At 37.6% G+C, this 144,179-nt stretch overlaps 1 protein-coding gene across 3 annotated transcripts; it reads left to right on the top strand.

Moving 5' to 3' along the window:
* Positions 1 to 64,281: 64,281 nt before the first annotated feature.
* Positions 64,282 to 135,112, top strand: LOC120527435 (probetacellulin-like). 3 transcript variants are annotated; one of them, XR_005633331.1, is made up of 7 exons: positions 64,283 to 64,682; positions 71,931 to 72,029; positions 95,462 to 95,579; positions 101,376 to 101,522; positions 108,296 to 108,455; positions 116,697 to 116,759; positions 122,224 to 124,747. XR_005633331.1 is itself a non-coding variant. In XM_039750846.1 (6 exons), the coding sequence occupies exons 1-5, from the start codon at positions 64,637 to 64,639 to the stop codon at positions 108,447 to 108,449; spliced, it is 564 nt and encodes a 187-aa protein (XP_039606780.1). In that variant the 5' UTR covers positions 64,282 to 64,636; the 3' UTR covers positions 108,450 to 108,455; positions 134,693 to 135,112. The 3 variants fall into 3 exon arrangements, 2 of the variants coding, with proteins under 2 accessions (XP_039606780.1, XP_039606779.1); XM_039750846.1 differs by lacking the exons at positions 116,697 to 116,759; positions 122,224 to 124,747 and adding an exon at positions 134,693 to 135,112 and having other exon boundaries at positions 64,282 to 64,682; XM_039750845.1 differs by lacking the exon at positions 116,697 to 116,759 and having other exon boundaries at positions 64,282 to 64,682.
* The last annotated feature ends 9,067 nt before the right edge of the window (positions 135,113 to 144,179 follow it).

Below are 144,179 nucleotides of genomic sequence, written 5' to 3'. Positions count from 1 at the left end.
GTCTAAGTCCATGTTCCATTGGTTCTTCATACATTGTCAGGTCGGCCATGTCTGTGAGTGTGCCATCTTCTAGCATTGTTCTCTCTCCCCATGGCTTGCCCCATATATCCGGTGCCTTATTCTATTTTCTCCACATGTATGGTGCAGGCTGCGTAATAATTACACCAAGTGCATGAAAAACAATTTAATGTAATTTCTGGTAATTTTGTATATGACTTTACCTAACAGAAATCAAAAACAGGCTGTTCTTTGTTTTTTATATTTTACATAGCTTTATGGAGCGAAATTTATGTCTGAGTAGCAGGCATGGATCACGTTGACAAAGTGTGCAAATAAGAGTTCAATTGTACTTTGTACACATGACAATACATCTGAATTGAACTTATTGCACTACATTGTATTTTGTCTGAAACCTTTGATTTTTGAAGGAGCCAAGGCCACATGCAAGTCAATACTGTTAATAATGCCAATCAAAACTTACACAACATATCGTATGAGCACATGAAAAAAATGGGGAAATGAAAAAGGTTGATTATGTAATAGAGGTAACCCATTGTGAAAAATATGTACGCATCATAAACAAGTTATTGAACTTTATACTATATGCTTAGTTACTCCTGCTGAGCATATGTCAACTTAAGAACAATTTAAATGAGAAAAGGTAATTAGTAATGTTCTTATATTGTGAGGCTGTTCTGTGTTGAATTTTGTATCAATAGTAAATCAACTTTTAATTATTTTTAATAATTATTGTAGTATTAACAAACATTGCTTTGGGCGCTGTCCCATGTTAACATGGAATGCTGCAACAGTATTTATGTATTCACAATGGTCCCCCTGCTATAGATAGCATATACTGTATACTCAAATATTAGTCAGGTCTTGAAACCCGAAAAATCAATCATAAAATCAGACCCCGACTTATACACCCATTCAAAAATGCGATACTTACATTTTTTTCTTGCCTTCTCCAATCTCGCATCCGTTTCTCAGACATATTGAATATTGTTGCAGTAGCACAATTACCAATTTTTTTTACCACTTCAACGATGTTTAATTTTAAACCAGCTTCATATTTTCTTCTGATCGAACGCTCCATCATAGATAAGGAATGCTCTTACAATAAAGGTGTATGATACAAAAAACACAAATTAGTGCAAACGTTGCTTCGGAATAGTTTGGGTATTACAGTGTGGTCAAGTATGCACAATACATAGAAAAAAAAAGGCATTGTGCTCCGTGGTTACTCTCTCAGGTGGGCATTAGGATATCATGATGTATCGCGTTAATAGTATGAGTTTTCTGCATTCGACTTATACGGCCGACATTATAAAATACCAGAAATTATACAGTAAAATCAATTCCAGACTTATCTGCAGGAGAATTTATCTGCGAGTATATACAGTAATTGCATGGTCCATGACTGAAATAAGTGGAGAGCTAACGGCTTTTCAGATTTGTCTATCTCTTCTACCCACACATATTTAAAGCTTGGTGATTATTGTCTTGTTGTTTAAAGAACAGAGATGGCAAGTCACATCTCAGCAACAACATATTTAAGTGTTTGAAGAGGATTTTTCAAAATGAAAAATATATGCAAGAGGAAACCACACCCTCAGGTAAAAGTTGCAGTGAGTTGAATCTCACAAATATGTTTTCCCTATTTTTTCCTTCCTTAAACAACATTGATACATTGTTTTAAAGTATATGTGTAGTCGGGCGGCACGGTGGCGCAGTGGTAGCGCTGCTGCCTCGCAGTTAGGAGACCCGGGTTCGCTTCCCGGGTCCTCCCTGCGTGGAGTTTGCATGTTCTCCCGTGTCTGCGTGGGTTTCCTCCGGGCGCTCCGGTTTCCTCCCACATTCCAAAGACATGCAGGTTAGGTGGATTGGCGATTCTAAATTGGCCCTAGTGTGTGCTTGGTGTGTGGGTGTGTTTGTGTGTGTCCTGCGGTGGGTTGGCACCCTGCCCAGGATTGGTTCCTGCCTTGTGCCCTGTGTTGGCTGGGATTGGCTCCAGCAGACCCCCGTGACCCTGTATTCGGATTCAGCGGGTTAGAAAATGGATGGATGGATGTGTAGTCTCAAGATGCGGATTAATATTTGATAACACTAATTGATAATACTTGGATTGAAAGATTTGGTAAGATTTTAAGTCTTGTTTTTACGTTTAGAATTATGCTGCCTGAATTGGACATTTGGATGGTGAAAAGTCACAGAGGGCAACAACTCAGACGTCTCAGGATTGAGCTGGTCCAGCATGTCCACAGTTCTGTGGTAATGGTGTTCTCTAACGCAATAGTTTATTAACATTTTCTGGTAACTTTTAGGTCGTGTGAGGTCACGTTGGGGAGCATGCACTAGTATAACATACCCACCCCACAATAAAATACCTTAGGATCCTGGTTGGCAACCCCCTAGACAGACACGTGGCCCAGTCCCACCCTCCGTAAATAACCATCTATCTACCGCAGCCAGGTATTACATGGGCATTCCCTTTGGCCTGGTCCAGCTGCTCAGGTTCTCAGCAACGAGGATCCTGTGAGCTGTATTACCCACGTGGAATCTCACAAATCGGTGTAGTGCCGTAAGAAAACATGTCTCATTCAGGACTGTGTGAGCGACATAAAGTTGAACCATTGGTACCCAAGGATTCTCCGAAGAGACAGATTACCAAAGGAGTCCAGTCTTTGTCTCAGGTCACTGGATAGTGTCCTTATGTCACGACCATATAGCAAAACAGGAAGCACAAGGACTCTAAAGACTTGGACCTTCATCCTCTTACAAAGAACACCACACACCCCTTTCCAGCGACTTTCTGACCCCCATGCTCTCCCATTCTGTGTACTGACTTCAAAGGAAGAGTCACCAGAGACATAAATGTCGCTGCCAAGGAAAGCAAACCTTTCAACATGGTCAACATTCTCTTTGCAGACAGACACACTACTGATGGCTGTGCCAAAGACATTATTAGAGGCCCGAGTTTGATTTTTTATCCTGTACACTTGCATGCCCAGACATTCAAACTCCTCACTCTGTCTCTCAAGAGCCCTGATCAGAAAGGTTAAGATCAATTCATCTTTCTTGACCAACAGAAGCCCCACAGCCACTGGACCCAATGACCCGACCCAACTCCCAGTCAACACAAGTGTTGAACAGAGTAGAAGCAAGAACACACCCCTGATTAAACCCAGAATACACTGGGAGGAATGCAGAGGTTCTGCCTCCACTCTGCACAACACTCATAGCACCAGTGTACAGACTGGCCACGACATTCAGCAAATTCAGGATGCCCCACAAGGTAACTCAATCAACTGAGTTGCACACTTTATGAAAATAAACAAAAGCTGCAAAGAAACTCAACTGATATTCGCATTGTGCTTGATGGAAACTCTCAGTGCCAGGATGTGGTCGATGGTAGACTTCATAGGCATAAAACCAGACTGCGCTGGTTGCTGGCAGGTGATCACAGATCCAATTAAGGATGACCTCAGTGGCAACCTTACCAGCATTGAGAGCAGTGTTATCCTCCCTGTAGTTGCCGCAATCCAGGCGATCACCCTTCCTTTTCCAGATAGGGACAACAAGTCCCATTTTCCAGTCAGTTGCAATGATGCCAAATGGGAGCAAAGATTGCTTGCAATGCCAGGAGGACAGCCTTACCACCAGCATGAAGACGTGAACCCCAGATACCACAGATTGCTCCAGCCTTCTCTAACCTCAGCTTATTCACCACCTGTGCAATCTCAGTGAGATTGGGTGGTTCACAGCCAATTGGAGGATTAACCTGAAGAATTGTGGACCTAGAGATGTCCAACATCCTAGCCGGAGGATCAGCTTTAAACAGCTGCTCAAAGTAATAAGCCCAGTGGGTCACAACTGCAGTGTTGTCTGTAAGGACCGTTCCATCACCTGCCTTGACTGTGACTTTCTGAGGAACAGATTAGGATGAGCGTAATGCTTCGATTACTCAGTAAGCAGAATGTGGGTCACTAGACCGTAGATGGTGTGTCACTTGTTCACAGATTCCTTTAACAAACACATGTTTATCTGACCTAAGATAAGCCATCCTTTTCAGTTCCTAGTTCAGCAACCTTCAGGGTTTTCTCATGAAAAGTCTCCCACATCACATTAGAATCGGTAGTCGCACCCCAGTGTGCAAGCTCCTCACACTAACAGTGCACAGACTCATTAGAAACAGCCTGATCTTGGATTCTAGCCAGGTCCAGCCTTATTCTCCTAGTAGGTAGCCTACTGGACCTAAGCTGGATCTTCAGAGCAGCAAGAAGTCTGTGGTCAGAATTCACAAACTGGGCACTGTTGTACACCCTGCAGTTCTGTAGGAGCTCCAGTGTCTGTCTACAAGATTGTGATCGATCGCCTTCACCGCACCACCACTACTGGAGCACCAACTCCAATCATGTGGTTCAGGGAGCTGGAACCAGGATCCAGTGATCCGCAGCCCCTGACCTTTTGCAAAGTCAAGGAAAATGGTCGCCTGACCCATGGGGACCAACACAATCCTCATAGTCATCACTGTCTGTGCCAGTGGTCACATCGAAGTCACCCATGACAAAAGGAGTGTCACCTCGTGGGCACTCATCATCAACCAAGTGAAGTTGCAAATAAAATAACTCAGTCATCAGGACATCACTTACCACAGTCGGAGCATAAACAGAGACAACAGACAAGCCATCCAGAGAGTGCTTTAGTCTGAGTCTCATAATACTCTCATAGAAAGGAGTGGCATTGGACACAATGGAGAGGAGCTTATCCACCACAGTAACAGGTATTCCCTGAATATGAGGCCATCAGAGCCACCAGACCTGCCTAGGGAGTGTTGCCACTGAAATGTGGAGTTTATGAATCTCCTTCGAGAGCAGAGGAAGATGACCATCATGCCGGAGAGAAAAGATGTTCTACGCGCCTAACTGGATGGGTCACCTCATATTAAGACCTGAGTGCTGCCGTGCAATGGGCAAAACCAGGTCTGATCCTCAACAGGCCTGACCCCATTGACTCTCTGGCAGTTTTGATTTTCCATGAATGCTTTCTCCCTTCCCTTTCCTAGTGCAAGCAGCCTTCCTGTGGGTGGCTGCAGCAGAGCTAATCCCACGGATAGCAGAAAGGAGTCCTGTATTCAGTTTTGAGCTGCATAAAGTTTTTACAGTGACTGGAATGCCAATCCTGCCACCAATCCCCAAGCTTTATTTTCCTACAAGTTGGAAGACTGCTTGCTAGCATTATACCCAGGACAATAAATAAACCAATCAGCACCATCCCATCAAATCATTGCAAAATATTTCTGGAAACTTTCTCAGCATTTCTCCTGGCAGAGTCCAAGAAATACTTACTCATAAATTGATACAATGAATGAAAACAAGAAGGATTAAAATGAATAACAAACAATGTAATGTGTATATATTTGAACTTGACTTTTTGCCCAAAATGATCTATTGAATACATGCTGTACATCACAAGATGTTGTAGGTATTGAAGTGGATAAACTAGCATTCCGATGGGGATCAAGGTTAATTCCCTACTCGAACAGCAGGCTATAATACAAGGATGTGGATGGACAGGCATCCTAGCTGGATTGGTGGCTGGTATCTTTCCTAATTGGGAGGCTATAATGTAAGGACAGAGGAAGTCTGCTTCCCAGGGGCATGTATTCCCCCTATACTCAAGGTGGCAGCATCCCTCTGGTGAAAATCCCATTTGTACACCTGCAGGGCATACTAGTAGCTGTAGTCATGAGAGGCAGCCTTTTTGGGGTTTGAGTGTCAACAAGGGGAGCAGCATGCCTACTTTGTAGAACCTCTGCCAGGCCCAGAAGTGGTTCTGATGTGCAATGTTTTGTCCCCAGAAGAACTGTATATTAAGCATCATTTTATTTTACCTGAAACTGTGTTTAGCTGAGTTGTGACTGGTATTTGGGAATCCCTTATGGCCACAATGTATAGCATCATTATGCCTTACTGGCATATAAACCTCAACTGTCCACTCCCAACTTTTCTTCCATATGTCATAAGCTTTTTATATTGACCAAGTGTGTCATGTGAGGAATTCATATGGCAATTATCTCAAAAAATAGGTGCTTCATGTTCAAAATGAAAGGAATGGTGATGATATGGTGGGCGTTTTATAATACCACACTAGAGTCTACAGACATTCCAAGGAAGGACAAAGGAATGATCACCTTTACAGCAGAAGATATGACTGATGCAAGGCTATGTAAAAAACACACAGTAGTAGTACTGATGCAAAGTCATTTAGCTAGTGTCCTCTTTCAGAAAACAGCTTTAACACCAAAGACAGATTGAAGAGCTGATTTTCTGAGAAGCACTTTTGCTGAAATTGCTGTTGAACAGTATTATGTAAATATATGTTTACTCTGAATCTCTTTGCAAAGATAGTAAAAGAGTAGTTTTCAGTTAAAACACACGAAGCGGTATATAAAACACTCCCAAAGATTAGATTTTTGATGGCTTCATTTACATTACATAAATAACTGAAATATAGTAGAAACATACTTGAGAAAGGAGCAGCTTCAATGCTTGTTTCAGTATATGGGACTTTGCTGTATGTAACTTGTGTGGAGTTGGCATGTTCTCCCTGGGTGTTCCAGTTTCCTCTCATAGTCCAAACACATGTCAGCTAGGTGGACTGGCATTGCTAAATTGGCCCATGTGTCTGTTTGCCTGCGATGGACCGGAATCCTGTTTAGGGATTGTTCCTACTTTGCACCTGGTGCTTGCTGGAATAAATTCAAGTCCTTTGAGTATCTTGCCATTGTTATTCATTGAGTTTCTCAGTTTCTAGTATTATCAATGTATAGACCTCCTAAATACAATGTGTCTTTCTTTGAGGAATTCTCAGACTTGGTGTCAATTATAATTACAAACTATGACACGCTCCTAATAGTTGGTGACTTTAACTTTCATATCAATAATCACTGTGACCCAAAAGTAAAAGAATTTATGAACCTCCTGGAATCTTTTGATTTGAAACAACACGTTAGTCAGCCTACACATAAAGTAGGTCATACGTTAGACTTAGTAATTACTAAAGGACTAAAATTGATGTGAAGCAGATAATTGATATTGGTCTATCAGACCATTTTCTTTTACTATTTAATATAGAAATAATGATAGAAAACATTCACGAAAAGTATATTGTTAAAAAACATTTCTTTGATTCATCAGCAGTTTCAAAATTTACAAACATTCTAAGCAACCAGTCCATTTGTAGTGCTAACTACAATAGCGAGGATAATGTAAATAGTAAGGTGGAAAATTTTACTACTAAAGTGAGAGCTGCTGCTGACATAGTCACGCCTGAAACGACAGTTAAAAAGTCTTCTAGCATTCTTATACCATGGAAGACCCAAAGAGTGTTCGATTTAAACAGAACATGCCAGAGAGCTGAGCGTAAATGGAGAAAAACGAAACCAACTATCCACTATGAGATACTGAAGGTTAAAATAACAGAATACAATAACACAGTCCATCTTGAGAGGCACTGCTATTTCTCTAGAACTACAGGGTAAATAACAATGCTAGTAATCCCAGAGTCTTATTCTCTACAATTGATCGTCTGCTAAACCCAGGTAACTCAATGGAATGCCTCCAGAATGCTTCCAGTGAAACTTGTGAGGCTATTGCTGTATTTTTCAATCAAAAATTAATGATATTAGAAATAATATAGTATATCTCCCCAACACTGATCCTCTTAAGCCCCAGTACTCCATTATAAACAAATTAAATTCTTTCACCAGGATAGATTTACCTGATTTATATAAAATAATTTCTGAACTGAGACCCTCCACCTGTGTCCTTGACCCAATACCAACAAGTTTTTTCAAAGAAGTGTCAGGCGTGCTAATTGATAGTATTCTTGACATAGTAAACTTTGCATTAGATATGGGGGTCTTCCCAGACTGTCTTAAGACTGCTGTAGTTAAACCCCTACTGAAGAAAAGTTATTTTGACTCCTCTGCTTTTGAAAATTTTAGACACATTTCTAACCTGGCTTTCTTAAGTAAAATTCTAGAGAAGGCAGTCATTATTCAGCTAAATGACCACCTCAATAAACATGCTATTCTTGATAAGTTTCAGTAGGGTTTCAGAACAAATCACAGTAAAGAAAATGCACTCGTTAAAGTAGTAAATAACTTGTGGGTAAATGCAGACAGAGGCCGTTTATCATTCTCATCCTCTTAAATCTGAGTGCCGCATTTGTTACCATTGATCACAATATTCTTAGAAATCGCCTTAGTTAGTGGGTGGACCTCTCTGGCAGTGTCTTAAATTGGTTTGAATCCTACCTGGCAGGTAGAAAATTCTTTGTTAGTTGTGGTAATTATACTTCAAAGACACATGATATTCTATATGGCGTTCCACCAGGCTCTATCCTGGGTCCACTGCTCTTTTCGATCTACATGCTTCCATTAGGTCAGATTATCTCGGGGCATAACGTGAGCTACCATAGCTATGCTGATGACACGCAACTATATTTATCAATAGCATCTGATGACCCTGACTCTGTTGATTCACTAACACAATGTCTTACTTGTGTTTTTGAATGGATGAGTAGTAATTTTCTCAAGCTAAATAAAGAGAAAACTGAAATTTTACTGATTGGCAATAATGGATATAATGAGGTTATTAGAAATAAACTTGATGCATTAAGATTAAATGTCAAGACAGAGGTAAAGAATTTAGGAGTAACTATTGACTCTGACCTGAATTTTAAATCGCATATTAATCAGATCACTAGGGCAGCATTTTTTCACTTAAGAAATATAGCAAAAGTTAGACCTCTTATATCATTGAAAGATGCTGAGAAATCAGTTCATGCTTTTGTTTTTTAGTCGACTAGATTACTGTAACGCACTCCTCTCAGGACTACCCAAAAAAGACATCAATCGTTTGCAACTAGTGCAGAATGCAGCTGCTAGAATCCTAACTAGGAAAAGAAAATCGGATTACATTTCTCCAGTTTTGATGTCACTACGCTGGTTACCTGTGTCATTCAGAACTGACTTTAAAATACTGCTTATGGTTTACAAAGTCTTAAATAGTCTCGCTCCATCTTATATTTCAGAATGTCTGACACCTTACATTCCAAATCGTAACTTTAGATCTTCAAATGAGTGTCTGCTTAGAATTCCAAGAGCTAAACCTAAAAGAAGTGGTGAGGCAGCATTCTGCTGTTATGTACCTAAAATCTTGAATAGCTTACTAATAGGAATTCGCCAGGCTAATACAGTGGAGCACTTTAAAAAAACTGCTAAAAACACATTACTTTAACATGGCTTTCTCATAACTTCATTTTAGATTAATCCTGATTCTCTCTATATTTAATTAATTATCATTACTATTCATGTTGGCTCCAAAATCCATACTAACACTTACTCTCTCTTCTGTTCTTTTTCCGGTTTTCTGTGGTGGTGATCTGCGCTACAACCACCTAATCAAAGCACCATGATGCCCCTACATTGATGGATTAAAGGCCAGAAATCCATGTAACTGTCATCATCAAGTCTTTCTATTAGAACCCTGAATACAATGAGGACCGATCATTTATGTTAGGTAGAGCACCTAGAGGGGACTGGGCGGTCTCATGGCCTGGAACCCCTGCAGATTTTATTTTTTCTCCAGCCGTCTGGAGTTTTTTTTTTTTGTTTTTCTGTCCTCCCTGGCTATCAGACCTTACTTTTATTCTATGTTAACTAGTGTTCTCTTATTTTAATTCTTACTTTGTCTTTTTTCTCTTTCTTCATCATGTAAAGTACTTTGAGCTACATTATTTGTATGAAAATGTGCTATATAAATAAATGTTGTTGTTGTAGCCTCCAGCTGCCCTGTGACCCTGCCCTGGATAAATGGGTTAGGAAGATTGATGGATAGATGTATGGTATTAATATCTGTTAAGTTCTGGTCACTTAATTGCATATTACATGTATACTGAATATTCCCTCACACCAAAGCTATGATAAGGTACACATTTATCAATCCGGTGGCAGCAGACAATATAGTAACAACCTGAGCAACAGCAGAAGAAGAACTGACATAGACACAAGCAGCTGTTTTATTGTCCTTGAAAAAACTGTTTATCATCCCTTTAAGAAAGGACCATGTTCAGCTCCCACTGTTGGTCTTGGGGGATTTCTCTCTGAAATTTGATGCCTGTTCAAGAGACCACTGTCCCCTTGAGCCTTCACCCCACATCAGTCATCTTCCATTCTTTATTGGGTCCGACCTCCCACACAGTTCGGCAAAGCACCTTTTGTGCCACTTCAGCAGGCATCACTCCGTCCTCACCTCCTGCACATCCTTACCTGCCCATTCTCTCATGGTTTAAGTTGCTACATTGTCCGTGTGAAATACAGTAATCCCTCGCTATATCGCGCTTCGACTTTCGCGGCTTCACTCTATCGCGGATTTTAAATGTAAGCACATCTAAATATATATCACGAATTTTTCGCTGGTTCGCGGATTTCTGCGGACAATGGGTCTTTTAATTTATGCTACACGCTTCCTCAGTTTGTTTGCCCAGTTGATTTCATACAAGGGACGCTATTGGCGGATGGCTTAGAAGCTACCCAATCAGAGCATGTATTACATATTAACTAAAACTCCTCAATGCTATAAGATATGCATCCTGCGCGGAGCTTGATTGTTTGCCTGTCTCTGCCTCTATCTCACCCTCTCTGACATTCTCTGCGCCTGGCGGAGGTGCTGTGAGCAGAGGTGCTGTTTGCACAGAAGCTGTTTGCCTAGTGGATACGGACACACCTCTAAGAAATGCCACTTTATCACGGTGCTTCCAAAAGCACACTTATTGATTTTTTGATGGTTTGCTTTAATCTCGGTCTCTCTCTCTCTGACGTTCTCTGCGCCTGACGGAGGAGATGTGAGCAGAGGGGCTGTTTGCACAGAGGCTGTTTACTTAGAAGATACTGACGCTCCTCTAAAAAATGCTGCGGCAAACTTAAAAGCACACGTATTGATTTTTTGATTGTTTGCTTTTCTTTGCGAGCTCTCTCTCTCTCTCTCTACTCTTTGTCTGAAATTCTCTGCTCCTGAAGAGAAGAAGATCTATTTGCATTCTTTTAATTGTGAGAAAGAACTGTCATCTCTGTCTTGTCATGGAGCACAGTTTAAACTTTTGACTAAAGGGTGTTATTTCATGTCTAGAGGGCTCTAATAATGTGGGAGAGTTTATAAGGGCTTAAAATATATACAAATAGCCATACAAACATATAGTTTCTACTTCGCGGATTTTCATCTATCGCGGGGGGTTCTGGAACGCAACCCCCGTGATTGAGGAGGGATTACTGTAATAAAATAAGTTGTGATAAAGTGAAAGAATATAAGAGATTGTATGGCTTTTTTCTGTTATTATAGTGTAACTATGCACAGAACATATATAGCATTTAACATCTAGGCATCAGCATCAAACATCAGCATTAAATGTCAGTAACAGCACTTGGCTATCCAAACATAGCCTGGTCCTGAAAGGTGCCACGGTGGAAGATGAGCATCAAAGTAAAGTGCACAGTCAGTCAGTCACCTTTTAAAATGGCTGAATCTCACTGCCATGGAATGCTTTTTGCTTTTTTTCTCCTTAAAATGACATGCTTACACTGTTTTACAATATATGTGTAATCTCAAGAAACGGATCAATTCTCAATTACATTTTTGATGAATTATTCTATTTGGTACATTTGAAGGCTTTTCTTCAACAATGGGACCATGACACCAGTTACCTACATTATAAAACACAAGAGTGGGCTATTTTTTTTTTAAATTATGAAATATGCTTCACTTTAGAATGCAATTTAATGTGGAAAACTAATACTGTATATATCATGATTATGAAGAAATAACTGTCTTGAAAAATATCTAACTTATCCTTTAACAACTTTGAAAATGTGTATTCTTAATGGAAAAAAAATCACTAGACACTAGCTCTCAAGCAAACAATCAAAATTACATTATGGAACGATTCTAGTTTTGAATGTATCTGTTTCTGAGTACAACATGGGTTTTGCCCTTGGAATTTTGGTCATTGTCTGTCATTAATGAACATAACAATCTTTTGTTTTTGGCTTTAAAGAAAGACTTCTTTAATCTTGGTCATTCATGATAACAAGCAATAAATTTAGCAACATTCTTCATCCTACACAAACAAAACAGTTATGCTGTGTAGATTAGGGTTAGGGTATGTTACAGTAATAATGATGATGATGATTATCCTCCAAATAGAGTAGCATGGACACCACAAAATAAATCTAAATGATCAACGTCACAACATGACTATAACTCTAAGGTCTGAATGCATTACTAAAGTTAGATTGATCTAATTCAAATTTAAAATATAACAGTTTTCTAAAGGAGCATACATTGCACACTGTGTTAAAACTTACCAAGCATTACCTTCCATGTTTCCTTACCATATTTGACTTCATTGAAATTAGCTCCTGACTGGTTAAAAAGTTCCCTTTAGTCAATGTGTAGCTTGAGAAACCCTCTGATCTTGTGAATTAAACAAATTTTGATATTGCTTACTCTTGATATGTTTGCATAGACACAGAAAACAAGAGTCTTTAAACATGGCTCAATGTTTAAAGATGATTATTTCTGATGGAAGCAAATATTATGATTTATTGAATTAGTCGGTTTTATTTCAGGAGCCTAAATTAAATTAATATGGATCCTTATTTAAATAAATATGCTTAAGGTTTTCATGGCTGCTTTAGTAAGATTATGATTTGCTGCCCCAGCCATCATAAACTGCAGGTTGGACAGTCTGTAGAAGTGAATTGTTATGAACTGGGACAATTTGCTAATTTTTTTTTTTATTTAAAATACATTTTTTCCATGGTTTAATTGTAGCTTTTTGACAGATTTGAACATAATTTTGTAAATAATTTGGTGTCTTGTGTTAATCAGCACCCCCTAGTGGCACCCATGGAACCCAACAGGGCTGCACCAAACTCCAGCTCCCATGGAGTCCGAAGCACCACTGCAAACCAGGGGGTCTGCCACGTAACACTCCGCAGGAGGTAATGATCTGAATACGCTCTCTCCCCCGGTATTTCCAGAGTAGATGCATCCGGGCCGGGCAAGGGCCCCAGCCAAACGCCACAACACGCAAAATTGTCACATTCTTGACACTGTAAAATATTGCAGTAAAAAAGGTGAAATCTAAAGGCTTACATTGTTAGGTAGAATGCTCAAGTTCCTTCACAAATTAGACTTCCATAGTGCAGATTTTCATGATTTGTTTTATTTTTGCACATTTTGTATGGGTTTAAACATTTTGTTATTATTGTTATTTTTTATCATTACTTATGGAGATGTCACTGCGACAACATTTTGCTTGCTAAACCATTTTTCTGCTTTGTTTTTGAGACTGCAGTCGTGCCGTTTACTGTTGCCATTGCACAACAAAAAAAGCATGTGACATATTATGTCAAGAAATTATAAAAGATGGTGGCATACATAAATTGTATCCTGGCTCTTTGATAATCTAAACAAAATATCTCAGGGTGTGTTTCCTTGTATTTGGATAAGGATATTTTTGAAAGGTCTGGTTTTGATCTTTGTTTCTTACAAATTTTGGCCATTAATTTTTAACTTTGTTTTTATTTTAGTTATTAGAGTTCTCTTTGACTTTTTTGGCATAATGACTCCTGCAGCCTTCTGACTACAATTCTGCTAGCTAATTTAGGGTATTTTTATTCCTGTGATTATTTATTCTTTTCAATAATTATAGTGAACCCTTCCAGCTTTATAATGTTCACAATAAGACAAGACTAATCAGGGAAGACAAACCACCATTCAGAGACATACAGTTTGGACATACTGTAGGTATATGTTGAGCGGTAACCTGTGAGCAGTGATGGGGAATGTTATTTTTAAAAGTAACTTTACATTACTTAGAAAAAAGTAACTAAATATGTTATATAGTTGCTTGTTATAAAATATAATATGTTATAAACAGTGTATTAAATTTGCATTACTTTTCCTTTTTTGTTTGAAAACCCACACCATTCACTGGCCACCATTTGTTATTGAACCCTCAACCTTTATATGAAACTTCATGAAATTGATCAGAATCACAGTCAAATTTAATAATTTTGTTGTCCTTATATTATGTTATGTCTTGTGCTTAAATGTGTTTAGTCCTTCATATGTTGCAAAATAAATAGCATTCATCCCTTTTTCCAAATGCAAGCCCCAGATTTGTGGTATGAAAACTAGTCTCTGTGCCACCAGATCACACCTTTTCATAATATTTATAGCAAATAGTTAGATTCAAACAAAACTGGTAATTTATTTATAGGTTTCTCTTACTGGTGGGTGCGGCAATTACTGGATTATACACAGCAAAATCTTTACTGATTGGATGTCCAATTGTGTTCTGCAAAGGACCATTGGACCACATTTGCTTCTTGCCTTACACTCAGTACTGCTGCAATAAACACCGACTCCCATTGATCTTAAACTTGGTGGATTAAATTCACCCCTGAGCACATGCAAAGATTAAATTATACCTATAACTTGTATTCAGTTCTTCTCATTTGACTGCATGCTATGCACATGCTTAAATTCTTCCTCACTAGCTGTCACTAGATGGATAGAGTACATGCGTCTGTATGATGTAACACTGTCAGCAACAGGTAACAAAAGGCATTACTTTTCCAATAAAAGCAGGTTTTTTTTTTGAGTAACGGAAATAAACTTCCATAGTAGCACAGCAACAAAAACTGTATCTGTTTTTTTTAAATGTAGGTTGTGAACGATAGGGGGCACTCTCTCTCCCTTGAACCCCTGTCCATGACTCCAGACACCAGGTAAAAGTCCAAGATTCGACTTTATTAAATCTCCAAAGAGTAAAAAGCACACTCTCCACCACTATACTCATAAATTACACTAACCAATAATAGAAACACTCCTCCAGCTCCCAGACGCGTTGCCACCCTTCCACCCAGCTCAGCTCCGCTGTCTGGGAGCTCCCACAGTCCTTTTATATCTCCTGACCCGGAAGTGTTCCCATTCCCCAGTCCATGTGATTCTCAATCACTTCCGGGTCAGGTAAAAGCTCTTCTCTTCAACCCGGAAGCCCGTCGCTCTTCCTATGATGAACTTCTGGGTCATAGGGCACGAAGAAGTCCTCAGTCTTCCCTGCAGCTCCCTCTTTTGGCCCCCATGGCATCCAGCAGGGCTGTGCATAAAAACCACATTGTCCATGATGCCCTGCTGGTCTTCTGGGGACCTCCATCCTGCAAGGAGGGCTCCAACCTGACGGCTTGGGGGTATTGGCCAAGATAAACGGCCGGCCATCCTCCACAAGGTGTTATTACTTTAATAATAAAACTTTTTCATTAGGTTACTCATTACTTTAAAAAGTAATCAGACTACGTAGCACATGTTACTTTTAATGAGTTTAAAGCTGTGTTTTCCTAATGTAAGGTTTTGTTTAGTAACCAAGTTCATTAATTTAACTATTGATGTATTTCTCCATTATTGACAAAAATATAGATGCGACTCTGTGAATGTTTCCTTTGATGGACTGGTGCTCTATTCCTTGCTCCCAGTGCTGCTGTGATATGTTTGTTCCTTGAAGACCTGGATGAATAAATGTATGAATCATTATTAAATAATCGAATATCATATTTAAAGTCTGGAATGCCCAATATTATTATTTCTTTATTGTTGGTGACTACAACATCAGGTTACTTACAAAAGCAGTATATAAAACTTTCCCTATTTTTGCTACCCCATTGCTTTGATTATAAAAATGTACACATTTCCAGATTTGCACCATTAAAATATGTTTAAAATATATTACTTGAGGGATTTTTATTGTTAGGAGATTAGTATAATGATTGCATTACCTTCACAGCTGTCCCAATATGAAAGAATCCTGCCAGCTATTGCTTTTCTAAATATTTTTTTTCTTCAGTTGCAGGGTTAAAGGGAAATGCCCACTTCATCAGAGTTAAGACACAAAAGCAACAAAAAAAAAAAAAATCTGTAACAAATGTCAGAAAATTCAGTTCCTTTTTTATTTCATTTAAAACAATTTAGATTTTAGCATTTCTGCTTATTGGGTTGTGTATATTTGTTTTAAAAGCCAACACTTTGTTTAATTTATTCACAGTGCCTTTGATGTACTTATTGGAGTATTTTCATTATTCCTTAAAATAAATTACTCAGATCCTAAACAAGAATGGAAAATAATAAATTATTGTTCACCACATTTTCTCTCAGAAATTAATTCAAAGCAGCTTTAAACTTTGAATCTACATTGGTAACATAGAGGAGGCAAAGAAACTCACAATGATGAGAATGCCATACTTATCTGATTACATGCTGCTATTTTGATGCATTTGCTGAAGGAACATGTGACTTGACCTCTCTAGTAATTCTGCAGTTCATTTTTAGTCATAGCAAGCAAGACAGCTGCCAAGTGGATCTGATTTGTGGAGCAGCTGCCTCAGCTCTGTAGTCCTAGTGCTTCACCCTAGCAACAGCATTAATGGCCTATGAAATCTCATTAATATGGCCATTTTTCAAAAATAAATGAGATAAAAGGTTTAGCTGAGGTGTACATATAAGGCCTAATTCATATATTTACCGGTGCATTTTGCTGACTTGCCAGTCTGCTCTTTAAAATATTGACAAATCTAAACAAATGTTTTGGAGATCAGCACTTATATACACAATAGCATTGCAGTATATTCTGGGTTGTACTCAAACTCAGTACAAATATGAAAATTTAACTTGAAATATGAAATTACTTGTTCAGTCATTAAAATGGTTTTCGATGTATTTTCATGGTTTTATTTAATAACTATTCTTCACTTAGTTTATATTCTTTATAAATATTTTTGACTTTAACATTTAATTAGAATGCACATAAAAGAGATAAAAAAACAAGCTATATTATATCCTGATTGATGGCGATATAAATGCACTTTATCTGTAAAGTCCAACTGTTGGAGAAAAAAAATGCATTAGTGAGGATGGATGCAAGAAAATATCTTTTGGAGTTCAGTTAAACAAGTCATTAAGAAATGGAAAGTGTATGGCACAGCAGTAAATCTGGCTAGAGCAGGCCATCCACAAAAAATGAATAATCATGCAAAAAAGAAAGCTAGCAAGTGAAGTAAGCCACCAAGAGATCCATAATAACTCTGAAAAAGTTACAAACTATGGTCACTGAGTTTGAAGAGACTATGCAGACAGCTGTAGCCCAGGTACTTCCACAGTCACAGCTTTATTGGAGGGTGGGGATGTGTTATAATATTATGGAAAATCATGCATTATATTAGTATGAAGAAGCATCAGTGAGTCCAACAAGCTCATTACAGGTATACACATCTGAGGAAATTCCTAAACTCTGGAAGCTTGAAATAGTATCCCATGTGAAGTAAAAGAAACATTGGGCTACTTTTAAGTGACTATAGTTCCGTAAGCTTAATGTGCATCCATGGAAAACTATTGAAAAGATCGAGCAACATATGTCAAAAACAGATGTATTATCAAATAGCTTACTGTCAGTGGTTCAGACGGGGGAGGTTGTGTTTTATTGTTAAGATTCAATGAAGAAGCAACAAAAGCAAGCAATCAATGTTATTTATCTTGTTTTTAAGAAGATGTACGGTTTCTAAAATCTTTTGGGACTACCCCTAATGGGACGACACAGCGAAGAGTGTCCCAAAGTGCGATCACTACGTCTGTGCAAGACAGCCTATCACTTGCCGGGGTAAATTCAGGCTCCCAGCACTGTAGCAGCCCACCGGGTAAGCAAATGTGAAAAGATTGCGGTTGCGCTATAAGCACCTGTCATCGATAGGTGATGCAAGGAATATTATAAATGCGGGGAACTGTATTACTTGACCCTGACCGATTGCTGTGTCTGTGTATAGGAGAGTGGTAGAGCTGAAGCTGAATAAAGTTGGCTTTGCTAAAGTACTGAGAATCAGCCTCATGTTTTGGGGTGCAAGACAGGGAGTCACACATTACAAAGTCTTTTGATAAGGTATCACATGAAAGGTTACCGATCACATTAAAAGAATTGGAAGTTCAAGGTGAAATGTGCAGTGGTTACAAAATTGCATCAAACACAGGAAGCAAAGGGTTATAATGAGTTAAACTTTTTCAGAATAAGATGGAATTAAAAGTGGTTTCCCTCAGGGATCAGTGCTGGGGCCACTGCTCTTTTTAATATACATAAAAGATCTAGAGAAGAATATAAACAACAAAATGGTTACTTTTGTAGATGATACCAAACTAGGTGAAAGAGAAGAGACCATGTAGAATCAGCTAAATTGTTATACAGTAGAAGCCTGCACAGTGTTCTGGCTTGGGTAATTTTTTGTAGCAGATATAATTAATGTAATTATATGAAACGTGTTACTCATAGGAAAGTACTAATGCTAAATTTGAATACATAATGGGAGGTTTAAAACTTGAAAGTGCACCTTATGAGAAGGATCCAGGAGTCCTAGACAGATTCATCACTATCTATATCAAAATATTGTACAGAAATAAATGATCAAGAAAGCTAATAGGATATTAGGTTATACAGTATATATCTCAATGTTTGGAATACAAGTCAAAGGATGTTATGTTTAATATAATGCATTAGTGGATGCGGCAATGCACTGCATCAGTGTGTGCTCCTAACCTCATCCTCATCCTTATTAGTGAAGCCTCACCTGGAGTACTGTGTACAATTTTGATCTCCATGTTAAAAAAATGACAAAGCACTTCTAGACAGGCTAGGCTGATTCTGGGACTGAGAGGTATGAGCTATGAAGAGAGATTAAAGGAACTGAACCCTTTCAGTTTAAGCAAATGGAGATTAATGTTATGGTAATATTATTCTGCTACTTTCTGATCCTGTTCGGAGGTGAATATCTATATTCAGACACTCTTTACGTTTATATGTTTAATGTCAGGGAATCCATTTTTCATTTAATGTTGGAGTTCTGGTGCCTTGTTTAGATTTTTTTGTTTTATTTTGAACCATTATTTATTACAGGTGTCATTATTTTGTCTTACTATTTTTAGGGATGCCTGTGATGATGTGTGTTAGGGGCCCATGGGAGTGTATGAGTTGTTTTTTTTTTAATAAAAAGAGTGGACACAGGCTCTGTGGGTGTAGGTGTGTATGGTTGCTAAACTGAGTGGTCCCAGACTCATTAATGAGAACATTGGCTGCTCACATTTGCACGTAAAGGTGCGATCAACCTGGTCAGTTTCCTCATTGACATTCTGTAATTCATTAGGAAGAGTTTATCTGCACTCACAGAGAGTTTAAGAGAGTTACACATGTGCACATACACTCAAGGGTAGAGAGAACACTGCAGGGCCAATTAGTACAGCCCCTCAACTGGAAATAGGCTTGCAGTACCTGGCATGAAGACAATTTCAGATACTACATGAAGCAATATTTTCCTAAATATGTAAGTACATTGTACATATGATAAAAGAATTGACAAATGCTTAAGAAGACAAAGCTGAAAGCTTTCTGAGGGAAGCGTATTACTTATTTTGCACAATACCTACAGGGGCTGCGCCCTACTGGCCCTTAATGGGGAAACATCACTGGTCCAAACTTCCTGCCTATTACCAACAAGCAATCCAATTTCTAATACTATCAAAGATTCTTCTTTTCTAGCAATAAAATGACCTTTCTGTAATAGTGCCAAACTATTCCAAAGTCTAGGTAAACTGTGGCATTGTCTTTGTGTTTGTCTGCTGCCACTGATGTCTGTTGAAAGAAGGACCTTAAAATATCACTACTCTTTAAGTTTACATGTTATCACAACCATCAAGAGATAAAATTGACACTTGGAGTTATAATTACGGGATCAATTTTACTTTCTTACTCCTGGAGTTGTCTTTTACCTCTTCCATCTTTTCTAACTGCTGGAAAAGAAGGTTTAAAGTAAGAACCTTCGTTTCCTTGAATGATTCTGATAAAATATAATGAGGTCCAATCGTTTCATTTAGTTGGAAGACATATTTCTCTTTTAAGTGAACTTTTAAAGGGAATTATGAGATGATGGTGGTATTCTCATAAAAATTTATAGCCATATTTTAGATGCAGGTTTCAATTCTAGATAGATGGATTGTGTGGTTTTTAAAATTAAACAATTGTAGAGATACTCAGGAAGTTGCCCATGAATCAAATAAATAAGGATTGGTTTAAATTTTGAAAACGTTTAATATTCTTACATAGACATTACCACTGTTATGCAGAATATCCTCTCACATTGAGTGTTAAATGTGATATGAAAATAATTCTTCCATGATTCTTTAACTTGAAACCTAATATACTATAGTAACTTCAATACAAATAACAAATGTGCCACCATTATCTGCCTGTAACATTTGAGCAGGATAAGATCGTTTGAAAATGGACTAATGTATGACTTAAAATTCAGTTTCACAAAACCACAAGTCAAATGTACAATAATTTTACCTCATAGGTGGGTTATATTACTGATATATTTTACTTTGTAGAGATTTGCTGCCATCTATTGATCAAAATATATATCTATAAATGCAACGCAAAACCACTGTACAAGCTAGATAACATATTAATCATTCCTGCAAAATTAATAGCTCACACTTTTAGGGGAACAAATTTTGTGAAAATGTTACTGCTTGTCACGAATGTTTTAGTGAATCTTGTTTTAATTAGATTAATTGATTAGAGGTTTGCACTAAGAGTAATCCTGCTATGTCACAGCTCAAGGGATGACATTCAGACGTAAGCTTTCTTTTGTTTTTGGAATCTCCCTGTGTTTGCATTTGCATCCATATTTTACACAGGTTAGGTTTATTGCTTACTCTAAATTAGCTTATTTGAGCGACTGATGGCTTGTGCAAGAGTCTGGCTTCTAATGAATTTTTGACATAATTGTGGGAGGTTCCCACAATGCACCTAGTGCTTCCACAACAAGACTCAGCACCAATCAACAAGACTTGTACAGTGATAAGCAGCCTTGATAATATACAGATAAACAGATTAAAACAGAAATAGGAAAAATTTGATTTAGAAAATACTTCAGGCATATCAAAAGAAAATGAATATGTCTTAAAATTAAGTAGTTATTAGTGTTCCCTCACTGGGACAGACAGTAAAGAATATATTTAAAGTGATAATTTATTTCATATGTTTCTTTGTTAAAAAAAAATGCATGTTGGTTGTATCTAACTACACATTTCCATGATAAATCATATCTGCATAGTGTGACAGATAGGGGGAGCTGTTGTCCCCTTGAACCCTCAGATCAGACGCCAGACACCAGGTAAAAGTCCAATAATCTACTTTATTAAAGTAATAATGTGCACAAAGAACCCTCCACCTCACTATACTCATAAATTATACAATAAATCCACAATAATCAATCCTCCTCTCCCAGACACGTTGTCCCTCTTCCACCCGACTCAGCTCAACCCTGGGATCTCCCACAGTCCTTTTTAAAGTCCTTGACCCGGAAGTGTTTCTCTCTCTCTGTCTCTGTGTGAATGGTAACACTTCAGGGTCTCATAAAAACTCCTTTTCTTCAACCCGGAAGCACCTTCTAGCGGTCCCTGTGGTATCCAGCAGGGCTGTGGATAAAAACTCCATTTGACCATGATTCCCTACTGGCATTCGGGGCATCGCCATGCTGCAGGGAGGGCTCCATCTGGCAGCCTGGGGGTATTGGCCGGGATGACTGGCTGGCCATATGTCACAATAGTTTGTATGAGTAATTTGTTTTGGGCTGAGTGACTTCTTCTTTTCAAAACTGTTCCTATGTCTCTTCAGGCTCTTACAAGTCATTTATAAATGTGAATCATTCAGAATACCCCCTATACAGGGTGGTCCAGATCTAATTATGCAGATGCAGATCATCTGGATGACTTTGATTTATGCGGGGACGATTCTAGTTCGGTGTGCAGACGATTCTTCATGTCATCAGTTCGCACACTTCTCGATGGTCTGGGATTTTTTGAGTAATTTTCTATGTAATAAACTTAATAAGTTATAACGTAACGAAAATTGCATAATTAGATCTGGACCACCCTATAGTTAGCCATGAAAAGCTAGATCCAGGGCGCTAGTGCAATTGTTTATGCATATCTGCTGTTTCTCAGTAGAGTTTGTAGGTTCTCTAAATGTTGTGTGGGTTTTTCTCTGGGTGCACTTAGTTTGCTATCACATCCTAGGATATGTGGATACTAGGATAACTGTTGACTTCCAATTGTCTTTGTGTGAGTAAATGAGTGCATATGTGTATAAATAAGATTTGTAATAGACTAGTGGCCTATCCAAAGATAATTTCTGTTTTGTGCTCAATGCTGCTGTAATCCTGAACTGAAAAACAGGATAGGAAAACTAATCTGTATTGACTGTGGGTGAATTAAAACTTGGACTCCACCTTGAGCTTTTCATTTCCTGTGTCGCTTGCTCCTGACCTGGCTCTTCTGAATCTGTTGCATCACTTGTACCGAAGTCACTAACATATTATCCTTTCCTATCCATATTGTAACACTATCTAAAACCTGAACAGTTACTTCTGGCATGAAATACAGGAAATTGTTTTTAAGCATTGAGATACAGAAAAGCTCAATTAAAGGCTCCATCTTTACCATATGAGTGTAAATCAGAAAGTAAAAGCAATTTGTAAATTACACTGTAACCTATGTGTTGGCTTATGGGTAATTCGAACATGCACAGCACAGAGCTCTACCTTTTGTCAAGCTGATGCCAAGTTCAGATGACATTGGACCTCTGCAGGTTTGCACGATTGTTGAACAATGCACTGAAATTCATTGAAGGATGTTGGCTCAGTACGGACGTGAAAACAGCATGACTCAACGACAAGTTTATGAATGGGTAGAAAGGATTAAAATGGAAAGAACAAGTGTAACCAATGAAGCTTGATCTGGTTGACCATCAACATCGTGCACACAAACCCACATCAACTTGCCGAATGCATCCATCAATCTGTTGTAGCTACACATTTGGATATCAGCTATGAATCTGCACATACCATGGTGTATGATGACTTGGGGTACAGTAAAGCAAAAATGTTATTAATTAGTGGTAATGGTACAGACAGCAACAAGGTCCTAACACTTGTAATATAAGGTCAAAAATTACTTTTACTGAATTAGCACATTATTTAAATTGTAACTTTTCCCTACATTTTATGCTATCGCTACTGAAAGCCTAAGAGAGATATTTGCAGCTTAAAATACAAAAAAATATGTTTTTTTTAACTATGGAGATACTGATACATTCATTCATTTATTTATAGCAGAATTCTCTGCTGCATTCAAATTGTTCTATTAGTCTGTTTCATTTACCACAGTTCAAAATTCTGATGAATTGTTACTAGAACTAAGTAGTATTACCTCATAACTCTTGCTCTTGTCTTTTCACTGGCGTCTAGTTAAGTTTAGGACTCATTTCACAACTCCTCTTCTTCTAAAGGTGGAGTGGTGGCCCTGAGGCTAGGGATCTGCACTGGCAATCGGAAGGTCGGTGGTTTGAATCCTGTAAATGCCAATAGGGACTCTGCTCTGTTGGGCCCTTGAGCAAGGCCCTTAACCTGCAATTGCTGAGTTCTTTGAGTAGTGAGAAAAGCGCTATATAATTGCAAAAAAATATTATTATTGAAGCTTTAAATGGCTTAGGCCCTGTATACTTATCTGAACGTTAGAAGAAATACTCATGATATACTGTAGTCTCAAGATGCTAGTCTCCTAAAAATTCTAAGCATTAGTAAAACAAAAGTGAGAGATAAAACCTTTATCTCCAGGACCCCAAAGCCGAAGCATGACCTGCGTGTTTCTGCTCTATAAGGGATGGTACAGTATGAACATTTTAATCAATGAAAACTCATTACATTAATCTAGGATACCATCATGAGACCTGCTGATTAGCTGTTCATATTCCAACTCTGCTTTCTAGCCATTTCCATGAAAGTACAACTGTCAAAAGTATTATTGACTTTTATTGATCCTTTTCTGCTATGTTTCTCTTTTTTTTTAACCATGCCCTGGTTCATTAGAACATTAGAGCAATTATATCAATAACCAGGCATTCATCGCAACAAGCTTATTCATCCTGTTAACCTATAGATGATAGGCAGAAATTGCTGTGCACTGTAAAAAGATATTTTATAAATCCCTAAAACTTTAGTAAAAGTAAGGAGCGGCTGGCAACTATTACAAGCCTGTCATAAATGCTGGTGGCTATAAGTCAAGTCAATAAGTGCAGCTTGTGTGAAGATATTATAGCTACCTTCCACGTCATAACATATTACAAACCAATATGACTAGTACACTAATATTTATTACTGCATATTTTTTTCATGGAATTGCAGCCACTATTTATCGTAGACAACATTTTTGTCCATATGGGTAGTAAAAGCAGCCTACCCAACTTTAATAAGGCACATTGCTTTTCAATTAAGTTCTACAGCGAGAAAAGGACACTTGGGCCAATGAGGAGATAGGGACAGGGGCTTGAATCACTGTAGCCAACACTTTCTGCACACTTCTGCTAGATATTGAAAAAAAGAGAAATGTAGTAATATGGACCTGGTTATGAGTGTATTAAAAAAAATCTGCAATAATAAATGCATTGTAAAACCTTCTAGGCAACCCTTGTACAGTATGAGGAGCCATGATATATTAAACATTAACAACCGTCTAATAAGAAAATTGGTTATAGGCTGTAAGTGTCCTAAAGGACAGATGGGCATGTCAGCTGGATGGAAAAATGACTTCTTGCCTGGCTGGGGGGTTTTAAAGGATAGACCAACCCAGGACGTTATTATACAGTATTTATTATAATTATTATTATAATTATATTTATTATAATTATTATCTAGGAGCAGTTCCAGCTGCCATGTGACAAGTTGTCCTCCCGAGGTGTCCCAGTTTGCACACCCAGAGGGGTATGTGGGAGTTAGAGTCTGGAAGTGCAGCCCTGTCAGGATCCATGGGTGCCTTTAGAGGGTGCTGTCAGAGGAGGACCTCCCTGGTTTCCACATGACTTGGAAGTGTTTCCAAGAGGACACACTATATCATTGCCCAGTGAGAGCTGGGCGGTCTTGCAGCCTCAGAACCCCTGCAGATTTTTTTTTTCTCTAGCCCTCTGGAATTTTTTTTTTCTGTCCTCCTGGCCATTGGATCTTACTTTATTCGTTGTTACTTAGCACTGCCTAATCTTATTTTTAAATTTTTCTTTTTTTCTTTCTTCATCTTGTAAATTACTTTAAGCCACATCATTTGTATGAAACGTGCTATATAAATAAATGTTGTTGTTGTTGTCACTGGAAGCATTACCAGGTCCAGATTAAAAGGAGCCCGCTGTTTCACCTGGATGAAAGTGGAAGAATCCAGCTGAATGTTGTATTGTTGATTGATTTTTTTAAAAGGTGATTATTATAGGGTTGTTTTGAATGAATAAACTTTTTATTTAATTTCATAATTGTGTTGGGCATTGCTGTGTCTGAGGTTTGGGGCTAAGTGGCACACCCTTGTGGTTACATGCTATTAGGTAAGCTTTTTTAGCTTTTGGTGCATGCAATGTTTTATACAAATGAATGCCTGATAATAAAAATATATTTAAACAATATTTGTTTTTGCAGAAAAGGTGTAAGGGTTAAAACAACTACATACAATAGATTAATCTAAAATTGTAACAATGAGGACTAAGGAACCTGAAGCATTACGAGTAAGCAGCAAGATCATCAAATTTGTACAAGTAGAAGCTAATTAGCAGTGCTGTCAACTTCAAGTGAAAGATATGTGAAAACAGCAGTAGCTTAGTAAGCAGCTTCAGGTCAGTTTAAATCATGATAACAAATAGTCTGTGATAAAAAGGATTATTTGCCCTGTATGACATATATTTTACCTGCATCAAATAATAGTTTCAGAATATATTTTAATATCGAAAGCAATATTTGAATAAGTTAAGCATTACCAAAGCAATTGAAATATACACATGACATTTATTTGTAGAAATTTTGTCTTTGATGTTGATTTTTGTCTTCTGTATTAGTGTGTCAGTAGAAAAGAGAAAATTTCAGATTTCCAAAATTCATTTTCCAAAAATGTTTGTATTTTGTTATGGATTGTAATATTAAGCAATAGAATCATTGATTAAATAAACTCTTGTCAGTCCGTAGCTTAGTGCATGATTACACAAAGATAACAAGCAGTGCTAATGATATAATAAGTTGATTGAACCAAATTGATTAAGGACAACCATGATAAGGGCATGACAGATGTGATAGTTTCAAGTTATCATTACACCATGCCAATAATGAGCATAGAATCAAGATTCAAGATGGTTATCTTGCATTAGCAAAGTCTCTTGAAAACAGACATTTTGCAACAGACAGGAGTTTCAAGATTTGCTGTCCAAGCTCTTCTAAAGAAGCACAATGAGTAGGTTGTATAAAGTAGATAAGAGTAACATCAAAGTAACATCCAGTTAAAAACCAGAAGAAGCCTAGCATTGTTATCAGCTCTAAACTCAAAGGTCTTGTCAGTTACACAAAAAACACAAGAACAGAGTGCTGAACAATGGTAGTAAGTACTTTGCACTGATTAATTAATTGTAATTAATTTAAATTATCATATATTACCTATTATTTTAATGCTATAGATATAACATTTTCATGGATGTATTTCTGAAATCTTTGGGAGACATAGAGGTATTAGAGAAAATAAATATAAAATGAGGTAGGAAAACATAGTCACCAAACAAATTAAAGAAAGTATAAAAAAATTATAGGTACAAATATCTTGTGTAAATTTGTGAAGAGATAATTAAATGGGAGCAGGTATTCAAAGATCAAAATGCAATCAAAGGAAATATTTCTTCAGAATGGATTAAAAGGAAAAAATGTAAAATTGCAAGTAAAAGTATAGCAAATTATATGAAAAGAACTGGAAATTGTAAATTAATATATAACATTTTCAAATCCATCCCCACCAGCATTGGATGCAAGGTAGTAACCAACCCTATAGAGAGTGCTAGTCCTCTACAGGGCTCATAAATACATACATAAAGAATTTAGCATTGGAAATTATTATAATATTCCACTATGGGGAGCTGAGGGATATTGATATGGCGGACTATATATCAGCTGGGGACTACGTCAGGACTGAGTTAGCAGCAGTATCAGCTGCAATTCCATTATTCAAATAAGCAGCTACCGGCTGTATGGGAGTCTGTAAACAAAGAGGTGAGCCTGCAACAGCCATGTGATCACTATTCTAGTGTGGTATAAGTGTGCGGTTCTTCTAAACATAGCAAGCTACCTAAAAGAGCAATAAAATAAGTAATAATCCATTGGCAAGACTCATGCAATACCACAATAGATTTTAGATAGCATCTTCAATGTTCTTACGAAGTATGTGATTTGCCTCCAGAGCTTGGAGTGAACTTGTCATTAATGTCTTCTTCCTTTTATTTATCGGTGTAGAAGATGTGCGGCCAGAAAAACACTGACATCACTTTTTACTAAGTCATGGAACTTCCATGTCTTCCACCTCAGGCCATATTTAAGAATGCAAGGAACTGTTCAGTCAAGAACCCACATCTGGGAGTGGAGCATCCTCACACCAGGAGCATTTGGCCTCTTTGGTCCCACAACTCTTTATATATTAAAGGGTTTCATCACATTGGTGCTCCAACTTTTCATTTTATGCCATCTGGTTGTTTTGAAGTGTACATCATACAGCATTTGTGGCAGGAAATCTGACTGGAGATAATGTCAGAAAATACTGGTATTGCTGACATAATTTTCTCTAAGAGAAGTGTGTCAGATTCCTTCTCAGGGGTGTGAGAGTCTAATGGACAAATACTACAAATGTTATCTATGGGCTGAAAAATAATTAGAAAGCTATAAAATACATAATTTGGATTGTTGAGCATTCAGCATGTGTGTTAGATTTGAGTGACTTATCCTGGGGCGTCTTCTCTGCTCCTTTCAAGAAAGGAAGGAGAGCTCAGTATTACAGAATCTAAATAAGGTGAGGGACACCTAAAGAGAATCCAGAACAGACCATTTCATTTTAATTATTGTTGCAATGTAACTAAACTATTTAAAACAGAATCATGAGTGGAAATGAAAAACCCAAATGAAAGGATAATTTTGGGGAGTGTGAATCAACATCTGGACCACACAAGGCTGTGCATTTGCAGGACACTTGTGTTAACATTCCAGTTAGAAAGATATCAACATAAATATTAGTCATGTTAGACCAACTGCTTTTGTTAACCTAAAAAAATCATTTGTTATTTCTGTGGTGAACTTAAGAAAAAGGAAAGGCATCAGAGGAACTAGCTGCTGTAATTTCAACTTTATGGGGTGCAGTATTCGTGAGTAAATTTATAAATATGAGTCATAGTATGGTAGAACAATTTTGGAACACATGCAGAAAAGTATGTGATGTTGCCAAGTTATTAAATGCTTGAAATTGTCGGCGGCATTAAAGTAATTAACAAAGAGGTGTAGAGGGGACAGAAGCATTTCAGACTACTAAAAGAGCTATTCCAACACAGGGAAGGAAATATTGCTTAGCAGAGTGATTAATCTCAATGAAATTGTGTGAGAATTAAAGATCGGTCCACTTGGTGAGTAGATTCAAGTAAAAATTTAGAGTAGAATCAGAAACGGAAAATGGATGTGATTGCTGTTCTGTCTAAAATTTAGTTTTAATTAAAAAAATAAATATGAGTTTATTTTTTCTTTGTTAACATTTGGATAAATTACTTTTTGATAACCTAAACAGAAAAAATCTGATGACTTGTTCTACAGTTCCAACATTCTTATTCATAATCAAAAATCACTAACAAAGATAGCGATGATAAAAACATCTCTCTCAAGAAAACTCTGATTGCCAACTTTATAAGAGGTTTATTTTTCTATTCCTTATGTCAGTGATTCCAATACATAGACAACTATTTTTCTCTTACTTTGAGTTTGTAGATGAAAAATGAGCATGGCATGATCTTAAATGAACATGACAGGATCAAGAATAGATGGAAGACGTACTTTGAAAAACTGTAGAAAGAAGAAAATCCAAGGGCAGTATTTAGGTATGGAGTACCAGATGATGGGCTAGTACCAAGAATAACCAGAGAGGAAGAAAAAGAATGAAAAATGGAAAGGCAACCGAACTGGATGTAATATCAACAGAAGTGTGTAAGAGTTTAGGAGAAGAGGGGGTAGATGTATTGCTTGATCTAATGCAGAAGATCTATGAACAGGAGAGAATAGCAGAGGAATGTAGGAACAGTGTGATTGTAACAATTTAACAGGAGAAGAGTTATATTCAGGATTGTGGAAACTATAGAGAGATTAAGCTGATGTCACACACATGAGATTTTGGGAAAGGGTTATAGAGAGAAGGTTTAGGGAATAGACCACCTTAGGGGGGAAGCAGGCTGGCTTTATACCTGGGAGAGGATCAACTGATACAGGTCTTTGCATTGAGACAGCTCATAGAGAAGTATTGGGAAAAACAGAAATGATTGCATATGATGTTTCTTGATTTGAAGAAGGCTTATGATAGGGTGCCATGTCTAGAGGTCTGTTGGTGCATGAGAGAGAAAGGAGTAATGGAGAAGTATGTGAGGATTGTCCAGGATATGTATGAGGGAGTGAGGACTCAAGTTTAAAGCAGTGTTGGGGTTAGAGATAAGATCAAAGTTAGAGTAGGTCTGCACCAAGGATCTTCTTTAAGTTCTTACCTCTTTGATCAGGTTTTGGATGTGTGGAGTCATGGAATAAAAGACCAAACCTCTTGGCCCGTGATTTTTGCTAATGACATTGTGTTGTATAGCACCACAAAAGAGTAAGTGGATAGGAAGTAGTAAGAATGAAGATAGGTGGTTGAAGATTAATAGAAAGAAGACAGAATATGTGAAGTTTAATGATGATCAAAATTCAGAATTTAACCTGCAGGGACAGCTGTTGAAAAGAGTGGATACATTTAAATATCTAGGATTACTGGTAGCCTGCAATGGAAAACTAGATGCAGAGATACCCCATAGAGTACAGTGTGGATGGAATGATTGAAAGAAGGCTTCAGAAGTATTGTGTGATCAAATAATTAGGGGGAAAGTTAATGGTGAGGTTTTTAATACAGTGGTAAGACCAGCAATGATTTATGCAGCTGAGACATGGTCAGTAAAGGGAGCACAGAAGAAAAAGTTAGAGGTGGCAGAAATATGAATGTTGAGATGAGTGTGTGACATTACAAAAAGGGTAGAATAAGAAATGAGACAATCAGAGGCACAACAAAAGGTTATGCTCATGAATGTTGCAATAGCAACATGCTGAGCTGGACTGACCAGCTCAGCATGTTGCTACCCCATAATAACCAACTTCTTCCAATAAGGAATAGTATAGGGGTGGCGAACTCCAGGCCTAGAGTGGCACAGTGGCTGCAGGTTTCCATTCTTACCATCTTCTTAATTAATGACCAGTTTTTAATGCTGATTACTTCTTTTAATTAACTTGACTCAGGCCCCATAGTTGTTTCTTTTTCTTTAATTAGCAGCCAAACAATAATGAGACACAAAACAAGCCACCGCATGACAAGCTCCCCTGTGCCCATTACACAATATCTGAAATTAAAGAGAGGTTATGGTCTTGGTAAGGTTGATCTCTTAGGTCACCAAAACATTTTGACGGTGCTCTTAGAAAGAACAGAAAAACATCGGTTTTTGAAATATGTGCTATGGCAGAAAGAGACCAGCAAATAGCCATTGAATTAAATAATGGTTTAATTAACAGCAAGAATTTGCTCCTCATTAAGAAAGTGATTGGAGTGAAATTGGTTGGAGTTTGAAGCCCCAGTTTAGCTGGTCATCTGTTAGCTCGTTTCACATCTCATTTCTGTTTGGCTGTCATTTAATGAAGAAAGGAATCAATTCATAGGGCTGAGCTCTTCTAACAGGGCTATTAAAGTGATGGGGAAAAAGTTAATTAGCAGTGAAAACTGGTCATTGATTAGGAAAAGGGTTAGAATGAAAACCTGCAGCCACTGCGGCACTCCAGGCCTGGAGTTCGCCACCCCTGGCCTAGGTCCTTGCCTTGTACACTTCACAGGAAAGGCATAAATTGGAATTCTGACAAATGCCTTAACCACCTTGACTGGCTCCTCTTATTTGGGAGAAACAGCAGTTTTAATTTAAGGTCATCCCATATTACTGAGTTCCTCGGCCCGTAACCCTAGCAGCCCTGTGAAGTAACAATGTTTAATACTATCCATCCATTTTCTAACCCACTGAATCCAAATACAGGGTCACAGGGGTCTGTTGGAGCCAATCCCAGCCAACACAGGGCACAAGGCAGGAACCAATCCTGGGCAAGGTGCCAACCCACCGCAGGACACACACAAACAGGCCAATTTAGAATTGCCAATCCACCTAACCAGCATGTCTTTGGATTGTGGGAGGAAACCCACACAGACACGGGGAGAACATGCAAACTCCATGCAGGGAGGACCCGGGAAGCGAACCCGGGTCTCCTAACTGTGAGGCAGCAGCACTACCACTGCACCACCCATGTTTAATACTACTGTATGCAATTTATTTCCATATGGTGCAGTTTATAGTGGCAGGTTTCGAGTACTGTACACACTGTTCCCTGCCTTTGTAAGATGGCTGTGTGCATTGTTGAATAGGTTTAGGCAAAACCACAAATCATTTCTCTTGTGGTTTATTGTAACATGAGCTAAAAATTCCCAGTTGCTTTGACATTATTATTTTGATTATTATGATTGGTTCTTATTTCATTCTGTTACTACTAATCCTCCTTACAGTCAGTATCTGTAACACAAACTAAAACAAAAGATTATATAAAGTAGATCTGGAAAGCGGGCTATGCTGTAATTTGTATATACATCTCTCTCTAATAATAGAAAATAAGTAATCTCCTTAGTTAGTTCTGTGGGGCTCTTCTAAGCCAGCAATTGCCTTGCAACTCGGTTAAATAAACAATAGGAACTTTCAGTTATAGCAGCAAATTTTTCAAGCAGGTTAACATCCCTTGCGACACCCATAAGCAAAATGCTCTTTTGTCCATCTCATCTACTTTTTTTCCCTAGTTTGGAATTACATGACTGTAAGCGTAAGTCCTCTTTTTTCCTTATAGTAAGATATCTTTATTGCAAAGACAACCTATTCAAATGGTGGCCATCAGGCCACATGAGGCCCAGAAGTAATCTCCGAGTGGCCCAGCCCACGATCCTGCCAGAAACGCAGAGAGAAACCGAGAAAAACAAATTTCAACATTCAAAGATAAAAAAAGGTAGCCTTCTGTTTTTCTTCCTCTTTGTACTCTTTTACCATTCACTTCCCTCTCACCCTGATTCTGTCACTCAGCTCTCTCTAGAGAGGTGCCCTGAGCCCACCAAAGTGCTTTCCCCCAAGACTCCACCACCACAGCCCATGTAGTATCGAGACAAATCACAATATCAACATAATGCAAAATGTGTAATGAAGCCATACCTAGTCACATATGTGGTGATTTAAAATGAACATATGTTCCCTTTGTGTGCCGTAGACATTACATTCATGTGTATTAGTTACTGTTATCACTTGTTATGAATGTATGCACTGATAGCATCAATAGGCCTTTTTTGTTCTGTTAAATGCACTTTGTGATGTCACTGGGTCAGGTGTTGCAATGGTAGCACTGCCGCTTCGCAGTAAGGAGATCATGGGCTTGTGTTGCAGGTCCTCCTTGCGCGGATAGTGAAAAAAAGCTACATAAATGTAAAAGAATTATTATTTTTATTATATGAACAAAATATTAATTTTATTTCAAAAGGGAAATGTTGCTAATACTGCACTATTTGCACTGTTTTGTTTTTTATGCACTTTGAGATGTACCTATATCAGATATGATCTTGGTCTAGGGCACCACCCACAAAACACAAGAAGTATAACCAAAGATGCTTTGAGATAATTAAACTAACTGAAGAACAATTTTAATGTAAAAAATGAACACAACAAACATAAAAGAGAAGACATTTAAACCCCTGCTGGGGGGAAACCTGGCAGAAACACAACAATCTAGATGTGGAAGATATTATCACTAACCTCTCTCCTTCTCTCCACTAATAAAAAAAAAAAATAAAAAATTATTGCTGAAACTGATTGTGGCACCACAGTGGCACAGCGTTAGCGCTGCTGCCTCTCAATAAGGAGACCTGGGTTCACTTCCCGGGTCCTCCCTGCGTGGAGTTTGCATGTTGTCCCTGTGTCTGCATTGGTTTCCTCCCACAGTCCAAAGACATACAGGTTAGGTGCATTGGCAATCCTAAATCGTGCTGTGTGTGTGCCCTGTGGTGGGCTGGTACCCTGCCCTGGGTTTGTTCCTGTGTTGGCTGGGATTGGCTTCAGCAGACCACTGTGACCCTATAGTTAGGATATAGCGGGTTAGATGATGAATAAAACTGATTCTTATTACAATGTGATAATCTTGGTGTAGCTTTTGCTTTAAATGTAACTATACTGTTTATAATATCCTCCTAAGTAAGAAAAAGTACGTTGTTCTCATAAGAGGTGTGCCAGGTTCATTACAATGTTGGCAAGTGTTCTCTTTTAATATGAACTTCACATAAATTGAAAAGTGAAACAAGGATAATTAAAGTGTCAACTATTCTGTCTACTTTCCCACGATTTTTGAACTATAAATGAGGTCTGTCTTCTTTTATCCACAAAAATCTCACCTTTCATGTTATCCAGCCAATTTCCAGCTGAGCATTAAAAAAGTAATATATGTAAACAGTTAAGTATCTTATTAATCCTGGATTGATTTAAGCTGAAAGGTTCTAAAACAGGTTGAGAGTCTGCATTGCATTCTGTGACTTCGTACAAAAAAACTTGAAATGGAGCAAGCTTCTATTCTCTTGTAATCTGTGGGGCAGTATTGCAAACAATGGCAATGGCAATGGCTGGGCCCATTTTCTCGTTATCACAGACAGCATATTAAAGACTAGGCTGTCGGGGTGGCTAAGGGTGTAGGGATAACAAGCATTAACACCATTTCTCACTTTATAACAAAGTGGGGTTTGCTGGGAAAATCAAATGGTGGAATCTTGGAAAAGCTACATGTACGGGACTGTTTTAGCAATTTAGTAATGCTATAAGTGGGAAGTGTACATAAGCATTTATTAAAAGAAAATTATCTGTGTTAATACTGTATCATTTGTTAATCAACATTTTCATTCATTACTATACACTTTTTGTATATTTTATATAGACTCTATATTCCAGATTAGAGATTAAATGATGAATATGATGCAAAAATACAAGATGAGAACTTTTATTTCTGGATATTAACATGAAAAGATTAATATGACACAAAAACACAGAATAGCAAATTTCATTTAGGAATAGTAACATGAAAAAATAAATATAACACAAACATACAGACTGACATTTGTTATTACTAGATAATGGTATTCTCTGCTAAATCCTCCCATTTTTGTGGTTGTGTACCCCCAAAGCTGCAAAAACTCCCAAATCCTAAAGTAGGCATCAAAACTCAAAGTAGGCTTGGCCCTGAAATTCAGTTCTGTTGCCAGTATGTGTTACATGGTAGCATTCCAGATATGGTAAAAGTGTTTGGCATTTCAAAATAAGCTAATAAAGCAGGTCAGGGCCTACATTGTCCAGCCCAGAAAAGGCTTACCCCAAGGCAGCAATTCCTCAAACTGCTACCAGCAGGCTGTGGCCTATACAGGTCTAAAACAGGGAGCTTTTAAAATTCAAATTATTACAAAGGTCTCAAAATGCCAAACAAGGGAGAAAAGTGTTAAAACTCTGTTGTAAACAAAATGGCAGCAGTGAATCTTTATAAAATGTGGAGTTTATTAACAAAAATAGAGAATATCATGTATTTGCTCCTGGGGGGTCAATTAACAAGGTCGACTGAGGTAAACACTACCACCCTATGGTGAGAGGGGGCACTGTCGCCAACGGTATCCTCTCCTTTTTCTACAGCCCAAAGAAGACATGCAGTGAGGGCATGTGTACCCAACCATGATGTCACAAGCAAGCCCTGCCCTTTTCAGTTGTTTTGTCATAAAAAATGGCAATTCAGAAATGTGGCATCTCAGAACTGATCAGCAGCAGAGTACTGTGCGAAGAACAGACCTTTGGCGGATGTAGTTTCAGTGTCTTTACTAATTTTCCTCACACACATCCTTTTACTTTATTTTTATTTGTGAAGATTTATGCTTCAATTAAATGGGAGTACCAGGGTAGTACCCCAACATTTCACTCTGCTCCTGACCGACTCACAAGAAACACAGCACAAAATGCACAAAAGTGCAAAAAAGATGTGCCTAAAAAGACAATCCAAGTCCAATCCAACATCCAAAAGCAGTAATCCAAGAACTAAATCAGAAAATACAATGAAAGAAAGCAACACTTACAAACTCCACTCCAAACTCTATGCTCTACTGCTGAGTCTTTTGTATCTGACTGAATACAAAGCCAGAAGGAAGACCAAGCAGCAATGTTCTCAGGGTGGCCCCATCTCCTGAGGCTTCACCCACAAAGCACAGAAAAGAAAGCAAATTAGTGAAATGTTGGCAACCAGTTGTCTCTAACTGATTAACAGCTTCCTATTGAATTGATTGTGAACAGAATCAGTGTGAATGTGTACTGTATTTTAATTTAGATGATGTAATTTCACTTACTATCTGACTTTGGAGTGGATAGATCTTAACCAATTAGGAAGAGTCAAGGGAAGAGGCCCCAGTATATATACAGGTCCTTCTGGTTAGCACATCAGTGTACCCTTCATCTCTTTCAAGGGAAGATCAGTTTTAGTGGGTCCACATTGAAGCTGATTAAGATTAATAAAGCAGACTGGACTCAAGATGATGGACCACACTAAGCATCTGTACAAACATCTTTGTCTGCTTAATGAAATTTGCCAACAGTTCATTAGGAGGTCCTTGAAACATACTGATTGCTCTACTGCATTTGCCTGCTTGGAACTGGAAGTTTAAGCTATTAAATTTGATGTACTACTTTGCATCTTGTAGTGGAGCAGTAAGATTGCCTCCTGAAGCTAAAACCAACACAACAAATTTCCTAAACCTTGTTCTTTGAGTTATCCCACTACTTGGCAAGTTGATTAGCATCACCGTGGTTAACTCAATATACATCACAGCAACTCCTCATAGAGGAGTCAGACCTCTCATTCTTCTCTTTTCCCATTCACAACAAGAAGAACAAAAATCAAAAGTGCCCTCCTTTCAGTTCCCCAAGTTCTCTTTATCTTTTCATGGAAACTATGTAATTCAAACTTTAATTTTGAATTTGGCAGCATTCCTGTAGTTTAATATTATATGATTACCCCTTTTACAATAATAACCAATTTTCATAAATATCCTATTTACTATGAGTGTACTGTGAATTGTAAAAAAAAAAAATATTTATCACTTTGCCTATGTAACAGACTAATTTGTTTATTTGGAAGGGCTACCTCCACAGCATGTTAATTAACATTTGCTTACAGAATACCATTTTACTAATGAATTTACGGAGCAACTGTAAGAGTCATATCATTTTCATCTCTCATTACTTTGCAGAACAGTGTCAGATTCCTTCTTTATTGTGACACCTCATTGTGACTATCTTGCCTAAAGAAAGGGCCCCACTGACCACTTTGGGTTTATAATGTGAGCAGTATCTCCTGGTTAATATGAGGCAAGACACATTTTATAATATTTTTGGAAAAAAGGCATGAAAAAATAAGATTAGATTTAAAGTAATAAAACACAGAAACCAGACATTAAAAAGGACAGTAATATATAATGTGAAATTGAATGCAGAAGAAAATGTGGTTGTTTTGCTCATCCAGCATTCTATTTGAAAAACCTTACCAGTTTCTAACTCTGTCCTGCATTTTAAAGGTGCCTGCACTTTTTAACTAAATACTGTATGTACTGTTTAACCTTAAGATTCATCTGACAAACATTTTTCTTTTTACTGACATCTTTAATAGAATTACAGAAATGAACAAAATGACATAATCAATATATACTCACAATACAATATGTAAAAATCAGGAAAATGAACTCAATACCATGCACTCAATGATGTGTGGCTTTGAAATGCACATGCACAGTTTTGATCCTCAGACCCTCATGGTGCATTGCATGAGCTTTGAAACTTCTGAAATGTTATTTCTCAATTTTTATTTTAAGGTTGTAAATAAATAAGGCATTGATGTGTATTTAATTTTCACACTTAATTCTCATTTGTTTATGTTATTATTTTAGAATATTGAAAAAAATACTGCTAACATGAAAATGCCGCCTTGATCAAAGTGCCACCTGAGGCACCTTGTTGCCTCACCCTACATGCCATCCCAACTTGCAAGCAACAATACCTAAGGCAAAAAAGTGCAGATTCTTAGGAAAAAAATAGTTAAAAAAAATTCAAAGCCTTGGTTATTTAAGTGTACCAACCCTTTAAAATTGAGGATGTAACTTTGTTCAGAAAACTAGGTACAAAACTAAATTACCCTTACCTATAATCAAAAGTGATTCTGGTTATCCCTAAATAAAATTATCTTATCCTAGTTTAATTGGTTGTAAAATACAGAAACAACCTGAGGACCTATGAAAACATTGATATTGTTGTACCAAGGCACAGGTAAGGACAGGGATAAAATGATTCTGAAATCTAGGTGTATCTCACACAACACTGTTAAGGGACATTGATATTTTTGGTTTGTAATGTGAGCGTTTTGAACAACAAAGCAAAAGTGGTTCTCTTGCTTCAACTACAGTTGTGCTTGAAAGTTTGTGAACACTTTAGAATTTTCTGTATTTCTGCATACATATGACCTAAAACATCATCAGATTTTCACTCAAGTCATAAAAGTAGATAAAAAGAAACCAGTTAAACAAATGAGACAAAAAACATTATACTTGGTCATTTATTTATTAAGGAAAATGAACGAATATTAGATATTTGTAAGTGGCAAAAGTATGTGAACCTTTGCTTTCAGTATCTGGTGTGACCCCCCTTCGCAGCAACAACTGCAACTAAACACTTCCGGTAACTTTTGATCATTCCTGCACACCGGCTTGGAGGAATTTTAGCCTATTCCTCCGTACAGAACAACTGCATCTCTGAGATGTTGGTGGGTTTTCTCACATTAACTGCTCGCTTCAGGTCCTTCCACAATATTGGATTAAGGTCAGGACTTTGACTTAGCCATTCCAAAATATTAACTTTATTCTTCTTTAACCATTCTTTGGTAGAATGACTTGTATGCTTAGGGTCGTTGTCTTGCTGCATGACCCACCTTTTCTTGAGATTCAGTTCATGGACAGATGTTCTGACATTTTCCTTTAGAATTCTCTGATATAATTCAGAATTCATTGTTCCATCAATAAAGGCAAGCCGTCTTGACCCAGATGCAGCAAAACAGGCCCAAACCATGATACTACCACCACCATGTTTCACAGATGGAATAAGGTTCTTATGCTAGAATGCAGTGTTTTCCTTTCTCCAAACATAACGCTTTTCATTTAAACCAAAAAGTTCTATTTTGGTCTCATCCGTCCTCAAAACATTCTTCCAATAACCTTCTGGTTTGTCCATGCTATATTTAGCAAACTGCAGATGAGCAGCAATGTTTTTATTGGAGAGCAGTGGCTTTCTCCTTGCAACCCTGCCATGCACACCATTGTTGTTCAGTGTTCTCCTGATGGTTTACTCATGAACATGAGCTAATGTGAGAGAGGCCTTCAGTTGCTTAAAAGTTACCCTGGGGTCCACCTGTGTCCTTGACCCAATACCAACCAGGTTTTTCAAAGAAATATCAGGCGTGCTAATTGACAATATTCTGGACATAGTTAATTCGTTATTAGATACGGGGGTCTTTCCAGACTGTCTTAAGACTGCTGTAGTTAAACCCCTGCTCAAGAAAAATAATCTTGACCCCTCTGCCTTTGAAAATTTTAGACCCATCTCCAACCTGCCCTTCTTAAGTAAAATTCTAGAGAAGGCAGTCATTTTGCAATTAAATGACCACCTCAATAAACATGCTATTCTTGATAAATTTCAGTCAGGTTTCAGAACAAATCACAGCACAGAAACTGCACTCGTTAAAGTAGTAAATGACTTGCGGGTAAATGCAGACAGAGGCCATTTATCTGTTCTCATCCTCTTAGATCTGAGTGCTGCATTTGACACCATTGATCACAATATTCTTAGAAATCGCCTTAGTCAATGGGTGGGCCTCTCTGGCAGTGTCTTAAATTGGTTTGAATCCTTCCTGGCAGGTAGAAAATTATTTGTGAGTTGTAGTAATCACATCTCAAAGACACATGATATCCGATATGGTGTTCCACAAGGCTCTATCCTGGGTCCGCTGCTTTTCTCAATCTACATGCTTCCGTTAGGTCAGATTATCTCAGGTTACAACATGAGCTATCACAGCTATGCTGATGACACACAGCTGTACTTATCTATAGCACTTGATGACTCCGACTCTTTCGATACACTTACACAATGTCTTACTGGTATTTCTGAATGGATGAATAGTAATTTTCTCAAACTAAATAAAGAGAAAACTGAAATCTTAGTAATTGGCAATTATGGATTCAATGAGGTTATCAGAAATAAACTTGATGCACTAGGATTGAAAGTTAAGACGGAAGTAAAAAACTTAGGGGTAACCGTTGACTGTAATCTGAATTTTAAATCACATATTCATCAGACCACTAGGACAGCATTTTTTCACTTAAGAAACATAGCTAAAGTTAGACCTCTTATATCATTGAAAGATGCTGAGAAATTAATTCACGCTTTTGTTTTCAGTAGACTAGATTACTGTAACGTACTCCTCTCAGGACTACCCAAAAAAGACATAAATCACTTGCAACGAGTGCAGAATGCAGCTGGTAGAATCCTAACTGGGAAAAGAAAATCCGAACACATTTCTCCAGTTTTGATGTCACTACACTGGTTGCCTGTGTCATTCAGGATTGACTTTAAAATACTGCTTATGGTTTATAAAGCCTTAAATAATCGCGCTCCATCTTATATATTGGAATATATATATATATACACACACATACATACATACACCCACATACATATATATATACATACATACATACATATATATATATATATATATATATATATATATATAAACATACACACACATATAATTCTAAAATTTCCCAAATTTATAGGGTGTGCATACCAGTGAGGCAAGGGCTTTGGTTAGAAGACTTATTCAAGATGAAAAATGTCTGACATTATTTGTTTTGACTTCACTCTTTACAGCTATAGATCTGTGATCCCTGGCTAACTTTGTCTATCCCTGCAACCTGTGGCTTTCCACTTCACTCTCCTTTAAAACAACTTAGAAAGACTCATTCAATAGGCAAAATGCAGTGGTGTCTAAGTGGTCTTTCACAAGAGGACTTATATAGTCCAGGACCAGTGTTTTGAAGGTCTTTATAAAGTAAGGATGTAAGGGGAACTGGTCGGTGGTCATTAGGTAAAGAGGTGCCTGTTTTCTTTGGTACTGGAAAAACATAGGACATTTTCCACAGCTGCGATACTTTCTGGAACATTAATGACAGACTGAATAAGTAACAGAGGATATCACAAAATTGGTCAACACTGACTACATCTGGTCTCACAGTGTTTTCTATGTTTTTCCTCCTCAGTTGTCTACTCACTTGGTCATCAGTTATGGGTGATGCATATTGATTGTCAGAGGTGGCCATGAAATTTGAAATGGTAGGTGTTGTAGATGCAGCCAGGGATAGTGGGAGGTGATTGGTTATTGGAATAAAGTGGTGGTGGAAGGAGTTAAATGTATTTAAAAATTGGTTCAGGTTGTTAGCCTTATCCACATTCTAGTCTAGCACCTGAGCTATTAATTGTTTGAGTCCAGTAATTATATCCAGTCCATTCCAAAGATCTTTCATATTATTCTGAATGAGTTTGTTTTCTATTTTACCCCAGTAATCTTCCTTGCCTTTGCTCATCTTTTTCTTCAACACTGTATGTCATTGTACTGTATATTTGTCACCCTTTTTTGAATGCTCTTTTCTTTTCATTCAGAAGACTTTTTAGCTCTATAGTAATCCAGGGCTTGTTGTTTGGAAAGTTGTGCACTGCTTTTGGAAATACAATAGTGTCAAAACAGAAGTTACTGTGATGCAGTAACTGATTCTCTTGATATCATCCCCATGATGATTTATTAATTCCTACTGAACATTACAGTACTACAGTCACTGACATACAAAAACTAAATTAAATACACTAAAATGAATAAGTAAAATAAACAAAATAACAAATAGATAAAGCAGAAAAGGTCTGCAATATATTTAAAATTAACATTTTAAAAATCTCCTCCTTGAACCGTCACTTTATCGTGGTGGAGGGGTTTGCGTGTCCCAATGATCCTAGGAGCTATGTTGTCCGGGGCTTTATGCCCCTGGTAGGGCCACCCAAGGCAAACTGGTCCTAGGTGAGGGATGAGACAAAGAGCGGTTCAACAAACCTCCAATGATGAGCAAACCTTTGGACGACGCTTTCCCTTGCCCGACGCTGGTCACCGGGCCCCCTCTGGAGCCAGGCCTGGAGGTGGGGCTCGATGGCGAGCGCCTGGTGGCCGGGCCTGCACCCATGGGGCTCGGCCGGGCACAGCCTGAAGAGGTAACGTGGGTCCTCCATCCCATGGGCTCACCACCTATGGGAGGGGCCAAGGAGGTTGGGTGCAGTGTGAGTTGGGTGGTGGCGGCGGGACCTTGGCGGTCTGATCCTCGGCTACAGAAACTGGCTCTTGGGACGTGGAATGTCACCTCTCTGAAGGGGAAGGAGCCTGAGCTAGTGCGCGAGGTCGAGAGGTTCCGCTAGATATAGTCGGACTCACCTCGACGCACAGCTTGGACTCTGGAACCAATCTTCTTGAGAGGGGCTGGACTCTCTACCACTCTGGAGTTGCCCCGTGAGAGGCCGAGCAGGTGTGGGCATACTTATTGCCCCCCGACTCGGAGCCTGTGCATTGGGGTTTACCCCGGTGGACGAGAGGGTGGCCTCCCTCCGCCGGGTGGGGAAGGGTCCTGACTGTTGTTTGTGCGTATGCCAACAGCAGTTTGGAGTATCCACCCTTTTGGAGTCTCTGGAGGGGTTGCTAGAGGGCATACCTTCTGGGATTCCCTCTTTTGCTGGGAGACTTCAATGCTCACGGGCAATGACAGTGAGACCTGGAAGGGCGTGATTGGGAGGAATGGCCCCGCCAATCTGAACCCGAGCGGTGTTTTGTTATTGGACTTCTGTGCTCGCCATGGATTGTCCATAACGAACACCATGTTCAAGCATAAGGGTGTTCATATGTGCACTTGGCACCAGGACACCCTAGGCCTCAGGTCGATGATCGACTTTGTGGTCGTGTCGCCGGACTTGCGCCATATGTCTTGGACACTCGGGTGAAGAGAGGGGCGGAGCTGTCAACTGATCACCACCTGGTGGTGAGTTGGCTTCGATGGTGGGGGAAGATGCCGGTCAGACCTGGTAGGCCCAAACGTGTTGTGAGGGTCTGCTGGGAACGGCTGGCAGAGTCCCCTGTCAGAAGTAGCTTCAACTCCCACCTCCGCAGAACTTCAACCACGCCCCGAGGGAGGTGGGGACATTGAGTCCAATGGGCCATGTTCCGTGCCTCTATTGTTGAGGCGGCTGACCGGAGCTGTGGCCGCAAGGTGGTCGGTGCCTGTCGTGGCGGCAATCCCCAACCCGCTGGTGGACACCGCGTGAGGGATGCCGTCAAGCTGAAGAAGGAGTCCTATAGGACTTTTTGTCCTGTGGGTCTCTGGAGGCAGCTGATAGGTACCGCAGGCCAAGCGAACGCGCTTCGTTGTTGCTGAGGCAAAACTCGGGCATGGGAGGAGTTTGGAGAGGCCATGGAGAACGACTTTGGACGGCTTCGAGGAGATTCTGGTCCACCGTCCGCGCCTCAGGAGGGGAAGCAGTGCAGTGTCAACACCGTATATGGTGGGGATGGTGCGCTGCTGACCTCACTGACGCTAGGGTCGGTGGGAGGAGTACTTCAAGACCTCCTCAATCCCACTAACATGCCTTCCACGAGGAAGCAGAGCCTGGGGACTCTGAGGTGGGCTCTCCCATCTCTGGGACTGAAGTCACCGAGGTGGTCAAAAACTCCTTGGTGGCAGGGCCCCGGGTGGATGAGATACCGAGTTCCTTAAGGCTCTGGATGTTGTAGGACTGTCTTGGTTGACACGCCTCTGCAACATCGCATGGACATCGGGACAGTGCCTCTGGATTGGCAGACCGGGTGGTGGTCCCCTCTTTAAAAGGGGACCGGAGGGTGTGTTCCAACTATAGAGGGATCACACCTCAGCCTCCCTGGAAAAGTCTATTGGGGTTCTGGAGAGGAGGGTCCGCCGGATAGTCAACCTCGGATTCAGGAGGAACAGTGTGGTTTTCGCCCTGGTCGCGAACAGTGGACCAGCTCTTCACCCTTAGCAGAGTCCTGAGGGTGCATGGGAGTTTGCCCGACCGGTCTACATGTGTTTTGTGGACTTGGAAAAGGCATTCGACCGTGTCCCTCGGGAATCCTGTGGGGGTGCTCCGGGAGTATGGGGTACCGAACCCCCTGATAAGAGCTGTTCGGTCTCTGTACAACCGTGTCAGAGCTTGGTCCGCATTGCCGCAGTAAGTCGAGCCCGCTTCCAGTGAGAGTTGGACTCGCCAGGGCTGCCCTTTGTCACCATTCTGTTCATAACTTTTATGGACAGAATTTCTAGGCGCAGCCAGGGTGTTGAAGGGGTCCGTTTGGTGGACTCAGGATTGGGTCACTGCTTTTGCAGATGATGTTGTCCTGTTTGCTTCATCAGGCCGTGATCTTCAGCTCTCTGGATCGGTTCGCAGCTGAGTGTGAAGCGGCTGGGATGAGAATCAGCACCTCCAAATCCGAGAGCATGGTCCTCAGCCGGAAAAGGGTGGAGTGCCCTCTCAGGGTTGGGGAGAGATCCTGCCCCAAGTGGAGGAGTTCAAGTATCTCGGGGTCTTGTTCACGAGTGAGGGAAGAATGGAGCGTGAGATCGACAGGCGGATCGGTGCAGCATCCGCAGTGATGCGGGCTCTGCATCGGTCTGTCGTGGTGGAAAAGGAGCTGAGCCGTAAGGCAAAGCTCTCAATTTACCAGTCGATCTTCGCTCCTACCCTCACCTATGGTCATGAGCTATGGGTAGTGACCGAAAGAACGAGATCGCGAATACAAGCGGCTGAAATGAGTTTCCTCCGCAGGGTGTCTGGGCTTTCCCTTAAAGATAGGGTGAGGAGCTCAGTCATCCGGGAGGGGCTCAGAGTAGAGCCGCTGCTCCTCCGCATCGAGAGGAGTCAGATGAGGTGGCTCGGGCATCTGATCAGGATGCCTCCTGGACCTCTCCCTGGTGAGGTGTTCCGGCACGCCCAACCGGGAGGAGGCCCGGGAAGACCCAGGACACGCTGGAGGGACTATGTCTCCGGCTGGCCTGGGAACGCCTTTGGGATTCTCCCGAAGAGCTGGAAGAAGTGGCCGGGAGAGGGAAGTCTGGGCCTCTCTGCTTAAGCTGCTGCCCCCGCGACCCGACCTCGGATAAGCGGAAGAGGATGGATGGATGGATAACATTTTAAAATTGCAGAAAACATAGTCTAGTCAGAGGTTATTTGGTAACAGTGACAATTATTACTTCCAATAGTGCTTCCCAAAGCATTGCATTTATATTATGAATTGTGCTGTTGGTTGTTTGCAGGCTTACAAAAGTGTAGGGCAGAGGGTGTAAGCCATTGTTCACGACTGCCAGTAGCTTAAGCATCGTCTCACTCTCTCCCTGTCTTTCTCTGATACTGCTTTCAGGAACTCTAATCTACTGCCAAGAACACAGCCAGCCTTCCTGGTTTGCTTATTAAATCCTTTGACATCCCCTGTCTTCATGTGATTCTTCCAATATATCACTGCATAAAAGAGTACATTTACAGCCGCAGATGTGTAGACCATAATCAGAAATGTTCAGTTTGCACCAAAAGTGCTGTGTTGCTTCAGGAAATATAGTCAACTCTAGGCTTTTAGGATATGGTTTCAATGGTCGCGGATGAATTCAGATTTCTGTCTGACTAAACCTTCAGGTAATTATTTGCCTAAATTGTCACAACTTCCACCCCTTGGTGAAGCCTGAAGCCAGGAAACCTTGCTTCACCTGATATTCTCAATCAACTACTTGGTTTTACTAACATTGAGCTAGAGCTTGTTCTACCTGTACAGTCAAAAACCTGTTCTTCACTTGCACACTCTATGATTGCAAAGCAGTTTGAAAACATCTTCAGGTTGCATATCTCAGAACTGTGTTTAAATTCTGGTATGTATGAGGTCAACAGAAAAATACCCAGAACATTTCCTTTTGTGTCACTGTGTTGCTGAATCTGCATTCTAACACAGAGCTCTTAGTTACATTTCTGTGCTCAGCCTGCAATTAATAAGTAATCCAAAGAAGCATTCTGGCCCTAGCTGACCTTCAAGCAGAAAGGGTTGTAAGGTGTTATGGGACAAGAGAAATCATAAAGTGTGATCCTTCAACCCTGTGAGTATGCCATGCATATCAGAAGGATGATGACATTGCCCAATGCAACATATGCATGACAGAAAACCTATAGGGGTTGAAAGATGTTTTCATCAGGGGATTGAGGTACCTGAATATAAACCTAGTTGTATAGAAAAGAAAAATGTATATATTAGCATAAATAGCCATAAAAAATAATTAAAAGCTTCTGAAACATTAGATTAAGCATAAATTAGAATGTTAAGCAAATAAGATAGGTCAAGCAAATGGTTAACTAAAAAATCAGGCATATTGCATTTTCTAGTAAAAAAGGAAAATTACCAGTATTAAGAGAGGAAGGATAGAACAGGACAAGAATGACACACAGAAACTACCCGAGGACAGGATAAGGAGGAATGAGAACACCTGTGTTCAAGGCTAGGAAGCTGAAGAACGATACCACAGACTTAATATATAAAAAATGGCTCTGGTAGGCACGTAAGAAACCAGCTGGATTGGTGAATCAGCAAAAAGACAGCAAAAGGGCTTTTGCTATAAACAAGGTCACAATGATGTAATGCATGAAAGTAAAATGAGTATATTCAGGCACTAGCAAATAAATATAGAAGAATGTATTAGAAATTAGCTTTAGCGTAGAAATTAAGGCAAATCAAGCATGTCAAGCAAATGATTAAATAAAAGCATATACCTTATTTCTTTTTAATTAAAGCTTAGCTTCAGGCCACCATTATAACATAGTTTGAAAGGCTTTGAAAAGGAAATGACACCATAAAAGCACAAAGATGGAAAAAGGAAAACATCTGCCTGGCCAAAGACCAATCAGAAAAAAGCAAAACAAAAACTAGAGATGAGCAATGGACAGTAAGAACAGGTGCAGAGTGAGCTAATTGAATGAGGTCAAAGTGATAAGAAATAATATATAAGTTTTGGGTTTTGAACTGTTCGGGGCTCAGCTCAATTTGGCAGTATTGGGTTGAGTCCGTGTTGCTATGTGTGTTGTTTTATTGCAATAAAGCTTTAAAACTCTGTTTGCCCATCCTGAGTTCTAATAGCCTTCATTTTCAGGTAAAAAGCCTTCTGGTGACAATTTTTCACCACGACATATTGGTGACCCCGTGACGTGATAGAAATAACAGGTCAACTGTGTGAATCCAGCGGCAGGGACGATGCTCTACGAAACGGGCACAGATGGTGGCCACTTAAAAGGTAAGCGATATTTTCGCTAAACTAATTTGTGTAAAGTTTCAAAGAGCGTCTGCCCCTCCAACGGAGACAAGCAACATTTGGCCTCTCGAAAACGAACAAGGTAGGAATAAGAGATGGGCAGACAGATTTAAATGCAATGTGCGAAGACTGTACAGCTAATATGAATGTGCTTGTATGAATGAGGGTGCAGTAAATAGGATGCTCTGATCCCAGGCGAGTCGGGGGCTGCATTGTAATGGGTAGTGTTGAAATCCTGTCAAATACTAAGGTTGCCGTGACAACAGTGAACCATGTATAGATAGGTGTGGAATTCCTGAACTAGCACCCGTTGCTGTAGCTGTATATGTTCTCCAGTGAGACGAGTGGGGTGGTGTAAAATTCCCGCTTGTCTCGAGAGTGAGCACATCTTTGTGAAAAGCTAATGGCATACCGCAGTGCCGACAGTTCCTTCTGATTGTGCCCTAGTAAAAGAGCTAGTTCAGGTGCGATTGAAGGCCTGACATTACCGCCCCGGAGTAGAGATGGGGACCTGACATGTAGACGAAAATTCCTGTTTAAGTACCGCTTCCAACTTGCCAATAGTGGAAGGGCAGCTCGAGGGAACAGGTGGATTGAGTGTGCTAGTATTAAGGGACAGATAAGGGAATAGAATTTTTGTTTATTGTTTTATCATTTTAATTTTTTCTTTATTTTACCTTTTGATAGGTTAGGGAGGCGCGCAAGTGCTGTATGTATGGAGCGTTTTTAAAAAGCGCCGCGGCAATTGCAGAAGCACGAACAGGTGCGAAGAATGTTTGGAGCGCATTAAAAAGCGACGTGGCGAGTGAAGCACAAAGGTGCCGAGTGCTGAAGCGTGTATAGCACAAAGGTGTAAAACTAGTACAAGGTAAGAATAAGGGCAATAGGGCTAGCACGCTAGGTGCTAAAAAGTGTGACTGAGTATGAGTGTGTATCTTAGGGAATGAACAATATATATATATATATATATATATATATATATATATGTAGGTGTATAACTTTCGTGTGCAAAAATAGACTATATTGCTTTAGAGAACATAGAAAAAACCTGCGTGTACAATAAGCTGTAAATAAATTAGTAGAGCTAAGACACTCAGTAAGGAATAGAAAAAGACGGATATTATTTAGATATATAATTTTGACTTTGTACACCGTTCAAAGACACGTGTAGAGAAAATATTGTTATGGAGGATACAAGTTGTGGTCAAACCTAATTTAAGTAGAGATCCGAATTTAAGATTAGCGGTAGGAAGCCCATGGCTGCAGGGAATTTAAATAGATACGAGCGAGTTGCCCGTGGATATATTAGGGCGTAACGATCCCCTCCACAAAGAACTCATTGAAAAATTATCTCAAAAATGGCATAAGAGAACAAGAGGTTTTAAAGACCGCTGGCCCCAAAACGGTTAATTTAATCTGGGACTGTGTGAAGAAATGATAGAGCACATAAAAAATTATAAAACAGAGGATGTCAGCGAAAAAAGAGAAAATAAGAGGAAAGTGGAACTAAACATAATGCAAATGTTTATTGGAGAAGCAATGAAAAGAAGCACAACACTAGAAAGAATGAATCAGTGCTTTATTGACAGAGAGGTAGAGAGTAAGATCCCATCGGCACCGCCGTCGGGCATATCATATGAGTCCTCACTGATAGAAGGAAAAGTAGAATTTAAGGGATAGATAACGGTGTGAAATGAGGAGGAAGAATTAGGAGAAAAGAAAAAAACAGGACAGGACGAACTAAAAGAACGAAAGATCAAATCAGCTGAAAGGCGGCGCCAGACACGGAGCAGTGGGATAAAAAGATTTGGCTGTGAGAGCCACCCCCTAACACAGGAAATGGTGGACCGAGCAAGTGGGATCCTAAAAAATAAAATAACTAAGGTCCGCGCAGATACTGGTCTTAGTTGGGTAAATACTATACCAATTGCTTTAACGTTTTATCGTCCGCAGACTAACAGAGTGACGTATCTAGCACCACATGAAATACTTACTGGTCGACCAATGCCTACACCTGTTTGGCGGGAACTCCCTAAAGGTCCCCCTTTAGAGCAGCTTGAGCATGAAATGCTGTGCTAGATGAGGCAACTAAATATAAATTGCAAAGTATGTATGTATATAAAGAAAATGAAAAATAACAATTAAGAAAATTTGAGTAAAATGGATGAAACTGATTTTGTGGCCGAATTTGAATAATATAAATGAAAGAGCAGTATAGTAATTAGGTTTGCACCATTAAAAAATAAAAAAGCAGCTAGGTGAAGTGTAGGCAAACAAACACATATATTTTAATTGCCCCTTTCCCGAATAAGGAATGATTGAGTGAGTGTCTGCATGGGCTCTGTTATCTCTTAGTGATAGTAAAAATGAGCCACAGGTGCGGAGACAAGTGTGAGTGTGAATGAGCTCTGGGATCCAAATAGTGGGTAACGAGAGACATAATAAAGTAATGAAGCACATAACAAGTGTGAGTGAGATTTTGTAATCAAAGCACTTCTTTCATAGAGATACATTGAGAGATTTTTTTTATCAAGACGGTGTTACTGTCAGGAGTTACAGCAAATAAATATATGAAAGCCATCTTAGTTCAATTAAGATGAATATAAATTAAAGATCAGAGAAAGAATACATTACAAAAATGCATCCAGAAAAGTATTAACTTAGTTCACGTAACAAGATTTCTTAAAAATAAATTTAGTGCCATGATTTAAATACTCTTAGTTGGGATGGGTTTCATTCCTTGCAGCAGTAGGTTTACGTAAAATTATCAAGAAACATAATTGAGGTAAGCACAGAAAATTAGTACGAACATTTGGGAGATTGGAAAAGTATTATAATTAAAATTTGGATATTAAAATGTGAAGTTTTGAAAAAGTTAATTTGATTCAAATACTTGTGCTTCATGTTACTCCCTGTTAAAAAACAATTTACAGTTCGATAAGTAAAATAGCCTTCAGAGGAGGAAAGCACCAAAAGAAAAATTAAGCGATAGAAAAATGTGTGAGTATATAGATTATTTGTGTATATTTGTGGGGAAAGGATATAATTATATGCGCGAAAAAGAAATGTGCACTGTATTTAACTTCAAAGGTACCTGGCGCTCCCTGATGTCTGTGTGTGTGCGAATGTGTCTGTGCTGAACTTATTCAATGTGTGTGCGTACGCGTTATTTGTTCTGTGTGTGTGTGTGTGGAAGTAAGGAAGCGAAACATGCCGACATCTGAATGTAGTTCAATTATGATTTGCTGAAACTGCCTTGTGCATATAAATTTCCAGAGCTCTGACCAGATATGGGTTAAAATGAATTTTGAGTACGTGTAACATTTGATAAAATGAAAAGTATCCACTTTTAATTATATAAATGTTTATAAAAATGTAAAGCATATTTCCTTCGGACCCTGATCATCAAGTATTAAGGAAAAATGTTCTTTTGATAACTATAACATACAAGGGAATTCCTTCTGTCCTTTTCTTTTTCTTGTGATGTGTGTATGAGATTGTGCATTATGGGGGTTATTACAGTGGAGTGTGTGGTGGTGCAGTGGTTAGCAGTCAAGCTAAGATTCAAGCTTATATGTGATTCGTGTGGAAGCTTACATGTTACATTATTTGTTTTGAGTTAATATTCTCAGTGACAGTTTAGCCTTTTTTTTGGGAGTGCCGTCTTGCTGTGGTATCAAATCGCGTGATTTCTCGATAGTTGGATTTGCCCACAGGACTGGATTGCCATGGAAGCTGTTCCTTGTTGTCACTGAGTCAGTTCGCCAATGGACTCTCCTTGATCTAGAAACCAGCGCCATTTAGAGTTGAGCAGGATTGTATTATGTTTCCTAGGGTTAAAACCAACTAGTCTCATGAGAGGCTAGTATATTTGTTTGTCCTGAATAGTAAAGTTAAGTGAGAGTGGAACTTCCTCCTCTTCAGAGTTTATTTTTCTTTCTGATTCCTTTGCTGCATTGTTTCCAAATATAGTGTGTACAAATAAATAATAAGTAATAAATACTGGGCTAAAGTTGAGTGTGTTACAATGGTTTGAGTGATTTTGTGTATGTTATATAGTCTATTAAAGGGATCCCTGTGAGTGAATGATAAACAAGTTCAAGTGTGTTCGTGAGTGTTTGTGTCAAAATGTGTGGTGTTGCTTGAAAGGATGAAATGATTGATATTAATGTGTATGAGAATATAAATGTTTGTTGAAATTAAAAGAGCTGTTAATTCTAATTAAAAAAGATATGAACAGGTGGTGTAAAACTGTCTCCAAATTCGGCATGATATTATATAAGCACCCCTTTCATTTGAGTACTGGTCAGATTCTGATGCAAGGAAGATTTTAATTAAAAAGAGTACATTTCAATTGAAAGAGACATTCTTTAAAATAGTAATGAAGCTGAAGAAAAACAATGACTTCCAGTCCAGGTAGTGCTCCATACTAAGATATGCTATAAAAAAAGGGAAGGGGGTTAACTAACAGAAAGACGGACTATAGTTTTTGGAGTTAACATTCTGGAAAACATGCAATAAACATCTGAAAGATTATAATGAAAGAACGTGCAAGATCAAATGTCTTTGACAGATGGTTATGGGGAAAAGAAATCAGTGTATGTAACTGGAATAGATTTAGGGAATTCTGGAAAAAATACCTAACAAAGAAGTAGATTCTTCATTCTAAATGTGGGTGGGAATGTGCTAATCTCCTAGAGGGCATCTTAATAAATAAATAAAGGTTCGTTTTACATTGTAGGGCATTTTTGATATATTGATTTCTTCCCTCATTCCCTTTGTGTGTATGGACATATTTGTGTGAAATATAGTGGAATATTGGTATTGCAACAAAGCTAATGAAAGGTTCACTTTTTATATTTTGATGCTTTCATGAAACATTAAATGAAACATTTTTATTAAGATTCTAAAATCTAAGATTCAAATGTATGTGGTACTTTAATTAGTAATGGAAAAAAGAAAGGAATAATACTTGGGATACATTTACATTAGATGGCAGATTATAAGGGGTTAGAGATGGGGTCCAAGATTACTTTTGCTGCTAAATAACATTTGAAATAATTTAAGAGACTTTGAGTGGGAAGGGATAAAATATTTTACTTCAGTGACCTTGCTAATCTTAGCTATGGTCCAAATATACACAAATATGAACATCTTGTGTAAAAAGACTTTACACATTTGAACAATGCTTTATAATTAGATTCATGGGAGAGGAAATGTGGAGCCAAACTGTGTTTGTTATATTTAATGTCAAAAACTGTCCACACTCTGGATTTCTTTCTTGACTCTGCTTGCTATGCTAACTATGAGATGTTCTCTGGAGGTTGCTGGTATATATTGACATTCATTTAGGGGAAGGGTACAGTAAACACTGAGACAAATTTAGATTTATAATAATTGGCTTAAGTCTTCTTGCCATTTACACCAACCTCCATGGAGCATGGCTCTTTAACTAATAAATACTCAACCTTCTCTTGCTTTTGTTTGTTCTCTATCCCTGAACATATTTGTCTTCCCTGTAAGAGAGCTATATAATTGGGCTATTATTAAATTATTATATCAGTTTCAGATATCCTCTTGCTCCACATTCCTCTAATTGTAAGATAATAACAGCAATATTGACACAAGTGTCAATAAGGGGGGAGGGGTGGGTATGGTAAATTGTTTAATTTTGTTTACCTTTTGTAACCATTTTTTAAAATGTTTGAAGCTATTTTTCAATTATTATAAAACAGATGCAGATAATTTGAATATTATTCCAATATTATTGAGACCAATTTTTGTAATGATTTATTACTGAGTACATTTTCCTTTGTAATACATTAAGATTGACTTTATTTTTATAATGACTTGGGACATGTTTTCAATTGAGTAGAAAATGCAACTCCAGCCAAACTGGAAACAGCTATAAAGGAAGACTTGAACATTGTGCTTATTAATTTCAAACTTTACTTTGACTGTTCAAAGGCAGATTGAATTAAAGAAGCACAGACTGGATTGAAATGACTGTTTTACTGCTAGCAATATTTCTAAAAGGAGTACTCCCAACGAAACAGATCTGACATCTTATGACATTATTTCTGGGATCAATAAGTAGCTACCAATGAATTATTAACATGCCGGCTATTTAAACCAGTGTTTTTAAGTCTTTACTTCTGCAGGTGGAAGCCATTTTTTCCTAGTACATCGTAGATGACAGCATTTGAAGCCAAACCCAGAGAATGGGCTGTGATAAAGGACTACAGGTAAGCTAATCATCTCACTCCAAGGAGAAGCCAGCCATACCAGAGATGGGATCAAGTTGTGGATCAGGCCATTGATCAACCCTGCTGCTAAGAGCTCAAATGTGCTGCTGATGTTTGAGCCCAAAAGATCATCGTGGATTCCAAATGATAGATGACATCTGCCTGCTTTGGTGCAAGACTTCTAGATGTGGTCCTTTTCACCTTGGGATATTGGACCCCAACACCTGCTTTAATCCTTGCCACAGAAGAAAAATTTGTCACACTTTTACTCTGCAGAGCTCAATGTTCTTTGCCGGAGCCTACTTTAACTGTCCATTTGTTTGACAACTGGCAACATCTTTTTAAAAGTATTTGAACCATAAAGTTATGAAAGGTATAGAAAGGAAAGCTAATTATCTGCAAGTAAAGCAGAATAGGAGATGGAGTGTCTTATACATACAGTGGTGAATATGCAGTCTGCGTATTAAAAAGCCCAGATGAAGTCTGAAGATCTCTGAAGATTTGAACCCTTAATAAGAAGCTTGGGTATAACCCTTGACATTTGAATGTGACCTCAGAAATGACTCAGTGACTTGCATTTTGGAAAGTAGTGCTGACATCTTCTGAAGGGAGGATTGACACCTACTGTCCACAAAATAGCTGCATTAATATGATAAAAGTGGTTCAAGATTGAGACTACAGCTGGGCATATATTTGAGCAACTTTATGAATGAATGTTTTAGGATGTGGGAATGGTGAGGTGTATAAGGACTTTATCTCTGATTATTATTGTGCACACCAGTGGCAAAATGAAACTGAGAACTTTTCAGTTTTTTAAGACAGATATTTATGCCATCTGTATCACCACCAACAATATTATTAACAGGTCTGATAGTAGATGAACACAGAGAGCTAGATATATATTAAATAGTTATTTCACCATATTTAGGAATTGGGACAGTTCTGACATTATCTGTAAATCCATCTTAGAAAGAAAAGGTAAAACCAGTACACTTAGTATTGACTTCATTTGAACCTAGGGACATGGGGACCTATGTTTTTCAAAGTATGAATTACTCTCTTGATTGCATCGTTATGTCCTTGAATGGTATTCTGCTGCTTATTGCCAGTTTTCTAATTAATTATTACTAGAGTTGCTGTCAAACAAGTGTACATCCAAATTCTTGAACCATGGACATCTTTAACTACAGATTTTGATTCTCTTCTTGATGACAATGTGGATAATGAAATACTAAACCAGCAGAAACTCCTTGAGTGAAGTGCTAGTAACCGCTTCCCAGGGAGGTGACCCTCTACGGTGCGCAAAGTACCTGGGTTGAAGAAAAAATGTAATTTCACTGAAAATATATCTCTCCAAGCGAAAAAAAAGCCCTTATTATGGACAATTGTTTTATTATTTTAAGCCTTCTGTATTATTTTCTTGTAACCATCATGGATTATGTTATATTCCTTTGTTATTCAATTCTATCTGCACTTATGATTAATTAGGCACGTATTGACTGTAAGGATAGGGCCAGAAAGTCTTTTACTCCTCTCTGTTGATTGATGGGGGAGGTGTTGAAGATTGAAAAGAACTGTGAGGGGTCCGTATTGGGCTCCAAAGAAGAATTGAACCGACATCCCCTAACTCTCTTTTGGAATCTTAGGTTAGGTGGTGAGGCTTGAATATAGAAAAAAAAATGTATATATAAGCATAAATAGCATATTAGCATAAATAGCCATAAAAGTAATTAAAAGCTTCTGAAACATTAGATTAAGCATAAATTAGAATGTTAAGCAAATAAGATAGGTCAAGCAAATGGTTAACTAAAAAAACGGCATATTGCATTTTCTAGCAAAAAAGGAGTATTACCAGTATTAAGAGAGGAAGGATAGAACAGGATAAGAATGACACACAGAAACTACCTGAGAACAGGATAAGGAGGAATGAGAACACCTGTGTTCAAGGCTAGGAAGCTGAGGAAGGATACCACAGACTTAATATATAAAAAAGGCTCTGGTAGGCACGTAAGAAACCAGCTGGATTGGTGAATCGGCAAACAGACAGCAAAAAGGCTTTTGCTATAAACAAGGTCACAATGATGTAATGTATGAAAGTAAAATTAGTATACAGTAATCCCTCGCTATATCGCACTTCGACTTTCGCGGCTTCACTCCATCGCGGATTTTAAATGTAAGCATATCTAAATATATATCATGGATTTTTCACAGGTTCATCGGATTTCTGGACAATGGGTCTTTTAATTTAAAGTACATGCTTCCTCAGTTTGTTTGCCCAGTTGATTTCATACAAGGGACGCTATTGGCAGATGGCTTAAAAGCTACCCAATCAGAGCACATATTACATATTAAATAAAACTCCTCAATGATATACGATATGCTTCTGACGGAGGGGGTGTGAGCAGAGGGGCTGTTTGCTTAGAAGATACGGACGCGCCTGTAAAAAAATGCTGAAAGGCTACCTTCACATTGATCCCTTCATTGCGCCGCTTTATCGCGGTGCTTGCATACTTAAAAGCGCACCAGCCTTATTGATTTTTGATTGTTTACTATACGCAGAGAACGTCAGAGAGAGAGAGTGAGATTAAAGCAACAATCAAAAAATCAATACATGTTCTTTTGTGCTTTTAAATATGCCGAGCACCGCAATAAAGCGGCATTTTTTTAGAGGAGCGTCAGTATCTTTTAAGCAAACAGCACCTCTGCTCACAGCCCCTCCGTCAGGCGCAGAGAATGTCAGAGAGGGTGAGATAGAGGCAGAGACAAGCAAACAATCAAGCTCCGCGCGGGATGCATATCTTATAGCATTGAGGAGTTTTAGTTAATATGTAATACATGCTCTGATTGGGTAGCTTCTAAGCCATCCGCCAATAGCGTCCCTTGTATGAAATCAACAGGGCAAACAAACTGAGGAAGCGTGTAGCATAAATTAAAAGACCCACTGTCTGCAGAAATCCCCGAACCAGCGAAAAATCTGTGATATATATTTAGATGTGCTTACATTTAAAATCCACGATAGAGTGAAACCGCGAAAGTCAAAGCGCGATATAGTGAGGGATTACTGTAATACTCTGTGCTGACTTCACTACCCTCTATGGTGCTTTGTGGTCCTGAGCTACGTAGAATGTAATACAATTGTAGTATTTAGAAATTATTGGTCATAGATTGAGATAGCCAGGATCTCGTCAGACATCTAAGGAAGTAACGGTGTTGTTGAACCTTGACTTTGTGAACTATGCTATGATAAAAAAATAATCTTAACCTATTGAGACAGAAATAGCATTCTTTTTATTAAATAAAAGGTAATTATAGAGTTTTGGATTGCTGTAGATAAAGGGTATGCCTATAGCAGAAGGTGAGCATCTCATGATAACAAAGTATGATCTGGAATACATGTAACTTCTGCAAAGTGAAGTAGGCACAACAAAATCCTTATTTTATGGTTTTGAATGTGGTTTTGAAATAGCCTCTAACCTTTACTAGAAGTAATGAATAAATAAAATATAAATTAGTTGAGTAGCTAACAGTGCTAGAAGTATCTTATATAATACACTACTGTGGCTGTTCGTTTGTCTGTCCAGGATTTTAAATCACCTGTAGCTCACAAACCGTTTCACCTATTGATTTGAAATTTGGTACACATATACTATGTGACATCTACAGTCTGTTTTCAAGGTGATGATTTTTATTACTATTTTAATTTTTATTTTATTTTATTGTAGAATCAACTCTCGGCAGCGTGCAGCAGGGTGGGCGTGCGGCGCATGCGTGTGGGCACCGTTCTCATTCCCTACCACATTCGCTAATCATTCTTGAGGCAGATTGAAGACTTAAGTGCCAGCTTAAGTGAGAAATTAAAGAAAACGTACTAAGTAATTGCAGCACAAAAATTTAATTAATCAGTTTTAATGCGAAAAGATGCAGACGAAAGAAGAGAGGCAGCAGGCCGCTTAGGTGGATAAAAGAAGAGCTGTTTAGGAAGTGGCAAGTGCATCAACCTCTGAAGAAACGAATACTAAACAGGGTGGAGGCTGGCCCGGACACAGACAGTCAGACACATTCATTTTAGCCACCACACGTTTATTTACACTATTTACACAGTCCATAAGTGCCACACAAACCTCACAAGTCCCCAAAGTCCTGGCCACACAATGCCTTACTTTCTTCAGACCGCCTCCTTGCCTCCTCCAGCAAGCTCAGTCCACTCCACTCCCGACTCTCGCCCCGAATGAAGGGAGGTGGCCCCTTTTATCCACACCCGGATGTGCTCCAGGTGCTTCCCGGCAATCTCCTGCTGACATGCCCCAGTGTGGCAGAAGTGCCGGCTGTATCCCCGGAAGCACTCCGGGTGTCCCTCTTCCCCAGCACTTCCTGGTGTGGCGGAAGTGCTGAGGTCCTGGGGGCACCCCCTGTCGCTGGCCACAGGCCCCTACAGGGTGGAGCTTCAAAGCGCTGTACCTTTGGCCCCCAAAGGAACCATGGCGGTCGTCCCCAGATGGTCTGGGGAAGGCGCAAGCCCTCCTCTGGTCCTCCTGGGCGTCCCAGTCGGGTTGCTACCCCAGCCACCTCTGACAACAGAGACAGAGAAAGAGTAAGAAAACTAGGAATGCTTCAAGTCAAGTGTATTCAGTGCAAGTTATCGTGCAGTACGTCGTTACTGTTTAAACATAAAGCAAAATAATAGAAACATTATGCAAGCTAACATGAACATTATTCCAGAATTATATAAATTCCTCAATGGGATTAAAATTAAGTTTATCTAATCTGATTAACTAACTGGCTGAATCCTAGAGAGTTGAGGATTAATACTGTAATGCTTCTGGGGTCTGAATCTCAGAGAGACAGGCTCCTCAGTTGGTGGCGGACTGTTTTATGGGGTACCTGGAAAAGCTGCCTATAAACCAGCCCCATGAACAGCAGGAGAAGAGGACACACATACAGTAGTTAAAAAGCACTTCAATCAGACATGTCTGCTGGCTGCTGAAGCCAATTGGTTTAGATGCTTGGCCAAAGGCAAGTCTCATATTGGACCTTGGGCTTGTGTTGGCTCACAGAGAGCCAGGAGGAATAGTGTGGCATACGAGCTGCCACTGACCCCAGATTAGGTGAAGCTGGGCAGCGTGTATGACCACTAGAAGAGAGAAGGCAGCTGGATCCATTTGTCACCATTGAACACTCGAGTGATGGCCAAAAACAGTGCTGAAGAAGCCAGAGGTCCTTTTATGGGCCACTCACAAGCAATCAGAAGCTAATTCCTTTGGTCTATCTCCTACACCACCCTGGTCGTTATAGTATAATATTCTTAAAAAAGAAGAACTGGTCACTTGGATGACCAGGACATTTGACATGGATCACTTTCTTTGTGGGACAAGTGGTTGGTTAAAAATGATAAGACTTAGGAAATAAAAGAAAAAGAGCGAAGTACTACCCTACAATTGTAGTGTACGTGTCCAATCACATGATCCAACTAATTTCCAGGCTGTCCACGACCACCCTATTCTAATCACCTAAAAGAAGAGGGAAACACAGGCACAGATGCAGAACATTTCTTGGAAAAAGTATGATGAGGGGAGGGCTGAAAACTGAGGAAAAGGAATTTAAACTACTCCAACAAGGCACTGCAATGTATAACAAAATTATTGATTCATGATAAAGGAACTGAAACGATGTCAGAGTGTACAAGTGATCATCTCACCAGCTTGTTTATTATTAGTACTTTAAATTGTGTGAAAACTTAAGAGAATGCTCTAATTAAAAGAAAATATAAACGACCAATTAAATAACAACTCCAGTGGTAAAGGGAAAATTGAAAGTTTAGGAACATGGTACAAATTTTTGATATTAAACAAGATAACACCATAATTAAAGACTTCTCTTTCAGTTTCATATCCTGTTTAATGTAGACAAAGATCTAAACTGTTTCATGCCAAATTTTAAAAGGACACAAACCTTTAAACATATGAGGTGTAGAGTTAACATTTGTTAGCAAGTAGTTGAGTAGAAGCTAGTTAGGACTAAAACATAACTTTGCACATATGTTAGAACCCTAAATATTGTTATTTTTTAATCGATATTCAGCCTAATGCAGCATTTGTAGGCCACTACAGCATTGTTGTTGAGAGTCAGTAGAACAAAGCAGGGACTAGCGTATCAAGACTAAGAGTTTTAGAGAGTCTGGTGGTTAGTGTAACATCTGCATAACCCATGTTTTTATGTCATTCAGTATATTATACTACTTTACTTAGTGTGCTGGAATTACTGGTGTCCATGCGAATGAAGTTGGAAAAAAGTCTTGGGCCAATTTTTGATTCCAATTTTTTATATGGAAAAATGTAAGCTTTATAACACAGGAAGGAAAAATATCAGTATACTTCCTATTTTGCTTCATTATGTTTATTTAATTACATCAGTTTGTTATCAGTATTTATTATTTCAAAAGGAAGGTGGTGTTAATATGTGAATGTTTATTTTTTATTGTGTCTTCTATTTTTCTATTCATTTTGTAAAGCACTTTGAGCTACATTTTTTTGTATGAATATGTGCTATATAAATAAATGTTGATTGATTGATTGATGGTTTTGAGCTTTAGCAAATATAGATTAAGTGATTTAACAGAAATATTTAAAACATAAGATAAGAGTTAGTAAGGTGGTTATTCAACAAGAACACTGGGCACAGTGGGAAGATTGCTCAAGAAAATTTTGCACAAAAGGTAAAAGCATTTTTTCCTGCCAGACAACCTCAAATACATGAAACTTATCAAGTTTGTGTAGCAAATAAAAGTATGATAAAACTCTAGTTCATTGCTCACAAAAAAGTCACCATTACATTTTCTGGGACCATTTTATTGCAATTCTGTATTTTTGTAATTTCCATTTCCATTATATGTATACATAAACAGCACAATTACATCTGGAATATCTGTAGTGATCTAAAAGTAGTGACACTGTTAATAGGAATGCAGTTCGAGTGTATCAAGTATTGCTTTTTCAGTTGCAGATGTGCAAGTATTTGGTTCCAGGGCAGAAAAGTGTGGCACATAAGCCACTCAATGACACAAAGATATTTTTGTCTCCCCTTCCTGTAAAACATGGAGAATGAAAAAGAGAAAGTGAAATAATAGATGTCAAAATTAACAAAGGCATTTTAGTTGTCCACCTACCTAATGACCAGCAGTTTGCAGATCTGCTAGTGGGGCTGGAGGAAATCCCATGGAAGATTTTACAGAGAAGCTGTTGAAAATGCATCTACAGAGCACCAAGTTACTTCAGGTTGGTTGAGTACATCCGTCAAGCATACAAACCCATGAAGTGCAATATGTCACTAAAGATTTATTTTTTACATTTACACTTAGAATTTTTCCCTTCTAAACTTGGTGCAGTCAGTAATAAATATAGTGAAAGGTTTCACCAGGACATTTCAATGATGAAAGTGGTATCAGGGCAACTGAAATCTATTAATGCTGACCACTAAAAAGATATGCCATGTTCAAACAAAAATCAGCACTAAAACATTTTTAGCTCAGTTGAACTAATACAATATACCGGCATCATTTCAGAAATTAGACATGCTAAATCCAATAAAACATATATTTTTGTTTCTTCAGATTCTATAGTTTCGTGAAACAATCAATTTGAAAGTATATTTTTGTTCAGCTTGAACCTGTCTATGATAATCACCAAACATTTTCAGACTGCAAAACTTCTGAAAAAAAAATCTTGAATAATATGAAAGCTAAATGATTTTGATTTGTTTCTCTTCTAAAAAGCACTTAAAAAAATCTTTTATAAATCAAAATTGAAAATGATATTCTATTCAAATTAAGCAAACTCTATTATGAGTTTAATTTAAAGTATTAACTCTCTAAGATTGGCTCTTACATTACAATTTTTAGTTATGTTCATGAACACAAAAAAATTAGAATATTTCCATCACTTCATATTTAAGTGCAAAATTGGAAATTTAATCAATTTAACATATTACACAATGTATTCATGTATACAATATTAATGGAAACCAAATGAACATGAAAATATTTAGCTAATGTAATATTTATTAAAAACACATACAGTATGTAAATAAAATGAAACATATTAATTGACATGCATATAATTTCTCTAGTTTTTTGATCTAAAACTTTGTTTGGTGGCCCATTTGTAGCCTATCTGGTGCATCCCTATGAATCATTCAGCAGTAGCCCGCCATCATATTAATATCATAACATCCATGGTACCTTCATTCTATGTTTTTGATATCCTTTCACCCCGCTCTTCACTAATTGCGCAAAGATTTTCAGGAAATAATTCCATATGCAAATGCAAAAAGTGAATGTTGAGGCTCATGTTGAATCCCAATTCTTTAAACTTAACTAATACAATTTTCATAATTTAATTTTAATTTGGAACTTTGTTACATGAAAACTGAGAAATGTCTCCTTTGTATGGTAAGGCAAAATTCCCCAATTATACAGGTTAATTTAGTTGCTTTGAAAGAGCCCCACGTGTAGAGTCTTATCTGCATGTGGATAGCTGCTTTAAGCAAAGAGACTTACTAGGTCAGCATAAGCAGAAAAAACAGTTAAGATACACTTGTGCCAATCACCACACTTCTACTACTGGAAAACTTCTTCTCCTCAGCTGCTAACCCTTGTGGGAAAATGGCAATCATGCACACCACATGCTCTTATCACTATACATTTAATATATTATTATGAAGATTCATAAGGTTCATTACTTTGGGTCACCTATGCTATAGTTACTGTTAACTATATTATTTATATGAGTGTTAGGCATCTACTTTATAGCACCCCACATGTACGGCGTTACCTGCACGTGAACAGCTGCCTCAAGCAGAGGGACTTACTAGCTCTGTACAAGCAGACCCAACAGATGTCTTCAGACCCGAGTTACACCTGTGCCTACTCACCACACTGCTTTCTTTTGCAGACATCTCTCTTCAGCAACTAACACCTGTGGAAGAATGGCAATTGACCCCACTAGGTACTTGACCCAAACAAACAGTATAAAATTAATATTATAATGCAACATTGATAAAAACATAGTAAAACCAATGGTAGCAAAAGAAGGAAATATATTTGAAAAGAGTGGGTTGGATAATGGATGGATGGATGGACTTTAACATGTATGCATTTGTAAAGGAGTATTATGGGAAAGGTGCTATATAAAAATATAGTATTATTATTAATAAAAATACAGTATATAGAAAGTAAACTGTGATGGAAGGTAATTCTTTTAAAGTCTGGAAGCAGAGATGCTTTAGATTGTTGTTCAGTGTACAGAACTCCTTGTCAGTTTCTTGGGGCTCTTCTCCTTCACTGCTTTCCTCTCACTCATGATCTGCCCACTATGCACCTCAAACTTAATGTCCTAATTTCACATTGGAATTAACAATAATTACAAGAATATTCAATAAGTGATTGTCCATTTGGATCCTAATTATCCAAGGTCTAATAAATTAGCACTCTGTTTACAATTCTAAAAGAATGATCTAAAAGGTATAAGGCTCAAGTCAATAAAGACAGAGAATTTAAAATCAGTCTATAGCAGTCATTAAAAATATACACAGAGTGTGTTTAGAATGGGATTAAAGAGTCCAGAGTTTAAAGGTTTAGGGAGAGTTGAAGCAAATGTCAAAAGGTTCAGCTTTTCTAATTACTGGCCATTTGCTCAGGTGTCCTTATTGCTGGCAGGTTAATCAGTGTTAGCTCACACCGTTTAGATTTTGATGTGTATTTGCAGTCCAAATTCTTATTTTACATATTGTTTAATTCAGTATTGTGAGTTTTGAACATTAAAATCTTCATCAGGCCTGTTTTTAATGCCATATACAATACTCAAGCCACTCACTCCAGGACATTCATTACACCATCAAATTCTGTTTCTAAAATCAGTTTTCTAATATCAGGACCAGCACAAATGTCCTGTTCCAATTTAGCCTCAGACAAACATGGGAACATTGGGCACAAATACTGTATATAAAACAGGCTCCATCTTTTTTAATATTAAGCTGTGGTGCCAGCAGGACCAGTGCCACCATTAAGGAGAATTAGCCATTTGCCTAGTGTGCAGATCATAAGTGGGTTTGGAATGGGGCGAACCCAGCCACACAGGTAAGCTGCTGAACAGTCGGTTGGTGCATTAATAAGCTTGGCCTAAGGTACAGAATTACCTAGTACTGGCACTGGATAGCAACACTTTTTCTGGATTGACAATGTTTTTGGCACCACAACGCAGCATTTTCTTAGCTGTCCATTCCTTCTGAGCCCAAAGTAAATTCTTGGCTCTACTATCCGACTTAATGATAACATATGGAAATTATGCCCTTACTGCTGACCCAGTAAGATACACAGAACTTTCAGGCCTCCATATATGAATCACACGATCTTATTATTGAATAAAAAACTGTTTTGCTTTAAACATATATTTTAATATTAGAAAATATTACATTCAAATGAATAATCATTAAATTAAAATAATTATATTTAATCAATTATAATGTGAAACAATTAAAAAACTGCAATTGACACTTAAAAAAATGTGTTTTTGTGAAAAAATGTTACATGATGGAGAAAAATTTATTTCTTTTTTAATTTAGCGCCCGAAAATATATAAAAATCACATGCAATAATCAAAATAATTTTACAATTTAAAATCAATTGAAAAATATATAAACTAACAGATATTGAAAAAAGGTTAATTATATGGTATCCTTTAAAGAATCAACTTTGAAAATAATGTTAGTTTTTATAGTTTACGATTTACACAAATAAAATTTTACCGCTGACGCAGTTGCTGAGGTGTAAACGTTATCACTTATTTGGCTCATTCATTAAATGGAAAGAAAATAGGTGAAAGTTAGTTTCCACGTGGTTTATTTCTCTCAGTGGAATTAACTTTCCACTACTTTTCCATTTTAGGAGCTGCTGCCATCTAAACATTGAAAATACATACATAAAGTGCCGCTCCATCGTGATTAATGTTAAAATGCCCTTTTTGGAGCGTCTCTTTGATCGCTTCAGCAGCTCAGTCACCCAGCCAACCCCTCCCCCAGAAAATACGGCTCATCGCCAGTCAGATGTTTACTCGTTGACGCTGCTGTGTAACTTTAGAGACGATCCCTCATTTGCAGGTTGCCCCCTAAGGATTCGGTTAGAGGTTGACGTCCAGAGGAAAATAGTTTTATCTTCTCAGTACTCACCTTTTCAAACATTTAATCTAACAGAAGCGTTTTGTAGTTTGCGTAACGACAAAAGAAAAAAATAATAATACAAATGGAAAAATAAAAGTTTGGCAAGCGAAACTTTAATTCCAATTTAGTGACAGAATGACACTTGCAGAGAAACTGAAGTCTACATTGCAGTTTACGGGATACCCCGCTGTAGCGGCTTGAGCACGTTGGATATGTGAGGAGACGAAGCACAAACAGTGGATACAAATTTTATTCTTGGCTTTTCACAGATTTTTGTTCGGAATGGCTATTTTTATAATGAGAACAATAACACTTGTAGTCATTACAGGTAAGTCCGTGATTACTAGCTACGTTTTAACTAACTTACCGTGAAAGTAATTTCAAAGTAAGCAGGGGACTCAAGCAGATGAAATGTTAAGGGGTGAAAAGAATCTTTATATTGTGTTTGCTTGTTAGTTGCTACTTTCGGAGATATGTTGGATTATTTCCAACAGGTTGGAACCGGAAGTGCGGCATCCTTTCATCCACGATCTTGTTCTTTATTTTGTTGAGTCTCTTCTTCATAACTGCGAGATCCGTGGGGTTTCCCTGTCATTTACCCATGTATTCGTTTACAGTATGCCGTGCCAATTAGAAAGGCGATTGATTCGCACCAGTTTGGATTGACTTTTTTATGCGGTAAAAAAAGATTTTGATTACTTATTTGCATACGGCATCATACGCAGTGACATAAAATGGATGTCATTTACATTATTCCAGGTTAACTGACAAAATCGGAAACTACATGTTGGTCTCTGATTTTATTTTGGAAATGTTTCTTTGTATTTCAAAATTGTTTTAAAATTCTACTGTTTTTGCAGAGCTCCACTTAGCCGTTAAATTAAACAAGAGAGACATACCACATTCCCAAGGGGTTATCGTATTTCGATCTCTATAAGATAACTATGCCATTCAATCCTCTAGAAGACATGGCCAAATCTTACCATATTTGACATCAGATCCAACATTACCGTGTTCTTTTAAAAAGCTCCCAAGTAATAACAATCAATTTATAGACTTAAAAAGTATTAGTGAGGGCAGCACCTTAGTACAGAAGGTAATGTTGCTGGCTCATTAATGCAACATCATAGGCTTGAATTACGCACCCATGTGGAGCTTGTATGTTCCCCCATGTCTTCATATGTTTTTCTCCCAACATATTTAAAGATTTGCATGTTAGGTGAAGGACGATTCCACATTGGCCCTGTGATGGACTTGAGCTTTGTCCAGGACTGTTTCCTTCACTGCCATGGTAGGCTTCACTATCAAGACCCTGAATTGGATTAAGTTTAAGAATATTATATTAGAAATTACAAAAATTAATAATAAAAAAAAAAAAAAAAGAAATTACGAAGTATTCACATCTGTTATCAGACAGTACAATAACAGCTCATGAGGCTGATGAAGTGGATGTGGAAAGAACAGTAATAAACTGTCACTTGTTCTTGTTATACACTAACTCTATATTGGCCCTGTATGACTAAGTGTAGGTGTGTGCGTATGTGTGTATGTGAATGGGCAGTGGATTGGTGCTCTGTCCAGGGTTGGTCTCTACCTTGTGCTTGAGAATGCTAGGATAGACTGTGACTCCCACAAGCCTAGGGCTCAGCAAAAATGTTTTCTGATGATAAGACATCATTGAGTCTCCCCGTGTCTGCGTGTGTTTCCTCCGAGTGCTCCGGTTTCCTCCCACAGTCCAAAGACATGCTGGTTAGGTGCATTGGCGATTCGAAATTGTCTCTAGTGTGTGCTTGGGGTGTGTGTGTGTGTGCCCTGTGGTGGGCTGGCATCCTGCCCGGTGTTTGTTTTCTGCCTTGCGCCCTGTGTTGGCTGGGATTGACTCCAGCTGACCCCTGTGACCCTGTAGTTAGGATATGGCGGGTTGGATAGTGGATGGATGGATGGGGATCTGACCAGGCATAGTTTCTGTTACACCTCTTTCTCCTAGTGTTAGGTCCTCAATCCTGACTAAGAAAGAAGAGGTTGTTGAAGATTAACATTTTTTATATATGTTTTTGGCCACCCTGTTCTTCATCAGAAGAAGTTGTACAATTGAATTTGATTGCAACATAAGTAACAATTTAAGAATTGCAGCCTGATAAGATTTAAAAAAATGCAGTAGAATATGAGAGCAAGTGTTAATTTCTTAATATGGCTCCTTTTGCACATCTTCTAACCTGTTTACTACAGGTTTAATAAAACTGATGATTGGCATGTTCCATGACAGATGAAGAGCGTTTTTTAGGAAGCTGTGTAACAGACTTATCGCATGAAAAATCCCTTTTGATAAATGTACTTGCCTGACATATAAAGTGCTTAGATACATTCAGTTTTTTTAGTGTGTATTTAAATATACTCAGTTTTTGAGTTGGACATATCAAGATGTTGCCAATCCCTCAACCTTAAAATGAAGCTATATTAATACTTCTATAGGATGTTCCAGCAGTCCTCTATGTTATGAATTTCTATAAGACTCCCAGACTAGATAGCCCTAAAGGGATAAGTGTCCCTAAAGGACAGTTCTCAGCAACTTAGGCAATTGCCTTGTGAACTTCTTTGGTAGTCACTTCTCATTTCTGTTCCAACAATAATAACACCTATTGAAGGTTGCCCACAAATGCTTAACAGACATTACAACTGAGTGAGCAGACCTGCTTTTATGTTCATATAGGGCCTGAAAAGATAAAGAGAATGCAAGACCAACATTTCTGTGTACCTTTTCCCATGAGCTGCATATCACAGGCATTTCTATACAAATTCAATTTATGGAATCCTCCTCAGTTTTTTAAATGCTGTTGTCATATCCATGTTTAACAGATGTTTGTGTAGTCCACTATTACATTTTACATAGATTCTTCGGTTTAAAAGGTTTCCCTGTTTTATCTGTGTTTTTAAAATGATTGGTTAAAAATCAATGTGCCTATGTTAAGTATCAAGATCGTTTAGGTCATCCTTTGCCCCTTGGTTAATTTTATGTTAGCCCCCCCCCCGCTGAATGAAACAATGTTATAACCTTATAACCTGTTACTGGCAAACAGTCTTTGAGTACATGCTGTGACCACATTAAACATTTTTACATGTTTGTGGAAGAGAATATTAAAATGAATATGGTAAAAAGAAAAACAGATATGCATGACAGGCAACAAAAGTACTCTACCCCTTCCATTGTTTAAACAATTCCAGATCAAAATTTGGAGAGCAAATTAATTAGAAAAGAGACTAATGAGACACTTTCAAAAAACATGTTGTCTGAGGATAGAAAAGTAACATTTATTTCTGCCTTGGAGCTTCATGTACTTTAAAGTCAGTAAAGAGATTGGTTTTAATCCCTAATGGTTAGTGTACTAGCAAAAAACATATTCTTTTTTTCATTTATTCATGTTATTGGGAAGTGTTATTCCAAAACTTTCATAATGATAGTGTAATTGACAAACAAAATCCGTATATGTAAGCAGAACAGAACTCACAATTTGGGGGCAAACCATAGCTTACCACAGCTGTGATCAAAAATACACAACATATGTTGTAATGTGTAAAGGGTAATCCTTTACATAATTTGTTTTTGGAAAAAAATGCATGTCAATTATGTTTTGACGTATCTAATATATAAAGCAGAGTCGATGTGTGTATGTATGCTTGTTTGTCCGCCATACAAATCTGCACCGGGCATCCGATCGGCACCAAACTGGGCATGGGGCTCTTTTGTGACCAGAAAAAGGTCATTGGGTATGTTTGGTTCGGAAAAATATTCATGGTGAACAGCAGGGAACCTTTTCATCGATACAATGTTCGGCACATGTCCCCATACTTATCATCGACAAGATGGCTGCACGTTACAACAGACGTTCACCGCGGTGCCATCTAGCGGCAGCTTTGGTCTCTCTGCATTGCTCTTTACCCATGGTTCTTTAAATTGCCCATGCTTCTTTAAGATGGCGGAAGTGTCCAAGTATAAAAAGACCTACTGCTTTGATCAGGTGAAGGAGAACTGCCGTATGGATGTAAAACGTGAACGACCCAGTGCATGTGACCGGCTGACACACCTGCGTTTCCACGGGTCATACTCCCACACGCACTGATAGTGCTGTATTTCATTCGCCAACGTCCGTTATATGCAAGCACATTTGAACAGAGACTCGCCTTAAAAAGACAGCATCATTCCCCCAGCATATTCCCCAAACGCAGCACCGGTTGTATGTCATTTTTCTCTGTAGTTACCATTGCCAACGTCTGTTACATGGAATCACCATAGATGGGTTCAACATAGATGCTCCTTACAAACAGAGCACCCCTCCCCGCCAATTTTTCCCAATACGGTTTCAGTGCTACTCTTTCTCACTGGCTTTCCGTATTTGTGGTGCTATTTGCTCACTTTCCGACTTACAGTACGATTTCAGTGTTGTTTTTTCTGACTGACTGATGCTATTTATTCGCTTTCCGACATATTGTAAATAACGTAAATTCCTCTCACTGTGGTGCTTATTCCGTGCGTAATACCATCTAACGCATTATAATTGTCCTGCTTTTCGCTAATATATCCATGCCACTGATGCCTCTGAAAAAAAGACGTAGAATTGGAAGGTCTACTTCAGATGCCACAAGAAAGTCTATTTCAAGGGCATCTGAAACGTCACAGCAGACAAAATCCAGAGTGGAGGAACTTACAATAAAATGTGAATCAGAAAACTGTTTGTTCTATATTGTGTTTCTTTTATTTGGGAAATTCACTGGTTATAGATTCCCGGGCACCGCCGGGTACTCCTGCTAGTAATATCATATAAAAAACATTTTACATTAACAATAATAGAAATTCTTCAAACAGAATAAACTATGGTTTGGCCAGCCAATTGGGTTTCTGTAGCAATTTTAATGTTTTAGAATTAGTAGTGCATTAACTGGTAGTGGAATAAACTTCTACTATATTAATCATATTCCTACAGGGAAACACCTAGGGTTAAACAGGATACCTACTCAACAATGCTGTTTTAAAGCTATAGATGATACAATTGAAAAAATATATTTCATTCATTTGTAAATGGAAAACTGCGTAAGCTATTGAATATACATGTGGTGTCAAATTTCAAGTTGACAGTAATCCTGTATTACTTTTTGGGGAAAGAGCATTAATTGATACTTTGGACTGTAACTCAGCTTTTTTCAAACTTAAAAATAGAAAGTGTATAGTTAGCAGTGTGAATTAGTACACCATAATGGCTGTGTCTATATATATTGCAGGTATTAATGTAGTTACAATATTTCTATCAAGTTTAACATAATTTTAAACAGTTCATGTTTTATAGAGTTTTCATGTTTATAATGTGTATTTGTCATACCATTTCAAATTAACCAAAGCCCCATGGCACTTCAGAATTAAAAAATTCTAGAAAAATTACCAGGTGTACCAAGTTAGTCAGGGGACCACTTGTAAATTTTTTGGATGTGAGATCAATACTTTCCAAGATACATCCATTTTACACAAGTCCATAGCTCAAGAACTAAACCACTGAGCAGGCTCAGACTTTGCACGCTGGTACATTATTTGGTATAGTATGTGGCAAAATTAAAACATTTGGTCCAGATGACCCTGCATGGTCAAAGCAGCCCCTTGCAGTTGACCAAAATTTTATTTTAGTTTCTGGCGTTAGCTATGTTTAGGCCACAGAAACACATATTTGTAACCAACACAGACTTTTGATTTTGTCCTTTATTTAGATAACTCTTTGTGAAAGAGTAATAAACATAAAAGTAACTGTAGCAGGGTTTGAACAGCAGACCTCTCATATCTGAAAAATCATTTTAGGTTTTATTTTCAGAGCACCCCAACAGCATTGCGAATGTGCAGATAATTTTTCATTTTTTAAATTTATTCTACATTGTCTCTTCTTTCTCAACACACAAACCTTACTTTTCCTATACAATTCTTTCATGTTTATTTTCCATCCTAAACATAGGCTGAATGAGGCATATGTCAATAATGGTAATCATTGAGTTTTCAATCAGTAAGTTATTAAAAATGCCAAACATTTTTCATTCATATCAAATGACAATGTCCTATCTAATGTTGCTGAACAGAGAATGAGATTCTCCATGGCCAAAAGAGTACCTGGTACTCAAGAATAGCACTGTTACAGCCCTACAGAAGATGGCAAACTCAAAGTCAGCTGGGTGTCTGGTGAAGACCGTCAATTGACTGTCCAACTATTCACTACTGAAGCAGCAGCTGAGATCCTGCCCTCTCACGAACACACTCTTGATAGATCACATGTGCCCCTCATATTAGACCAGTGTCCTATTGGAGGCTAGGTTGGGTTACATGTGTGATGAAAAATGTTGGACTGATGTGATTCGTAGCAAGAGTGAAGAGGAATTAGAGATCCTCATGTGTTTAATGCATCCAGACTCTCCTGCTCAGTTTCTTTCCATTGTCCACCTAGAGCCAGTATTTATTGGGTGCCACTACAGTGTATCATTTTTATCTACAACAGACAGTGGGAGGCAGTATCATCTTGATATTAAATACAAAGATGCCCTACCTTCTGCACTTCAATTGAAACAGAAATGAAATGGGTCACATTCCTGCTGCTCCAATACCAAGATGTTAACATCTCATTATAAGTAGTGTTGCCTTTAATGATAAATCAAACAGATGTTGTTCATGTGTTGTTCCATTAATTTTATACCAAAGTTAGTGATGAAGAACTTAATGATTATCATTACTGACAAATGGTGAATTTATCTCATGTTTAGAATGGAAAGTGAAAATGAAAGATTCACATAAGAAACTTAAAACTTAAGACTTAACGTAAGGGAAACATGTAGGATAGAAGAAAAAATATTTTAAAAATGCCTAGACGTTCCCACAGTACATTAAGATGGTCTGAATATTAGACCCAAAATGATTTTTTTGAGAAGTCTGCTGGTCAAACCCTGATGCAGTTTTTTGTTTGTTTATAATTTTTTGAAGAGCCCTGTGTAGCTATCTAAACATAAAAAAAATTCAGCTGGCTGTATCAAATGTCAGAAGTATGCTTTCTGAAAGCCTAGACATGACAAAGGTAAAGACCCAGAATATTAGAATTAGATTATAAAGTACCAGTATACAAAATTTGAGCCTGCTAAGTGGTTTAGTTCTTGAGATATGGTCTTGTAAAATTGAAGGAAAAATAAAGCTGCGTCAAATTTGACACCCCTCTCCCCTCACAAAATTGGCTGTGTCTTAGAAAGTATTAATTTTACATCAAAATAATTTTACAGGGTGTCTCCTGGATGACATGGGTACACCTGGTATTTTTTTCAGAATTTTCTGAGACAGGAGTGCATGGGATTTCTGGAAAATTGTTTAATTTGACATGGAATGACCTTTCTACAAATTTGTATTTTTCAATTACTGACAATTTCTATGGTCATCTGGTTGATAATTTTCACATCAACACAATGGATTTGGAGGAATTTTACAAATTTTATTTCCGTTGCACTCATAAACATTTATGTACTTCCTTTCTGTTCAATTGATTTATATTTTATTATTATTTTTAAGGTTTAGCTTTGTGCAGGTATGCATGTGCTAACCGGAATTCTACAAGCAAAGCTGAACTTGAAGAGCTACTTTGTCATCAGATGAACAGAAATTGCTCAGGTGATTACTGCTCTGATATCGTTTATTTTTATCATAACATTTCTAAGAGTCATTTACATTTGAATATTTAATGTATATGTTTTCAGTGATATGCTTATTTGTGCATGATTGGATTTTAACTTTATATGTATATTGCTTTTTTCTTTTTTTGCCATTTAATATGTGCAAAGGAACAACTACAGTATAATCTTGTCATTAGCCATTTAGTAATTTATGCAGTTTCAGAAATTGAATTTTTTAAAATTTTATTGCAGATTTTAGAGCAACTTTCTCTACTTCTGTGTCAAATTAGTTCTCCTTAGCACAACTGGCAAATATATATTCTTCTGTAATCCCAAGGCCTAAAGTCTAAGCCCTGCTACTGCTGTCTCAGAGACAGGAGCATCAGCGTGAGTGAATTCCTGAGCACAAAGCTTTGTTTCCTACTATGCTCCTCAGTATTTTCATTGTTTTTTTTTCTTTTCATTTTGAAGAGAAACGGTATAGTTTTATGATCCATTTTCTCCCTGTCATTAAACATAAGCTAGCAGTGTGGCATAGTGATTAAGGCTTTGGATTTCAAACCCTAAGGTTGTGGGTTCAAATCTTGGTGACACTGTGTGACCATGAGCAAGTCACTTCTCCTGCTTGTGCTCAAATTGGTAAAAAGAAATGTAACCAATTGCTTCTCAAACTCTGTAAGTATTGTATTTAAAGGCTGAAAGAGGACCAGCAAATGAAACACAGTCAAAACCTGATTCAAGTTGCAAACAGTGAAGATGAGATCTTTTGCATTAAAGCCTAATGTGCTAATCAAAAATCAGAGTATGAGACAAAACTAAAAATTCAGAACCAAAAATATGAGTAAAAAATTAACTAAGTTCATTTGAGTTTTTATCCAAATCATGGATACAAAACATCATGCTGATAGATCCTACTTTGATGGATTAAAGGCCAGAATTCTAAGTGACTGTCATCATCTAGTTCTTCCATGTTAACCCTGAATACAATGAGGACTGATTGAGGTCATTAATGTTAGGTAGAATGCCTTGAGGGCACTGGGTGATCTCGCGGCCTGGAATCCCTGCAGATTTTATTTTTTCTCCAGCTGTCTGGAGTTTTTTTTTTTTTGTTTTTCTGTCCTCCCTGGCTATCAGACCTTATTTTTATTCTATGTTAATTAGTGTTCTCTTATTTTAATTCTTACTTTGTCTTTTTTCCTCTTTCTTCATCATGTAAAGCACTTTGAGCTACATTATTTGTATGAAAATGTGCTATATAAATAAATGTTGTTGTTGTAGCCTCCAGCTGCCCTGTGACCCTGCCCTGGATAAACGGGTTAGGAAGATTGATGGATAGATGTATGGTATTAATATCTGTTAAGTTCTGGTCACTTAATTGCATATTACATGTATACTGAATATTCTCTCACACCAAAGCTATGATAAGGTACACATTTATCACTCCGGTGGCAGCAGACAATATAGTAACAACCTGAGCAACAGCAGAAGAAGAACTGACAAAGACACAAGCAGCTGTTTTATTGTCCTTGAAAAAACTGTTTATCATCCCTTTAAGAAAGGACCATGTTCAGCTCCCACTGTTGTTCTTGGGGGATTTCTCTCTGAAGTTTGATGCTTGTTCAAGAGACCACTGTCCCCTTGAGCCTTCACCCCACATCAGTCATCTTCCATTCTTTATTGGGTCCGACCTCCCACACAGTTCGGCAAAGCACCTTTTGTGCCACTTCAGCAGGCATCACTCCGTCCTCACCTCCTGCACATCCTTACCTGCCCATTCTCTCACAGTTTAAGTTGCTACATTGTCCGTGTGAAATACAGTAATCCCTCGCTATATCGCGCTTCTACTTTCGCGGCTTCACTCTTATCGCGGATTTTAAATGTAAGCACATTTAAATATAAATCACGAATTTTTCGCTGGTTCGCGGATTTCTGCGAACAAATAAATGTTGTCGTTGCTTATATTTAAGGCGTCAAACTAATGACGTAGACATGGTGCCTCCTAAAATCATTTTCCTTGGCAACCGGGAACACCATTTTGTTAATGAGAATGATAACATGGTAGCACTCATATGCAAAACAAGATAACATTGCAGTACCATGAAATAATTGCTATGATCTGGAAACGTATACTGCAAAGATAGTTGCATAGAAATGTACCCAACATAAAGAAAGCCATATTCCCATGTATGCTGTTGCTTAGAAAAAATATTTCTAAGAGAAAATCTCATAACAGTAATTTAAAGCTGTGGGCCACATAAGTAAGTTAATATTAATAACTTTTGCACATTCTAATCTTATCTGCTCATAGAAGTATAAGATGTTTTTATACCTCATCTTTGAGGCTACCTTCCTCTGTATTGATCAAGCAATCTCTGCTTTCCTTTGTATTACTTTAAATGATCAAGTGACCATCTAGATCAGTGTTTCCCAGCATCCCACAGGTGCGGGAATTTCCCACAGAAGCCAGTAAAAAAGCAATTCTGAGATGAGTGTTCACAGACCTGGCACTTAGGGACAACTTTGGTGGCATCTCCCAGCTGCTTTATCCTTTTTCCCGCCCTTCTCTGCCTCAGAGGCAACTCATTTGCTCACTATCCACCGGCCCTATGAGACTCAGTGTTGACCAAACACTCAGGCAGATGGACTCTAGTGGCCTGGAAATGAGTCTCAAGTGCTGTGTCAGCAACACAGCAATCATGGAGCTGCGATCATGCCAGCTTTTCCAGTTAGTTCTTTCCTTCATATTCAGGTCTCGACCACCCAAGGAGCTTGTCCCTCTCAGGTTCAGATCAAGGTGTGCTACACTACTATTTCCACGGCACACATGGGTAGCTCCCTTGGTGCACCACTGTGCCGCGGCACACTGGTTGAAAAACACCTATCCAAATTATTATGTGGCATGTGGGGATCGGAGATTTAGGGTATAATAACAGTTCCTTGTTTTCTCTTGATCCATTCCTGAATTGCTCTGAAAATGTTTATTCAGTTTAAGAATTCTGTACATATAATGAAGAACTAGTTTACAAAATATGGTGGCTGTCATGCTTCAAAATACCTTGATCTTGGTTCCATGCACACATTTAGGGCCTCCAGTAATTAAAACAAAGCAAACTCATAGCATTATTTAGCCAGTGTGCTTTTCAGACTGTTCTGTTTTTTTGTTTTTTTTTTTCTTTCCAGAGAGCATTTTATCAGAAAAACGTAGGCATGTTTAAGTACATTTTCACAGAGTTAAGCTTGGATTTTGTAGTGTTTCTGTTTCAGCACTGGGCTCAGTCTCTGACCAAGTGACTCTTTTTTGTTTAGCGCACTATGTTTTCTAGATTTCTCCAGGTCTGCCTTTAGATCTTTGGAACGTGTATGTTTATTTTTCAAATATTCTCACCAACTGCCTGCAAAATATGTGGACATTTTACTACACAAAGTACTTAACAATTTGGTAGAACAGATTTACAGTTTGGTAGAAAAGTCTTATAGTTTCAGCTAAGGAGCCTTTATTATAACCTATTACACATTTCATATAGTAATTTTAATATCACAAATATAGTAACCTTAGCTAGGTATGATGCAAAAGACATTACTCACTTTATCCATAAAGGAGGAATTAATTTTCTAATCAATTAATACATTTCTTAATTTCATATCTCTGGAGGCTCACTTTATAATGAGGTTTTCAAAAGGCTGGGTACACCTATTGTTTCACCTATTGATTAGTGATAAATTATCACTGAACTAACTTTTTTTAAACATACTGCATATTACATGTTCTCTTTATCAAAAAATCAAAGCAAAAACAGGAAAACTCTTTAAATGGCAGTGGCTATCAACTTCATTTCCATGATAATTTTCCAGTCAGGAAGCTGTTTCAGTGTACTATATATACATTTTTTTGGGATACAAAGGATTTTATTTCTGAATCCATGATATTAAAACACATACTCTAGGAATCAAACAATCACCTGCCCTGCATTAACAGTATTTGCTAAAAGCTCTACATACACATAGAGATATGTTTCTTTATTCCTTTCCCAAGACCCCTTCCAGCAGATTAGTATATTAGCGTATTCCCATATTGCTACTATTCACATCAAAAGTTGAATTTTGAAACACAGGCACATATTTTAGTTGTTTGTTTTCAAAGCCATTTTGAGCCATTTTGCTCACTGTAGAAATGTAATGGATTATGTAAAAAATGTTCTTATGATTACATAAAATGTGTTTGCAATCCTTATATATGAGTTTCACTTCGTCAGCACCTACGTCTGATGTGAAATTGAAAGGATACAGTTGTCACTTTTAAACATTATTTCCATTAACATTATTTCCATTATAATTTAAAATGTTAGGTTTATATGCCCCTTATTTATGTAGGAAAAAATAAATATGGAGTAGGATGATCAAACTCAAAGTAATACACAGGTGCAATTTACAAAATGTGACGTTTCAAGACATTTAATTGACAAACCATCCAAGCTCAACCAGCTTATTAGGACATTGAAATTGTTGCACTGTGCTCCAGAATTGGAGGCATCATCATCTCATTATTGAAATCTGATGCATGTCTATAGCTTGGTTCCATCTTAATTAGTCATATTTTATAACTTTTTGTTTAGTTGCAGACTGATAGTGTTGAAACAAAGGGCCAAATGTGTTCAAAAAGGCTCCTAAATGGCGTTTTTAGTATTTTAGGTGTTTTTATTCTTTTCTCCCACTATTAATAGTGCCACTGCATATTTTTCAGATTTCTTAAGTTTACTACAGTAGAACTGTCCAAATTTTTACAGTGAATTCAGAAATTACTCATATCCCTTCACTGCACTGTGTTGATTTATAGCATAATCATTTTATTTCAGGTTCATTATCTTGTGTACACAGTACAGTTACATTTCTATTGTAGCTATCCTCCGTGTGGATAGAGAAGAAAGGAGGACAATGAGAATTGTGAAAATACTTAAAAACAAGGTTTTGTTCTTCTTTAAGGTTACAAAAAAGGAAATGGTGTCCTTAAATGATTTTACACTAAAAAACTGTAACTGTTTACATCACTGACTCTCACTTTTCCTGCTCTGATTTCTGCTGTAATGTTTTATTCGGCCTCAAAGCACCCTGTATTAAGATTGTGACTTGGGCACGTTAGTTCCTTTCAGTCCTGTTTGTTACTTATAGCTTTGAAAGCTGCTGGTACTGGATCACTTCAAGCACTCTGAGCACTTGGCATCCACAAGCATCACAGCGCCATTTTGCTAGAAATATTCCTGTGCTCTTCTCATTTAACACTAGAATCTCTGAAGCCTACAAAAAAAACTTGTAATCCCGGGCCAACTTAAATTCCTTCGCACCTCCTCATCAGTGTCTTTTTTTTGGCAAATGTGCCGATCAGGACCGGCAGCAGGCAGCCTGCTATCTCATCCCCCACCGACGCAGCTATAGTCATGTACAAAGTTTGTCCATCTCAAGTTTGTTTATCTGGGTGTATGATACCTTGAATTGTATAGGGAAAAATAATATATCGTTGTTTGGAACACATACATTTCATGTGTGTTCCATGTCTACAACAATGTGTAAATATAGGATGACAGGAAATGCGAGGCAAGAAATGTTGAACACATAACTACAGCAGAACATGAAAAAAGTTTATGCTCTACTAATAATTGGCAAAATGCTGACATGAAGTTTATAATGTATGCAGGCTGAAGTCCAAATAACAAATAAATATTTTTATAAAAGACACTGATATAACAAAACAAGTGCACTTTTTTTCCTAGAATTTAACCATAGAAAAAGAAATTGGGAGAGGTAAGAACTGCCATCTTAAAGTCGAGAGGTAGAGGGTTCGATCCCAAGTCCTTCATGCATTAACTGTTTTGAGTTGTAATCGGCTATTATTATTACTATTATAGAATGAAAACATACATTTCATTTATTTGAGCCTGTAACAGCCAGTGTAAATTTATGGTACTTGTAAAAGTTAGCATTTTTGTTTTCACTTTTATTCTCTTGGTCACATTCATGCTCCCCCCGATCTGACACTGTTAGTTTTCAAATAAAGATGTGCTATAACAGAGGTGAACTCAGATGAGGATGAGGATTCTACATCGGAGAAAGAGAACAAAAGCCCTCCCTGCAAGAAACGTCCACGCACATATAAGAACAACACAGCTGCACCAAGCATAAAGGTGAAAGATGGCACTGTTTGGATGCAGCAAGAGGTCGAACATCATCCTGCCAGTGAATCTGCCATATGCCTGTTCTTCAATGTCTTCTACAAACATTACTGGCATCTGAAGTATTAATTTAGCAATTCGAGGGCAAAAGATGAAATTCAACTGTCAAAGAACGGTTGTTTTACCGGTTGTTTTTAATTTTGGCATTGTTTTACTTCGGACACACCATGCAAAGTTGAAATATTTACTTATCTGTTTATGCGCTTCATTTTTACGATCAGCCTTTTCGTAATTTTGAATAAATAGATAGAACTTTTTTTGTCCCCAGGGTGAAATCTGGCTTTTACAGCAGCTCTTTAAATAAATAAATACATTAATAGGTAGGTAATTTTGTAAATAAATAAATACACATGCACACTTTGGTCTGAACATACACCGGAATGACTATAAAGCAAGAAAATTCAAAAGAAAAAAAATTCTGACTTGGCTGACACAGTCACAGTGATATATTATGCAGATGTAATTCTATTGGTATAAAAGAGGTTCAGTAGTGCTTCTTGACACGCGTCTACTGAATAATTCATTTGCTGAAAGTACTCGGTGTGTCAGAGTGGATGTGTAGCATTATTCATAATGGCAATCAGTTTTGTTTTAATTTTCTCCTTAGCTACTACCTCCAGGAGGTCCAGAGTGCGTTCCAGTAGCTGGTTGTTTTAGTGAGCCTCTCCTGAAGTGCTGTTACCAGCCCAGCACACCACAACATAGAAAATCACACTGGCCCTCACAGAATTACAGAAGGTATGAGGGATCTCACATCCCACATTAAAGGAGCACAGTCTTAGGAAAAAGAGCCTGCTCTACCCTTTCATACATAGTTCTTCTGTGTTCTGAGACCTTTCCAACCTATTATTAATGTAGACCCCCAAGCACTTCTAGGACTGGACCACCTCTACAGCCATCTCCTTGAAAAGTGATGAACATTGAGGCTTTTTGGTGTGGTGAAAGTCAATAACCACTTACTTCCTTGGTTATGCTGATGTAAAGATGCAGACAATTATGTTTGCACCAAGAAGCAAACACTGTTTCATTCCCTTCATCAATACACCCCATAAGTGCAGAATCATTTGAGAATTTCTGCAAGTGACATTACCTCGTGTTATATTTATAGTCTATATATTTATAGAGTAAAGTGAAAAGGAAACAGGAGTGTTCCTTGTGGTGCTCCATTGTTGCTCACATCTGTATCAGAAACACAGTCCTTGAATCTCACATACTGCAGCCTACCTGAAAGTCCATTATCCACGATGCCGTAGGCTCAGCCATTTGCATATCTCTGAGCTTAGCAGGGATGGTATTGAAGGTGCTGAAGAAATCAAAAAACATAATCCTCACAGTGCTGCCAGCTTTGTCCAGATGAGAATAAGCCTTGTGGTGCAGATAGACAACTGCATCCTTCACTTCAGTCTTTGTCCAATAGGCAGACTGTGATGGGTCTAGGTGGTCTACCACAAAAGGACTCATATAGTCCAGGACTAGTCTTTCAAAGGTCTTCATGACGTGAGATGTAAATGTCACTGGTCTTTAGTCATTAGGTGAAAAGGCCCTGGAACAATGTAGGAAGTTTTCCATAGCAGTGGCACTTTCTGAAGCCTTAGGGACAGACTGAACAAGTGACAGAGGACACCATAAAGTTGATCAGCACAGGCCTTAAGAACTCAAGGACTGACTCCATTTGATCCCACAGCTTTTCCTGTGTGTAGCTTCCTCAGTTGTTTTCTTACTTGGTCTTCAGTTATGGACAGTTCACACTGATGATGTGGACTTGTCACTGGCCATTCCAGTTCACGTGGTAGTAGTTGTTGATTTAGTATGGATGGTGGAAGCTGGCAGTGAGAATGTCAGTCTATTAAAAATGTGTTCAGGGTGTTAGCTTTGTCTACATCCCCTTCTAGCATTTGAGACCTGAATTGCTTGAGTCCAGTAATTATGCCCAGTCCATTCCATACATCCTTAATGCTATTCTGAGTGAGTTTGTTTTCTGTTTTAGCTTTGTAAGTTTACTATCCTGCATTGAGCTTTTTTTTAATACACATTGTACATCCTTCAGAGCTTCTTTGTGACTGGATTTTAATGGTCTCTTTTTCTCATTCAGGAGGCCTTTTAGCTCCTATCCAGGGCTGCTGGTTTGGAAAGTAACATGCAGTCTTTGTGGGTATCACTGTGTTGATGCAGAATTTAATATTGGCTGTGATGCAGTGACAGAATCACTCAATATTGTCCCCATGTAACTTGAACATCATTTCTCAGTTTGTCATTTGGGAGCAGTCATTCAGAGTCATTTCAGCCTACGGCTTCACTTTCTCGCTATTGTGGTGGTAACAGGTTATCACTTATTAACAGGCTTGTAGCTGGGAATAAGATTATGAATGAATCAGGTTATGGTCAGATTTTCCTAAAGGAGTCAGCAGATTACACTTAAAGGCATCTTTAACATTTGAATACAGCAGATCCAGCTTGTTATTTCCTCAAATGGAATCGGTTAGAAACTAAAATTTGTCATCATTTGTTTCAAGGTCACATGGTTGAAGGCACCACATAATTATAACTGTAGGATTGGAGTGAATCTTCATTAAAGTGTTGGTGAAAGAATGAATCATTTCCATTGCTAAGTCCCCATTTGCGGAAGGAGGAATATAAACAAAATATTAAGAATGATGTAACTCAGCAAACAGTAGTTTTTACTGTAATCTCCTCCCATTTGCACCATTCCTCATTCACTTAGATAACCAGTCCCGCTCCTGTTTTTTTCCACAACACACTGAGTTCCTGTCTGCTTTAATAAAATGAAATCCGTCCAGCATTAAAACCACTAGAAGTGCAGACAGTTCATTGTGGTATAGCTGGTCCACAGCTCATGTCAAGTGGCCACTTTTTAAATAAATAATCGCTGCACTTGTGGCTTAGCAAGGGGGCGTGGTGGTTGTGTGGCTGAAGTGGTTCCGGGGTGATTCATTATGTGGGTGTTTCTCACCTAAGTGCACAGGTGAGGAACCGTCCTCATCTGTGATTGTTCCTGGGGCTGTTGATCTGCCACAGCTGCTACGTCCTCTTCATAAATAGAAGCGCGAGGCGGCTAAGGAAGAACAGAGGTTGCAGGAAGCAGCGAGGAGAGAGTGCCAGTGTGAGCGAGCGCGAGCAATCGAGTGCTCATAGGTAGCTGGACAGTGAGCCCTAGCAGGGGTGTTTGGCCAACACCTAGGGCACTTGGTAGTGGTTGCTCCCACTGAGCATTTTATGAAGGAACGATAGTGACCGGCAGAAGGACGGCTGGCCACGTAAGGCCGAGAAGGTAGTGGGAGTCGGGAGGCTTGGAAGTAGATGCCCCAATGTGAGCGTCCTGGCCATTGGGTGAAAAGCCAAGTCTCGGTTTGGCGGAGCGCAACCAAAGCCAGGGATCGGGAAGCCTCCAGACCATTTGAGTGGTTGAAAAGGTCAGCTGCTAAGAGGGCGACTCTCCTGTTGCGGGGCCCAGATGGGAGAAGCAGGAGAGCTGTCAGGTAAATAGAAGACACCGGGCTTTGGGTTTTTAAAGGTACTGCTTCCAGCGTTATTTTAACCTCGTTGTTTTAAAGGGTTGTTGTTTTTCTATTTATTGAATTTTTAACCTCAACTCAGGATTATTTATTTATTAAAGATTTTTGGAAAGCACTGCACTTTATTTAATTTGGACACTGTTTTGTAGTTGTTTTTGTTGCTACATATGTTGTGCCTCACTGCCTAGCTCATCGGTAACATTACCAACGGTGCAGGGTTCAAGGGCTCCCGGACGGACGATGGGAGCATGTAGCGAACCCGCATCATCATATTCTTCCATCTTATTTAACAGTGATCGAACATTTCCAGTTACAACAGAGGGTAGACCAATTCTAAAAACTTTTTGCTTTGCTTTTGCTTTTGCTCTTGCATGTCACCCTCTCCGTCTGTGGACAAACAGCTCCTGCAGTATAGTGTAATTAAACTGCTTAGATGCTTGCTGTTGCAGTTTTTAATACACCCCACTTTCATTTTCTCAGCATCTCTTACTGTTTCAGGTGTTGCAGACATAAAGTAACCTTTAGGTTCTCTTCGCGACTCTATCCAAGTTCGCAGCCGTTTGAAGTGTAGTCATTACATGCTGTTACCTGGGTTTGGATGCGTTGCAGTTCATCGGTAAGTTTAAAATCAATTTAAAATCGATTTATCTGATTCCTAGTAGCTACATTCAGAGACAAGCCAGATCAATTCTAATTTTAAATAGGACAATTAACTAGTAAATAAATTAGAAAAAAAGACAAATAGGGAAAACAACGGAGTTACTGTAAAAAAAGCTGCAGCTTACACAGCACCTGGAAGTAGTTGTGGCGAAGAATGGTTAGCATATTATCTTCATTGTTTTTTTTTTTCTGTCCCACTACTCTGCACTTTGATCTACAAGTGAACTCAGAGTAGTTTTTCTAAACGCTTCTCCTGTGCTCTAAAAGTATTGTTTTGTTTTGATTCTGTTCCATTCACTCTTAAACCTGAGATCCCCGACCATAGATTAATGCCAAGACCTTCTCATTAATACAGATTTTATTTTATTGCGAAACTTTAAAACCTTAACTTTAAATAGCCTTGTCACTCATTATATGTGATGGATGGTTTGACACATATTCTCTAAAACAATGAGGTTTAATTAAAAATATTCAGGCCACCTTTATTAAAATATTGCTGCATCTGCAAAGGAGAACAAAAGAAGACAGATTGTGCAGATACTGACTTGATATTGTGACAGTCCCGTTTAATTTTATTCTGATTCTCATGATTTTAACTTAACACTGGTACTGCCTGTTGGACACTTCCAATATAATAAAACAAGTCTACCTTTGACCTGCCTGCTTCTTGCTTGCTTTTTTAATTTGCTTGCAGTGCTCACCCTATTGGTGTCTCACTAAGTAATCAGTATTTCATGGGATCTAAAACTTCTCTGCATGTCCCTGTTTGGGAGCAAGACACAACACAATATGTTTGTACCACTGGACTCCAGCTGAGTGTTGCAAGTGGAACCTTAGCAACAATGTCATAACTGTTTCATGATTTGTATATGCACAAATTAAAAAAAAAAAAAAGAAAAAGTAAAATAATTATGTAGCAAAGCTCAGTGCTAGAATGTGTGACTGTTAAAGATTTCAGCTCCTTTTCGTGACTGCTATTATGGCTCGCTGTTCTAAGCAGGACTTTAGTTCCCAGCAATCAGTACTAGACTGAAAAAAAGATGGTTATGCAGATGCTCAGGATTTTGCTTTTTTTATATTTAAATAACAGTTGAGTTACTGAGTACTGCAAGGATACTTTGTTGTTTGTATTTGTTCTAGTTTTGCCTACCAGTGCTGCTGTTAGCATAATAAAGAACTAGCTGTACTACACATCTGGTTGAAATTTATGCAGTCAACATAGACCTCAGCTTTAACATTTGCAGTGCACCATGCAATACATATTTCTCTGTTATATGCCATTTGGTATGCTATTCATAAAAGCATTGTTAATGTTTGTGATGTGCCATCTATTGAAATGCAATGCTATGTTTTGGACTGACAGACTTAGCAACCGAATGGACACAGACACATCCTTATATTAAAGTGGATAAAAAAAAATCAAGTAGAAACATACATGTAAGTTTGGATATATTTGAATATTTACTTATTTTTAATTTGAATATTTGACCCTTGTTTTTTTTTGGAAAATTTGACAGCCCTCAATGATCAGCCTCAACATTAAAACCACCTGCCTAATATTGTGCAGGTCCCACTTGTGCTTCCAAAATAGCCTTGAACACTGAAGCATGGACTCCACAAGACCTCTGAAGGTGTTGTGTGGTATCTGGCCCAAGATGTCCGCAGAAAGTCTTTTAATCTTTGACTTGTTTTTCCAGCACAAAAGCTTGGTCAGATTGAGATCTGTGGAATTTGAACACCAAGTCAATGCCTTTAACTCTTTTTGTTGTATTTCTCGAACCATTACTGAACAACATTTGCAAAGTGGGAGGGTAAGTTATACTGCTGAAAGAGGCCACTGCCAATGGGGATTATCGTTGCCATGCAGAACTTTATGTGGTCTGCACCAATCTTTAGGTAGGTGGTACATATCAGTGTAACATCCAAATGAATGACAGAACCCAAGGTTTCCCAGCAGAACGTTACCAAGAGCATCAAACTCCAAGCACATGCGCACCTGGCCGTCCACATGGACTAAAAGAAAACCTGATTCATTAGACCAGACCACCACCTTCCATTGCTCTATGATTCATTTCTGAAGCTCACATGCCCATTGCCATTCCTTTTGGCAGTGAACGGGGGTGTTATGGAGAAAAGTGACCTAGGGATGTAGGGTAAAAAAGAGCATAATAGTAATTGTAAAAATAATATATACAAAGAAAACTTTAAGTAGATCATTAATATTAAAAGTAACAGTTTGTAACTATATGTTGTAAACAAAACATAGCCTCATGTGATTAATATTAAGAATATACAACATTAATTATTCAATTAATAATAAGGGCTGTACTAGTGAAAAACAAAATAAATAATAAAAATATAGAGAGTGAAAGCATAAGTAAAAGAGTGCAGTAACATTAGAGATAGCTATATGTTATCAACAAACTGTAATCTTAATATTAACCACAACCCAAAGAGTAGTTAGCAGCTTTTGTTGTTATGAAACATATCTTCAGTGACAAATTCTGTGATCTGGCAATTGCTGGTTATTATTTATCCATGAAAACATGGCTACTCATTCTGTGTTATGATTAAGAAATTTATGCGCAAGAAACAATAACATTTATTTAATAAAAGCATAAGACTGTTTTTGAAATGGCCTACAATGTATTACACTTTAAAAAAAAACAAAACAGGCAATAGAACTAGCAACAAATATTATTTTGTTAATAAAGTTAAAAAGCACCTTTGTCGAGACTGCAGCAAAAGTGCAAGAGGAAAATATCATGGCCTGTGTAGAGGGCCCCCTCACATATTCACATGCCGCACTTGGAGGAGTAAAGATAGGGAACCACTGCGTTAGACAGTATGAAAATGAAAAATATACTAATCGCAATAATTGCTAGGAAAAACCCGGGCAAGATGGAACTAAAGCAAAGATGTTTAATGCCACATATTGGATAAGACATTTAAGATAACATAACAGAGCAAATTATGCACACTTAAAACAAATTGCATTATATTTTAGTAAAAATAGCATTCTTTTGATACATTTGTTCACTTCTTTTTTGATTGTTTTTTTTTTTTTCAAGGTACTTAATAAAATTCATTAAATGCCAGTATACTTTACTAGTAATAATTATCTTTCTTTTTATTTGAATGAAAGATTCGAAGATGAATATTTTAGAAACCCAATAAAGGAACAGGTAAGAGAAATGTGCCTGAATATTTTAGAAAAAATAATGTAAAACAGAAGTTGAGTGAGCGGAAATAACACACACACAAGAGCCTTCTAAGTCCTCTGTTTGCAATTCGTTGCAAGTTGCCAGAGGAGAGTTTGCTCTGAGTGTGAAACTCCTTCGGTTGTGTAGCATCACAACTGTAAACCTACCTTTTAAAACCATTGTTGCCTGGAGGTGAACAGTCCTATGTGTACTGGTAGATCAGTAAAGCCTATTTTCTCACTCTTGTGGAGTAGCAAGAGAATATTTTTCTGCCCCGTGCCATAGTGTAAAAAACAAAACGATTACTGAGTACAGCTTTTGATTTACTTGATGAGAAAATAAAGAGACTGTGAGGCAATAAACCTGAAATGCTTTTTTTTTGACAAAAAGACTTTCCAGTAATACAAGTTCAATTCACATGATTCAGTTTCATTCTGTTTATTAGATATTTTTACATTAAAATATGCAGAGAAATGTTGCATGTTTTCATTTACATTATATCTGTTATTTATAACGTGTATATTTGTATAATTAATCTATTAATGTTGTCCTGGTTTAAAAATATGTAAATTATTGGTAATTTGTCATAGCCTACACCTGTAATCAGAAATATTTAACCCCCTCATCTCAAAAGACATTATATTGATATGAATTGAGGTTAATGAAAAAATATGACAAAAAAACCTCATTTAACAACAAAAAAATATTTAGTGATGTATTTTAAGAGTTATTTTGAAATTGACTTAGGTTTGAATTTAAATGAAAAATGTAACTCTTTTAATAAATGTGAATGTGGACTATTATTTGATCCCCCAGCTTCAGTACTTTGTGGAGTAACGTTTAGCTTATATAACTTCAAATAACTGTTTTCGGTACGTGCTGACAAGCTTCTTATACCTCTCTGTTGGAATCTTTGCCCATTCTTCATGTGCAAACGCCACCAGCTCATTGATGTTTGATAACTTCCATGCTGTAACTGCCTCCTTTAAATCCCAACAAAAATTTTCAGTGGGATTTAAATCTGGGTACTGAGTAGGCCACTCCAGAACATTTTAGGATCTATTTCTCAACCAAGCTTTGGTTAACATGGAAATGTGCTTGGGATCATTGTCTTTCTAGAGAGTCCAGTAATCACCAAGATTCAATTTCTGAACAGAAGGCATCAAGTTCCTCTTTGAAATGGCCAAGTATTTCTGGGAATCCCTGATGGCAGTTACACAGTCAAGATTGCCAGTTCCTGCAGTAGAAAAACATTCCCACTTCATAAAGCTGATTGAGTGACCTGCCTATGCTACACTCAAGCTTAACGTCAATCACAATTCATGCAACTCTAATTGAATTTATATAATATCATATCGAATGCTATGTCTCATGATGCATGGAGGGTCTGGTAGCTCTGAATTAAAATTAATAACAGAGTCAATGCATCTTTTGCAACATTTTTATTTCTGTTTGTGTATCTCATAATATGATATGATATCAAAGATCACAGTGCCCACCTTTGGACCTTAACATTCGTGTCATACACATTCTTGACGTGAATCACCTCATCTTTTAAATGATGTGACAGATCCTTTGAATATTTTGCATCTAAATTTGCACAAGAGGCTCATGCTCCTAAAGTTTAAAATTGCACGAAAAAGGCAACATATGATGTTTAGGCTTTCAAAATGCCTAGACAATTCTGAAATTAAGGAATCCATCATATTGTGAAACGTGCCTATTCTGAATTTTACTTCTGGATCTTGGGATTCCTGATCACCTGTTCTGCATCAGATTCATCTGACTCAATAAGACATCTTGGTGTTTTGCGACACCGACCTGATTTGAACACTGCAGGGATTTCCATTTCATTTGCTGCAGCTTTAGCCTCATGCAAGAGAGCCTCCCACTGCTCGGGGCCCCTCACAGGTGTCATGGATACTTCCCCCTGGCTGAGGCTGTGCTCCATGGTTGACTGTGGGAATGGCATTCTTTTGGTCATAAGCCTGACCTTTATCATGCCAGACATAACCGCTGGCTCATTTGTCCATACAGTCCCAATTTAATTTCATCAGTTCATAGAACTGTTTTCCAAAAATCTGCAGGCCAATCCAAATTTATCCTGGCATATTTTAGTTGACCGTTGATGTGCTTTGTGGTCAAGAGTGGAGCAGATCTTGAAGTGTGGCCATGAAGTCCTTGTTTATTCAGTGTTTGTCTTATAAATGCCACTTAAGCACTTGTCCAGGCCTTCATCAGGTCATCCTGTAGGTGTTTTGCAGTAACACAGGGGTTTTTCTTAGTTGTTCTGACAACGTTGTTAAAGGGATCTTGATGAAATTTTGGGCTTTCTCCCTCAGCCAATCAGGTTTGCATATAGATTCGGTGTAATGTTCCCAATGGTGCCTCTTGGAATTGTCCTTCAGGTGCAGTGAAATAATTTCCGCCCTCAGCTTTTGTGAAGGCTCCTTAGTCTTGGGTGAGTTTTATATACAGTCATATGAAAAAGTTTGGGAACCCCACTTAATTCTTTGGATTTTTGTTCATCATTGGCTGAGCTTTCAAAGTAGCAACTTCCGTTTAATATATGACATGCCTTATGGAAACAGTAGTATTTCAGCAGTGACATTAAGTTTATTGGATTTAAAGAACATATGCAATATGTATCATAACAAAATTAGACAGGTGCATAAATTTGGGCACAAAAACAGAGATATTACATCAATACTTAGTTGAAACTCCTTGTGCAAATATAGCAGCCTCTAGATGCCTCCTATAGCCTTTGATGAGTGTCTGGATTCTGGATGGAGGTATTTGTGACCATTCTTCCATACAAAATCTCTCCAGTTCAGTTAAATTTGATGGCTGCTGAGCATGGACAGCCAGCTTCAAATCATCCCATAGATTTTCAATGATATTCAAGTCAGGGGACTAATCCAACCAACTTTAACAAGGGCTCCAGTCCATTAACTATCCATGCAACCCCACAGCATGATGGAACCTCCTTCAAATTTGACAATAGGTAGCAGGTGTTTTTCTTGGAATGCAGTGTTCTTATTCCGCCTTGCAAAGCGCTTTTTGTTATGACCAAATAACTCAATTTTTGTCTCATCAGTCCAAAGCGCTTTGTTACAAATGAATCTGGCTTGTCTAAATGAGTATTTTTATACAACAAGCGACTCTGTTTGTGGCGTGAGTGCAGAAAGGGCTTCTTTCTAATCACCCTGCCACACAGATGTTCTTTGTGCAAATTGCGCTGAATTGTAGAACGATGTACAGATATACCATCTGCAGCAAGATGTTCTTGCTGGTCTTTGGAGGCGATCTGTGGGTTGTCTGTAATCATTCTCATAATCCTGTGCATATGCCGCTCCTGTATTTTTCTTGGCCTGCCAGTCCTGTGTTTAACAGCAACTATGCCTATGGCCTTCTTTTTCCTGATTACATTCCTTACAGTTGAAACTGACAGTTTAAGCCTCTGAGATAGCTTTTTATAGCTTTCCCCTAAACCATGATACTAATCAATCTTTGTTTTCATATATTTTGAGTGTTGCTTTGAGGATCCCATGCTGTCACTCTTCAGAGGAGAGTCAAAGGGAAGCATAACTTGCAATTGACCACCTTAAATACCTTTTCTCATGATTGGACACACCTGTCTATGAATTTCAAGACATAACGAGCTAATCCAACCAATTTGGTGTTGCAAGTAATCAGTATTGAGGAGTTACATGCATTCACATCAGCAAAATTACAAGGGTACCTAAATTTTTACACAGCCAATTTTTCACATTTGATTTAATTTCATACAACTAAATACTGCTTGACTAAAAATCTTTGTTCGGAAAACACCCCAGTACTCAAATGTTCCTAGGAAATGAAAGACTTACCACTGTTATCTTTTTTGTTGAAAGTACAGTAAATTATTATGCAGGCTGAGAGGAGTTCCCAAACTTTTTCATATGACTATGCATCACAACTGAGGCCAATTAAAGATCACTATTGAATTCCCAAAACCTTAATTATATTTTGGCTCCACTTTAGGCCATAAAAACTAACAGAAGATTTTAAAAACAACAATATTATAAAGGGGTTGAATAATTGTTACATTGTTATGTTAATGAAATATCTTGTCACTTACGAATACTACATCATACATTTTCTTTGTTGATTTAAATATAACACAACTGAGTTATCCAAAGCAAAATCTAGCTCATTGATAAAAACTTTAATTAGTATCTTTACAATCTTGATATTGAAAATTTCTGATTTCAAATGTCTAAAGAATGCCTATACTGTTCCTTATGTTGTGATCTTGGACTTTTTTGTTTTAAGGTGACAGAAAGCAATCAGAATTAGGAAAACTTTCATGTGTTAGCTTCAGTAATGGGTTACTGTAGCCGATTCTGGTAGTTTAGACTTGTTTAAGCAGTTTATTTTCATTTGCTGGTGCAGAGCATTATATGAAAACAACTTTATAAAACTGATTGCAGCGTGGAATCATATTCTGTGCAAGTTGTGTAAATAAAGGATGCATTCCTTAGCAACTGACCATAAACTGGATGAGCAGTTGAGCAAGTAAGCAGAAATTTGCTAAATTATTTTTGAAGGATCAACAACAGGAAAATAACTTCTCTACTGGTGGTGCTTTTTTATACCAGGAATTTAGGGGTAACCTTTTTTTCTAACAAGGACCAGAATTTCGCTTGTGTAATAAAGATTTTAAACATAGCCTGTTAAATGGCAACCACATTTTGAATTTTACCAACCAAAACTTTTCATATCTGAGAGTCACTTTTAAAAGTTAGTGTTGAGTCCGGTTTCATATGTTAACACTATACAGTGTTCTGGTAATGATTAATAGCTTTAGGAGCCATTGCCAATGTCAATGTGGAAGTCTCAGATGAAAATGATGGAGGAGCCCCTTGTTGTATTATTCAGCACAAATGTGATGAGTTCTTAAAACCTGCCTTTATTTTTAGGTTTGCTCATCACTTGGCTGGGCACTCAGCCAATACTAGATGTAGAATGTACAGGCTGGGGGCTCACCACAGTTGAAGAGCCAGACAGAGCAGGGCCTGTATTGAGTCTGTGCTTTTTGGAAACCACACCAGGGCCATTAAAATGCAGCATATCTCAAATAAACTAATGAGAGATCAGCAATTGCTTTTGACAGAATGAAATCTTAAGCATCTTTCTTCAACATTTTACAAGACCAAATATGGCATGTTTTTTTTTCTTCATCCTAGATCTAAACATATCACTTTTGGATACATTTTACAGGATTTCTGTGTTCATAAATCTCTATACTAAATTATCCATCCATCCATTGTCCAACCTACTATATCCTAACTACAGGGTCACAGGGATCTGCTGGAGCCAATTAAATTATATACATTTTATTTTATTTTTTTGTCTCATAATGTTTGAGATGACTAGGAGTAGCAATCACAAGAAAATTTTGAGGATACTGTATATTCAGATTTAATTTTTTCAATATGATGCTTTATACAAGATGTTACTATGTGATCACCTCTTCAGATTTGGCTTGGGGAATTACTATTGTTGCAATATATATATATCCTTCCAAAACTCCTATTTCTCATTGAGAGTATAACTATACATCCTATTTCAAAAAGTCTTATTCAGTTGTAATTCTGAAATATATCAACAAAATTGGTGATCCTAAATTGTTCCTAGTGGTGGGCTGGCACCCTGCCCAGGGTTTGTTCCCTGCCTTGCGCCCTGTGTTAGCTGGGATTGGCTCCAGCAGACCCCCATGACCCTGTAGTTAATAGCGGGTTGGATTTATCCATCCATCCATCCATTATCCAACCCGCTATATCAGGGTGCGCACACAGACACACACCAAGCAAATACTAGGGACAATTTTTGATCGCCAGTGCACCTAACCTGCATGTCTTTGGACTGTGGGAGGAAACCCACGCAGACACAGGGAGAACATGCAAACTCCACGCAGGGAGGACCCGGGACGCAAACTCGAGTCTGCTGTGAGGCAGCAGCGCTACCCACTGCGCCACCATGCCGCCCCAAAGAGCTTTCTAAGATCAGTAAAAAAAAAGAGGAGAAGGAGAAACAAAAGGGAGAAGGAGACAATGAAGAAGACAAGACAAATTAGCCAACAATATAAAAGATAACAGAGCAGAGTGTTTTTTTAAAGCAATTAGACAGATATTCACAGAAGAGAAGGGTCTTCAGTTGCTTCTTAAATACATTGAGGGAGTCAGCAGTTCGAATGGCGGTGTGCAGCTTGTTCCACCAAATACACAGGAAAAGAGTCTGGATTGAGACTTGATGCCACGCAGTTCCCTGGCAGACCTGAGTGGGCGAGAAGGAGTGTAGCACCTCACTAGTGTATCTATTTACTCAGGCGCTTACCCATTGACTGCTCTGTAGGCCAGTGTCAGGGATTAGAAATGAATGCATGCTGCTACAGGGAGCCAATGTAGTGACCTGGGGCCTCATGCATAATGCCTTTCGTAGAATTCGCACTATAACATGACGTAAGCACAAAAGCCGAAATGTGCTTACATACAGAAAAATCCAGATGCAGGAATCTGTGCGTACGCAAACTTCCACATTCTTCCACTACATAAATCCCAATCAGCGTGAAAAGTAACGCTTGTGCACACGCCTGCTGTCCCGCCCCAACTCCTCCCAGAATTACGCCTTTTTGAATATGCTAAGCAATATAAATAGCCTTTAAGCTCAGCCTTCTGTGAAAAGGCAATGGCAAAAACACGGGAGAAAATATAAGAATTTCAGCGAATACGAAGTGGAGGCAAGGAAAAATGTACTATTTGTTGGTTTAAACAGTGATATAATCAACAAAGGAAGTTGATCGAGTGACAGAGTGTCGGAGAAACTCGAAAGCTCAATTTCACAAAGTCGCACAGTACCTGAAATAAAAAAGAAGTTGTCACATATCCAAGTTGCCGTGAAAAAGGCAAGTCGTAGCCCACTGTCTTGAGTGTCATATGAAAGCTGTGGAGGACTGCCGGCTTCCCATGCCGGTCCCCACCCCCAGGCCGCCAGGAGATGCTCTCCCGACAGCAGCATCGTGCCCCGAGGTCCAGCAGGGCCTTATGGACTTTGTAGTGTTTATACACAGCCCTGCTGGATACCTTGGGGACCACCAGGAGTCGCTGTGGGGGGGCTTATGGGCTCTGTGATGCCGTATGACCTGGGAGTACGTCACGGTAATGTGACGGGAATAAATGTCATGCTCCCGGGTTGAAGTGGTGGATTGATTGCCCTGACCCGGAAGGAATAAGGAACTGTGGACTGCTGGGACAGGAACACCTCCGGGTCAGGGGCTATAAAAGGACGATGCCTCAGTTCAGACACTGAGCTGTGCTGGGAGGTAGAGGGGCAAAGTGTCTGGGCGAGGAGGAGTGTTTATTGTGTTGGAGTTAGTGATTTAATAGTTTATGAGTAGTGTGGAAGATGCTTTGTGCACGGTGAAAAAGAATAAAAAGTCTTGGACTTTTACCTGGTGTTTGGAGTCATCTTTGAGGGTTCAAGGGAGCACTAGCGCCCCCTACTGCCACAAAGCTTATTAGGGTACAGAGAAAAAAAAATAGGCACACAGAGGGGAAAAAAGCAGGAAATGTCAACTTTAATCTCGAAATTTCCACTTTAATCACGTAGTTTATTTTGTCATTAAAGTAGAACATGATAAACTTCATCTTAAAATCGATTAATTTACTAGTTTCTCAAATCCTATCGTAACTAAAGTAGCACATTAAATGCTTTGTTTTGTATTTGATCTTCTATGTGCTCTATGTGTGTAAATCACTACGTGGTTCTTAAACTGGATTTCTCTTCCTCCGACAGGACACAGAATCCATTACATTCGTGATATTACAGCTCTCTGAATAATTAAAATACTGAGATGTATATGTGATTTTTTTTTCTTTCATGATGATAGGAATGAAAGCATGTTATTAAACGCAGTGATTGTGCACGACCTTCGATGAAATTATTGCAGCAGTACTGTCTTTTTCAAATGTACTAACCTCCAATTCCTGTCCTTACCTTTCTTTCTCCAAATACCCATTTGCCTCACAATCAGCTCTGCAATAGACGTTAAGCCTGTAAGATTACAACGAAGATTCTTCAAAACTTTTAAGGAAAATTGAAATATATAAATGTAGTACGTGTTTAATTATTCTATCCATCTATCCTTCCAGTGTCGTGCCAGCCCAGCAGGAATGCAGCACAAGTTAGGATCAATCCGTGAAATAGCTAGCGCTGCAGCACCGTGTCCTCACATGTTTAATTATTAACAATACAGATTATTTAAATGAAGTGAAAAGTTTTATCTGTATAATATAATCAACAAATTTCGCTGCATTTCATTTTAAAAATGATATCGTCATCATATGTAAATTTGTGCTTTATAAAGTGGCACAGGTTGTGCAATATTATAACTGTAGTGCAAGTTTACAGTGAGGTGATTGTACTAATAAGTACAAACAGTTCTACAAGGAGCACTTGATGGACTGATTGAGTGATTTTAGAGCTCTTGGGATGAAACTCTTTCTGAACCGCGAGGTCCATACAGGAAAGGTTTGAAGCGTTTGCCATGTGAGAAGCAGTTCAAATAGGAAGCATGGCTGAGGCAGCATTTGCTTAATGCTGTATACAGATAATTCTCTTTCCGATCAGCTGCTCTGAGTGGTGCAGTGAGAGTAATATGGAAAAAGATGATCTGCTGTAGCAACCCCTAACAGGAGTAGCTGAAAGAAGAAGAAGAAGGTGCAGTGAGAGTAACAACAAATACCAAAAAGCAGTTTTGGTATTTGGAATAGTTTGACCATTCCGTGGACCATTATATTGTTACAGGTTAATTACAATCAGATGCATTAAACTAATAAACAATATGCGGTTAATTTCAGTGTATTTATAAAGCCGCGTCAGGAACGTGGATCTGAAAAAGAATGATAAACCACTCGGGAACACTAGCACTGCTTTGACGCTGGGTGCTGCCAGTCTGCAAAACCGAGCGGAGATCTTGCATATGACAGGGTATGAGGTACCTTGGAAATGTGCGTGGCTTTATGCCAAGTTTAGGTTTTATACATCGCGATTTGAACATGGAAACGTCCTTCCGCAACATTTCTGTGCATGCGCACCGTTTATACATGAGGCCCCTGAAGAAAGAAGTGACAATTTCTCTTCTCAGCTGGTTGAAAATAAGGCAGGCTGCTGTATTCAGGACTATCTGCTTTGTCCCTAATGATGTCCGTTTTAGAGAAGGTAGCAAGAAGAATGTAGTGGTTGACTGTGTCAAAGGCAGAAGAGGGATCTAGCAAGATTAGGACCGATAACATGTTAGTAGCTCTAGTAAAACATAGCTGGTCAACTACTGTTAGTAGAGCTGTCTCAATCAAGTGGGTCCTCTTATTTTAAGTAATATTATATTTTAAGGATATGCTTAAATGTACCTTACTAGTTCAGGGGTGCACTGTTATGCTTATTTTCTTTCTTAAAATAACATATAATACAAATATTTTGTTTAATCTAAGATACCATTTTTCTGAACCTTAACCATTGGAGACATGACCCTATGGAAAACACAATCAGTTCTGTATGTGTACAGTCAATTTTGGAATAGTGTTTACTGACTTAGCCAATGAGCACTCTTAAAAAAAACTAATTGTTTTAGTAAATTCACAATTTGCAAGTTTTGGTTGCTTTTGAAACTCTTTATTTATTAATTAAGTGTTATTAATTTGCTTATCACACCATGAAGATTATTAAAAAAACATATTATGTTTAAATGTAGCATATGTGATTTAATTTCAGAAGCCATTGGACTTGCAAAAAGGGGAGGACATTTTTCAAAATGTCCCAAAGAATATAAAGACTACTGCATTAAAGGAAAATGTCGGTATGTAATACAGGAGCAACAGCCAGCATGCATGTAAGTTTTCTCACTACCTTGGTGTATCATCATTGTAAAACTGTGATTCATATATAAATACACTTATTAGATTATTTGTTTGATCCACATACTCATTAGTTTTCCTTCCAATTCAAGCATCCTGATTGTTCCTTTTATGGATAGTAAATATTTAGATGTGTTTTAATAAGGTTTAACTTTGATGAGAAATAGTATGTGCAGAATTAAAACAAGAAAATCAAAACACAATCCTGAAAATTGAAGAACATGTCATTTTTAAGCAGCTGGTTTTAGATTAGTGTTACAAAGTAATGCATTCATTGAAAATTCTAAACAAAAACAAATTGATACTGTTATATCTGAGAAAACACTGGTATGAATAAAAATATTTGAAACTTGGATTACATTTTTATGATGAAGTTGTTTTTTAAATTGAATCTTTTTTATCATTTTGTGTCAAAACTGAAGAACATATAGATTAGGATTACATTTACACTAAAAGATTAGTTAAGTAGGGCTCTAGGGCTGCAGCTAATTTATTACAAAAGTACGACAGATATCCATGAATTATAAACAACCAAAGAAACTCATTTAATTCACTTTTTGTTTTTTGTTTGGTATCCAATTTTCAGATGAATTATAGCATGTATTGCACAAACATGAATAATGAATGTTCAAATTATGAAGTTCAAGTCCTTACCTGAAGTAACCTTAGAAGTTAAACAGAAAAGTATGCCAGAGCCTAGCTGACTTATTTTAGAATAACCTGGATAAATACATGCCAGAATCTTAAAAAAAAGAGAACGTCAAGTCAAGTTGAGGAGCAGGCACTGGTACAGTGTGTTGCTGCACCAACTACACAACGAAACAACTCGGGATCTCGGTTTTCAGCCCCCCAGGCAGACGCACGGTCCTTTCCCACCCTCCGGTAATGACCATCTATCTGCCACAGCCAGGTTTTTACGTGAGTGACCCCTTGGCCTGGTCCAGTCACTCGTGTCCCCAAAAATGAGAATCTTATGAGCTGGATCACCCTCGGGGAAACGCGCCACATGGCCATAGTGCCATAACTGATGCTCCCTCACAATGCAGGTAATGTGCCTCATTCGGGACTCCATGAGCAACTGCTCATTCAACACAATGTGAAACCATAATTACATGCCAAAATCTAAAAAAAGGAGAAAAAAAACACTGCAATGTTATTATCAGGTTTTGGTGGCTGCATTACAATTCTTTAAGCAAAATGTAAGAGACACTGAGAAAACTGAAACAGAGTGTATTAAATATTTCCATAATCAGCTACTTGCTCTGCGATTGTGAGCACCTAAGCAGCTCTGTTTCACTGTACCACAAGATTTTTTTATCCAAAGATAGAGAGTAAAAGAAAGAGTAAAAGCAAGGTTAAAGGGTTTTAAAACTAGTCTGTCATCAATTGAAGTGGGCAGTGGTGTATCCCTGTCTAATTAGATGCATAAAATGTCTGCTTTTATAGCGGGTCATGGAGCATACGAGTACTGAAGCATTTTGTGTTTTACGGCGAGCTGGCTTAAACCTGATATACCTAACACTGTTTAAATGCTGGACAGATTTAATCTTATTTGAGCAAACAGAAACCCGGTGTGTTGTGAATAAAAGACAGGAGGGGGACTGGTCATCTATGTGAATGATGATTGGTTTAAACGGGATAATATTACAGTAAATACTACAGTTTGTAATTCAGACAATTTGAAAGTTTTTGTTGAATTTGAATGAAATTCTGGCTCTCAGAATTCATCCACATTATTTACAAGGGAGATAAGTTAATTAATTTCTATTAATGTTTATATTCCTCCCTCTGAACAATGGGACTCGGCAATGGAAGTGACTGACTCTCTTACTGATGCTTTAATGATGACTCATTCTGATCCTGCAGTTATAGTATGTGGTGACTTCAATCATGTAACTTTGAAAGAAACTATGACAAATTTCCATCATATTCCATCCATCCATTTTCAAACCCGCTGAATCCGAATACAGGGTCACGGGGGTCTGCTGGAGCCAATCCCAGCCAACACAGGGCCCAAGGCAGGAACCAATCCTGGGCAGGGTGCTACCCCTGCGCCACCATGCCGCCCCCATCATATTCCACTTCTAGAAAATAACAAGCTATACATTCTCTATTCAAATGTTAAAGATGCCGTTAAGTGTAAGCTTCAGGCAGATCTAACTACTACCCTGATTCATCTTATTGCCATCTACAAGCCTGTTATTAAATGGCAAATAGTTGCCACCAGTATAGTGATGAAGTGGAGCCTGAATGCTGAAATGGCTGTCAATGACTGCCTCCAAATGATAGACTGGGAAATGATGTGCGAATTGAATTCAATTCAAATGCCTGATCCTATGTGAATGTGCTCCCCAGCATTTTTTGAAAAGGATTTTCCTAAAATAATATTTCAATATTTAAAAATACTTGTGTTGTGAGCATACAGCTGTACTGTATAATTGACATGTGGACTATATGACATGAGTAAATTGGCATTTTTTCGATGGGTGTTTTGATATTGTTCATCATTTGTTCAGCGTTGGTCCTTATTGCAGCATATCATGTCAGGAACTTTATTATATCAGTTCTGTATAAAAACATGAGTTTAAAAATGTTCGTCAGAAATCACTACAGACAATATGATGCAAGTAATAAATTAAAATAAATGATCACTTTTGCATATAGCATTTCTTTAAGGGTAATTAAATTATGAAATCAATGGTAACCCTATAATTTAATTGTTCTCCATCTATGCTCTAGTTTTGAATCACATTTTGTGGTTTGCAAGTTTTAATTAAACCATAAAGTGTTTCTTTGCGCTTTAACTAGTTTTATTTTGAAAGAAGGTCCTATATAGTATGCCAAAATGATCTTTGAGATAAGATATAATCTTCAAGAAAAAGTTTTATATTTTTCATAGTATAAAATAGTTTTTAAGCAGTTTTAAATCTAGATATTGATGGTTATGCTTCTAATCATGCATTTATTGGCGAGAGCAGGAGTAAGTTAAATGTAATTAAATGGTGATTCAAAATAATTAAATTTAGAGTGAAATATATTGTCAATTTTACTTATATGAGTAATAATTATGCTTACATGATTGTAAGATTGTATAAGACCATTTACAATTTTATTAAACTAATTCATTTATGTATGTTAGTATTATTCTATGCAAATGTTTAAATAACTCTTCATGCCAACTGTATAATAGTTTATTGCTATATATATACTTTTTGGACTTATTTTCGTTTTTAATAGGCTATTTTAATTTTGCAGTGTAAAGTGAGACAAGTTTTTAGTTATTCCTTTAATTTCTGTCCAGTACCCTTTCAATAATACAACATGCTGTATATTGGTTGATTGATTGGTTGGTTAGGAGCAAGTGCTGATACAGCGCATTGCTGCACCCTCCACATGACAAACCAACTCAGGATCCCAGATTAGGACCCGAGTGCAGCTATGCAATGAGTGACACCTCAGCATCACACTAGTTCAGATGGAAACTGAGAGACTTCAAAATAATTAAAAAAAAAATTTTGGACATTTTACAAAATTATATATATTTTTAGTGGACTGCATAATTAATGTTGGTTAATATATATACAGTAGAGTCTCGCTTATCCAACCTTTGCTTATCCAACATTCTGTATTATCCGACGTCCCACCACAAAAAAAAAAAACGGCAACAATCGGCAACAAGAACTGCAAGTTGCGAGCGTGAGCGTAGTCTATTTTTTGTCACTAAGTTCAGTTTTTTCAGTTAAATTTTTCTGTTTTGTTGTAAAACATGATTACAGTGGATTATGTGGCCAGCCCTCTCTGGCGTGCGTGTGTGTGTGTGTGCGCGCCTGTGTCTCTCTCGCTCGCGTGTGTGAGCATGCGCCTGCCTGTGTCTCTCTCTCGCGCGCACGTGTGCCTGCCTGTGTCTCTCTTGCGTGCGTGTGCCTGCCCGTGTCTCTCTCGCACGCATGTTTGTGTGCGCTTGCCTGTGTCTCTCTTGCACGCATGTGTGTGCGTGCACCTGTGTCTCTCTTGCATGCGTGTGTGTGTGTGCTCGCGTGCGCCTGTGTCTCTCTCACACGCATGCGTGCGTCTCTTTTTCTCTCTCTCTCTCTCGCGCCTGTCTGTCTGTCTGTCTGTCTCTCGTACTCTTTCTCTCTTGCTGCACACGGAATGCACAGGGAGAGACTGAACACATGTGGAAATCATCGGCGCTCACAAACCGAAAGGGAAACTGGCTCGTTCATATACCTAGTGCGTGGTCGTGAACAGATGCAAAAGTTTGGCGCACTTTTTGGTCATAACCCAATTTGTACGTGTTCAGAGATGTTCATGAACCGAGGTTCCACTGTATTAGGTTCGTAATCTGTAAAATTATAACATAGTTTGACGTTTAATAGGCTTTTTCTCCTCCCATTATCCGACATTTTTGCTTATCTGACGTTCTACCGGCCCGTTTGTCAGATAAGCGAGACTCTACTGTGTATATATATATATATATATATATATATATATATATATACACAGTAGTACCTTGAGATACGAGTGCCCCAACGTACGAGTTTTTTGAGATACGAGCTGTCACTAGGTTGATTTTTTGCCTTAAGTTACGAGCCAAAATTTGAAATACGAGCCATCAAAGAGCTTTTCGCCGCACATTCTAAGGAACTGACGACGGAGAAGTTCACGGAACTACAGACGCGGCAACATACAGAGGTTCTGCAGGAGATCAATATCGCAGAGGAGGCAGAGGCAGAGGCAGAGGTGGTTACCTTATAAAATGAGATAAAGGAAGTGTTTGCAATGTGGGAAAAAGTTTCGAACTTTAAAGAAAAGAAACACCCTGAAAAAGTTACAACTGATCGCACAGCAGCACTATATAATGACACTTGCCTAACGCTTGACTTTATTGAAACGAAACCCTGAAAAAAATTACAACTGATAGTGCATCTGTGTTATTTAATGACACTTGCCTAACTCATTTCAGAAACATTCTAAATGGGAGGACTAAACAAAGCTCCTTGGATAGGTTCCTATTGAAATGCCTTGAGAATGAAAGTGAGGAAAGCGTGGCAAAAAAGAAAAAAAAATTAGTGAAGAAGAAAATTAAGTTAAGCAAAAGTGAAAGAAAAAACATTACAATACGCTAATTGGCTTCGCCAACATCTGTTTATTTCTTGAGATTCCACAATATTTGTTCATTATAAATACATTTTTCTTATGTTGAAAACATTTAACAAAAACTTGGGGTGGTTTTTTGGGGGCTGGCATGAATTAATCTCATTTCAGTTAATTTCAATGGGGAAAATTGATTTGAGATACGAGCATTCTGACTTACAAGCTCGGTCACGGAACACTTTAAACTCTTATCTCACGGTACCACTGTATAAATATATATATAATATATATATATATATATATATATAATGTTAAGATATATATATACTCGTTTTGTATGAGTGTATCCCCCAGATACTCCTTATTACCCTGGTGTGCTAAGTAAAGTCTTTGACATGGTACATAAGTATAGGGCTTCCATTACTTTGCTGATGTTAGCTGAAGCTGTAGTATTCTTACAAAAAAATGATATCCTACCATATTATATGTACAAACAGTGTTTAATAGTTCTGATTTGTTTATTTTGAAAATATCATAGAAATTGATTTAGGTTTTTCACAAGTCTGTTTTCTTGTTATGACTATACATTGTTACTTAATCTCTTTTGATTTTTTTGTTTCTTATCCTGTTTAAAACTGTTGTAATACATTTAAAATTATTTTAATTTCTTTTAGATGTGAAGAAGGCTATATTGGATCCAGATGTGAATTAATGGATTTTTTTATTCAAAGGGGAGACAAAAAACAGATTATAATTGCAAGTCTTATAGCAGCTATGGTGCTGTTGATATTTATTATAATATTTATTTGCATATGTGCACAGTAAGTATAATATATTTTTCCTCATATGTATAAAACAAATGATGACCTGGCATGCATAATAATTCATATCACTAAGCTATTATTATAATGTGCATTGATGACAAAAACATATTACACCTCAGAAACGATTAATTTGATGCATAGACTGTATTTTAGATCCCTTTTGAAAATGGCCAGTGCTACATATTTGCATTGAAGAACTCTTTAGGTTTTTCATCAGTTTATATTGGCTACCTGTTGGCTACAACAATCTTTTAAGTGAGGGCTAGGGAAAAGTTTGCCAACTATGCTGGACCAGTTATTGTGGCCAAATATGATATCTGAGCTTCGAGGCAGCAGTGCTACCACTGTGCCACCGTACGTCAAACATCAAAAGACTTAGATGGAACAAATAAATAAAATAAAGATCATTGCACCAACCATTCCAATCTTGGGAGTACACATTGGCCATGCCAAGAAGCATCAACATGGAATTGACTCGTTCCACTATGTAAAATCAAGGCTCTGGGCATAGCAGGAATGTCTTTTTTGTTTCCTATGTGCCTGTGCAGATGCTTTACACTTCTTCTATCTAGAATAAATAAGGTAAACAGTGATAAATCTTTTGCTATTATTTTTTCTCAATATGTCATGTGTTTAATACCCTTAACAATTATCAGCCTATTTCATAGGTTTCATTTATATCCAAAATTCTTGAAAAGATAGTTGCCTCCCAACTCCAGTCCCACCTTTCAAAAAATAACCTTTTTGAACAGTTTCAATCTGGGTTTCTCCCTAAACACAACACAGAAACTGCCCTGGTCAGAATCACAAATTATCTTCTCTGGGCAGCTGATATGGGACTTTTATCAATTCTTGTGCTTCTTGACCTCAGTTCTGCATTTGACACCATATCTCACCAGATACTTTTGAAATGTCTAGCTAGTCTTGGAGTCTGTGGCTTTGTCCTCCAGTGGTTTTCTTTGTACCTCACTGATAGGAAGCAATTTGTTCAAATAAAGGGCTTTAAATCTGAGAACGGAGTCGTTACTCAGGGAGTTCCGCAGGGTTCTGTTTTGGGACTGCTCCTTTTTCTCATTTATATATTCCCAATAGGTAATATGTTCAGGCACCATGGTATTAAGTTTAATTGCTATGCTGATGACACACGGCTATATCTATCCACTAAATCCACTTCTGTTTTCCCTCCAGATGCCCTTATGGCATGTCTCCAAGACATGGATGACTCACAATTTCCTCCAACTAAACAGCAATAAAATTGAGGTGCTGCTTATTGACTGTAAATCTACACTTGCTAAGGTTGACCATTCTTCTCTTTTAATTAGCAATATTAACACAAATATTTCTTACCAAATTCCTGTGCGTTATTCTTGATAGTACTCTCTCTTTTTCTTCCCATATAAGTACCATTTTTCGGACTGCCTTCTACCATCTCCGAAATATTTCTAGACTTCGCCCTGTTCTTACCCAGCACTATACAGAAGTGTTGGTTAACGCCCTAGTCACCTCACGTATAGATTATTGTAACGCTATTCTATCTGGCATTCCCCAAAAACTTATTCATCGCTTACAGCTTATTCAAAATTCTGCTGCCAGGATAATAACCTGTTCTAAATCCACTTAACATATTACACCTATTCTCTCTCAACTTCACTGGCTCCGTGTTAACTACAGAATACAATTCAAAATACTGCTCTTAACATTTAAAGCTCTCCACAACCTTGCTCCACCCTACCTCACTGATCTCCTCCAGATTTACACTCCCCCTCGCTTACTCAGACCTTCATCTGCAGCTCTACTTTCTGTACCACACATCAAACTCAGTTCAACGGGAGCTTAAGCATTCTCTCATAGTGCTCCTCAACTCTGGAATTCTCTTCTCTCTCATATTTGTCAGCTTGATTCAATAGCACAGTTTAAAACTACCCTCAAAACTTTTCTTTTCAAGCTGGCATATCAATTGTGAATTCTACACTGTTACTGCCTCTCATATTTGTTTGTTCACTAATTATTGCTTTGTGATTTATCATTCTCTTGTTTTTATTTTATTAATTGTTGTTTTTGTAAGGTGCATTGTAAGGTGACCTTGAGTGATAAGAAAGATGCCTATTAAATAAAATGTATTATTATTATTATTATTATTTATTTTCTAATGAGGGGAGGGGGAAGCAGGATGGCTCCTTTAAGGCTTGTTTTGCTGAGCTCAAGGCTAATTTGCATGCATAAGTCTTCTGATTTTGAGTATAGTTGTTCTGCAGACTTTATCAGTATGCCAACATTTGGTATATGCATATTCATTTGTTTAATGAATTTTAAAAATACCTTGTCTGTTCTTGCAGCTTACAATAGGGCTAAAGAGTACATGGGTCCATAGGTTAATGATAAGGCCTTAAAACTTACCAAATACATCCACTTTGTAGCAGCAACATCTTAGATTTAGAAAATATGCCTTCTATGTTTGTGAAGCATCCTTACGATATAGAAAAGATACTATAAATAATTCTTTTATCACAAATCTTGGAACTGTTTTTTCTTGAAATAAGAACAGGTTTACAATTCACTTGTCTGCTCACAGCTGTTGTTGGTGGAGTTATGACAACCCCAACAAGCCCTAAGCACCGAGCTATATCTAATATATCAAGCAGATTCGATTTCTGTATGTTTGTTTTTCCACCATACAAATCTGCACTGGGCGTCCGATCGCCACCAAACTGGGCATGGGGCACCTTTGTGACCAGGAGAAGGTCATGGGGTATATTTGGTCTGGAAAGATGTTTGTGGTGAACCACATGGCACCTTTTCACCGACACAACATTCGACACATGTCCCCATACTTAAGATGGCCGCACATTGTAACAGAACTTCACTGCGGCGCCATCTAGCGGCAGCTTTGGTCTCTGTGCGTCGCTCTTTACCTATGTTTCTTTTAAATTGCCAAGAGATGGCGGAAGTGTCCAAGTATGAGAAGGAAACGAACTGCCGCATAGATATAAAACGTGAACGACCCAGTGCACGTGACCTGCTGCTACACACCCACGTTTCCGCATGTCACACTCCCACACGCACTGATAGTGCTGTATTTCATTCACCAATCGTCTGTTATATAAAAGCACGTTTGAACAGAGACTCGCCTTAAAAACACAGTATCCTTCCCCCACCATTTTCCCCAAATGCAGCATCGATTGTATGTCACTTCTCTCTGTACTTATCATCGCCAATGTCCGTTACATGTCATCATGGTTCAACACTGATGCTCCTTACAAACAGAGCTTCCCTCCCCGCCATTTTTCCCAGTACGGTTTCAAAATTGGAAGGTCCACTTCAGATGCCACAAGAAAGTCTATTTCACGGGCGTCTGAAACACCACAGCACACAGAATCGCACACGCAGCAGCAGTTGTATGTCACTTCTCTCTGTAATTACCATCGCCAACTTCCGTTAGATAGCAGCATGGTTCAACACAGACGCTCCTTTCTGTGTAATGCCACTCGCCTTTGTGTCAAGACTCTCTATCCAAATATTATTGAAGCAGCTATCATGACATGTTGCACAAGATGTAAAGATATTTTCATGCCAAGAATACCGTTGATTCCGAATGATTTCAAACTGCTCCAATTCCCTGTTCGTTTGGCTTTTGCTATGTCAATTAATAAGGCTCAAGGGTGATCAATACAAGTTGCAGGCATCAGTTTCGAAAATCCATGCTTTTCACACAGACAACTCCACGCGGCATGTTCTAGAGTGGGCAGTCCTCAGAATTTGTTCATTTTCTCACCACAAGGGAAAACAAAAAATATGGTGTATCCAAAGGCTCTGGAATGAGCACTTATATTACCTATTACAATGAAATGCGAATCAGAAAACTGTTTGTTCTATTTCTATATTCTGTTTCTCTCATTTCGGAAATTCATTGGTTATAGATTCCCGGGCAATGCCGGGTACTCCTGCTAGTTCTGCTTATAATCCTACTTTTGTTTCTGCAATTCTATTTTTTTGGCAATAATGTTCTGTCATGCACTGCATGCTCACATTATGATTATTTTTTCCTAATTGCACTTACTTTTCATCCATTAAATTCCGTGTTGTTATTTTACAAAGCCTACTGAATGAGATTCACACCAAGTGGCAAGGTAGTGGGGAAAAACACTTAAGAGTTTCATTGCACTTTGTACAAAAACAATAAATCTGAAATGAACTGATCACATTGTAGTGTAATTTTAACTAAAGCCTTAGATTTTTGGAAAAGCTAAGCCACCTGCATGTCACAGTTTTCATAGTGTGTTCAAGGCATGCACGATAAAGAAAATAAATAAAAAAGGCAGAGTATGTGATAGAGCAGACTGAAGTAACATAAAACAGTTATTGACTTTTTTTAAGACATAATAAATATGTTGTGCATGCTGAGTTTATTATACACATAAAAGAACTTAGGACAACATTTTTAAGTGAGTAAACTCACTGACATACTGTATATGGGGGTAAGCTTATAAAACTCATGCTGGCCATGGTGCTCTGAGGCAGGAATGACAGCTCTGTGCTAGCTAGAAAAACAGGCATTAAAGGAGCAGCTTCATGTGTGGTGGCAAGAGCAGAAGTAGTGTTTAAAACTCAGGCAGACATACATTAGCTCTTGGAGAGCACTTTGTATCCATCTCTTGGCTGCTGGAGCCAATAAACCCTGATGCATAGCTGCTGGCAAGGAGCCAGGGGAAAGAGGAGTGAACAGGTTGCCTCTGACCCAAAGTAAGTGGACTGAGGTGGATCAAAGTGGCATGCATGGGTGGACTGAAAAGGAATGTGTGTTCACTACAAGTAACCATCGGAAGAATCCATAAAGATGTTTTTTATAGGTTCAGCTCACCAGCAGTTAATGTGGCTATTTTCATTTCTTCATCTCTCAGACTTCCTGAATCATAATAGTATTGTCTCTCACTGAAGCACATGCACACATTCCAGTTTCCATATGCTGAAAGAATACAAGCAATCGTTTTCAGTTATTATTGTTTGGTCTTTAACAGAACAGAGACAGCAATTAACGTCTGGTCATCAACATTAATAACAGTGCTTGGTGAAGACTTTCTGAGATTAATACATGCCCCTGGCCCTGAATGTTCGTGGAGGAAGACAAGCAGTGGAGTAAAGTGCATGGTCTTCTTTATAACTGGCTGAATGTTACATTTTCCTTTATTCCTTTTTCCTTCTTAAAATAACATGGATACGCAGTTTTCCAATATGTATGTAATTACAAGATCCAGATCAATACTCGGCTATATTTTTGCTTGAAAAATTTATGTATTTGGTTAAGTTTTAAGGCTTTTTCATTCACCTGTGACCTGTGTAGCCTTTAGCCCCCATGGTAAGCTGTAAGAACAGAGAAGAATTTTTTTTAATTATAAAAAAAATGGCTTACTTTGCAAAACGTTTTTTTGCAAATTAATATATATGATGATTGTGAAGAAATAACTTTCACTTGAAAATGCTAAATGTATCCTTTACGGTGAGAGTAGTAGAATAAAATGATTAACAGTAAACCTTTACTTTTAAAGGCAGTGGCAAAACGTACCACAAAGTAGTAGTACCTGGTTCTAGGCTGGAGCACATATATTTCAAGTAACTTGGCTTTTTGCAAAAATACTATATCTTTTTTTTTTTTTCACCAAAGATAATCTAGCACATTAGATCTTTTGATATTTGAACCATGTTTCCTGATATTGCACTGTGTAACAGTTAATTTATCCATTGCACAGAAATGGAGGAGACATACTGGAAGAGTGAGTAATAAATAGGGAATATAGGAGTTAAAAGTAAATAAAGGAAGAAAGAAAAAGGAATTCACTTGGTCAGCCATTCACACTCACCCCAGGTATATGTCAACAGAAGAAATCCATTAGGAAACTCAACCACTCCACTTAATGTGCAAGTCTTTGTGATGTGATCTGCTGTTTTTAACTCTATTGCTTGGTCTAGCAATATTTGAGAATGTGCTTGTAATAATTACAGTTGTCATTTTTTACTTTATGAAACCCTTTATTTTGTACTTTGCTGCTCTGTTATTATTTTATATTAAAATGAGAAAAAGGCTTAAAAACATAAAAATCAAGTTTACAATTTGGGTATTGTGCAAACAGATATTTTAATTCAAAGGATTATTTTGTAATTAAACTTCTCTAAATCAACCCTGTCATTTCAGAGCAATGCGGAAAAGTGCTACATTTGATAACTACCCTCAAGAGTTTCTAAAAGGGGCCAGCAGTAATTTATTTATGTCTACTTGCCAAAAGTCACATTCTAAACAATAATCACCCATCTGGCTTCTGAAACTCCTTATTCTAGTGCAAGTTAATACAGAGCCAGTACCTTTGACAAAAGCAATAAGTGTAGGACACAAATGAACTCTAAATAGGATTCTAATGCCGGCAATCATGTATTCATATTATTTCAGCTTAATGGTTTCAGTCAGATTAATAGTGTGTCTTTGTATTTTGAGAAGAAACCCACATAATTACATGGCAAAATTGTAAAATCCCATATACAGCATTCTAGCCAGTAACTGAACATGGGTAACAGAAGAAAAGCTTACTGTGCAATATGGCTGCTTTTTCCTTCTCTACTTATTGTTTTGAAAAGCTTTTGTCATAGTTTTGTGTTTGTGTAATTGATATCTTGTCAGTATTGCTATTGCTAGAGTTGATTCACAGTTTATGAAAAAGAAAATCAAATAAATAGATATATAAATACTTTATTAACCTTCAGTCTCCTCTTTCTTTTTTAAGTCGTCAAAAATTCTGCCATAAGAAAAAGAGAAAACCAGAAGAAAGTGTTGAAGAAGAAAATAATTTAAATGCACTTTCCAAAGATAACAAAGACAGTGTAGCAATTAATATGGAAGGGACTAACATTGAAATGGAGACAACTAACATTGCATAATACCAGGTGAGACATCTGGAATTATTAATTTGCGAGATAATTTGTAATAAGTATGCATGGTTATTATTTCCAACAATTATTTCATACTGTATTGTTTCTAATTCCTGTTAATGTTGGTAAAACAATCAGTAATTGGATTTAAAACGTTGTTGAATCTCATTTACTTTTTGTTCAGTAGACAACACTAATTAGACACTGACAATTTTGCAATCCTTAGTTGATATATAGATTTAAATTGTTTAGAAATCCAGTGCTTATATTTTTCAGGGTGTTTTTTTACAGTTTTAATTTAGAACATATTTCAGTTTGAACATTTTCATACTATATATTTCTATATTATACTGTATAATGTATGCCTAAACATTTATATCTATGCCTCCTTAGTTGTGATTTTTATCATCCTGTCTACTCTAAAAGCATGTTGCAATAAGACATTCACCCTAATGTATCAACTTTTCTTCTGTTTACTTGAGTCTACACACTTTTCCAATATGCCAAAAATATGCTATTAATACTTTTTGCCACTCGCTTTGATACATTAAAGAAAAACAGCCAGATTCCTTTTTTAAACATACTATTTTATTCTGAATCTTTAACATGGGTTAGGAGAAGCCTCTAATAGTAAAGTATTCAAAAATGAAGACAGCTTACTATAGACAGAATTGGAGCCCTGAACTGAATGTTTGTCTTGTCAGCAACTTAGAGAAAGAATCACACTGAACTGCTCGTTGTCCTAAACTTTGAGGGAGATTCATTGCACTGTTCCCGTTGTTTCTTTAGCAATCTAGACTACCAGAAAATCTTGCATATAATGCGCACTTGTGTATGATGTGTATGCTGATTTGGATCAAAATTTTTAGGTAAAAAAGAAACCCATATAAAATGCATACCCTTTTCAAGATTTTAGGGTGGATGTTGAGTTTTGCTGATAGGAGGGGTAAGGGCAATAATCATCTGTAAACATAAAAAAAAAACTGGTTGTGATAAAGGTAGACTGTCTTTGCTTGGAGGAATGTTAGCAAACAGTGGCAAAAATGGCATCAACATCTGGCGAGAGAGCAAAGCGAGTGCACAAAGCAAAATACTCCATGAACAACATTTTGTATATATTATTTTGAATTGGACTCTGACTTGTCGGACTCCAATTTTGGTGCAAGTGATCAGAAGAATGAGATCGAAAACAAAAGTGAGATACTGGTATACACTGATTGGTCCCAAGCTGATAATGATGCCATTGCTTTGTGTGCCAGAGACAGCTAACATGTGGCGACAGCACATTGCATGCAGCAGTAGACATTTTGTGTTGATTCATGTGAGAAGCTATTGCGTTGTGTCCTTTTCAGAAAACAGCCTGGCAGCCACTCGCCGCTGCTGGTGCCAGTGCCGTTGCAGCCAGAGGCGGCTAACATGCGACGACAGCACCCTACACGCAGCAACAGACATTTTATGTTAATTTATGTGAGAAACTATTGCATTAAAATAATATCTTATGTATAATGTGCACCCCAATTTTCAGCAAACTTAAATGAGTGAAAATTGCATGCGTTATACACAGGATTTTACGGGATTCATTCATCCTCCTGAATGGGCAGTACATGAGCTGTTAAAAGTTTGTCATGCACATTTCTATTTTTCTGATTTCATCTATTTTATGTGTTGTTTTTATTTTTTTAGTTTTTATACTTATTACGTGTCTTGTCATCTTTACAGAGAAATTTATATTGCTGTATCAATGGCCAAAAAGAACATTTTGTTATTTCTTATGTTTGTTGCAATTTTCCCCGCTAAACCCTTTGTGCTTATTACACATCGGGTGGATAGCAACATACTTGTTTGTGTAAAGAACTTAGTTTCTGGTTTGGAATATGCAATGAGCTGTTACAGTTTAAAAAATTCTCAGGTATATGTTGAATTTAAGGTTTGTGGTAGAATGAACTTTGTCTAAATATGCAAGTTTTGCACATTACAGGATAGCCTGCTTTACGTGGATCATAATTTTAAATATGTATTTTTAATAGTTAGCTGCATAAATACATGTCCAGTATTTACAAATGCAGGGCAATTAGATTTACATTATAATTAACTATATATAACTATTATTTTCCTTTTTTAATTTTGTTTCAGACATTTGCCAAAGTAAACATTATTCATTAATCTTTTACCTGGTTAACAGAGTATATAATTTCAGGTTTGCATGTTTCTTAGTGCCTGTGTTTTCACACACTTGTCTGTTAATGTGTGTATTTGTATACGTCTGTGTTACACAGTTTATAGCTACTGTGTGGCTGGCCATCTACAACTACAAGTCTCATAGAAAAACATTTGATCTTGCAAGTTTTTGTTTTCTATTAAATTTGTAGGGAAAAACTTGTAGATACTAACCATTCAACCTCCACACAGATTATTACATTTAGATAGCGTAAGTAAAATCAATAAAAAATTTTGTTTAGTAATACATTAAATTGCAACTACAAGGTTACAACCGGTGTTAGCCTTGGAACCAGCCATCTATCAAAGATTGTCAGGGCCTGTGGAGAGATTTTCAGTGGCCCATGTGGGAAAAGCGCATACTTTTTGTTTCTTTTTCAAGATCTCTTTTGGTTTTCTTGCAGCCTTTATTGTAATGCACTTAAAGTCTTTGAAGGTTCACATGGTGATCATATCTTGCTAACATGAAATATGCTGGGAGTTGGTGATCAGTCAACCCTGTTTTTTTCACCGAGATTAACATTTTGTTTTAACATATGGTCTTTCTTGCATGGGCACCTCAAATTCCTTTAGCAAGTCTGAACTCAATGCAGCACCCACACCCAGGTCTGTTACAGGCCATCTTTCACTGCTAAGATCATTACACTAGAAAATCATTTATAGTATAAAAATGCTTCAGGCCTTTTTGGGCCTTATCCTAGGCAATATGGAGTTACAGAAAGCAGAAGATGAACCCAGGCTTTGCTGAAAGAGAGAGAGCCGGTAGTTAGTACAGATGCTAGATTATAAAAGAAGGAGTGACCATTTTGCCATTGGCTTCTTGTGAGCACATAAGCCATATATTTTGGTTAGTAACTGGTGCACAGCTTTGTCCATCAAGTTTGGTAAAGGTGCGTAATGTTCATTGTCATCACTGGCCACTCTCACCCAACAGTTTGTAATGTGATTGCAAGTGTGTCATTTGATTGCTGTCAGTACTGTAAGATCTAAATGCTGCATACCAGAAGCAGGCCAACTCAGCTGTATATAGAAATTAAGCTTTTAGGGACAATTGAACTTTGTTGAAATGGTTTAATGTTAAGGTGTTATCAAGACTGCATGTCAAGTCTGATGCTGCAGAGCAAGTATCATGTACCAGGCCAAAAAGAAAAAAAACGGGCAGTGCCATATTATTTTACATTGCTATAGAAGTCCATGTAAATACCTGAATCAGAATAAATTCATAATCCATTATGTTTAAAATGATCAGATAAATTAAATTTAGATGTTCTCCGTTAACTGTTGTCTTCTTTTAATATGCATTTCTAGACATTTCAGCTTGTACATATTTCTAATGTTAGTTTCAGTGTAAAGTCATTATGTCTTACAAGACAGTGTACAGCACTTTTTGCTATTTTAGCTACTGCAGAAGTATCAGGAACACAGTAATAGTGCGGTTTATGGTACTACAACAGTAGTTGTATAGCAGTTGCAACGTTCTAAAAAAAGCAATTGCATTAACATTAACAATAAATATTAGTAAATATGCAACAATATCAAACTTAAAATTATTAGTAGTGTATATAAATATACAACATATTACCAGACAGAACAAGTGAAAACTAGACAATACAGACAACTGAGACATAACAGCTGCTTGAAAAATCATCAAATTGTTGTGCCTTTTTTGACACGCAGCTGAATCGGTTATTTTAATATTTAGTGAACAACGAACTTGCCTCTCCCTCTCTGAATAGATAGTGATTGCCTCCATTCTTGTCACAAGAGCTGTGATGACCACAGTGTACGCTCTGGCTGATATCTGCTCAGACCTATTTGTTGTACTGCCAATCAAAGATACAATGTCCTGTGACTGCTTTCAGACTGGACAAAGGCAGAACCATAACAACAAACAGCTTCTTCACATCGCTTTCACTGGCTAATAGACTGCTACACCGCAACGCAACTCTGCTTGGCACCATAAGTAAAATGGGACTTCCACCAGCAGTGAAAGTCACTTTATTACGCAAGCAATTTGCCACACGAGTATTTAGATCTAGCAGTGCCATGTTGTTTTTTTTCGTAGGCTTCAGGGATTCTAGTGTTAAAAGAGAAAGCTATTAACCTCTGGCCATGGTCTACAAATTCTTCTGGTTTCGAGGACAGTTTCCAAATAACCAGTTAGCCATAGATAGCAAAGATAACTCAGCAATATATTTTTCTTCTTTTGAAACAAATTTTCTGGAAAAAAATAGTACCACAACATGACAACAACATATAAAATGTGTTTTTCTCGCTCCACTGACAGTTTAAATATAATTATTATTAAAGCTGAGCCTCTCTCAATGAAAACATCATCACTCCGTTTGTAGCCTGAGCTGTCACATAGGAATGACATTTTGACATCGGTTAACATTATTTGCTCTCTTTGTGCCATTTTATTCAACCTGTTTGCATAACTGGGTTTGTATGTATTTTGGTGGTCTTTTGATTTGATCTCCAACAACTTTTCAGTTATAGAACAAAACTTAAAAGAGTCTTGGGCAATGCCAAGTCCTAATAAAGAACAGCCATATGTCAAGTTATGGCTATCAATGTTATTATTGTTAAGAAGATTGCTTGTATTGTTGTAAGGACAGGTATCTGTGCAGTCATTCTTCAGGGTTTCAGGGAGAAAAAAATTGATAACAAGGAGAGTTTTAACACTAGAATTACCAGAGCCTACGAGAAAACTTGTAATTCCGGCCCACCATAAATCCGTTCGCGTCTTTTGTCCTGTAAATGTGCCGAATAAGACAAGCAGCAAGCAGCCGGCTATTCTATCACCATCGCAGAACGTTTACCAAGTTTTCCCAGCTCGTGCCTTGTTTGATTATCTGGAAGTGAGTGAACTGCTGGAGTTTTAGAGTGGAAATAATAGATTGTTATTTGCAACACATGCATTTCATGTGTGTTCTGTTTCTACAGTAATCTGTGTAAACACATTGTTAAAACAGAAACTTTTTCATAATTTAGTAATAAATGTTACAAAATGTAGGCATAAACTATAGAATGTGTGAAGCCTGAAGTCCAAAGATCAAATAAAAACTTTCACAAAACTTTCAAGAATGATACAACAGCTTCCGTGGCGTAGCGGTAAGATTTGCTGAGTTGTAATCAAGGGGACACCGGTTCGATCCCCACTACCTCCTATATTTGCCGTTGTCAGTAGTGCACTGCTTTTATTGTTAATGTTATACAGTACACACATACATTTGGTTTGCGTCTGTTACAGACCGTGTACATTGATAGTACTGTACTTGTAAAAGTTACCTTTTTTTTCACTTTTTTTCTCTCACGATCACAATACATACTACCACCCTAGTGATCTGACGCTGTTAGTTTTTATTTGAAACTGGGAATAACTGTACATGCGAGTAGTGTTTTGAGGCGATGGAACTGGACATTCTCTGATCTGGAGGGATAAAAGCTGACATACAAACGCTGGTGAATCTGCCTTCTTCGTGTCTCACCGTCACTTTATTTTTATTGAGTTTTATTGAGTGTTCCTGCTCACGCAGAATTAGTATGCAACTTATAGTGTATGATGTCAAAGAAAAAACACAAACGTAGGTATATGTGACATTTTGAAGAAATCATTTTATGACCTGAATAGTACCAATCAGAAAACTTTGTTGCACTAATGCAATATTATTTGAAAACGAACAGCATCAGATCAGGTGTGAATTTACGCTGGCGCTGTTACTTAGAGTCAGATCAGGAGAGGTGGGGGGTTAGAATGTGATCGTCATTGACAGAATAAAACTCAAAAAAGCTAACTTAAATTTATACCCAATGTCCCATATATTTGTCTCTTTCTTTTTTTTCTCCATGCTGCAAGAACAGTCTTTCCTACATTACAACGTGTGTACCTGTTGCAATGTGCACACTTTTCTCTATGCTGTGGTTTCTATTACATTGAAAGGGCACTTGATACTGACTCAGTTTACTTTTCTGGGGAAGTGGCTGTCTTGGAACAAAAGCTTGTCGATGTTGCATCCTCCTTTTCTTTTTCCATCGCCTTTTCTAGTAAGATGCAACAATGAACTTCCTCTGCAATATGAGTCATGAACACTCTTCTTTTCACAATGACCCCAAGCATGCTTTGCACAGTACATGTGTGTTGATCCTGTTGCACTAAATAAGCTCACGCCTTCTGGTGCACGATGTCGACGCAGCACGGAGAAAAAAAAGAAAGAGACCAATATATGGGACATTGGGTATGAATTTATGGTATATGAAAAATTTAGCTTTTTTGAGTTTTATTCTGTCAATGGCGATCATGCTCTAACACCTGCCTGCCCGCCTGCCTGCCTCTCCTGATCTGACTCTAAGTAACAGCGCCAGCGTAAATTCACACCATTGATGCTGTTTGTTTTCAAATAATATTACATTAGTACGTTGACGTTTTGTGATTGGTACTATTCAGGTCATAAAATGATTTCTTCAAAATGTCACATATACCTACATCTGTGTTTTTTTTTTTTTTTTTCTTCATACACCATAAGGTGCATACTAATTCTGCGTGAGCAGAAACACTCAATAAAACTGAATAAAAAAAAATAGAACAAGTTACTCCAGTTTCAAATAAAAACTAACAGTGTCAGATCCCTAGGTCGGTAGTATGTATCGTGATCGTGAGAGAATAAAAGTGGGGAAAAAAAGGTAACTTTTACAAGTACAGTACTATAAATGTACACGGTTTGTTACAGACGCAAACCAAATGTATGTGTGTACTGTATAATATTAACAATAAGAGCAGCACACTTCTGAAAATGGCAAATATAGGAGGCAGTGGGGATCGAACCATTGGCCCCTTGATTACAAGTCAGCAAATCTTACTGCTACGCCATGGAAGCTGTTGTATCATTCTTGAACCTTTTGTGAAAGTGTTTATTTGATCTTTGGACTTCAGGCTTCACACATTCTATAGTTTATGCCTACATTTTGTAACATTTATTACTAAAATATGAATGAGCTGGGAAAGCTTAGTGAACGTTCTGCAACGGTGGGGGATAGAATAGCCGGCTGCTTGTCTTAATCAGCACATTTACTGGACAAAAGACGCTGGCGGAGAGGTGCGAACAGATTTAAGGTGGGCTGGATTTACAAATTTTCTCGTAGGCTCTGGTAATTCTAGTGTTAATGCCCCAATAACTTTCTTTGCAAGACTTACATTTTTTGGCAATAGTTTTACAGGTTTGTGGAGCCAGACGTAATTGATCTATAAGATTTGAATTAAACAAAAGTAATGATAACCCTTTAATGTGGGTATGATGTAGGGGACAATTCAGTTCTGGTGGCATTATCTATAAAACTGAATCACCTAAATTGATTACCAAGCTGGAGAAGCAAAATCCAATTATTAAATGGAGATTACTTCTGGTGATAATTCTTTATGACTTCTTATCCAAAGAAAATCTATGTTCTAATGTTCTATAAAGTATTTCAATTATGTCTGAAGTAACACCAGACAGTTACAAAAATCATAAAATGTTTCTTTCTAAAGAAAACTGTTAAGTCATTCCTCACAGACTCCTGAAGAAGACACACAGCCTTATAATAGTGTGGTGATGTGACTGATCTCTTGTGAGACTGGACCAGGGCGCACAGAGCATGGCTAACTTTTCCTTCATTGATTATTTGTTTTGTTGATTATACCTATGAGGCACTAGTGTTTGTTTGTTACTGCATTGCTAGGTCTCTTTTGAAACCCAATAGTTGGGATAGGCTGAAAAAGGTGACTAGAAAGAAAGCTAAGAAATTTGAGGTTTTGGCAATGAATCCGTTGCTACTCATCATGGAGAACTGCATACTGTTATATGAGTAATTTTAGTGTGCCATGAGAAGTCATGGGGCAGCCTATGGAGAGAGAGAGAGAGTATCTTGTTGGTGTTGTTGATTGTTTATTTTTGTGTAAGAAGGAATCTTTCTCATTGTTTTTGTTTTGTTGCTTCTTTCCTTTTTTATGCAAGCTTATATGTTTTTGTTTGTTTCTTGTTTTATTTTATTGCTCTCCAGGGGAGGTGATTTTGGGAGGAAGACATCCATGGGTTTTGAGAATCTGTGCTTGAAATCAAGTGGGTGAGTTGATGGCCACCTCGGGAATCCTGGATGCTGGTTCTGTAGCTAGGGGACCAGGATCTAGGATGCCTAAGCTGTAGAATAACTTGGTAGACTAAGTGTGGCTGTGCTTCCCAAATGCTTGAGGGTTATGTGTTGTCACTCCTCATGTTATTACCTGAGCCCATTTGGTCTGTGGTCCTATGTAGGATGAACTAGTCATCTTACTTTCATGTCTGTTCTCTTCTATATACTGTACTTACAACATTTGGGAAACAGGCACTCTTTTTTCCACTACATTATTAGATTTAATTAATTACACTAATTTGCACAGATGATTTTGTTTTTGGCCCCAGGATAATGAAAGTGTTTAGGAATATTGTTCTCCTCTATAAAGCTACTGTGTACTGTTTTGTACAAAGATATAAAAAGTATTTGGACAGTGATAGAAGTTATTGTTATTTTATCTTTTTAACAAAAATCATTTTGATGCTGTATAATGAATGTTGGCTGGAAGTGTGGACTGACCGCCAGATTTAACTTGAGGGTATTTACATCATATTGGTTGAATGGTTTAGGAATTACAGCACTTATTTCATTTCACCTTCTCCTTATAAAGTAATTGAATAATTGACTGACAAGTTGTTCCATGGCCAGGTGTGAGCAGTTCCCTTATTATTTTATTAACACTTAAGAAGGTAAAAGGTCTGGACTTGATTGTGTATAACGTGTTTTAGGAAGCTGTTAGTGTGAACTCATAAACTCCCTTAAATGAGGCCGAGAAAACAAAACAACCCCAGCAGCAAGATGGCAGAAACATTAGAAGTGGCCAAATCAACAATTTGGTACATTCTTAAAAAGAAGAAATGCATATATGAGCTGAGCAACACCAAAAGGCCTTAACAACCATGGGAAACAACTGCGCTGGATGATTGTAAAATTCTTTAATTGGTGAAGGAGAAATCCCTTCACAACATGTAGCCAAATCAAGAACACTTGCCAGGAGTTAGACATACCATTGTTAAAGTCTGCAATCAGAGAAGACTTTTTGAAAGTAAATACAGAGTACTTGTCACAAGGTTCAAACCACTGGTAAGTGTCAAGAATAAAATGTCCAAATTAGACTTTGCCAGTAAAAATCTAAAAACGCCTACCCAGTTCTGAGTGGATGAAACTGGTATTAACAATAACCAGAATAATGGAAAGAGTATGGAGAAAGAAAGGAAGAGGTCATGATTCGAAGCATATTACATGTTGGAGGCAGTGTTATGGCATGGACATGTATGGCTGCCACTGGAATTGGGTCACAAGTGTACAGGGCTACACTGTCTGCTCAGGTCCAGCCAAATGCTAAAAATGGTAGAATGGTGCTTCACAGTACAAATGGATAATCACCCAAAGTATACTGTTAAAGCACCCCAAGTGTTTTTCAAGTCAGAAATGCAGAATATGCTTCACCTGTCCTCAACCAAGCATTATATTTGCTGAAGACAAAACTGAAAGTAGAAACACCAATGAACACGCAGAAACTTAAAATGCAAATGCAATGAAGGCCAGCAAAGGAAACCCAGTATTTGATGATGTCCACTGGTTCAAGACTGTTAACCAAATATTAAAAATAATTATTATATTTTTGATTATTAGTTTCATCAATTACTTTTGAACCTCTAAAAATGGGGAACTCTGTATAAAAATACCAGTCATTCCTAAACGGCTCATATGATATTTTTGTTAAACCCTTTGAATTAAAGCTGAAAATTTGTACTTCAATCACATGTTGATTGACTCATTTCAAATCCATTTGGGTGGTATACATATGAAATACCATTTGTGCCAAAAATAAGTAAATGAAATGGCAATTGTTAAATGAATAATTGCATGAAAAATGATATATAAATGAGTCATTCATTAACCCTTTCCACGCTGTATTTTCTGTTTTTATGGGAAAAATTATTTTGTGATATATTCTACCTTTGGGGTGTCTAGGAAGCTCAAAAATGAAAAAGCAAAAAAATGATCACTATTATTATACCAAATACTTAAGTACTACTTATTTCACTTCCGTGTTTCACAGACTGTATGCCAGTCTCTCCAGTGTGCGCTAATAGTAGCATGCATGGTACCAACGGCTGCAAACATACCTGTGCTTTACTAAAAGGGCTTCATATATATGTACTAGTAATAGGAATGTTGGGCTGAAAGGGTTAAAATGTGAAATAATTAACATACCTAATTATTACAAAAGACAATGTTATCATTTTACTTTGTTTCAACAATGTAACTATTTTACATTTAAGTAAGGCAGTTTATTTCTTTTCAAAACAGAAATATTTTAAATACCATTTGTATTTATTTGACAATGGGATTTTTTTTCCAAATGACACATTTCCAAATGGCAGTTTTAATGCTTATCCTATTTATTTCAGAATGCCTCTTTTCATGATGGTTTTATCACTTGTCAATCCAGAGGAACAGGCTGAACTTATTCTTATTGGTCAGTTACCTTTTTGTTGATTCTTTTTTCCCCTGATTATAGATGGTAAACTGACAAGTAAGGCAGTAAGATTTGGGGTAGTTAGGTTTACTGGTGAAATATATAGAAATAATTGAACATGGACGTGTTCATTAGAAATAATAAACTGTACTTTAAGAGCCTAATGACCTACTTACAATTCCCTTTGTTCCAAACCGTGGGAAACGTTTCGTAGAGCAACAAACCCAAACCAAGAAGAAGATGTGGCTAGTTTTCCCTACTTTACATAATACCGCTAGCATCTCTGATTGCTCCTTGTTATTGTCACTGCCTTGTGCTCCTTCTCTCACCACAGTCCACCAAGAACAATCTCACTACTCATATCAAGCTTCTATTTACTGTATCTATACTAATAAAAGGCAAAGCCTTCACTGACTGACTGACTTACTTATCACTAATTCTCCAACTTTCCATGTAGATAAAAGGCTGAAATTTGGCAGGGTTATTCCTTACAGCTTACTTACGAAAGTTAAGCAGGTTTCATTTAGAAATTCTACGCGTAACGGTCAGTAATGTCCGCCATGTTAAACTTTCTTATTTATGGCCCCATCTTCAGGAAATTTGGTAGGCTTCCCTGCGCTAACCGAAACCGATGTACGTACTTATTTCGATGGTATGATGCCAATGTTGGCCGCCATATTGAACTTTCCAACGGTCTTTGTTACCTATGAGCCCATCTTCAAGAAATTTGGTACGTTGGTTCCCAACGCTAACTGAATCCTACTTACGTACATATATGCGTCCATAGCCTGCAGCTCGGTCGCTGTGTGAGGCAGCGTTGGGTCCCCCATCCCCATACCTCCCACCTTGTTGGCTGCCTGCCTATATAAGGCCGTCCGTCACTCCAGTCTCTTCATTCCCTTCCTTGCTTCGCCACGGTATTTACATCCACTTTGATGTTTATGAATGTTTAAACTCTAAAAAGCTGGATGCGAAGTTATCGATGAAACCATTTGTATGCTTACAACGCTTGACAGATGCCGAATGTCACTTCAACACAGCAAGCCCTACAAATACTAACGTAATTGAAACAAACCAAGAAACTCAAACCGATTATGACCGCAGCAATCCAAGCTGAAGAGATTTGAGGCAAGATTGCTTTTCACATGCCCAACTGTACATTGCATGCTCCAGAGTAAGCTCAGTGCACAGCTTGGTCATATTACAACCGGAGGGCCGAACTGACAATGTGGCATACAAAGAGATCCTTTAACAAATAATTATTGGTATATTTTTCCTCAGTTTAAAAAGGCTTACATTTCTTCTAAATAAAAATTTTAAGGCAGTACTTCGCTGCTGCGAAGCGCGGGTATTTTGCTAGTCTTTTATAAAGCTTACTACATGTATTCTTGAATGTTCTTAATGTGGTTGGAATGCAGGGGTTCCCCGTCAGTGTCTAATGGGTCAGTGTCATTTAAGCACTTGGACCCTCCAATCTGAATAGTAGACGAGAATGTCTTTTCACAGAAGTAGGTCGTTGTGAATAGAATAAAAATTTTGATAGCCTTTTCACTCAACACTGGGTACTCACTTTTTACGGAGAGCCAAAAGTAAGATCTTGATGGGGATGAGTGAAATTTAGCTTTGAGATTGGCATCTGATGATAGATCGATTAGGCTTTCCTTTTTGTTCATGCTATTTGACTTACAATAAATTACTATATCTACGAGGGACATTCAAAACGTTTCTGCACTTTTTTTTAAGTCAATTTATTAAGAATTTAAAAAAAAAATACATAATTTTTCTACATAGTTACCTTCCTTTGCGATTCAATTTTCCCAGCGTCGTACCAAATTTGTAATGGCCAATTACTACTCCTCCCATCTTCACCAATTCCAAAGAAAATACAAAAGTGCAGAAACCTTTTGAAAGTCCCTTATACATTAACAAATGCACACTCTTAAAATATCTTGTACAAGAGGATGCTCTAAACCAGTGTTTTTCAACCAGTGGTCTGCAATACAGTGGTGGTGTACCATGAGAGCTAACCATGTGTGTTATGAAAATAATTGTGTAGCACACTTGGGTCTGAACCCGAGAGGGGCAAGAATCACAGGTGGTTAAGACCTGAGGGGAAGCAGGCATACTGTAAGAGCAGCTCTGTGATTGCAATGTTGTAGACACAGCACAGTGTCTCCAGGCTGCTAGAGTCCATCTGCCCTGTGTGGTTGCCATTGAGCTGCATAGCATTGGTGGATATTGGGCATACAAGATGCCTCTGAGGCAAAGAGGGATAGGTAAAATGGCGAAGCAGCCTGGAGATGCCACCAAAGTGTTCACTAATGTCTGTGAATGCTGATCTCGGAGTTCCTTTTTTACCGGCTTCACTGTAGTCCCACCCCTTTGGGCAGCTGAGCATGTGTATATGTTTGTGGTTAGTAGGACAGTGGTGTGCCTTGGGATGATTTTGGTTACAAAAAATGTGCTACTACAGAAAAAAGGTTGTGAGACACTGCTGTAAACAAAGCTTTATAGTAAAGAAATTATTATTCCCGAAAAACAAAGTCACTCACTTGAAGCTTCTGATTACTTGACTGCTGTGTGTCCACAGTATCTTTTTGGTAAAAGTATAGTTTTACATTTTTAAAATAGAAGTAAAAGAAAAGACATACAAAAACAATATGCATTACAATAAAAGAGATGTCTTTATAAGTAATAATGGACAGAAAAAAGCAATCTGTAATTTGATATCTATTCTGGCTCTTTGTGCTCTAGTTTGAAAGCTCTTTTTTCATGTAACAAAAATATCAATTGAATAAATAAAAGTAAAATGAGTTTTTTTAGCAGGTTTTCATAATTTGTACAGAATGAAATACAGAAGATATAAAAAATGTGGTTAATAATGTACAGATCATCAAGGTATTAACAGGTCATATCTATAGCAAAATTTTTTTGAACTTTTTCTATTATATGAAGTTCATTTTTATTAATTTTAATTTCCAAATCCTCCAGGGCAACATGAAGATACCTGCTGGCGGGATCCATATTGTTGAATGCAGTTGGATGCAGTTAATTGACTGTATTATGATGCTTTAAAGTGTTGTATACTGTATCAATATTTCTAAATTGCTTATTTGCATATGATGTCACTAAACTGTTCCTCACCGCATACCTTTTTTAGTTTCAATTATTGTGTGGAAGATTTGAAACATATGATACAACTTACCTGTAATTCTTTGCAAGATTTATAATGGAATTTAGCTGTTCAATGAATTCTAGCAAAGACTGAATTTCTGAGTCTTAACTTTGTTCATATTGAAGATGGATTTGCCGTTATAAGTTATTCATACTTTCTATACATATTCAGCTTTTTTCTTTTTTGCTAACGATAATGAAGTCTGATTTCTATTTTGTGAGGAAGATCATATATTGATGACATACTAGCACTATACTTCATTTCAAAAGGTAACAGCTGCATTTTTAAATTTTATTGAGTTTTATTGCATTTTTTATTTTACTGTTGCTTTATTACTAGTGGCACTTATATGCATAAATTGTAAATATGTCTGTATAAGTAAAGTAGCTGCAGTTGCCTTTATGATATTGACTACCATGAATGGCAAGTAAAAAAGGTGTTTTATTTTATAATATATAACTGATAAGTGCTTAATTAAATTAGGTACAATCTTGAGAAATTGTTTTACTGTATTTTACTTGTTTAATGATTTCTTAATATTATTTTATATATTGTAACTGTAGTGGCTCCATGATTACTGTCACTCAGCTATGCAGTATTATTCTTTAATATGACCTGAAGTATACTTTCCAAATTACATTTTATATTTATAGAGCTCTTGGTCTATATTTTTTCATCAAGATTCATTATTAACATTTTAGCTGTGTACTTAAATGTATTTTCATTGTTAAAGGTCATTATTATTATTATCAGTATTATTTATATTAGACTATTTCATTATAAAAGCTAAGAACCAGAGTAGTTTACTTCATTGAGAAGGTTCAGCCACATCTCAGTAGGACTTATAAATTAAATTAAAATTGGATTAGGTGTATACAATTGTATCATTCTATTTTATTATAAAAAATTTGGAATATGTAAAATATTTTAAGGTCAGTAAGCACTCATTTTACATGATTCTTGTTAGTATGGTATTTATCGCTGTTGCAGTAGGTATGGCTGAAAAGGTATAATTATCATATTTCCAGTATTCAGAATAACACATTTTTACTTCATAGGAAGGCTTATTTCAGATGTAATATTTTTATAATAAGGTACTAATAACAACCACTAGCATATTTTAAAGTAAATTTAGAGGCCTGTCTTTAATTTAGTTCAAAGCTTCATTAAGCAACAGAACAAAAAATGAAAGGTTAAAAATATTTTTGTCCAGTAATTACCTATTAACTGAAGCTGGTAATACCAGTAAATATACCTTTTTTTTTCCTTGTATAAAACACTTTTTATTCAAGTCATTTAAACTGATAATTATCAGAGCAGCTGCCTCCAGATTAAAACAACATACAATGAATAAACACTGAGAAATAATTTGAATAATTTTAGATTTCAATGTGAATTATATCCGTTAGAGTTTATAGCTGTGTAGTTCAATATTCCTAATGTTCCTAATGTTCATTTTGTGTTGTCAGTTTTAAAACAATGCTGATAATTTAACCAGTACCTTTAAAGAAATTGAAATTACATTTAATAATTATGTTTAATATTATTTTTTATTGCTTACAGAACATTTTCACTAAGCTATTACAGTTTCATGACTTCACTACAGTCATTGTTTAATAAAGGTGAAAGCATGCTGACTTTATACTTAATACTGACTATTAATTTGTGCATTTAAGTTTTTATGTAGTTCAACTTCTTGTTTGTTCTGCAAATTTAAAATTATATTATTTGAACATGAATATAGCACTGAAAGCAGTACAAGATAGTGGCTTGTTAAGTTTACATAGTCACATTTTCACATTGCACAGAATTTGGGGTTTTTATAGCACAAGATAATTTGACACACAAAAAAAAAAAAACACATTTTCTGTACACACTGATCTATAGTTTTCATTTAAAAGACTTACACAATTTCACTGCGCACTTCAAATGATCATAAATCATTGTTAGTTTTACATTTTAAAAGCATTACAAAATAAGAAAGTTTGACTACCTGCTTAACCCAATCTGTCTCATGTACAGTGTTCATTTTAGATGTATAGCCAGTAGGTAGGTGAATGGAAAGGTGTAAATTAATTTCATAATGTTTAAAATACTGTTTGCTCTTTGTAATTAATATATGGATACATTCATAATTTAATTGCATAATCTAAAAAGTGTATTATATAGTGCAAATGTGTTGTTTTTTTGCTTTCCACAGACACTACTGTAATGTGCTCACTATATTTTTTTATAAAGCAAAGATTTAGTAATTATCTTAAGGTTTTATACCATATACTGTATATCCCTTATATTTTGCCTAATAATTGCACTGTAACATACACATATTAAAATACTGAATTAAACTTAATGTGCTAATGTGTTGTTTATTTGCCTTTTATTTTATTTCAGGTGATATCTAGGATATGCTATTACAAAAAAACAAAAAACAAAAATCAGTTAAGAAATGAAATGGTTTAGTTAAAGTTAATACATAATTTTTCAAAAAAATATGTTTGTGTTTATCATAAAGTTAAATAATTAGCAAGTAATGAATGTATTAGTTGAATTATATGATCTGCCTAAATCAAGTCCATCATTTAATTCAACTCCATTTATTTTTGTATAGCACTCGTCAATTACAGCATGCTCAAGTGTTCTGGTTAGACTTCCACTGTACACCCTGTGGCAACATGGTCATTAATCTATGGCTCAAATCACACACTAAGGGGCACCACAAAAATATGTGATTTGTGAAGAAGGACCAATTAAAATTCTAATATAAAAGGTTCTACCAGTCCTATTATAAGTAATGAAAGAGAGCCTATTTTTTAACATCTGTAGAAGCTGATTTTGTTTTAAATATTACAAATAATACACAAAACCATAATGTAAAAAATTTTAAATAACAAAATAAATGACTAAATAAAATCTGGAAAATGAACCCCAATTATCCAAGCTAATTTATTGTTTTTGTGTTGTCACAGGAAACAATAATTGAAATTAAAAATTGTAAATGTAAAATTATGTATTGAATGAAATATATTTGAATGTGGGTCAAAAATTGTGGAGGTTACATATATATTTGGTATAAGCTACCACATGGAGTTTTCATAATAAATCACTTAATACATTTGAATACACACTGAAAACAACTGAATTCTCATTACCAATAAGTAGTTTATATATACTTTTAATATGTGACTTTTTATATATGAAGTTACCTTAACCACATTTTCTTTTGTCACGTGCATGCAGAGAATCCAATATGTGCCATATTACAGTTTGACTTATTTTTTATATGTGCTCTTATTAGCAGTAGTTTACATATTAGGGAGCTACTATACACACTGGACAGCTCCTCTGATCAAAATGGTAGGGTTTACAGAGCAGGGGGCCAATGTTTAGACAAACAAATTTGGTGTTCTTGCATTGTACAGGGAGCTGTCTAGTTCATTTATAATAGTGAAAGTGGAATGGAAACACAATGGAACACAGCATGACGTGTGAATGTGAAATGGCTGTCAAGAAAATACCCTAGCATACACTGCTGCATTGATTGGAGAAATTTTCAATTATGTTTTGGTTATTCACACTGTAATAAATACTTGAATGTGTTGAAAATTCACATAATGTAAAAGCTTTAGTATGTGCCAAATCTGTAAGTCATCTGTGCCTCTCATTTGCAAACACAACTTTACCAGTTACACATAATATTCATATATATCTTTCCTAATGAACAGATTTCTTCCAGCCCCTTAATTATAGCATAACCTAACTTTTCTAGTGCTCATGAGGGGGATTTAAAAATGTATTAATTAATAATTTGGTTTCTTTCGTTGTGAGAGATGGACGTCTGAAGCGGAGCTCCACTAGCAATGGTGTTATTTTTCATATTATCTTCTTATTATCCTGAGATATCCTGCATTTATCCAACCTGAGGGTACTACTACAGTATATGCAAGCATATATAAACATGGCCAACAAGAAAGGGACTCAGAAAGAAATGAAAACTAAAGCTACATCTAATTTCAGACCGACAAGTCCAAGTTCATACTCAAGGTACGGCCTTTTATAGACTGACCTGGTTCAGATGGGTGAAAGCCCAGACTCCTCGGGACCATGGTCCGCTACATCGTCTCTGGCTGAGAGCGTAATGCGGAGCGAATGTACGAATGCAAGTGATGCAGATTACGATAGCTCGCCGATTGGAGAAGATCATCTAAAACTGGAAAAGGCCTTGCAGTCCGCGTTTTCAGCTACTCCACGCGAGCCGGGAACACCAGCTGTAGTAGAGCCCACCGCCTCACCTACGGTGCATGAAAACAGAAATGATCTGTCTGAACTGAAGGTGATGATCGCAGAGCTCAAGCAAGAGATAAAGAAAGATATATGGAAAAGCAAGAAGGCAAATGAGAAGCTGTGAAAGGAGCTGCAGCAGAATAATAAAGACTTGGAGAAATGCATATATATTCGCTTTGAGGCAGTCTTTAAAGATATGCTGGGTAAAATTGAAGAGCACATTCAGGAAACCACGTCTAAACTGAGCATACTTGCCGACCAGCTGGAGGATGTCAAGGAGACATTCACGACTCGGATTGAAACAGCCGAAAATCTAGCTGCCACTGCTGAAGGAAAAGCAACAGCTGCCAACTCCTAATGCAAAAAATTCGGAGACAGACTTGCTTCTCTGGAAGATGGAAGCAGAAGAATTAATATTAGAATCAAAGGTCTACCTGAGAATTGTGAAAGTCCAAACCCAGTGAAATTCGCAGCTGAACTATTCTCTAAAATAATTGGAGAGGACTTTAAATCAGATTCTGAGATGGCAGCGGCTTATCGCGTACGTGGGTCAAATACCATTAGACCTAGGTCTTTTATTATCCGCTTTGAGAGAGTATTATTTAAGCTAGTGGTGATGGCACTTCTCAGACACAAGCAAGAGATTACATATGAAAATAACCACATTCGTATTTTCCCTGATTTCTCTTCTGCAACAGCTGCTAAACGTGCAGCCTTCTACTACATTAAACAGCGGTTACGGCAAGCCAATATCAAATACAGCCTCTTGTATCCTGCCAAACTGAAAGTGGAAGTGCAAGGTCAATTCTCTGTCTTCGCCAGCAAGGAAGAAGCAGAAAAGGAATTAAGAAAGTTGATCCCGACACTATTCTAAAAACACAGTAGTGAGTCGTAGCCTGTCATGACATGGCAAGGATATATAACCTACTGTTTGATTTATTTGTAAACATACGGGTATAGTTATACATCCTCTTTATTTCTCAGACGCTATCTGTTTATGTTTTAATTACAGTTATAGACGTGTGTTTATTTTTTTTATTATTATTTCCCTTTTTTTCTCTCTACCCTAAAGGAGACTATTTAACATCATACCCTTGGTTTATTGTTATTATTGCATTAAGACTTACTATGCTTATGCTGGACCACTTTCTAACACCATTTCCCAGGTTTATTATCTTAATACTTTAAGATTGCTAAAGATTATATTTTAAGTTTATAGTCTGTTAAGGATATTTTTGGCATATAGTATTTAGACTGTATTTGCAATAGATATTTCTATTTTTTAATCCTAAAACGTTGCTGCGTGGGAGCATGTTTTGCTTTGGATGTGCTCTGTCTCTTGGTATGTCAGACGACCAGGACTGCGTGAATTGGGGTGTAGCCTCACGTGTGGAGGCAAAATGGGAGGGTGGCAGGATAAGAGGGGGAAAGAAAGAGAGCAGTCTATATCTATATCTAATCTATCCTTTTAATCCTTATAATTATAACTACCAATGTAACAATAGGCTGCATGGCAATTACTCTTGGGGAAATAGGAAATTAAGGTTAAAGCTAGAAAATGACATCAAAAATTCAGAATCAATGTCTTCATGATGGGACAGTTAACTTTGTGAGTTGGAATGTTAAAGGTCTGAATCACGAATTAAAGAGAAAGAAAGTATTCTCTCACCTAACGGGTTTAAATGCTAAAATAGTATTTTTACAGGAGACCCACTTACTTAATAAGGATCAGTTCCGGCTGCAAAAGGACTGGGCTGGCCAAATGTTCCATTCTAGCTTTACAAAGAAAACTAGAGGTGTGGGAATTCTCATACATAGAACAGTCTCATTTGTAGCATCAGATGTAGTATTGGATCCTGAAGGGAGATATGTGATGGTCATGGGCAACTTATCTAACTGTAAAATGATTTTGATAAATGCTTATGCACCTAATGTCGATGATAAGGAATTTATACAAAATTTATTTGCATCCATTCCCAATGTGAACACTCATAAAATTATAATGGCTGGGGACTTTAATTGTGTTTTAAATCCACTCTTAGATAGGACTTCTATCACGGGGGGACAACATCTAACACTGCAAAGATAATTACAAAGTTTATAGCTGATCACAATTTATCAGACCCCTGGAGGTTTCTAAACCCAAACTCAAGAACATATATTCTTTCTACTCACCAGTGCATCATTGCTACTCAAGAATTGATTATGTCTTTATAGATCATAATTTCTTGCATACGATTAAATCTTGCAAATATAATGTTATTGTTATTTCCAACCATGCACCTCTGATCTTGGAGCTAAAGTCACTATGCCCCACACACTCACCTCACAGATGGCGTCTCAACCTGCTTCTGTTAGCAGACGATAATTGTACAGAATTTATATCCAAACAAATCAGTTTCTTCCTGGAGACAAATACATCCTCTGAGATTTCTGCAGGAATACTCTGGGGAAACTCTTAAGGCCTTCTTAAGAGGACAGATTATTTCATATCTTCCCCACAGAAATAAATTAGAAACCAAGAAAGTATCAGAGCTAAAAAGCGAAATTACTAGAATAGATGAAGAACATGCCAGGCTTCCAAGCGAGGCTCTACATAGGAAAAGGCAGGCTCTGCATTCAGAACTCAACCTCTTGACAACTAAAGAAACTGAACAACTAATTTATAAATCCAGACATCATTACTATGAACACGGAGAGAAAGCTAATAAGCTTTTAGCTCAACAAATCCACAAGCAAGAAGTCCGCAACACAATCCCAGTAATCACCAACACAAACGGAGACAAAATCATCGACCATAAAAATATAATGCACACATTTAGAGACTACTATAAATCCTTATATTCTACTGAGTTTAAAGAAGACAGCACACAATCTAATACATTTCTGAATACATTCCAGATACCACAAATAGATACTTTTAGTGCAGATGAACTGGATAAATCTGTGGTGCTATCAGAATTACTAGATGCTATAAAGTCACTTCAAGGTGGAAAGCAGCGGGCCTTGATGGCTACCCTGCAGAATTTTATAAGAAATTCTCCGTTCAGCTAGCTCCCCTTCTATTAGCAACATTTACAGAAGCCAGAGACAATCAAACTCTTCCTCAAACTTTTCGCCAAGCATTAATCGCCGTCTTTCCTAAACAAAATAAGGACGTATTACAATGTGCATCATACAGACCAATTTCACTTTTGAATAATGACATTAAGATACTCTAAAAAATCATAGCTAGCAGGATGGAGAAAGTGTTCCCTTCGGTAATATCACAAGATCAAACTGGATTAATCAAGGGTTGACACTTATCTTCCAATCTTCGATGCCTGTTTAATGTAATACACTGTGTGCACAATTATTAGGCAAGTGAGTATTTTGACCATATCATCATTTTTAATGCGTATATTCCAACTCCAAGCTGTATTAACTTGAATGCTTATTGGATTTAAGCACGTCAGGTGATGTGTATTTGTGTAATGAGGGAGGGTGTGGCCTAAGGAGATCAACAGCCTATATCAAGGTGTGCAGAATTATTAGGCAGCTAGTTTTCCTCAGGCAAAATGGGCCAAAAAAGAGATTTACTGACTCTGAAAAGTCAAAAATTGTAAAAAGTCTTTCAGAGGGATGCAGTACTTTTGGAATTGCTAAGATATTGGTGTGTGATCACAGAACCATCAAACATTTTGTTGCAAATAGTCAACAGGGTCGCAAGAAACGTGTTGAGAACAAAAGACGCAAATTAGCTGCCAAAGATTTGAGAAGAATCAAACGTGAAGCTACCAGGAACCCATTATCCTCCAGTACTTTCATATTCCAGAGCTGCAACCTACCTGGAGTGCCCAGAAGTACAAGGTGTTCAGTGCTCAAAGACATGGTCAAGGTAAGGAGGGCTGAAAGCCAACCACCACTGAACAAGAAACATAAGTTGAAACGTCAAAACTGGGCCAAGAAATATCTGACGACAGATTTTTTTCAAAGGTTTTATGGACCGATGAGATGAGAGTGACTCTTGATGGACCAGATGGATGGACCTGTGGATCAGTAATGGGCACAGAGCTCCACTGGTATTTTTAAAGATGAGCTAGTTGGACCTTTTTGCATTGAAGATGAACTCAAAATCAACTCCCAAACCTACTGCCAGTTTTTCGAAGACACTTTCTTCAAACAGTGATACAGGAAAAAGACCATGATTTTTATGCAGGCCAATGCTCCATCACTTGCATCGAAGTTCTCCACTGCGTGGCCAGCCAGTAAAGGCCTTAAAGATGAAGGAATAATGACATGGCCCCCCTTCCTCATCTGACCTAAACCCTATCTAGAACTTGTGGGCACTTCTTAAACGCTAGATTTACGGGGGAGAAAAACAATACACCTCTCTGAAGAGTGTCTGGTAGGCTGTAGTCACTGCTCCACAAAAAGCTGATTGACAGATCAAGAAACTGACAGACTCCATGAATGGAAAGGCTTATGACTGTTATTGGAAAGAAGGGTGGCTATATTGGTCATTGATTGATTGATTTATTTTTTGAAATGTCAGAGATGTTTATTTGTAAATTTTGAGGTGTTTGTTTATTATTCTCACTATAACAGATGAAAATAAACAAGTGAGATGGGAAAATTTTCATTTTTCCTTTAGTTGCATAATAAATCTGCACACTAATAGTTGCCTAATAATTATGCGCACATATGTATTCCCCTGATGATGTTCACACTCACATTTCCGTTGTGAAACATTCAGGTTTATTAACATTTTGGATTGACTGATAGCAGACTGGTAGCTGTTTGTTCCATATTAAAATTAATCCTCAAAAATACAACTTGCCTAATAATTGTGCACACAGAGTATACTCACCAACAAAGTCAAACACCCCAGAAATAATATTATCATTGGATGCAGAAAAAGCATTTGACATGATTGAATGGAAATACCTTTTCACTACATTGGAGAAATTTGGGTTTGGTCCGAGCATTTGTGCATGGATCAAACTATTGTATACTAATCCAGAAGCTTCAATTTGTATCAACAACATTTGTTCAGACTACTTTAAACTAGAACAAGGTACCAGACAAGGATGCCCCTTGTCACCGCTGCTATTTGCAATTGCCATTGAACCACTGGGGGTTCACTGTTGAAATACTGACCAGATAAAGGGGATTATCAGATAAGGACTGGAACAGAAAATCTCTCTATATGCAGATGATATGGTACTGTATATATCAGACCCACAAAATTTTGTGCCTGCAGTTTTAATAGCACTCACAGAATTTTAAAAGATCTCTGGTCTCAAAATTAATCTGAATAAAAGTGTATTTTTTCCAGTGAATTCTCCAGCATATAATATTAGATTAGACACCCTACCTTTTATCATTGCATAACAATTTAAATACTTAGAGGTAAACATCACAAGTAAACATAAAGCTCTTTATCAACAAAATTTCGCTGTCTGCATGGAAAAAATTAAGCAAGACTTGTATAGATGGTCAACCCTTCATCTCACTCTGACTGGAAGAATTAACATTGTTAAGATGAATATTCTTCCTAATCTCCTTATTTCAAAAACTTTCAATATACATCAATTAATCATTTTTTAAGCAATTAGATTCAACAATAACCTCATTTATTTGGAACTCAAAACATCCACGTATCCAAAGAGTGACCCTTCAAAGACCAAAGGCAGAAGATGGCATGGCTCTACCTAACTTTCAGGTTTATTACTGGGCAGCAAACAAACAAGCTATAAAAACCTGGACACAAACAGATGGACATACATAGGCCTAGTCTGCAATAGAAGTAAAATCCTGCAGTACTTCTTTATATTCCCTGCTTTGTGCCCCAATAAATGCAAGTTATCAGCAATATACTGATAACTCAATTGTGCTTAACTCACTCGGAATATGGAACCAATGTAGAAAGCATTTTAAGATGGAGAAGCTTTTATCTGTGGCACCTCTGCATGAGAGCCACCTCTTTTAACCTTCACAAACATATGCAGTTTTTAATATCTGGAAAAAATTTGGGATTAACTTGCTTAGAGATCTTTATATGGACAAAATGTTTGTATCCTATGAACAATTACAGTCCAAATTTAACATTCCAGCTACACATTTCTTTCACTATCTTCAAATTAGGAACTTTGTTAAACGGAACCTTCCCAATTTTCCTCATCTTGCATACTCGTCCATGCTGGAAAAAATATTGCTCAGTTTCAAGGACTTAGACACCATCTCTGCAATATATAAAATTATTTTGCAGTCCCTCCTTTTTAAAGATCCAAGAGGACACTGAAAAAAGATCTCTTAATCAATATATCAGAAAAGGAGTGGAAAATAGAAATGCAGAGAATTCACTCGAGCTCCATATGCACAAAGCATACAATTATTCAACTCAAAATTATATATCGAGCACATCTATCTCGCCTGAAACTCTCCAAAATGTTTCCAGGGCAGGATCCAACCTGCGAACGCTGCAATCAAGTCCCAGTCACACTGGGTCACATGTTTTGGTCTTGCACCAAATTAACATCATTCTGGACCAAACTTTAATTACCTTTCAGACAGCCTTGGTGTCACAATCCCTCCTAACCCATTAACAGCTGTGTTTGGTGTTCTTCCAGATGGCTTTAAAGTGGAGAAGGACAAACAAACTGTGATTGCATTCACTACACTTTTGGCACACCAACTTATTCTGATAAACTGGAAGAATCCTATCTCTCATCTTTTAAGTCAGTGGGAAACCTATGTTTTATACTATTTGAAATTGGAAAAAATCAAAGACTCTGAGGATCTGTACAGATTTTTTTCAAAACATGGCAGGATCTAATCAGTAATATTTTAGAATACGCTCTTAAAGCACAGAGGAAGCAATTATTTCTGCATTTCTTTTTCTTCTCCATTCATCTATATTGGCTTATCAAACTCATCAATTTAGGCATGTTTACAAGCCTTAAGTTTTACCCCATTGGCCATGCTCTTTTCTCTCACTTTTTTGTAAAAATTGATTGATTTGTATGGAATGATTACAATAAAATTAATATAAACAAATGTATTAACAATAGTCTCTGACAATAGTGAACAGCTTATAGCACTCAAGAGCAGTTTGTGAACCTAGAATAAATACTAAGGAGGCTAAAGAAGAAAAAGGGTGTTTTATTGAATAAATAATAAAGTAACTAAAACCATAAGGAGTAACAAATTACCAAATAAACAAAAATGCCAATTCTGACTTCCCCACTAGGGCCTAAGTATTTAGAACTGGCCACTCCTGTCTGTGTGTTGGCCTTATACAAATGCAAATAGCACCAAAACACTCATTTTCCTCAACTTCCCCATCTTTTACTCAAGGCTTTCGGCCTTCCTAATATCACCCATTACTTCCAGAATTAGGTATGCCCTTTAGACATCCTAAAATCTCAGCATACACATAAAAAGTTGGGTAGTACATAAGTAGCATCTGTAGCCAAAGACTTGAAGTGTGTGGCTGTGATCTGTGAGTTTTAGTCCACTATACATTATTTTATTTAAAACTGGTAATTGTGGCTATGGATAGACACAGCTGAAGCCTAGCAAATCTAATAGGGAGAAGGCAAAATTGAGATGGAAGAGACAAGTGAGGACAACTCAAGCAGGCTAATAAAAGAGAGTAGGTGTACATCATGGTTTGATGTTCAGTTTATGGTTAACAGTTACTGTGCTATTTCAGTTTACCCTGTGCCAAAAAAAGATTGCATGTCATGTTTGGAAATTGCATATTCTTATTTTAAAACCAAATAATGTGAGAGATGTATCAAAGCCCTGTAATTCTCCACAAAATTGAAAACTCACCTAAATATGAATGGAAGACCTCACGTTTGCCTGTACCTAGAAAAAATGCCTTCATCACTCTCTCTCGAAGTGGTCAGAGCCGACTGCAGGAACCAATAACTACACACAGGAGCTTTCCCTCGATGATATTAAAAGAAGCTAAGTGTTATCGTTTCTTTACTGTTATTTTTCCTTTCTTCATCTTAGAATTACCGCTGTACCACTAGGGACGGATATATCTTTAAGAGACTGGTCCTGGACGATATGAATCCTCCTGTGGTAGATGACCTGAGCCAACTGCAGTTTGGAGGATGCAATTATCTACGACATCTGCTCAACAAGGTCTGTTCTCACCTGGACAAAGCTGACAGCGCTGTGAGGATGTTTTTTTGATTTCTCCAGTGCCTTTAGTACCATCCAGCCATCCCTATTAAATGGTAGACTCTGAGATATGCAGGTAAATGACCCTATGGTGTTCTAGATAATGGACTACCTGTTGGGCATATCACAGTTTGTGAGACTCGACGCCTGTGTTTCTGATATGAATGTGAGCAGCATAAGCAACAGTCCTGTCTCCTTTTCTCTTCACTCTGTCCACCTCAGTCACTTGTAGAAATACTCGGACGATTCTGCACCTGGGGGTTTTGGGATGGGGGGTATTGATAAAGGGGTTGAGACAGAGTATAGGAATCAGGTGGAGAACTTTGTTTCTAGGTGCAAATAGAATTTTCTGCACTGGTTATTGACTTTTACAGCACCAAAGAGCCTCAATGTCCAGTCACTATTCAAGGAGTGGATGTAGAGGTAGTCCACTCCCACAAATATTTAGGGGTTCACATTAATGACAGGTTGGACCGGTCTCTGAACACAGAGGAAGTATGTAAGAAAGGACAGTGCAGGCTCTTTTTTTCTTAGGAAAATGCTTTCCTTTAATGTGGAAAGTGACATCCTTCATATCTTTTATAACTCTGTGATGGCCAGTGAGATTTTCTATGCTGTGTTGTGCTGGGCTGGTAACATCACTTCAAGAAAGGCCCACCGAATCAACAAGCTAATTAAAATTTCAGGCTCAGTTAAGTGACACACTCAGGAACCCCTGGAGGTAGTAGCAAAGAAGTTAATTAAAACAAAACTGAATGCCATTATGAACAATACTGCACATCCTCTCTGTGACACAATAACCAATTATTCAGCAGAAGCTTGTGAGAAACAGTACTGGGGCTCCTTTATGTCAACAGCAATACTCCTACATAACGCCTCACTGTGACTTGACTGCCAAGTAAAAAGTTTCCTTTCTTTTTAATTTTCTTGCTTTTTAGTCATTCTGTTGTGTGTTCAGACCATGGTGTATGTATATATACAGTACATTTATTTATTTACCTATTTTTGTATTTATTTAAAGAGCTTCTGTAAAAAGAATTTATATATATATATATATATATATATATATATAATATATATATATGTATGGTTTAAAAGCTGAAATTTCTAACAAACATGTTAAATACAATTTTTTTTTCTCTGTTTTCAAAAGAACACTTAAAAAGCACATTTAAGTTAATGAAAGAAAACTGTCAAAGGCATTTATGTGACTATAACACATACTACTGAAAGTATATTTATTTATTAAAAGAGCAGTGCATTAACCTTTAATATAAGAAATATTATTTATAATGATAACCATTCCAAAACCTCTTTGTGTGTATAGTACAAATTATAAGAACCAATTCAGGTTGTAGAAAATGAAATTTATTATCACTTGGTGTGCCATTTTAAGTGGAGTTACTGCTTTGTTCTCGGGTTTTATTCAGTTTAATTAATAATTTGCCATGTAATAAAATAATATCTAAATCCAAAAGTGTGGCATGATGTTTTTGATTCCTGAGTTTTGACTTTTACACTAATTCAGTCTTTTGTCACTGCTTAAATATGTTCACAATTTTCTTTTAGCAAGTGTTTTGTTGTGTATTTCATTCATCTCCTTGGAGTTTAAGGTCTTTCCCAAATATGCATATCCTAAATTAGTTCAGGCAGTAAGGTTTTTTTTTTTTTGGTCTGAAAGAATTTAAGGCTATATGCATAAATGGAAAGGAAAAATAATGACACACCAAGGAAGAACCTAACGGCATTTAAATACAGAGAAACAGGCTCCTCTTATTGTCTTAGTGTGAAGCTGCTGTTAAAAGTTAATAATCTGGAATTCTTCAGTAAGTCATGTACAGCACAAGCAGAGAGCCAAATAAGTCAATTTAAGCAACGTGATGTTACTGCTTAGAAATGTGTTAGAGTTTAAGCCTTTGACACATTAAAGTAGTTTCAAATATGAATTAGTGACAGAAGTGTCACAGACCGAATGAGGTGAATCAGACAACAGATTGTGAAGGCAGAAATAAATGAAGTAGCACAGTAAAATTTGCTTTTGATTAAAATACTTATACACATACTGTATATAGAAGTGAATTATTACAGTTTAACAGATAGATCTGCTGTATATTTTGGAATCTTATTTATTTCAAATTTTTTTTATTTTTTTTTAATTTTTTATAAAGTGGCTTCTTATATATGGATTACAACAGTATTTATTTTTTAGTACTTAAATGTGAACGTCTACGCCCTGGGGTTGTAAGACAGCAGCAGTCAATAATGCACTTCTACACTATCCTTTATCACTTAATGAATTATTAAAATACTAGCAAATCGTGCTTTTGAAATGTTTGCAAGAATAAAAGCGTTAATGAAATGATGATGAGGGAGAGAAGAACATCACCTGTTACAGTAAGAAAACAGATTATTTTAATAAATAATAACTTGTAAGAGGGCTCAGTATTACAATAGTCACTTCCCACAGCATGAATATTTACAATACAAAGTGTAACATGAACAGATTAACAGAACATATTGGATAAGAAGGGAAATGCACGGCACATGTAAGTCAGTATGTATGAAGTGTGGCCATCAGGTAATGTAGTATATCGACGTCATAATTGTCAAAAAAGCAATTTGTTACATAAACGTTATTCTCATCGAAAATATTCTCCTGTGTGTAACCGGCAAGTACCTGTATGTTTAACCCTGGTTTTGATGTAACTCTGGAAAATGTACTGTGCAACTGGCCATGGCTAAAAACAGGGCCTGGCAAATAAACGTTATTAAACATTTCTCCTTGTGACTTGGTGATAGTCATACAATATGTTAAACGAATGGGGAATTGCCTACACCATAATATAAAGCAAATATCTTGTTTTGAGTTGTCAGTGTTATGGAATCCCTGTAGTTTTTCCATCGTAATGTTTCTTGTTGCCTAGTAGTTGGCTGCTGCTCTTCAGAAAGGTTGTGTGTGAAATTCATTTTTCATTCACTGTCAAGGTGCAAAACTTGCTGCCGCTGATCTTTGGATAATGTCGCTGTGTGGTTTGTCATACGTTGTTTTTGTTGTTCTAAGGCATCTTGCCTATGCTGGTTGGTCTGGCGTGATGTAGATGTTTCTGTTTCTGTGCGTTGGTCTGAGTATGTAGGCTGGTGAGATTGTTTCTGTTGGTTGCAGCTAGGCTGCCATTTCATTTTATCAGGAGGCTTACATTGAAGTGAAGGAAAAAGGAGGTGTAAAATGGTAGTGTCATGATGCAGTTTTGGTCAGTAACAAAGTATGCACCGAATAAACAGTCAAATACCACAGTCGATAATTGGTCACATTGAAGACTTGAAGATAAGCCTAAGACCAAAACTCTGCCAGGAGCATGGATTCCTCGCCATTGTGGAGGGATATAGTAATTGTGACAACCATTGTTTATATCGAGCATGGACGGACACAAGCAAAATAATATAAGGATAATACTAATCCATATACATTTTTAAAATGATCTATGTATGTGAAACAGCTAAGGTTATATATAAACCGACTTTCTGCAAATATTGATAAGGGATATAGAGCAGTAGTTCTCATGTTTATAGTATGAGGGGGGAGTCAAGCTAAAGTTAGAAAATGGAATGGACCTTAACAAAATGGATGTCATTTCTGAATGTAGTCTCCACCCTTCTAAATGCACTTGTGCCACATGCCTGGAAGTGCCTGGATTCCAGCAGAATAAAAGGTCTTGTCTTGTCCTCGAAACCACTCGCACACCCGAGTTATTGTCAAACATTACATGCTGAGGGGTACTACAGTCACTAGTGTAAGTTACTGTGACTTGCTGGAGATCAATGTTCGATTTGATCCAAGCAACGGGGACTGCTGTCTCAATGAGTCCTTTTGCTGCAAGACAATGCCCTAACGCACACTGCTATGAACACCATGGCTTGTCTGGAGAAACTGAAGTTTGAGGTGTTGCAACATCCTCCTTTTTTGCCAGATTTGGCACCATGTGATTTCCACCTATTCGAAATGCTAAAAAATACATCTGGGTGGTCATCGATTCAAGACAGATGACAACGTGAAAAAAGTGGTGCATGAGTGGTTGTGAGGACAAGACAAAACCTTTTTATTCTGCTGGAATCCAGGCACTTCTAGGCAGATGGCGCAAGTGCATTGAGAAGGGTGGAGACTACATTGAAAAAATGACATTATCATCTTTGTTAAGGTTCGTTCCATTTTCTGATAAATTCCATTTTCTAACTTTAGCTTGACTCCACCTCGTAATTAAAATGCTGACAATTAGTCACAAGGTGCTAATGACACCGAATGCTACAGGGGTCACACCCTGTACTGCTTACAACCAATTTTCAGAATTTGAATACAATTAAGGGAGCAAAATTCACAGAAATGGTGAATTAAAAAGAAAATGGTGAAAGGATGTTAAGCACCTAAAGCTGTGGCAAAAAAATAAAATTTGTGAATTTCTTTTACATGTAAACGTCATACCAGCACATTTTTATGAGAGCAAATAAGATAAGAAACAAGTCTAGATAATTGAATCATTTCATCAAAGAAGTAAGATTGGCCCATTGATTTGTAAAACTGGTTTGATTAGAAACTTGCAGTCACAGGAATAAAACAGGACTGAACTTGAGAACCCCTGGTATAGAGAACATAATGCTATTTAATTTTTCAGAAGGTGATCAATATAGTATCTTGTGTGGAACTGTTAGTTAAAGTATTATTCATCATTAGTCATTTTCTAACCTGCGTAGTCCTGAACTGGGTCGGAAGGAGCCTATCACAGCCAGAATAAGGCACCATGCTGTTACAAACCCTGGACAGGGCGCCAGTCCATCACAGGACAAGCACGCACACACATCCGCCCCAACCAACCACACACTACGGCCAATTTAGTATTACCAGTCCACTTAACCTACATGTCTTTGGACTGCAAAAGGTAATTCACACTGACACGGGGAGAACATACAGACTCCACATGGGGGGACCCAGGATGCAAATCCCAGTCTGCATACTGCAAGGCAGCAGCACTACAACTGTGCCACCCCTTAGTTAAAGTGTAATCTTAAATATTCAAATATGGCCCTGTAAGTGGCTCCATGGAAAAATGCAAGTGATTATGAGAAACTCGAGGAATTTACCCCAGACAAGTATTGTACTGAGGACGAAGTGTTGTGAGGTGATAATAGCATTTGCTAAACAACCATGGTGCCCAATAAACAAACTGGCATTAGTCATCTCTTAATATGGAATCATTGGAGCATGAACATGGAAAAGGTGCTATTTAAATTAATTGTATTAGTATTATTATTATCTATACAGAATAAAGCTGACTGGTTATAAAAAATGTTTTTGAGTAGACCTCCGTGCTGGAGCATTAGCACTGTTATCCAAGTTGGTGTGCTAGTAGTAAAAATCTGCATGTTAAAGATATGTTCACTTATTAATTTTCCATTACATTCTCAATGAAAACCAAAGCCTGTTTCAGAAGCATTGGGTACAAGACAGGAATATACAAAATTTTGAGTAACTAACCTAACTTTGAGATGCAGGAGGAAAGAAGAATGCGACAATAAAGACACCGTTTACCGACTGACCAGCCCTGTAATCAAAGTCTTGCCTTTAAAACTGTGAGGCTGAAGCAGTAACTGCTAAGCCATCATGCTGGAAAATAATTTAGAGGTAGAAATAGGAGTTAATCAAAGTTACTCCCTAATCAATTTGCTTGTGGCACAAAAAGAAAATGAACATTTTTAATTTCTGTGCTGATGCTGGAAAGTTTAAGTGAATTCGATAAATAAGAGATGGAAGTTCAGTAAACTTTTGACTCTGACCTGGCTCAGTAAGATTCACGTGTATGCAAGTCTTTGGAATGATCTGGCATCCGGTTGACTGCTGGTCCCTGCCGTTTTCTCCATTCTTCCAGAGTTGTTTCCAGCTCCCAATGATACTGAACTAAAATAATATTGGTTTTAAGACATGGATAAGTGGATGGATGTGTGGTTGAAGCAATGTGGTTAAAATTGACTCAGGGTATTTAATTCAGTATAAAATGCAATATATGGTATCAACTTGTTTTAAATTTTTTGGAATGTATAAAATACTAATTTATAGTCACCCTAATAATCTAAAAGGGCAAAGCTCATAATTTATGTAAGTTTTAGATATTTCATTACATTTTAATTTAGAAATCAGCAGCGTTGTGAAGGGCAGTTTTTATAATCTTAGAACTATAGCCAAGCTAAAGCTGATTTTATCTCATAAGGACCTGGAAATAGTTGTCAATGTGTTTATCACCTCTCGGCTTGACTGCTGTAATTTCTTGTATATAGGGCTGTCCTGTTCCACATTTTTTTAGACTTCAAATGTTTCAAAATGCAGCTACTAGACTTTTAATTGGAACAAAGAAAAGACCACATATCATTCCTGTTCTAGCTAATTTGCATTGGCTACTTGTGAAATACAGAGTTGATTTTAAAATTTTGATCATTGGGTTTTGTCTGTAGCTGCCCCCAGACTTTGGAATAGTCTCCCGTCGAACATCAAGTCCTGCCCTACTATTGATGAGTTTAAATCTAAATTAAAGGCCCAACTTTTTTTCTCTTGGTTTTATTTCAGTTTGAGTTTCAAGTCCACTAATGTGCTACTTTTTATCCCATTTTATTAACTCTTACCCTCTTCATCTTAATCTGTTTTTTATTGTATTACATCTGCTTTAATTTTCATTTTATTTTAAATTTTATTCTCCTACACACACATGTTCAGGTTATTTTATTTATATACTGTATTTTATATTCTACAATATGATTTATGTTATTTATATAATTTACTATGTAGACTTTGTTATTCAATTCTTTTTAACTGGAAAGCTCTTTGGGTTAACTCCTGTTGTTTTTAAATAAGCTATATAAATAAACGACTTGACTTGTAATAATATATAATCTTAGAACTATAGCCAAGTCAGCGACTTGACTTGTAATCTATACTAATAAAAGGCAAAGCCCTCACTCACTCACTCACTCACTCACTCACTCACTCACTCACTCATCACTAATTCTCCAACTTCCCGTGTGGGTGGAAGGCTGAAATTTGGCAGGTTCATTCCTTACAGCTTCCTTACAAAAGTTGGGCAGGTTTTATATCGAAATTCTACGCGTAATGGTCATAACTGGAAGCAGTTTTTCTCCATTTACTGTAATGGAGATGAGCTTCAACGCCGTGGGGGCGGAGTTTCGTGTGACATCATCACGCCTCCCGTAATCACGCAGTACATAGAAAACCAGGAAGACCTAAAAAAGCGCTGAAGAAAACATGCATTATATAATTGAGAAGGCAGCGAAACAATAAGAAGCGAGCGAGTGACATATACAACCATATTCATGAGTTCTGCTACTTGAAACAAAGCACGATGTAAACCTACACTTTAAATTAAGTTCATAGACAGGCTGCTGCTGGCGTTTGTAATTTAGTGCCTGCGCATATAAGGCCGTCCGTCAGCGGCAATCCAATAGCAAACTCCCACTAAATATTCACGGGTTAAGGACTGTGCTTATGGAGAGGAAGATGAGATGGTCAGGGTGGTGTTTGGTACAAACTCAGCGAAACTGCGAGAGAAAGTTTTAAGTGCCAGGACTAAGGTAACATTAAATACAGCCATGGACATAGCACGAGATGGCACCAGCACAGCTGGGAAACTTCGATGCATGTACACCGAGCGGCTCACGTGAACTGGCGCGTGCACAGATAAAAGCAACAGTTCCAAAGAGCGCTGAACAAAACCGAATTACACAATTGAAAAGGCAGCAAAAATATGAAGCGTCTGATACATACAAGCATATTCATAAATCCAGCTACTGCGAAACAAAGCACACGTTGGAAAAAGTCAATGTCCGCTAAAGGAAGACAGTGTAAAAAACCGTGCATGCAGTGTGTCAGGTCTCAGATAAAGAAGAAGACGAGCTGTTTATTGATGCAGTAAGAAACGAATCGATGAATGAAACCTGTCATCTTTACAGCGATTGACAAACACGGAATGTAACTTGAACACAACACATCCTACAAATACGAACCTGATTGAAAGAAATAATGATAATCAAATCCTTGATGACAGCAACACTCAGTAACACTCACAAAACAAATACTGTATATTGACAGTCATGTTACGTTATTTTTAAAATGTTCCCTTTTCTTTTCTAGCTTTTTAACACACTACTTCTCCGCTGCGATACGCGGGTATATATATATGTATATATATATATAACCCGATCTACATACTCGAATAATGGATACTTTATTAGCCATCAATGATTGTTTTGGTAAAGCCATACTCAGTGTATTCATTAGATGAGCGGTAAAAAGTAAGAGCGAGGGAGGATGACTTATTGAGGCATGCAGGCTGTAGTCTTGCGTCAACTCTATCTGAATTGCGCGATCACATTTGAAAAATATATCTTTTCAAGTTCTATTTAGTCCATATGTGTCAAACTCAAGGGCGCGGGCCACATCCGACCAGTGTAATTATATCCGGCCCGAGATCATTTTATATACTGTATTATTGTTATTAAAGCCGGGTATATGAAGCGCTGGTAACACAATAAACTACAGATCCCATAATGCAGCGCTTCAGCTGCCTTGCCGAACACTTACCGAGTTAATCAAGTTATTGCGAAGCTAGCTCACACGATGCTGAAGAGAAAAGTTGATTCTGAAAATAGAGCCTTTAAAAACCGATGGGAGGCTGAGTATATGTTTACTGAACCCGTGTGTCTCATTTGTGGAGCTAATGTGGCTGTAATTACAGAATTTAATCTAAGACGGCACTATGAGACAAAACATCAGGGTAACCTGAATGCAATGCAGAAGATACAGAAAGCAGCATAATTAAATAAGAATCTGACACTTCAGCGGACGTTTTAACCCGTGCACAATCACAAAGTGATTTCAAGTGAAGCTGCTTTTATGGGAGACACAAATGCACCAGTGCAACTTGCCCCACTTTCCCTGTTGCCAAGTAATGTTAAACCAAGTCGTCACTACGGTGTTCCCAAATCGCACTTTGCTGATAAACTGGCGCACTGAGTTTGCGGCGCTTTGGTGACTTTGAAGAACAAAAAGTCCGTCTACATGCGGCTCGAACCTTGTGCATGTTTGGTAGCACATATCTGTGTGAGAAGCTCTTCTCAGTGATAAAGACTAACAAAACAGCACACAGGAGTCGCCTCACTGATGAGCACCTGCAATCCATCCTGAGAATCTCCACAACACAGAACCTCACACCAAACAGAAACGAACTTGTGGCCAAAAAAAGATGCCAGGCGTCCA

Source organism: Polypterus senegalus, chromosome 4 (genome assembly GCF_016835505.1).
Source record: "Polypterus senegalus isolate Bchr_013 chromosome 4, ASM1683550v1, whole genome shotgun sequence".
Lineage (NCBI taxonomy): Eukaryota > Metazoa > Chordata > Cladistia > Polypteriformes > Polypteridae > Polypterus > Polypterus senegalus.
The sequence above is the reverse complement of the archived record's forward strand: the minus strand, read 5'-3'. Positions and strand labels throughout refer to the sequence as shown.

Excerpts from the sequence above, each read along its gene's own strand:
- LOC120527435 (XM_039750846.1), top strand. The coding sequence starts at position 64,637 with ATGGCTATTTTTATAATGAGAACAATAACACTTGTAGTCATTACAG. Across the intron at positions 72,030-95,461 it reads GATGAACAGAAATTGCTCAG|AAGCCATTGGACTTGCAAAA; the intron begins GTGATTACTGCT and ends ATTTAATTTCAG. Across the intron at positions 101,523-108,295 it reads TTTATTTGCATATGTGCACA|TCGTCAAAAATTCTGCCATA; the intron begins GTAAGTATAATA and ends TTCTTTTTTAAG.